General features: G+C 40.9%; 7 protein-coding genes and 1 long non-coding RNA gene across 12 annotated transcripts in view; 5 read left to right on the forward strand and 3 right to left on the reverse strand.

Moving 5' to 3' along the window:
• Positions 1–792: 792 nt before the first annotated feature.
• On the reverse strand, positions 793–8,150 carry eva1c (eva-1 homolog C (C. elegans)). 2 transcript variants are annotated; one of them, XM_037748606.1, is made up of 8 exons: positions 7,674–8,150; positions 4,965–5,164; positions 4,547–4,670; positions 4,194–4,346; positions 2,689–2,832; positions 2,009–2,086; positions 1,538–1,642; positions 793–1,454 (listed from the first exon to the last, which is right to left on the reverse strand). In XM_037748606.1, exons 1-8 carry the CDS (start codon positions 7,789–7,791, stop codon positions 1,081–1,083), a joined length of 1,296 nt encoding a protein of 431 aa, XP_037604534.1. In that variant the 5' UTR covers positions 7,792–8,150; the 3' UTR covers positions 793–1,080. The 2 variants fall into 2 exon arrangements, with proteins under 2 accessions (XP_037604534.1, XP_037604533.1); XM_037748605.1 differs by having other exon boundaries at positions 1,538–1,645; positions 2,009–2,089.
• Positions 8,151–11,250: 3,100 nt separating this feature from the next.
• Positions 11,251–15,308, reverse strand: haus1 (HAUS augmin-like complex, subunit 1). The gene is made up of 9 exons (XM_037748609.1): positions 15,154–15,308; positions 14,893–15,067; positions 13,585–13,720; positions 13,331–13,465; positions 13,016–13,139; positions 11,871–11,936; positions 11,693–11,764; positions 11,457–11,504; positions 11,251–11,367 (listed from the first exon to the last, which is right to left on the reverse strand). Exons 1-9 carry the CDS (start codon positions 15,172–15,174, stop codon positions 11,323–11,325), a joined length of 822 nt encoding a protein of 273 aa, XP_037604537.1. The 5' UTR covers positions 15,175–15,308; the 3' UTR covers positions 11,251–11,322.
• A 2,174-nt stretch (positions 15,309–17,482) lies between these two features.
• Positions 17,483–25,605, forward strand: mis18a (MIS18 kinetochore protein A). Its single transcript, XM_037748610.1, has 5 exons — positions 17,483–17,845; positions 19,634–19,700; positions 20,585–20,707; positions 21,313–21,415; positions 25,339–25,605. Exons 1-5 carry the CDS (start codon positions 17,608–17,610, stop codon positions 25,399–25,401), a joined length of 594 nt encoding a protein of 197 aa, XP_037604538.1. The 5' UTR covers positions 17,483–17,607; the 3' UTR covers positions 25,402–25,605.
• Positions 25,606–31,736: 6,131 nt separating this feature from the next.
• On the reverse strand, positions 31,737–43,744 carry hunk (hormonally up-regulated Neu-associated kinase). Its single transcript, XM_037749282.1, has 9 exons — positions 43,126–43,744; positions 40,158–40,450; positions 39,321–39,376; positions 38,771–38,906; positions 38,528–38,655; positions 35,798–35,924; positions 35,493–35,661; positions 35,161–35,323; positions 31,737–34,057 (listed from the first exon to the last, which is right to left on the reverse strand). The coding sequence occupies exons 1-9, from the start codon at positions 43,360–43,362 to the stop codon at positions 33,306–33,308; spliced, it is 2,061 nt and encodes a 686-aa protein (XP_037605210.1). The 5' UTR covers positions 43,363–43,744; the 3' UTR covers positions 31,737–33,305.
• Positions 38,836–41,438, forward strand: LOC119476089. The gene is made up of 3 exons (XR_005203939.1): positions 38,836–38,927; positions 39,268–39,311; positions 41,190–41,438. It is a non-coding gene; the product is annotated as an uncharacterized LOC119476089 (long non-coding RNA).
• A 3,623-nt stretch (positions 43,745–47,367) lies between the features above and the next one.
• scaf4a (SR-related CTD-associated factor 4a) lies at positions 47,368–59,112 on the forward strand. The gene is made up of 19 exons (XM_037748537.1): positions 47,368–47,613; positions 49,090–49,173; positions 49,299–49,343; positions 49,431–49,592; positions 49,756–49,888; positions 51,019–51,155; positions 51,273–51,449; positions 51,599–51,684; positions 51,812–51,887; positions 52,217–52,393; positions 52,644–52,717; positions 52,880–53,070; positions 53,238–53,338; positions 53,497–53,610; positions 53,713–53,869; positions 54,082–54,209; positions 55,052–55,205; positions 55,798–55,953; positions 57,332–59,112. Exons 1-19 carry the CDS (start codon positions 47,584–47,586, stop codon positions 58,480–58,482), a joined length of 3,333 nt encoding a protein of 1,110 aa, XP_037604465.1. The 5' UTR covers positions 47,368–47,583; the 3' UTR covers positions 58,483–59,112.
• A 3,738-nt stretch (positions 59,113–62,850) lies between these two features.
• Positions 62,851–67,651, forward strand: sod1 (superoxide dismutase 1, soluble). 2 transcript variants are annotated; one of them, XM_037748120.1, is made up of 5 exons: positions 62,851–63,008; positions 65,493–65,589; positions 65,746–65,815; positions 67,054–67,171; positions 67,270–67,651. In XM_037748120.1, exons 1-5 carry the CDS (start codon positions 62,937–62,939, stop codon positions 67,375–67,377), a joined length of 465 nt encoding a protein of 154 aa, XP_037604048.1. In that variant the 5' UTR covers positions 62,851–62,936; the 3' UTR covers positions 67,378–67,651. The 2 variants fall into 2 exon arrangements, with proteins under 2 accessions (XP_037604048.1, XP_037604047.1); XM_037748119.1 differs by having other exon boundaries at positions 65,746–65,811; positions 67,050–67,171.
• Positions 67,652–93,333: 25,682 nt separating this feature from the next.
• Positions 93,334–143,855, forward strand: part of tiam1a (TIAM Rac1 associated GEF 1a) — a 64,479-nt gene continuing 13,957 nt past the window's right edge. Inside the window, exons 1-17 of one of the 3 annotated variants that reach the window (XM_037748114.1) lie at positions 93,334–93,784; positions 113,390–113,495; positions 115,729–116,381; positions 117,163–117,449; positions 118,595–118,867; positions 118,966–119,197; positions 119,872–120,044; positions 120,928–121,152; positions 122,602–122,787; positions 126,924–127,070; positions 127,314–127,388; positions 130,140–130,310; positions 131,471–131,575; positions 133,181–133,262; positions 133,534–133,620; positions 136,435–136,647; positions 137,964–138,097. In XM_037748114.1, the coding sequence (XP_037604042.1) occupies positions 115,736–116,381; positions 117,163–117,449; positions 118,595–118,867; positions 118,966–119,197; positions 119,872–120,044; positions 120,928–121,152; positions 122,602–122,787; positions 126,924–127,070; positions 127,314–127,388; positions 130,140–130,310; positions 131,471–131,575; positions 133,181–133,262; positions 133,534–133,620; positions 136,435–136,647; positions 137,964–138,097 (3,036 nt within the window). In that variant the 5' untranslated portion in view covers positions 93,334–93,784; positions 113,390–113,495; positions 115,729–115,735. Of the gene's footprint in view, positions 93,785–113,389; positions 113,496–115,728; positions 116,382–117,162; positions 117,450–118,594; positions 118,868–118,965; positions 119,198–119,871; positions 120,045–120,927; positions 121,153–122,601; positions 122,788–126,923; positions 127,071–127,313; positions 127,389–130,139; positions 130,311–131,470; positions 131,576–133,180; positions 133,263–133,533; positions 133,621–135,929; positions 136,325–136,434; positions 136,648–137,963; positions 138,098–143,855 lie in introns of those variants that run through there. The other 2 variants (XM_037748115.1, XM_037748116.1) reach the window with 2 other exon arrangements.

A 143,855-nucleotide genomic window follows, 5' to 3' on the forward strand; every position in this document is an offset into this window, starting at 1 on the left:
GAAACCACATTGTGATCCAGGGTCTCAAAATGATAATTGACCAGTCTCTAACCTTCCATTCTTTGGATCTGGATCTTCATCCTCCAGAAGACTCAGCCCCTACTCTCGTGTTTCTCTCTCTCTCTCTTTGTGTGTTTGTTTCCTTTCTCCTACCTGTGTGAATGGTGTGCTTGAGTTTTTGCCTCTTTCCAGGTCTCCATGGTTGAGAGGAGGTCATGTGGCTCAGCTCTGTTTAGCAGCAGCTGGGAGATGCTCCCGGATCCATATCCTTCATATGTTTACAATCTATTTCGATCGATTTTGTCATCCTGATTGCTCATACTGTAATTTTACTATGTTTGTCTATCGCAGTGGTTGAGAGAGTTCCAGGTGGACCCCAGAAAGGTGGTCAGTGAATATTCTGATCATAGGCTTCACATGTTTTTTCTTCCTCCACCGTTATCTCCTCAACTGTAGTTTACAACTAACCAAAATCTTTTCAGATGGCGGTCACTGAGGCAAATGTGGGTCAGTGACCTTATGTGTATCATTTAGGGGTCCTTGACACGAAAAAGGCTGAGAACCACTGGTCTATTGCATGTCTGTCCGTTTTCCCATATGCTGTACGGATTGTAAAGCCCCTTGAGGAAAAAAATTGTGATTTGTGATATTGGGCTATGTAAATTAAACTGATTTGACTTGAATGAATGTGGCAACCTTTTGTGATTTTAGCGTTTTTGTAGCAGTAAACAGTATTTCAACCTGAAAATCTGAGCTTCATTTAGTAGTGGATGTGAATAAATACAACATTTAAACAATTACAGAATTTGTGTGACCACCCATTTTATAGCATTAAACCCTGTTGATCCTTCAAATATGGCTAGTTACTGCAGTTTCATCCAAACATTACATTTTTCATAAACTGAGCAAACTCCTGCAAAAAATGGAAAAACACACGACAAATTGCTTTACAGTGTAAAAAAAATAAATGAAAAAGTGTCTTGGTTTGTTAATAATCAAATGCTGGGAGCTGCTGCAGAGAATCCTGATAAAAAAAAATCCTGAAGGTGCTGAATAGCACCCACGGGGGTCACAGTTTAGTTAACATGGGCTGCCATTCAGATAGGCGTTCATCCATATCTCCTGTATGATCATCTCCCTGCGCTCAATCCTCTCCGCCCGCTCTGCTGCCTCGCTCACATAAGTCACCTCCTCCCAGCCGTGCATCGCCTTCCTTTCAGCGGTTGAGATTAAAGAGCTTTCTGTTCCCTCTTCGTCGTCGTCATCATCTTCTTCATCCTCATCGTCCTCATCGTCCTCCTCCTGGCAGTTGACAGCCTGGCTACGAGGCCTGGGTGCGAGCCTGTGATCTCTCCGCTCTCTGCAGGTCACTCGGACCGACACGGCCAGCAGTGTGAGCAGAAGTCCAATGCATACGCTGGAGGTGAACAGCAGCGCTGCCATCTCTGGATGCTCTGTGTGGGGAAATAAAGGAAAGGAGATAAGGCGTGGGTTTACATGTTGCATTCATGAATGTGTGCATGTGAGAAATGTCTACCTCTGATGTAGGCGTAGGTCAGGAGAGAGTTGCTCATCATGGCTCCTGAGTGGTCTGGCCTTCTTGACCCTTTGGGGAAGGGCTCCTCCAGATCTGCAGGAGGAGCTGCTGTAAACATTTGAATTATGATGTCAGATTAAATGGCACAGAAAACCTTACTACATACCCATACTAGCACACTATTTAGTATGCCAGAAAAACATTTAGTATGTTCCAATACATAGTATGACAAATGCAGAAAGACAAAAATACCAGGATGTAATTTGCAGTATACAAGCCAGAATGCTTTTCTGGCAACCGACAACCAAAGAGGGTCAAAGTTCAAGACGCAATGTTATGACGAAGTAGTATGTCCCAATTGTATGCTGCATGCAACAGTACATACTTTGTAAGGGCAGCTGCAGTATGTACTAAAAGTATGTGATTTGGAACGCAGCCCTGAAAGTGCAACAGATGGCGTGATGCGGTTACCTTTTTCTGTTTCCACAGTAGGAGGCGAGGTTGAGCTGAATACGGAAGGGTCTGCCTCCTTTAGTAAAGTCTGCGGTACTACTGGAAGGAAGACACAAGAGTCTTTACATGGCTGTGGACAAATTGATATCGATTTCATGACTGTGTACGAGTGAATCTAGACTTCCCACACCCAAACCTCTGCACAAACTGGGCCGACAATGGAGCTATCGACAATGAATTGTGTCGATAGCCGGTCTACAAGGTTAACACACATTGTTTCGTGCTAGATGGAGCCAACAGAGCCAGTCAGAAGAATCATGTCAACCAGGCCATAAATTCAAATCTTCAATCTTTCATACATGAACAATGTTGCTGCATGACCTCACTGGCATTTTGTGGCAATCGCAGGAAGTTTACCAGGATGCCAGCCTTTAAATCGCAAATCTGAGCTCACAAGTGTATTATTATTTCCCGCTACTGTGTTGTTGGGTGTGATATGGCTGAGAACAGCAGATAGGGAAACTACAAATGTTCACAGAGAGAACCGTCACGTGATGAATGAGGGGGAAACAAAAACAGACATGACGTGAGCTATGCATAGGATAACGTCACGGAAGCCTGTTCCTATTTTGAACTCTCTAATTCATCAACTTGGTGGTAATTGTATCTAGTGAATGAGGAAGCAGAAAGAGTCCTACCACAAGAATAGACCACACTGAGGTACTTCCTGGTTCCTGGAAAGCAGGGGTCCCTGAAGGTCTGGTTGCCGACAGGAACAGAACACTTCTGTTTGCTGTAGCAGGACTTGGACACCAAGTGTACGGCCTCGTGGTTCAGACACTCTGTTGGGAGCAGCAAAGAGAAACTCAGAGAGCTAGGCATTGAATAAGAAACACACTGACACACTCCAATAGTTTGGAGTTTGGTTGTAGTTTAACAACAATTAAATCAACTTTTTTGGCAGCCCAGTGATTTCTTTTTTCTAGCAAAGCAAATAGTTCAGTGTATCTGTGTTAGTTTAATGTCATCTCCAAATAGTTTTTGCTTATTCTAAAGCATCCGATGTCCAGATACTTTAAAGCATTGTGTCACATCATTGTAAAACTAGTATAATTTGGTAGAACTAACAAATGACAATGAAATCTAGCTTTTATCTCACACCATTTGTACACTATAGGCCTTTTTCTCATACCAGGAAACGCACAGATGTACTCAATAACATTAACGGTGTCCGAGGCACACACACACAGGAAATGAAGTCATTACTGATGTTATTAGTTACACCTGTGCTTTTTCTGTTATGGCACTTCAAAATATCTGCAGTGGAAAAAAAAGTATAGTTTTTACTTGTGTTTCTCTTCAATCCAAAGCCAAATTTCCCATCATAAATCCCCATCGCTTTAGTGAACAGATTAGAGCTGATATTTCCATAGGACTTTTACTTATGTCACCATCTGCCATAGGCCTTTATCACAGAATACAACTTGGCATGTCACAGTCAGAAAAGTACAGATGTAAATAATAAAAATCCTGAAATAGCTGCTTCGGGCCCAGGGTCCGGGTACCGGTAATGTGCATGCTGGCTCTCTGTCATGGTTTACGAGGACACTTGAACACAACAGAGCCATCGTTAATATTATTAGTAACACCTGTGATTTTCCTACAATAACAAGTACAAAATGTTTGCTGAGCCATGGCTGAGCTTAGGATACATTTTCACACTCAGTATTTGGACACAAATAAAATGTCGGACAGCAAATGGAAATGGTAAGTGCACAATATAGTTACGATTGTGATTTCAAACACCCTTATTGTTCATAACTTTCATCTTATTATTTTTTTTTGCCACAAAGCAAGTGGCATATTTCCTGCATAATCTGACTTCATGAAATATCATCGTAACTGCAAAAATAACACCAACAGATGCTGCTAATTCATATAGTGATGGCCTTGTTTGTTTACAGTAATTATTACTAAGGTTCCAAAAATGAATGTGAATAATTATTAAATGATATCAAAATGCTAAATATTGCCTGTTTAAACTGTTAGAGTAGGGGAAACCTGTTACTTACTGCTGATTACCTGTTGGGCAACACTTTCCTCTTTAAGTAGTTTCTAAACACAACCCATTCTTGGCCTTGTCAGAGAGGAATCATCTGTTAGTTACCACCACAGGAGAATACTGAATATCCCGTTGACTCACCAAACGGGGGTGGTCTTGTCAGGTTTGAGGGGCAGGTGTCAGTCTGGTCCAGACTTCTCCCGTAGACAGCTGCGTAGATGTTCAAAAGCCTGGGGGGCTTACAGCGCAGCATCATCTTCTCCCCCTCACACACCACATGTCTTTTGTGTTCAGCTGAGCGAGGGGAAAAAACAATAAGGATGAAGAGGTGAAGGGGGTGTTGGCAGTGGGGGTTAGATATTTGTGTATAGCTATTTCATGCTCATCCACCAGTAAATGTGTATGTGCTGAAACAGGGAGAATAAGTTGACTGTGAGGGGATATCACAATAAAAAAAAGGTAGGGACAAATAGGAATAGAGCTGCTGGACTCACTTGGTTTACACATGTAGTCCACATGGAGGTATTTGGTGGTGCCAGGACAGGGGTCCTTCCCAAACAGCAGGTGGTTGACGGGCAACTGGCAATCTCTGTGGCTCTGACACTCTGACAGCAGCTTCTGCACAGCAAACACCAGGGAAAGTCGGCATTTACCAACTCCCAGGATTCAATGTCCACATTGACACAAATCAGATGCAGAAAAGATGCACTAACTGGCTGACAAATGGAAGATAACCTTCATAAATCTACTATTAATCAGTCAGCAGCTTCACCAGCCAGCTCATCTAACGGTGGAGTGTGTCTATACTAAACTAAAACACATATGTGGAGAAAAGTTCTCCAATAAATCAGCTAAACACTCCCATATATACACGAGTGACCCAGTGGGAGTATCCCTACATATAAAACGCACCTGTAGAGCAGTAAAAGCTGAGCAGCTGTGGTTGTGGGCTCTGAGCCGAGAGTCTGGGTCAGCTCTGCACAGCTGGGCCTCGCCGCTCCCGTAGAAGGCGGACTGGATGGAGATGGTGGAGTGGCGTGGACAGTGGAGTCGCAGAGGGTGTCCGTCACACGCCTGAGCAGAGTGGCTGGTGATGATCCTGGACAGGTAGTCTGTAAAACAAAAAAGCACTGGTTACGCTGGAATACATTAAAGAGACACCGATTTGATGACGTTCAATTTACTTGACATGAGAAGTACTAGTCAGTCTGTGGAAACAGTGGTTTAATGTACTCTAAAGTTTGAAAGCCTGCATTATGAATTGGATGTGTGGAGTTTGAATGCTATTGAGTTAGATTATGGGAAATGTAGGATCCCAAATTTCTGGAGATTGGCCCATACAAAAGTACAAAGTCAGGCCATTAATTTATTTTTGTCTGTCTCTTGTGAGCCCCCAAACTTTATAGAAGGGCAATATAAAATCACTGGAGTACTCCTTTAAATCCCCTTAAAGGTGCAGTGTGTAGGATTTGGCGGCATCTAGCGGTGTGGTTGCAGATTGCAACCGACTGAGTACCCCTCCGCTCACTCCTCCTTACCATAATAACACTACATTAGGAGCAACGGTAGTCAGACGGCGGCTTTTGCACTCTGCGGCTCACGTTACCGCAGTTTCACAAGCTTTGTCGGAAAACTACAGTGGTCCTCAGGTAACATAAAAACACTAAAGGCTCTCCCTAGAGCCAGTGTTTGGTTTGTCCTTTCTGGGCTACTGTAGAAACATGGCGGAGCAACATGGCGGACTCCGTAAAGAGGACCTGCTCCATATGAAGGGCTCATTCTAAGCTAGTAGTTAGTTATGAATATTATATTCCATTTCTGCTAATAGATATACCCCAAATGTTACACATGGTTCCTTTAATCATAAGGCACAGACAATCACAGACAGGGTGTGCTTCAGGGGCCCCACTAAATCCACTATTACATACAGGGGTAGAAATAGACACAACAACTAAACAACTTCATTGAAAAAGATTCTAACTTTTAGGCAATTTAATAGCATTGAAAAACTAGTTAGCTTTTTTCAATCTGCTGCATCTGTGGATTTGGATCAGTTTGTTTGGCCTCTTTTGAGCTCTGTTAGTTGTCTCATGTTGCTTTGAAAACTTTCCCATCAAAGTGCTGACTGCCAGATCTCGTTCCTGGGTGGCAAACTCCGCCAACTGGCATTCACCCTAATATAACCCACCTTTGTTGCATGGTGTGTAGAAGTGATTAAGTTACTTGTGATTCACAGTCCCTCATCTTGAGATGTCAACATTATTTGTCTTATAGAAAAGGATTCTTGCATGACTCGGATTAGATTAGATGCACAGTTTAGATGAAACATGGGAAAAAACACTGTCTACGTAAAACAATGCAGAGAATGGCTGCTCTCAGGCATCGGTAGTCTCTAACACGTGTATTTTACTCGCACTGACTGTATCTTTTACATTACCCCACTGGTTCCCAACCTGGGGGACCTGATCCCCATTAGGGGTCGCCAAAGCTTCACGGGGGGTCGTGAGGCCTTCTTGATTTTAAGGAGTGTAAGACAACTTTTTTTTTTTTTAAATATACGGTTGGCTTATATCTCAGCATTTCATTGTATTTCTGTGAAGAAAACTAAATGAAATTGTTATTTTTAAAGTTTGGATTATTATTTAAGATATAAATATGATAAGGGCACGGTGAAAACCTGAACATAAGTTATATTCACAGAGCCTTCCCTTTCTGTTAAACAGCCTCATCCTGCATTAGCTGCTAATAGAATAATAGCCAAGTGTCGGGGAGAAGAAAATATTGAATTTGTCAAAAAAAAGAAGTCTATTAAGTATGTCTGATTTTACGAAAAAAAAGACAGAGAGTTGTATTAGAAGTTCCTAAAAAATTTAATTAATTATATGTGTTTTTGTATGTGTATATACTGCGTGTGCGTATATGTGTGTATATATGTATACAGTATATATATGTATATATGAATAGATTTTATTTGATTTTATTGTTTTTAATTTCATTTTTTTACTTGTGTATATTCTTTTAAACTTATTTATCTATTTTTTGTATATAATGTGTTTTTCCTGTATCTATACTGGCTTATTTTATATTAATATTAGGTTTGTTAAGTTTCTTTGTATCGAGAATGTTGTTATTGGGGACATTTGTGAATGTTTGTTCTGTTGTTTCAAAATGAACAAAAAAACAATAAATATAATATTGAAAAAAAATGAAAATCCTAAAAAATAACAGGACAACTCATCTCTGACACTATACTCACAGGAATATAGTATTGAATATCCATAAAATATGTCAGGGGTTGTCAGTTTTTAGTTTAGAATAGGGGTCCCTTAAGAAAAAAGGTTGGGAACTACAGCATACCCTATCTTAGACCCATGCCAAATCTAAAGTGAGATTTTTGGGACAAATTAATGGTATTTTAGGAACACTGGCAATGTGGGAAAAAAACTAAAAACCACCTTATTAATTACACCATGTATCATCTGTACAAATATGTTTCACTCCCCCACTATAGCTATTATAGCCCCATATGCCAAACCTAAGTAACAACACTTTCTGTGATATTTAACCAGTCTCATCCTGATTTATCCTCCTCCTCCAACTGCACCATCATCATCATCTTACTTGAGAAGTCAGCCAGTCCAGTCATGCGTCTGGTCCACAGGAGTAAAGTGAGGTAGAAGAGGCTGTGGCTCCAGTCCAGTCTGCTGTGGCAAAGACGCGTCCAGCTCATGACTCGCATCCCCTGTCTCTGAGATCATATTAAACACACTTTACGCACTAAAAAAAAGTAGTTAGAAAGTAGTTGAGAAAGCCACTGCTTCATCCTTCTGAAAATAGCACCGATGAAGCACAAACAGCGGCTGTGTGCTGGTGAATAAGAGCAGCTCCTGTCCACCCTGCAGCACCACAGAGAGAGAGAGAGAGAGAGGAGGTTAGAAATAGCAGCTGCGCAACAAGTTGGTCCAAAGTGACAGATAAGGTGAATTAATCCGACTCCTCAGTCCGACTCTGCTACTGTTCAACACCGCAGATTTGAGAGTAGATCCATGTGGAAAACTGAAACTGGACTTCCAGTAACAGCTGAGTGGGAATTATAGAGTGGGCGTGGCAGATAAAAGTATTTTAAAGGAAGAGAGGCGACGCACTGAGTGCTGTGACGCACTGGCACCGATGAGGAGGCACATGTTTGCTTTTTGGATTATGGCAAACTACTTTCATTCTGTGAGGTTTCTCCTCTGCTTTTCTTTCTCTTCCTTCAGTCCCACGACTTTAAACTAAAAGGCACAAATTTGAATGTTATGTGTGTTTTATGTCATAACATATATAGGCCTATATATACTTCTAACAGTGTGAATTTGTTTAATATTATTTAGGTAGAGGTCATCAATAAGCATTTTTTCCTCAATTCCCCATTATTTTTATGTCAGTTATTTGATTTTAACATGTGTAAATAAACAAAAATCTTACATTTTTTTTGTGTTGCTGTATTTGCCTAGATTTTTCTTCTTAGCCTCGCTATAGGTGAAAAGGGAAAATCATACATAAATAAATCAATAAATAATTGCATAAAATGCATACATAAATGCACACAATTTAATACTGAATAAACACATGTAAAAATAAATCTAAAATAAATAAAAACATACATTTAAAAGTGAATAAAAAATACATAAATGAATAAATACAATTACATAATGAATAAATACATGTAAAAAAATCTATCTAAAATAAATAAAACATAAAAGTGAAAAATAAATACATACATTTAAAAGTTAATAAAAATACATGAATAAATAATTGCATAGAATACATACATAAATGCATACAATTTAATAATGAATAAACACATGTAAAAAATCAATCTAAAATAAATAAATACATACATTTAAAAGTTAATAAAAAAAATACATAAATGAATAAATACAATTAAATAATGAATAAATACATGTAAAAAAATCAGTCTAAAATAAATAAAACCTAAATGTAAAAATAAATACATACATTTAAAAGTTAATAGAAATACATGAATAAATAAAAAAATATAAGGGGAAATTAAATAGCAGAGTAGATATATAGGGGAAGTAATACAAAGCTAAAAAAAAAAAAAAAAAGAAGCTAATTTAAACAGAAATATCAATTTATGTCACATTTTATTAATTAATTAATGCCTACATTTCTTTTAAATATTATTTTTGGTTAATTTAATGGCATATTTATTTATCAAGTCATTTATTTATTTATTTTTGATTTTTGTTGTGTCCTCCATGGCTGTATTTGGAAGATTGTGTAATATCTGCCCCCCGCAAAATGAATAATGCAGAGTCAATGTAAAAAGGAAGAGATAAACTTTAAATACACCTGGAAGAAAAATACTATAATCTTTTGTTCAAGAGAGCAGCCCTCAAATTAAAAGGCAAAGATAGCCAAAGATAGAGCCAGTGCCCAAACCATAGACAGCATAATGTAAAAGATGCTTTGTGTGGGTCTGTGAGTGTCCCAAGATGACTTCAGTGGAATGATATTTTGATTCTGTTTCTTTTCATAGACTGTCGATGCCCTAAACACGGTGCCTTTGAATGAAGCAGGGGGCCTACTGGGTAAACTGCTCCCCGGCCCACATCCATGACCCACTCCATGGTAACCGGCCAATCTACGTGTCAGACTGCAGCGCAGACCTACAACAGTCAAACTGACAGAGACGCTGGGGTCTCCATGCTCAGAAGACTGGCAGGGGGAGGAACTGAGAGGTGATATTTTGCATACAAACTGGACAACAGGCCCCCTAGTTGGTTCCATTCTCTGTACTTTAGCTTCAGGCACCCAGGGAGTCTTTCCAAAACCCCCTTTCATGTGCTGTTATCCCTCCAAAGCCTGTGGAATTTTGTTGTCAAACTCAAAGATTCAACCATGTAGGTCCAAACAAAGAAAGTCAGAAAATGTACTTGAGTTAATGTACTCATAACATTCCTATTTTCATGTCTTGAGCTATTGTGAAAAACAGTTCAGAAATATGTAGATGTGTGGTCTTATGTAAAGAAATAAGAATTAGAAAAACTAATTTTTGACCCATCGTAAGGCTGCCTTATTGTCAGCAATCTCCTATTCCACTTAAAGGTCCCATATTGTGCTCATTTTCAGGTTCATACTTGTATTTTATTTTTCTATTAGAACATGTTTACATGCTGTAATGTTAAAAAAAACTTTATTTTCCGCATACTGTCTGCCTGAATATGCCTGTATTTACCCTCTGTCTTAAATGCTCCGTTTTAGCGCATTTCGTCGGAATTGCGATGAAATTGCAACAGAATTGTGTTGCTATGCAACAGATTGGGTCCATGTGTACTTCCTATCAGCTGATGACATTCACATACGCTGCAACCAGGAATAAACTGGGACACATTTAGAATTTTACTTTTAAATCTGTGTAAAGGGTTTAAATATTGTATATTTGTGACATCACAAATGGACAGAAATCCTTACAGCTTGTTTCAAATGCAGAGTTTCTGAATACGGGCTGTGTGTATTTCCCTGTGGATTGAGCGTTTCGATACTTTCACAATATTTATATAGGACTTAAGCCAGCTTTATAATAAAGAAACATGAAAATCTCACTTTTTTATAATATGGGATCTTTAAGGATAAGGTAGAAATTACATACAGTATATAAGTACTTATTTAATTAACTAACAACTACTAGTGTTCATGTAAATGTAAAGTGTTTTCTCTGCTTTTGGCCCGACGCGAATAATTAATATGTATCTGGCAGACAAACTTTGATCAAAGAAAAATTCTCACAAGGCCTGTTGTTAAAAACTTGTTCAAATTGGGAACACAACCCCTCGATTAGATAGCAGAGACTAGAAAATAAAGACAAAACATTTGATTAGTGTTAATGATGTTTTGTTACGAACAGGAAGAGGGGGAGATAAACTGAATAGGTCCAACCAAAGGAAAGAAAGAGCACAAAAACATTTTTTTTCTCAACTGTGAATTGCTAATAAATCAAAATAGTTTTCTTTTAACGTACAATTCTTTCAAGGAAATCAGCTGTGGTGGACACACATTTCCTGTCTAGGGAGGTTGCTTTATTTACTTAGAACATTCAAAAGAAGGAGACAGTCGTGTGATTTTGCTTGAGGGCGACGCAATCGTAGAAACTGCATTAAAATGCAAAAGGACAGATTGTCAGAGGGAACCATTTATGCCTTTACAACAATGACTATTATTTTTCAAACACAGAATTTACAGTTCAAAAGAGGAAACATTATCTTCACTTGAAATCCATTTTCATCTCCAGTTGGGAATCGATTGCTGCCTGTAATCGAGGAAACACAATGTGGCATTAAAATAAAAAGTAAACAACCACATCTCATCCATCATTGAATAAACTATTAAGATACTCACCAGCTCTCTTTTTGCTTCTTCTATTTTCACTTGAGCAAGAGACGGGCTCTGTTGTGGATTAGAAGGTAAAAAAAAAAAACATTACATAAAGTCAAATACAGAAACATCTCTAAATATTCAGACGTGATTCACCCATTTCTGTCAAGTTGGTTTAATTTTTACTACGCACATAAAAACATAAACATCAAACTTTTGGTTGTTGGAACTGTAATGAGACAAACTGGAAACAAACGTACCGGGCTTAAGTCCATGTAAGTCTCTATTTTCTTTTTCAAGGGGATTATTTCTTGTTTCAGCGCGGTGGCTTCCTACAGAGAGACAAATAAGATGACGCATTTCAAAACCCTGACAGCAGAAAGTGTTTTCATTACCGTTGGTGCTCGACCGTGTTGCATGTGGAACAGCTGAAATTACCTCAGAGAGCTGCACAATAGCCTGGTGGGTGATAGACTTGTCCATGTTCCTGGACACGAGCTGAGCCTGCAGGATTGATAGAAGAGAATAAAACAGACAATGATACCACGGCGTTAATCGTTGGGCCTGTCTGCAGCATCTCTGTGCTCTAAACCAGAGTCAGTAACTTGGTGCCCACATTATACCTGCATTGTACTACAGTCTGTCTTTCTTAACAAAATAAAAGTGGTAGTGGTATTTGCTATTTTTCAGAGAGCAATTTCTGCACCTTTGGTAACATCTTTAGAAGCATTCTGGTATTTTTTTTTCAGTGGCAACTTTATTGAACTATAAATTGATTGAAGTAATATATCTGCATAGCGTATCAGCTATCATACTCTGAAGTTTGTTATTTCCCACTGCTAGATGCTGGCAGAGGGTTTTCTAGAAGACTCTCTTCATCCTCTCCATGTTTCACCCTTCTAATTGAGTATTTTTATGCCATTGGTTGTTTGATTTTTGTTTTTTTGGGCTTGTGTTGATTGGTATTTTCTCTAACTGGTGGCTGAGGACACCAATAATTAATTCCTCTTCAGGCTGCATAGCAAGTTGTCATTAGTACAATTTTGCTTCATTTTCTCACCCAGAGCAAACCTCCTGCTAAGACATGAATATTTGATATGAAACAGGGTGAAATGTAAAACTCTTAAAAGGGACCTATTTTCAGGTGCATACTTGTATTTGGGGTTTCTACCACAACATGTTTACATGCGTTAATGTTCAAAAAAAACGCTTCATTTTTCTCGTACCGGTTGTGCTGCAGCACCTCTTTTAATCATTTAGCTTTGTTTGGCTAGCCACTAGGCACAAAGTGTGTTACTGGGTGACATCACCACGTTACAGAAGAAAAAGGCGGGACTTCAAGCGAGGTGTTTCAGGCAGTTCACGAGCAGTGTTTCTGTGGGGGAGAGTAACTCCCTTTGGCGTGGACTTTGGGCTTTATAACTTTGCAGACCTTTTACATGCACAAAAAACGATATAACACACTAAAGGAAAGAGAAAAAATCACAAAAGCATAATAGGTCCTCTTTAAATATCTGGCCATTTTCCACCTTATCCTTTTCAAGAGCAGTATATTGTACAAATAGAATAACACCACAACATACCTCTGCCCTCTCCCGCCTGCTGCTGAGCTCTTTAGCCTTTGCCGTAACAAAATCCATGTGGAGCATTCTCTCCTCCGCTTTAGCGCTCTCCACCGACTGTGATTTGACAGTTTTGTTGATGTCCCTGAAGAAAATTAAGAACACTGATTACAGATGAGTGTGTAGAGGCAAATGGTTTATGACTGTTGTAAGGGGATGTGCCTAAACACTGTATGTCATAGCCCAGGACTGTGTGTTTACTATAGCAATGATACAAAGCCGTAGTAATATCAACATGCCAAAGTCATCATCCTCTGCATCCATGTTTGTCCTTACTCTTGTAAGCTGCTCCGCATCACCAGAGTAGCACCCAGTCTCTTGCTGAGCGCCCTGAGCTCCCTCTCAAGTCTCCTGTTTGACTTCTCTTCTTCCAGCAGCTCGTTGGTGAGGTTGTTCACTGCTGGCATGAAGCTAGACAAGAAATACAAATCCAACTGTGAAATCTCTCAATGGTATCTTCATCAAGGAAACTAGTAACCAAGAGAAAATAGTAAACGAAAACAGACTTCAACAGTGGAATGACGGTGTACCTGCACAGTGATGTGTCTCTGACTCCCAGCACCATGGCAGTGTCCACTAAAGCAGACAGGTAGTCAGCAGCGGGCTTTGACAAGCTTGAACAGGACAGACCTACACCTTGTAGAAGAACATCACGGAGATGAGCACCTACATGGAGGAAACACAGATGAGTTCTGTGAAAATGCTGTGAAGACTTTATGGTGGGAATTAATGGACTGTCATACACTACTGCAAACAGTAAAGTGAAGCACGTAAAGACACCGGATCAGCCCATTAAAAGGTTTGTTAAAACTTGGCAGGGCCGGCTCTAACCCTTTTGGTGCCCTAGGCCAAATTCAGATTTGGAGACCCCCCCCCCGCCGTCACCTAACCCCCCCAGAACCCTAGTCCTGTAAACCGCAACACACATCAGACATCACAATGGTTTTAAGACAACAATGAATATTTTCATAAATAACTGTATTTATTATAATATAAACAAACAATTGATCCCTGATATTGTTGGCTTAAAAGTGTTTAGTCAGTTTCACCACAATTTACACTTTTATTAACGAATAAGTGCGGCTGGGCAGAAGAAAAAGTTACAGTATTTTTCTTTCTTTATTTGTTCATTTGTTATACCTCAATGCATAAAATGAGGGATTTTTTTTAATGTATTTATTTATTTATTAATTGATTAATTAGGGGGGCGACCAGCGCTCCCAAGAAGACCGCACCCTAGGCGACCGCCTATATGGCCTATGCCTTAAGCCGGCCCTGCAACTTGGGTCTTATTATCGTAGTTTGGGCCATCATTCCTTGTAATAACAACATTGTACTCACCACAATAATTGCTGAGATCTGGGTGGCAGCATTGCTTAAAAGAAACCCACTATGACCTGTAGGTTTTCCTGTGTAATAATGAAGGAAAATATTCCTGACAGTTCAGTCCAGGCTAAACTGTGTCTTGTTTACGACCTGTGTCTTGCCCCATGATGACACTTTATTGCAGCGATGTCACTGTGTTCTCAGAACTGCAGCTATTACTTTAGTGAGTATATTGTTATCATAACTGAGAAAAATTATTATGGCTGTATGTATGGAGCTGTAATGTATGCAGAAACATACAGCCAACATACTGTACAGATTACAGTATCTATCCATCAACATTAACATTTTTTCCTCTGTCTATCTACAGTACCCATTTATTGATATATTAGACTACATTGTGTTATCTAATATGATAATATAGGCTACATTTACAAACAGATTAGACACTTCTGAAAACTGAAATGTATATTTCACTCAGTCCACCATCCAGATGTGTCAGTGTGTCTCACCCTCAGCCTGATACTCTGCTGCTTTCTGTTGGAGGTCTTCAGTGAGGAGAGCTGTGTCCCCGCACCGGGCTTCACTGGACCGGACCAGCTGGTACAGGATGTCCACCGTCCTCGTGTTGACCTCAAACTGAGGCACCGGCTGATCTCCAAACACAGAGCTGAGCCAGCTGTTCACCTGAGGAGCGACAGGAGACAGGAGGTTGTAACACTGTAAACACTGTATTAACTTATAAAGTCATGTTAGCACAACAACACTGATACCTTCTTGATCTTTTCACACATGATGAATGAAAAGGAAACCACAGCTATAGCTTATTATAACCCCCAGGTGATCCTGTAGCTATAGAAACAAATGACAACAGTTTTCGTCTTCCTGTTTCGCGCTCCCGAAAATCATACTAATAACTTCCGGGTCACAAGCCAATCACAAGATGGAGCAAATGTCGCAGCTACTGCTGGTAACAACAACGATTTTCATTTTTTTTTTGTTGTTAAATTTGTGATAGATTGAATAACTAAAAATAAAACAGGTGGTGAAGTACGTTTAAAAAAATAAAATAAATAAAGCTCTCACAATGTGTTTCCGGTTCACGTTCCGCTTGGCTCCCAAAGATAAAGATTAGATCAAGATAGTTCACGTTAGGTTCTCCTGAGATGTAACCTTTTTACCACTAAAGTGGAAAAGCTTGGAGTAAGAAGTCTCACACTTACACACACACTTAATGAGAAACTTATGTAATAATGACTAAATGAATGAATGGAATGAAAAAAATCCTCATTTTATGCATTGAGGTATAACAAATTAACAAATAAAGAAAGAAATACACTTTTCACCCCTGTAACGTTTTCATCTGCCCCGCTGCACTTATTCGTTAATAAAAGTGTAAATTGTAATGAAACTGACTAAACACTTTTAAGCCAACAATATAGAGCTGGCCCTGCCAAGTTTTAACAAACCTTTTAATGGACTGATCCGGTGTCTTTACAAGTCATCATGTTTTTTGGTGATGATTATTTTCATTTTATTTAGCATTGCAGCGAAAGAGAGGAAAACATCTGCTCATCAATGCAAGATCAGTATCCACATTCTGCACTTATTTAACATTTATCATGCATAAATATGTATATAAATTTACATTTTTGCTATATGTTAATTTGTATATCAATCGCTCAACCCATGTTAACTTGAATTCTTGAAGAAAACATTGTTTTTTTATTCACATGCCTCCATGGCGAATGAATAATCCCCAAAACCCACCTGCAAAAGTGTGAGGCTGTTTTATGCGGAAGCGTTATAAATAGTAAGGTTTCAGAGGAAATGCGTATTTGGGAGGTACTGAGTATATGACTGGATAAATGAGTCTTGGATGTGTGAGAGTTTGTAAACTGATGTTTTAATATAGTTTTTCTGTTGTTAAATGGGTTTATTATGGATACATGCAAGAAAAGTTAAATTTTCTTCAAGAATTCAAGGTAACAAGGCGTACGTAATTGATATACATATGGTCATTATGGGGGTGATGTATTCCTTTAAAACCACATTTTCAAATCTTAGCCAATAGTCACCTGGTGGAGTCTGTATCTTATTGTTGAATGCTGAATAACACTAGTGAATCTTTTTGTAACCATCTCCAATCATACGTGTCATGCATATGAAGAACCTTGTATGAACAATTACATAGACTACATTATTTTGTATTTATATATATGATGTATGTATACATACATATTGCATACTAACAAAAATGAACATAGGATATGTGATAAAAGAGCCAATATATGTCATTGGAGTTGATTGATTTTACCCAACTGCCCTGGGGAATCAGTAATTTTTATTTGTATATCTTTTTGGTATTGCTGTTTATTTTTATGATTATTTTTCTGTCCCCTACACATTTCTCCTTCTTTCTTTCTTGTTTTTTTCGTAATAGACCTGTGAGCGATGCATTCTGAGGGACATACTTTTATTTATTTTATATTTACGCATGATAAATGACTGACAGGATGAATGACCACTTTTGAAAACATATCTCTATAAAAGCCACCAGCCCACAAATAAACATATATATTAAATATTTTTTAATTAAAATATCCTAAATATAATATTATATATATATATAAAATATATATATATTTTTAGGGCTGTCAGAATTAACGCGATAATAACGTGTTAATGCAAATTCGTTTTAATGCCACTAATTTCTTTAACGCATTAACGCAACTTCGATTTTTATCTCTACAGAGCTTAAAACTTTCCTGTTTGCTGCTGCCTTTTATTAAACCAGATAATGATCTTATACTGCCCTAGAGCTTTTACTCTTGTGTTTTATATTCTATTTTAGCTTCAATCCTAGCTTTTATTTTTAGCTTGTTTTTATTTTCTAATCTTTAAGTTTTTTTTATGTTTTTATGACTGTTTTAATTATTTCTTAATGTTCTTTTGCACTTTGTCGCAATGTTCTTGAATGTTTATGTAAAGGACTTTGAATTGCCCTGTTGCTGAAATGTGCTCTACAACTATAGCTGCCTTGCCTTGCCTTACAGACGAAAGCGGAAGTACAGAACAATAGTCATCTCGCGTCGCCTGGATACTTCAGGGATCTCCACTTCAACCCATCAACGACCCGCGTCAGTTCAAACAGCTCAAACAGCTCACCAGAGAAGAAGAAGAAGTTCAAACAGCTTCTCGTCTTGTTTGGGAGAAACTAGTAAAACATGGCGTCGAGATTAAACTTGTTAAAACACCGACAGAAACTTGTAAACGCCACGTTTGAGTCCAGTATAGACTCCACTGCCATCGAAGAGAAGTTGTTTGGCCGAGAAGAAGAAGAGGAGGATGAGGAGGAGGAGGACGGACCTGTGGTCTTCATCTGCGGGAAGTGCCGGCTACCTGTCGGGGACTCTCTGTCCTGGGACGGAAGTGAAGACGGACAGAACCAGATCCGACTGAAGCGTGAGTAGCTGAGTGATTTGGCTATATGACGTTACAGTTAACCTCTAGATAAGTCAGTTGGTCGGCTTATCAAACTGCCCCCACTAACACAACGTTATATATATATCTTTCTACTAACGTTAGTTATTGTGTTTATAACTCTAAACTGCTAATGTGAAAGCTAGCTAGCTTGTTGCAGTTAAAAACGCCTGATAGAATGGTGCATCCTAGTGATGGGAATTCCGGCTCTTTTTAGTGAGCCAGATCATTTGGCTCAGCTCACCAAGAAGAGCCGGCTCTTTCGGCTCCCAAACGGCTCTTCATTTTACCACTTCTGCCTTTTACAATTCAGCCAAATTTAAGGCAGTTTTGACTTATGATTAGTATGTGTGCACATATATCACTTAAAGGGACTATTTGTAACTTTCAGAAATGCTTGTTAACAGCGACACCTGTGGCCGTTAAGTCAACGAAAGTCAGCGTCGGGCTCGCGCTTGCTCGCTCTAAATAGACAAGAACGAGCATCGCTCAAAACAGTGAGGCGATACACGTCAGCTAAAACCACAATATCACTCTATATTTCACCTGCTTGGCAGTAATGTTAGCTGACCAGACGTAGGTCTCTCCATGAATCAATGCTGATCCTAGTGTTGGCTTTTCCTGCTTCAACCTCCCTCCCTCCTGAAGCAGAAAGAGAAACGTTATCATCTCCGACCGCAGTCGGAGGGAACAGGGGAGACACCGGCACTCGGTCGGAGACGTTAACGTTTCTTGCTGCGGAGCCCCGTCACTTCACAAGACACGGGAAACCTCTGTTGGTCTGGAGGAGCTGCAGCATTTATTTCTGCACAAATGTCCACTGTACATTCACTAGTTATTATCAGAGCTAAACTAACTCTTCTGCAGTGTGTAGTGTGCGGGCATGCACGTGTAGAGGTGGAGCGAGACGGCGAGAACGTGTGCGGTGTGTGAGTGAAGGCAAGCAGGCAGCGGAGCAGAATACAGAGAAGAGACTCCGGCCACATGCGAGCGCACGCACATGCAAGCAAGCATGGGAAACTGACCCGGTAGATTTATACGTGTAAAAAGTTACAAACAGTCCCTTTTTAAATTATTCAATATAATTATACTAAACCTTATAATTTCCAGAATATCGTAATTTTACATGCTGCTTCGTTTCCGACTGTTACTCACCTTGTCTGCTATTCGCGCACCGCACTCCTCTCTCTTTCTCTCCTCTCCCTCCTGCTCTGTACCTGTAGACCGCCAGCGCGCCGCGCACCCCCGCCCCTCCCTGCTTGATGGTATGATCCTTGTCTGTCATCACCTGATTGGTCGCACGGACGTCATTAACACAACATTCAGGCACAGTCAGTGCATGGAGTGCCCGTTTCGCGGAGAAGATCGTCCAATCATTCTGCCTTGAATTAATTAAAGAAAAAAAACAAAAAAAAACGCTCTTGGACGGGAGCCGGCTCTTATCGTTCACTTCAAAGAGCGATAAGATTGGTCTGTACGACCTGATTGGTCGCACGGACGTCATTAACACAACATTCAGTCACAGTCAGTGCATGGAGTGCCCGTTTCGCAGAGAAGATCGTCCAATCATTCTGCCTTGAATTAATTAAAGAAAAAAATAAGAAAAAAAAAAACGCTCTTGGACGGGAGCCGGCTCTTATCTTTCACTTAAAAGAGCCGGCTCAATGAACCGGCTCGTTCGCGACCGACACATCACTAGTGCATTCAAATGCAGTTGTTGAGGTTGGGAATTTACTCAGCTGACAGGTCTGTGATTTGTTTTGGTCTTAGGGGTCACTGACAACGTGGTGCTTGGAGAGGACACTCGCCGGCATGAAGCGAACAAACGATCTCCCTGGTAAGAAGGTCCTTCCCAGTACTGAATGAAGCATTGAGCTTTTTACTCGTGTAAACGTACCAATACAGTACAACTATGTAAAAATAGTCCATTAGCCACATTTAAAAGCTATGTATTCAAAGTGTTACCTGAGTAAAAGTTTAGAAGTAATATCACCTCTGGAGTTACCCTGCACAATACTCGTTTTTAACAGTCTCTTCTGCACTATATTCACTTTTTTAATAGTCGTGTATCACAGCTGTTACCCTGCACTATATTCAGTTTTAACAGTTTTCTTCATCTCCTTGTATTTTTATATCTGGTATATTTTTTTGTACTTTGCACTACTAACTTATTTACTGCCTTTTTACTAACATGTTTTGCACTATGGAACTGTGATGCTGGAAACTTGAATTTCCCTCGGGATCAATAAAGTTATTATCTATCTATCTATCTCTCTATCTATCTATCTATCTATCTATCTATCAGCAAAATGTACCTAAAGTATAAAAATTAAAAGTGCATTATGCAGCAGGATTGCCCTTGTCCCTACACTTTATAATAGCCACATTTTTAAATGGTAAATTGATAACGTAGTTTATAATGCTATAATTTGTTATTTTAAAAGTTTATTGTTGCACACATTATAACTTATACACTTATTTATATACTATATATATGTATTGTATATGTAAAGTACCCATCACTGTTATCTTTCCCCAACCACAATACTCCCTAACCAAATCGTTTTTGTTGTCTGAACCTACTCATACCTTTTATTATAGGGGTAGTAGATGGATAGGAAAATTAGCATGTGTTGCTTTTGAATGCATTGACAAGCACCAGTATTTTGTAATTTACTTGTTGGATTACATCTGTCTGTCTGACTGTTTTTCCTTCCGCAGTCTGATCGTGGATCTGTTCTGTGGAGGCTGTCGCTCCGTGCTTGGTATTGTCTACGCATCCACGCCTAAGAACCTGGACCACAAGAGATTTGTATTCTGTTTGAATGTAGCAGACATCGAGAGGTATGTCTAGGGCTTGGATTATTAGTAGGAATGTTTAAAGACACATGCATCAGTTTACATCTGTTAAAGTGATTTAAAAAAAAAAAAAAAATCAATTTCTCTCTTGTGTGAAAAATCTTGTGTTGTCTTGGAAAATTATTTCAACATTCTCCTATTTTCCTTTAGCTGAGAGTGAACTATGATGCTATCTATCAGAGCTCCCCAAAACAGATAAAGTTGCCATCTGAAAGGGCAAAGTTATATTCAGGATCATATTATAGTTCAAATGGTAGTTTATGGATGAGAGTATTTCAAATAGGCTGCTCTCTGTTATGTTGTAGAAATGCTGTGAACACACCCCCAAGTCTATATAACAAGTTGGAAATAAGATAAGATATGTTGTGAATTGCATTCCAAAATTGAAAACAGTATTTTTTCAAAACAGCAGTCCAATACCACACCACAAAATATGGCTTCCACAAAAATTGAATGTGATAAACTTTACACAGGTAGTGTTTATGGTTGGGGCATTGTATGGTCTTTCATTAGTTGTGAATGTATTAATAGTCAAATCCACCCTTTACCTGCATTTAGCACCCTAATATTACACTGTGAATCCTTTTCAGCTATGTGCTTGGCTCTGCAAGCCAGATGTTGGCAGCAGAGGGCCCCAAAGAGCAGCCAGTCACACTGGAGTACAGGGGCATTGTTGAACAACAGCTGACAGAGGTAAATTATTGCTGCTGCTTTTCTTTGTCTGTTTTCTCTCATATTATATTGCTGTGAGATAAAATGTTTCATCCGCCGAGCAGAACGTCTGCTCTAAATCTTATTACAATGTGTGACCATGACTATTTCTCCCAACACAAGTTAAGTTTATTCCTTTTAAAATGATATTGTTGGGTAAAAATGATTAAAAAACTACAGATTGGTCTTGCGCATTGCCAGTTATGAGTCACTGTTGTTGCACTGTCTTGCTGACAGTGTTCTGACATTGCTTTAGAGCAGCTCTCTCTCATTGATTACCAATGCACAGGTTGTGCTAATGATGACATCAGCTTCGTTCTGGGAAGCCCTCACTCTTGTGACGGGCAGACGTTTGTATCAGACATTACCTCATCTCACCGTGTCACCCCCTGCAAAGGGATTTATGTCTCATTACCATTTTAGATTCAAATAAAGTGTATTATCAGTAAGTTTCAGAACATCCAAATCCATTTTGTGTTTATAATTTTATGTATGTTTAAATTTTTAATTTATTCATTTATTTATTTATTATTATGAAAATTTAGGGAGCACTTACATTTTTCCCTGTAATAGTGTAGTCGTTATTCAAAAAGTTATTCTGAATCATCCTTTGTTTAAAAAAAATATCCACACGACCACAGATTGGCCAGTAGGTGGTGATAGTGTGCAGGAGTACCTGCCAGCCCTCCCACACTGTTGGACTGAGGACAATAGATGTGATGGGGAGCATGTTGAGGAATCTTTCTGTTGGAGGAAAAACATGTTTTGATTATGAAGTGTCTTTGTCACTGTAGCTGGATGAATGCATGGTATTTAGTTTTAAATGTATGCATGGTATTTTGTTTTACTTGGCAGTGGAATCTGAATTTCCTGCAGGTGACAATTGATTCATTGTGTAATGACATGTTATCTATGTACTGCTTATAGACAAGAAGGAAGAAAAAAACATTGAGACATAATGCATGTGTATTAGCACACTAACTAATACCATGTCGTTATTATATCTGAAACTGATAGTTTCCATGTATAATTATCTGTTCTTTACTGTTCCACTTCAAGGAACCTCGAGAACAAGTTCATTACGAAATTAATCAACTCTTAAGTTCATCTCATGCAACGAAGCTCATGTCTCTGATGTAATAATGTTGCTACACCTTCATGTGTCACTCAGACAAAGGGGTGCACCGTATAACAAAATGAACAGGCTTAACTCATATTCTCTTTGGTTAATATGTACGTTAAAGCCACCTCGTCATGCTTGTGTGTTTAGTCGCTGTGTGAGTAGGCTTAAGATTAATCTGATGATGATTGTATTAATTTTAGGCCAGCATTCATCATTAGCCATTGGCGCTTTGTAACAAGATTATAAAGGCCTTTGACGAGGCCAAAAATAAAAACAGTGCTTTCTTTCATCACATCTGTCAACATAAATCATTATGGCTTAGGGCTGCACCTACTATTTTCATAGTCGATTAATCTGTCAATTATTTTCTTGATAAATCGATTAGTTGGTTGGTAAATAAAATGTCAGAAGATGGTGAAAAAAGTCGTTCAGTGTTTCCCAAAACCCAAGGTGACGTTCTCAAATGTCTTGTTTATTCAGTTTACTATCCTAGTGAGGAGAAGAGCCAAAAACCCTGAAAATATTCACATTTAAGAAGCTGGAATCAGAGAATTTCTACTTTTTTTTTCTTAAAAAATGACTGATTAATCAATCATCAAAATAGATGCCGATTATTTCAATAGTTGACAACTAATCGATTAATTGTTGCAGCCTTTCTATGGCTCTTTCACTGACGAAATCTACTTTAATATCTTTCCATCAGCGTTATGTTTTAGTTTGTGCCCAAAGCTGTCAATTTTCTCGACAAAATTTTAAATAGCATTTCCGCTATAAGTGGTATGTAAAGGCTTGTCCATCCACAACTCATGTAGGTATTGAGATTCAATACTTTTTGTTACCCACAATCATGTTCCCGTAGCAACAAGTATCAAAAGCTGTTGATCAGACAGCTTCTAATTCAAATCTGGCGACAACCTCCGGATCAGAAAAGTGAAGCCAATGCAGAAGTGCCTTAAACTTGCATTCTTTCTAATAGCCAGCAGGGGGCGACTCCTCTGGTTGCAAAAAGAAGTCTGGTTGTATAGAAGTCTATGAGAAAATGAGCCTACTTCTCACTTGATTTATTACCTCAGTAAACATTGTAAACATGAGTTTATGGTCTCAATTGCTAGCCAAAAAGAAGTCTTATTCAATGTCGGTTGTACTTAGCTCCACCCTCTCCTGTCACTTCTGGTTGCAAAAAAACAACATGGCGACGGACAAATCGACGAACTCGAGGTTTCAAACCGTAGTCCACAAACCAATGAGTGACGTCACGGTGAAAATGGGGTGTTAAAACCAATTTAACACTGTATTTTATTTAGTTTACACAGTTCTTGTAGTACTACTTGTGTTTAGACAATTTGACATGCATATATTCAGCATTTGTTTGGCTTCTTTTTAATGCTTATATCATTAATAGATTAATCGATTACTTGATGAACAGAAAATTAATCAACAATGATTTTGATAATTGTTCCAAGTCATTTACTAAGCAACAATGACAAATAGTCCCTGGTTCTAGCCTTTCAACTGTGAAGATTTGCAGTTTTTCCCAGTTTTGACATTATTACTTGACCTGTTTAGACAAAGATTAACGTCCAAATAATCTGTGTGTAAAGGAAAATTATTCTGATCTTTATCTCATCAGTATGGATTTCTTCCACGAATGCTTCCTGAGATTAAACATTGATAAACAAGTTGCCTCCGCAATCAGAATCCTCTAAAAGGCAGTTTAATGCTGGAATTAACTTCTTCTTATTCTTCTATTTTTTAATTTATTAATCTTTGTGTTACGTTTTCCATAACAATTTTACGGAGAGACTTTCTCAAACAGAGAAAAGCAGCAAATCCTCATATTCAAGAAATTATTGTTTTGCATTCTTGCTTGATAAATTACTTAAAGGAACAGTGTGTAACATTTCGGGGGATCTATTAGCAGAAATGGAATATAATATTCAGAACTATGTTTTCATTAGTGTATAATCACCTGAAACTATGACAAACAGTCCCTGGTTCTAGCCTTTCAACTGTGAAGATTTGCAGTTTTTCCCAATTTAAATCATTGAGAGTTGAAATACTTCTGGGGTTTTGGATTGTTGGTCAGATAAGAAAAAAACAAGCAATTTTACTTGCAAAACTGCTTGCTGTCTTTTTGTAGATTAATCAATTAATCGGAAAAACAGTTTGACAAGTTATGAAATGAGATGAAAATAATCACAGTTGCAGCCCTATTTCTTTTGTTAAATGAAAAAAGGGTTTTGTCGAAAAAAAACTTTTATTTCTTAAAGCAAGGTTTTGAGTGAAGTCGTCTTGGTATCGGTAGTTACACCTTGGGTAACGTCACTAGTATTGAAACGATACCCTACATTCTTTGTCCTCAGCGATACTGTATCTGATGAAGGTGCCGCCATAGTTAATGTATTCTGTCTGTCTGTCTGACTCGTAGACACTTGTTTGGGTGTTTCATCTTATACACCCACTGACCTGTCTCCCCCACCCCTTCCCTTCCTCTCTCCACCCCTTCATACCCATCCATTCCTGACCACTTCCCCTCTGGGTTTCGTCATTCTCCCCCGCTGCCCCCCCCTTTTCCAATTATCTGTACTCCACCCTTCTTTCTTCCTCACTGCTTCCTGCTGCTCCCATCATTTCCCACCTGTCCATTTTCTCCTTCATTTCTTCCCCGTCTTTACTCCTTCATATCCACCTATTCCATCCTCACTTTTTACTCATTTTTTTCTACCCTTGCTGTTCATCTTCTCATCCTTTAAAAAAACCTTCCCCATCTCTTCTTCCCCAGATGAAAATGCTGGTCCTGTCCATGGGACAGAGGCTGGAAGAGATCGATGCTGGCCTTCAGTAGGGATGCGATGTGGCATGACAGCGATGGACATAAACTTGTCTTGGTGGGTGCCTTATCCAGGTGTTGAACGTGACTCCTCGCCCCTACCTTTACATTAATGCTTCCTTCTCTAAGTTTTTATCTCAACCACATTCCCTCAGTAATGCATTTTGTCCTAGACTCACCTTGCACACACACACACACACACACACACACACACACACACACACACACACACACACACACACACACACACACAGCTTCCACTCCGCTTTGTCCTGATTACCGATGGTGAAACAAAGACTGCCTGCACATGTAATCAATCATGTTGTCAGCTCGGCTCCCGTGGCTCATGGCACCGTCTTCTCCGGGTGTCTCGGTGCAGAGTGAATATACGCTGTGAGCAGAATGTTTATTTGTGCAGGATTTCATCAGGCAGGCTGCAAACTCAGCACAATGTGGTATTGATCCGGCCAATTGAGGCCACACACACACACACACACACACACACACACACACACACACACACACACACACACACACACTTTTTCTTTGTTCTCCTCCTCAAGCGCGGAACCTTGAAGGATTGCTGTATTTATGCTTTTCGTCGCCTTGTTGTGGCCAGAAGTGAACGACAATTTGATGAAATTGTATTGGAAAAGACACTCGCTCTTTAATATTGGCATCTCTGTTAGGCACATTATAGGCTACTTTTTCACTTGGGAGTGATCTAAATACGTTTCTGTCTTTTTTTCAAATATTGCCAAAATGTTCTCTATAATGAGCAGCGATTTGCATCCCTGAATTTATTATGCCATTGACTCATTATTGGTTTGTTTTATATTGTTTTGTTTCTTCATAGTTGTACAATCTTGTTTTGTCTTAATTATTTTTGTGTAATAAAGTATTCAACTATTTCCAAAAATGAAGATATTATTTAAAAATGTCAGTTTTACATAAAGGATTAAGCCAAATAAGGCACTTTTAAACTTTAAACTACCAGGATAATCCTTTTAAGTGTTTCTTTTTCTTTGACTTTGTGCATTAAGACTGCAGGGGATCATCGGCTTTCTCTCTAATTGGAAGTATTCCTTTGATTTAAGAGTTAAACAGCAAGTTTAGGTAAAGGTTCTTTGGGGTGATTATATATTAAAGCCTGAGTGTTTGTTTACCGACTGACCCCTAATGTGCCTAGCAACACTTTCTACCAAGGCGGGAAAGCGTCTACATGCTGTACTGCTTGCCCTCCCTCACCCACGAGGTTTCATCAGCTTCGCAGAACAACAACAGTTAGAAACGGCCAACCAGCACGCTGTATCCAAGGGCAGGTTGCGATGGCAACTGAGAGCACGTGCTATGCTGAGTGCCTGTTGCCATCTCGTCATCGCGCTCACTGCCGGAGGAACAGCCAGCCAGCTCGCTGGCCGGCACGCCCGTCAACAGACGTTATCCCCCGCTCGTGCTCAGACACATACACGGGGGAGGAGTCCTGAGTGAAACCCCCCCACCCTCACGCCCTAATCTCTGTGTGATGTTTTTCTCCCTAGCTAACCCCACCCTTGCCCATCTTTTTCCCTCCCCCTCCCCCTTATTCTCCCCTCCCTCAACTGCTGGGAAAAAAAGTCAAAACAACAACAAACAAGCCAGCGTGGTTTTTTGTTGTTTTCTGGGTGTTGGTGATGGTGTTGTCTTTATCCAGTCCTCGCATAACAATGAGGTGCCTCCATGCATCCTGCACAGAGAGTGGATGATGCAACCCGGCCGGCGAGTTGACTGTCCAGATGTGTGCTGTTACGCCCTGTAACAGACTCATTTTGGAGCATATCTCCCTGTTTGTTTTTTTGTTGTCCCATTCAGAGCGATAAAGCTTAGAGGCTTGTGTTTGAAGTCAGCGTCAGTGAATAGCCTCTGAACTCATTTTATATATAGACATGTTGCTGGATGCATTGCACTACTGAGTGCAATCATTGCATCGCTTTCACCTCGTTCACCCCTTAAGTCTCAACCAATCATTACCAGCCAAACCAATACCAGCGTAGAAACATACACACAAACACACGCATGCATCAGTCTGTGCTCTGTGCTCCTACACACATGCACTACAAGCACTCGGGGACAAAGGATGAATAATGCAGAGGTAGCGTCTGAGTGAAAGTCGCCTCCCCTCTTTCCCTCCTTTTCACCTTCCCCAAGCAATAAGGAAGCAATGTTGCCATGGAGGCAATGAAGCCTCGGCGCACCATCAGCCAATTACAGCCTACCCTGTGTGAAAGCTGAGACCAATGGCTGCTCGATCTGATGCTGCTGTTGCCACAGACACTGAGATCCTATTGGCTGAGCTCTGCTCTTTGATTGAATTTCTGATCTTGTTTTTGAGAGGAAAAAATATCTCAAGGAGTGCCACCTGTGTGCCAACTTACAAAATATGTTTGTTATTTTTTTCCCCAAAATGAAAAGGATTGCTTTGTGAGAGGGAAAGTGTTTGTTTTACAGGTTTAAGAGACCTCAATTCAGTTCCATTTTTGGTGCTGTAATGAGGCACTCGGTGCATCCTGAGGTGTGTGTGTGTGTGTGTCTGGGGTTTTGTTAATTGCAAAGATGGAAAAACAACCATCATTTCAATAATGACTATTTTAATGAGTACTTGTTTATTTCATTTAATTGCAATTTTCTACCCTCCCGTCATATTATTTGGTTTTCCCCTGACAAAAGAACCACACCCCACCAGTTGCTCACCACTGGTTTGTGACCATTTCCTGGTTTAACTCTTGATTTCCCAAAACCCCAGGTCCATTGTGCTCCACCACAGCCTCATATAGTCATATTTTATCTGTGCTGTAAGTGTCAAATTTCAGCACCAGTTAATCCAAATAGGATTTTTTTGTTCATATAAATGTATTCACATGGTGAATACTATCCAAATATATTATATTTAATAGATTATATCAAGTAAATGTTTAATCTTCCTTATTTTTTGTTTGAAAATATGACATAAAAAAAATAGGGCTGTCAATTGATTAAAATATATATAAAAAAAACTGCATGTGATTATCATAAAGTGGGCATGTCTGTAAAGGGGAAACTCGTGAGTACCCATAAAACCCATTTTCATTGACATATCTTGAGGTCAGAGGTCAAGGGACCCCTTTGAAAATGGCCATGTCAATTTTTCCTCGCCAAAATTTAGCGTAACTTTGGAGCGTTATTTAGCCTCCTTTGTGACAAGCCAGTATGAAATGGTTGGTACCAATGAATTCCTTAGGTTTCCAGTTTCATATGATGACAGTATCTTCACTCTAGCTTTAAAAATCTAAGTTGCGTTAATGCGTTAAAGAAATTAGTGGCATTAAAACGAATTTGCGTTAACACGTTATTATCGCGTTAACTCTGACAGCCTTTAAAAATATATATATTTACATATATATATATATTATATACATATATATATTTTTATAAATATATTTGAATATAAAATATATATATATATATATATATATATATATATATTTTTTTTTAAAGAACCTTTATGTGTTTGAGAACCCAACTGAACTTCTCACTTGGTTGATCATCACTGCTTTTCCTCACATGGTTGACTGCTTGACATATGCTTCACCAAAACCTACTTTTTAATTCTAAAGTCATTAAGGCAGTCTGGTCTCATCTTTGTCTTTGTGCTGCACCGACTAGACGGCAGGTCAATTAGTAAACCTCTTCGTCTGGAAGGTTACATTTCCCAAATTAATCTCAGGAATCAGTGGGTGTAAGATGATCTTGGTGTCAAGAGCATTTGGGGAAACTTAGCCCAGTTTTGTTTAACTAGCAGCATCTCTAGGGCGAAAGCGTAAAATCTCTGATAAGCCACAGCCTTCTCGTTTCATTAATCACCTTCATCTGTGTCTGTGATCGAAACAGGATAGCCGGCCAGTCGGAGACTCGTGTGACGGAGTAAACCAAATCCCCTCTGAATGCTCAAAGCTTCCTACTTCATTAGGAACATCTGCTTGTTTATTTCCCCACACATCGTTGTGTACGCCGGCGTCTGCCAGGTAGTCTCTCACTCTCTCCTGCGTGTCCGCTGCATGTGTGAGAGCTGCTGAGGAAGGCGGTATGCTGGTCTGTGAGGTTGAACCAGGATGCTCAGGTGTGTGTGTGTGTGGTGGGGATGCAGGTCCCTGGTGTTCGTCGCTGTGTAGCAGGTTAAATCGTCTGTTTTTCTCAGACACAAAGGCTCGTCCCGTCGCCAGTGACACCCTGGTGTGAGTGTGTTTGTGTGTGTGTATGTGACGAGAACGGGGCTGAAAACAGGATTAGTGTCATCAGGATCTAAGCCTGAACAGACTGGCAGAAATAAAGTCATGTTGTACTCTAAGTGGTCAGTTTGACGTCTCATTAAAAAGGATTTGAATGTTAAAACATGATTTTTGTGTGGTCAAAGACAAATGTGTGATGGACATTTCTGAATGCCACCACTCAGGTTATTAATTCATGACTAAAACAAAGAGATTAGCTGTTTGATATTCTTTCAAAATTTGGCAGGAAAACCTATATTCCTCCAGGGTGTGGCATATGTCTGCTCTCTTGTTGTTTCAGTCTCAACCCAAAGGTTGTCAAGATGTATGGCGTGATGATAAGGACAACAGACAATCATAATAACCACAAGACCTCTAATATTGATACATCAAAATATGTTGTTTAGGCACAGATCATCATCCATCATGCATTTTCATCCGGCAACCCCAAATATTTCAGAAATTATTCCTGGAGAAATCTGACATACTTACTGCTTTCTATTGTTTTAGACAACATTACAGTATGACTCACTATATTACATACATTACCTTAATATGATTATGATGAAAATATCAACTTATTGCCCCACCCCTGCTGGGGCAGTAGAGGGGTGTGTTTGTTTACCACAGACTTGTCATCTTTACTTGACCTGTTTGCACACAGATTAACGTCAAAAATAATCTGTGCATAAAGGATCATTATTGTTTTGTCTTTATCTCATCAGTATGGATTACTTCCACGAATGCTTCCTGAGATTAAACATTGATAAACAACTTGGCTCCGCAATTAGAATCCTCCAAAAGGCAGTCTAATGCGGCAACTAACTTTTTCTTATTGTCTTTATTGTTATTATTATTATTATTTATTAATCTGTCTTTTACATTTTCCATCACAATGTTACGGAGAGACTTCTCAAGTTATTATTTTAATACATGAGATTCACATTGATTGAAAGCAGAAAATAAAATTATTGTTTTGCATTTTTGCTTGAATTACTTGTTTAAATGACTTAAACAATTGATCGGTCAATTGATCAGTTTTCTGCGTCCATGGTGGTCTCGCAAAATAGTAACCAAATCTAGTATTCTTCATCACTATGTCTCTCCCCGCACAGATATGTTTCTTAAAGCATAATCATCCATAGAGGGACTAATCACAGGAGGTGGCTTTCTGGGCGCTCCACTCTGTTGGTAGTTCATATTTTGTGTGTGTGTGTGTGTGTGTGTGCGCGCACCTACTACAGGTGTCACCAGAGCAGCACTGAACACTACAGGTATGACCTGTACATGCCCTGTGGTGTACACTATCCTTTCGCTCAGCGCTGCTGTGGTTAAGCCACGGTACTCATGGTTTGTCTCTCCGGACCGCCCGGGGATTTTGACTAACTGTCCGCCTGTTTTTGATAAACAAGAGGCTCCGGCTCTAATGCATTTTTGAGCCACTCTTGCCCCATGGCTTTTATCAGCTTAGCCACGCCGGTTTTAATCGGACAGCCCCTGTTTGTGTGGCGTCCTGTGCATGTGTGTGTTTGTCTCAGAGCTTTGATGATCCCCCGTCTTTGTCTCGTCAGGCCAGTGTCACCCAAAGAGGTTTATGATGGGGGCCACAGCTGAGTGGATTAGTGTCTGCAGTGTGTGTGTGTGTGTGTGAGTGAAGAGGGAGGGGTTGTTATATGTATCAGTCCTCTTAAGGATCCTTCAGCTGTTCCAAGGGTGTGTGTTTTTTTCTTTTTTTAACCCACCACAGGTGTGCCGTGGGAAATGTACATGGTATGTGAGACAAGTGGCACATTGAGGTTGTAAAGCAACTCAGACCCTCCCTCGCCAAGCGCTCCAGGAGCTGAGCGCTTTAGAAATAAATTATACGCCTCAGGCTCTGTGTAAATTATACATAAATTAACAAGAATGTTGGATTACTTACTTGATTATAGTAATTTAAATGTATTAATTCTATATTTTTTCAGCTAATAAAAGGTAGTTTATTGGCATGTGTGCACAGAGCGTATGAAAATGAAGCCAGACTGTAAAAGCAGGTGCATTTGAAAGACCAGACAGACACATAATGGATTTAGTATAAATATTTAAAATACTTTATACAGCATAGAAATCTCTTGACACTCGAACAAAACCATCATTACAAAATCTTACAAAAGACCCCCCCCACCCCATCCCATCTCGAGTCTGTATCAATCTCAGTATCAACCAGAAAAAAAGGTACAAAGACGTAAATTTCAAATGTTGACAGTACAGTTCGACTCGTGAAACATTGCATGCAACTTTTTCCAAGAGATTCTACAGTATCTTAACAGTGAGAAGCCTCGTGTGCCCGACGTGGAAGCCTTTTTGTCTTTATGAAGCGACTAAAGACGTGAAAATGTCAGACATTTTTACAATCCCTTCTCACGGAACGCCGTTAAGTGACAGGAACACAGGAGTCGCACTGTTATTTACAAGCACATTTTTCACATCACTCTCAGAGAGCTCTTGGCAAATACTCGTCATTGCAGTTAACACTTAAGACTATTGCACAAACTACAGCATTAAGACAAAAGGAAGTGAATTATTTTTCATGGGTGTTACGTGATCCTCCCACCTTCGTACCCTCCGCCTTCGGCGAGGTACAAAAAGTTTCATAAGGCTTTTGATGCTCTATTTTTTATCTTTTTCTTTTCTTTTTCTTCTAAAACAGACTATGAGTTGTGAAGGAAAGTCACAACTAAGACTTTGAAAGATTCCCTGTGGATCGTAGAGGTGATGTAACACTTGTATATAAAAAAGTTATAGCTGTGAATTATTATCAGTGTTGAGTGGTAGTTTATGAGAACGCTATAAAAAGTGAGAGCGTGACTCTTCTCTCGGTACCTATTTCTATTTCGATGTGTTGAACCTAATGGCACTAACGCTCAGACGCTGCAACAATGTGGCAAAAGCCACACAAGCATGTCACGATCGACTGCCGCTAATACACTAACGTATGAGTAATGCAGTGAGGTAAAGGATGGTAAACACCGTTGTTACTACTACAGGTTTTGGTTTTTAAGAATAGTGCAGTGAGCTTCTTCATCCAGTCAGCTTTGAGGATACAGTGCCAGCTGGTATGAAGTCGGTGGGTATCTTAAGAGAGTGTTTTCACAGAGACAAAACATTTAAACATGTAATCAGGGTTAGGGTAAGAGTTGGGGTCTGTTAGCTGGTGTGAATCAGTCTACGGCTCAATTAGTAACCAGTTACAGCAATATTACATAAGAGAGTACCTCTTAACTCAGTCTATAATACAGTGTTATGTGTGTATGTATGTGCGTGTGTGTCTTATACGATGTCCACTCTGTATCTAGGCCACAGCGAGGTTTAGTCATTGCTCAGTTTCAAATCTCATCTTCTCAGCGTCACCACCTCTTATTACATAATGAGAGTGGTAACGAAAGATATTTTAAACTCTTACTCAAACCTCCTTTTCTTTTTCTTTTTTTTTTTTTTTAAATGATCAAGTCTTTCTTAGAAAGTGGCTCAGTCGCGATAAACTGACAGTTCAAAAGGCCGCTCTGGAAGACCTCTCCAACTTCAACAAAATGTTGAGAAGGGCCTTGAGTTCAGTCTGTCTTTCTTTCATTTTTTTTTTTTTTTGTGGTGTATCCCTCAGCAGAGGGTCTTGAGTGCACCTGAAGCACAGAGGAGAGTCTGCATGGGGTAGGGCGGCGGAGACACCACCTCCTCGACCACTTGCTCTGGCCGGAAGGAGAACGGCTGCAGCTGGACCTTCTTCTTTAGGAGCTGTCCGATTCCCATAGAGGGGAACTTGCTGCGGTGCGTCGGGCTGTCGGGATCGCTACTGCTGCTGCTGTTGGAAGGAGGGCTGAATGCCGAGGTGGGTTTGAGGGGGCTGAAGGCGGACTTCGGTGGGCTAAAAGCTGAGCTGCCCGGGGGGCTTCCTACGGTACTAGGAGGGCTGCCGCTGGTGTCAGAAGAGCCGCCCCAATCTGACGAGATGCTCTTTTTGGGCTGCGGGTTGACGATGAGCACGGGAGGACTGGGGATTGTCGCCTTCTTCAAGTACGAGGAGTCGGGTTGGAAGGCAGAGACGTGGCGGGGCGGGGACAGTGTCCCGTTGGTCAGCTTGTACCAGGGCGAGGCCGGGGTGTCTTCGATTTGCTCGGCTTTGGAGAGGGAGCCGAAGGAATGCATGCCGATCGGTGACGGTGCCGGCGGGGCGGGGATGTTGTGTTCCGGGCTCGTGTTGACTTGTGGGAGGGTGGCCAAGCGCCTCCGCTGCTGAGGGGTGTTGTTAAAGAGAGGTTGGATCTCTAGATATTCCATGGAAGAAGAGGCGACGGTGCCGGGTGGCGCTAGAGGTGAATTACGATGGCCACCAGTTATGGCACGTAATAGACCTGAGGGAGGAGACGAGAAGCATTGTTAAATTTATGAAATACTGTCAAACTTGCTGCAGGTACCTTAGGTAACTGAGTGACAGGTTGAGAACGGCAGCTTCTATATATTTTGGCAGAATGTCCAGTGTTGGACTAGAGTCTATATATTATGTTCGAGGAGACATTCCTCTCACATATATAATCATCTCGGAGCATGTAACAAAGACGTGTAAAGGTACAAGAACATTATGTACGGATTTAAACCTTGTGAAGACCAGCCTGTCCTGACAGGCTGGATATGGAACGGCGCCATGGTCTTTCTCTATACCACTTATATGCAAAAGAGGAGTGGGAAAGGCCCCTGGGTTCCTTGTTGTCACTTGTAAGCTCTTCTCCAAGTTGTTAAAAAGCCCAGCCTAGTTGCTGGCTGCACAATTAATCAAAATTTTATCAAAATCGCAATATGGCCAAATGCATTTTTCAAATCGCAGGAGGTGCGAAATGTTGTCAAAATACCATTTTAAATTAAATATTGTGGTGCTGCAGAGATGTCCTAGCCCGCACATCATATACTACAGACTCAAGAAAACATCTTTGTTTGGTACAGATCCCGGCAAAAATCACACCGTAATCATTTTAATGTTTTTCAATGAAAATGAGAATAATGATGTAAGAATTATTCTCTAAATCCCTCAGCCCTAGCCCAGTTTGAAAGAATTTAATTTGATAATGCAGCTGAGATTAAATTCAGTTTAAGTCCAAATATACTTACTTCTGTCTGTCAACAGGTAAATACAATTCTTAAAAGTGTTTGTGTGTTCGCCCTACGATTGACTGGCAACTTATCCAGGATGTTTCCTCTCAGATGGATGGGTGGGTGGTTGGACGGATGGACAGACAAACAATGGATGGATGGATGGATGGATGGATGGATGGAAGGAGGAGGAGTGGGTAACTACGTATGTGTGAAGAACATGCATGCTCAGTCAACCTACCCTGTATGAATAAAGGTAAATGAAATACATAGAATAAATGAAGTGGCAATCTTTTAAAACAAATATCTATTTTTTTTTTCTTCACAAATCTGCCCAGGTATTTTTGCACGGCACCGTATGATCCCTCACCTGTTCGGTGTTTCTTCTCCTTGCTGGGCCCCTTGGCAACAGCAAGGTAGACGGGCGTCTGCTTCGGCGGGATCGTGAGCTTGTCGACGTGCTTTCTCCACTGGGTCTGGAAGTATTCGCTCTTCTGCTTTTCTCCTTTCTTTTTCTCTTGGAACTGCATCTCCTAAACAGACAGGGCAAATCGGCGCATTAAAAACAGCCCTTGGCATTTGACAAAGCTGTTGTGCAACCAGATTTGACAGCCAATAATTCTTGCTCTCAGGTAACCTTTTCAGGACACAGAACCTGTATTCACGTGTCCTTGAGAAAACACAGTGCGAGGATGCGCTTACCCTGTACTCTTTAGAGAGTCTCTTCATTTTCTTGTTGAGGAGGAAGTAGACGGCCAGCGTGTGGCAGGCGCGGTTGGTGAGGACGGCGCTCAGCACCTCGCTGTGCTTGTAGTTCATCTTCTCCGTCATGTGCAGCAACACCGTGTGGTTTATCTCCTCAATGTGGATCCTGGACACAGGAACGGAGGGCAGAGCGAAAAAAATGAATGCTTTGTGTTGCTTTAAATTTAAATTTAAAAACAAAACAAATATAAATGACGACATACTGCTGCGAAACACAAACTTTAAAATGTGTGTGTGTCTACCTGTTGAGGTACGGTGCCCCCGTGTTCTTGTTGGCCAGCTGCAGCCAGGAATCAGCCATCACCTGATGGATATTGGGACGCTTGTTGGGATCTGGCTCAAGAAGCTTCTTCAGGAGACAGATTGCAGCTGGGACAGAGAGAGAGAGGGAGAATAAATATTCAGAAGCTGCCACCGATGTTCAATTCACTGCATGAAGAGGAAAGTTTTCCAATATTGAAACATGTTTTTACATGACATATTTTTCCTTCAGGAATGTCACTGTGACTCCTCTGGGACTAGCTATGGGAAAGAACATTAATATTGCCACATTTCTCTGCCTCCTGGCACAACACTCAACCGTTTTTTGATTACTAGTTGGAGCAGAGGTAAAAGTGTCTCAATCCCTTTGTCCCGTCATAGGTCCACATACGCATTGACAACAAGCTTGGCCTTCATCCTCCTCATCCGCTTTCGTTCCGTTACAACATAAGACGGATGAGGTGACACATCTATGGCGTTAGCTTTGTTTAATGGTCACTTACATAACTGGGTTATGTTATGTACGTTACTGATATTAGAGAGTGACACTGTGATTAGAGATTGACACTGTTGTGATAGAACAACTGTGGTATGAGCGTCGCGAAGCGTATACACACACCTGTGTTCCAGTGAAATGTGTTTCATCTTATTTCCTCATCTCGTTTTACAGACAATTAAATCAGAACTCGATGAATGCTTGATGTGGGAAAGGTGACGCTATTGCTGCCTTAAATGTCATAGAAGAATGTTGAGTGGTAGGACACTGTTGTGATGGAAATAAACAACTGTGGTATGAGCGTCGCTACTTCCAGCGAAGCGTAGACACACCTGTTTTCCAGTGAAATGTGTTTCATCTTATTTCCTAATCTTGTTTTACAGACAATTAGTCAGAACTCGATGGATGCTGGATGCTGAAAGGGTGACGCTAATGCTGTCTTAAATGTGTAAGAAGAAGGTGAAGTAGTAGGAATAGTTGGGAAAATGGGGATTGGTTTAATTTGTATTAATGTCATTGGTAAAGCTGAATAATACCAATACTATGGTGTATAAAAGATGTGGAATATTTTAACCCATTTGTGCCCAAAGACTATATTTAGTTTGATAAGGAAAATGCCACAACACAAAAGTCTTGAAATTTGGTACGGCCACACCTTTTGCAATTCTCTCACAGCAAAACTTTTATCAATAGTCAAATCAGGATTTTTGAATAGAGACGGAAACACGTTAACATTGTGTTTATTAAATGTTTTCCATATGAGTTTTTTTTACACTGCATATGTGTGCATATCTTTGATATTGTTATAACTTGTTATGAGATCAAATAGATCCCAAATACTTGATTGTGCTCCTTGTAGTTTCTGGGATACAGTACTTTTCTTATCATACTTTATCTAGTATTTGGGTAGATGGAACTACTCTATTTTCCTCAAATATAATGGACGCTACTGCAATTGCTGACTTTAATATGACAAAGATGAAGTAGAAGGAATATTTTTTTTCTCAAGTCTAATTAAAAAGACAGTGTGCCGCTTTCTCTGGACTTCTGGCAAGTCCTCTGAGGCAATTGCCATTATTAAATAAATCTTTTTCATGCAGTGCCAGCAACTTAAGAGGAAAACCTGACGCTAATTTTGAACAAACACAATTGCGGTTTTGGTTTGTGCACTTCTTTACACGTGCGCTGCCAACACGTGTCCTTATTGCATTTGGACTTCTACCATGTTGTTGAGGATTTTCCTTCCCTTTGCTTAACCGCTAATGGTTTTTTATTTACACAATACAAAACTATTATAATATTATTTCATACACATATATATATATATGTATATATACATATACAGTGCTATATATGTGCAGACAGTAAATATGTCAAAGATATGTAGGGTGGTGACTCATGGGTGTGTATTTCTGCCAAAGCTGCCAAGTTCAGTCTTAAGAAATGCTTGTCACGATGCACATGTACACGTGCAAGAAATGTTCATCAAGATGCACATGTACACGTGCAACAAACAAAAAGCACTGATTCTGGCAGTTTCACAATGTTCCAATACAACCTTATTAGTCATCATCTTATCGCAAAATCACTGATATGTGCAAACTTTTATGTACGCACGTTCTCTGAGGATTGCGAAGTGGAGGATTGCGAATCTTCTTGAGAAGATTTAAAAGAGCACTAAAGGAGTCTTAATCAACAAGTCTAAATCACTAAGACACATCTGATTTCTTATTTGGATAGTACTTTTACCATTTTTTGCCAAGCTTTTTAGCCATTTGCTTTTCATTTAGTCTTTTTAGTTGGGTGACGGTTAAATAAAAAAGCTTCTGAAAGCACACCATCAAGGGAGCTTGTTTATTAAGGCCAGTTGGATAACCTGACAAAGAGCTAAACAAAGAAAGCAACTTCAAGCAATAAAGAGCAGCTTATTATCTATCTATATCCTTAATCAGCCTTTCTTGGCAGACACAGTGACCTCAAAATTCTTTCTCTCACGTGCAATCATAACCTGAAATTTTCCTGTTTACACACCTCATACATTTCAACTCAACGCTCATGTCAGTTTTATCCTGAGGGGTAATTAGGTTGATATGGGAGTATCTGATCTGGCGTCATAACACACATAGATACTACATCTTTTCTTCACCTGAGAGGAAGGTCTTGTCCTGATTTGATTTATCACACACGTGTCTATTTTAGTGCGTTTGGTGTTTACCTGAGGAGAGCGAGGGAGGTAGAGGGTTCATCTCCTTGTCCACCATCTTCTGGTGCAGGGCTCGGAGACTGAAGGGCTCCACGGTGAACGGCAGAGTCCCAGTCAACATGGCGTACATGTTCACACCACTGGAAGATCAAAACACACACTTCAGCTCAGGGGGGAAATAAACTAATGTATTTAAATAAGTTTATTTGGCAACAACTGATTACATTTTTTTTAAAAAAAGGAGTGTACACTCACATGGACCAGACATCCACTTTAGGCCCGTACTTCTTCCTGGAGAGCAGCTCTGGGGCGGCGTATGCCGGACTTCCACACTGGGTGCTGAACGGGTCCGAGTATCCCAAGATGCCAGCGCAGTTACTGAGGCCAAAATCTGAGGAAAGGAAGAGGCGGGGTGAGTGTTGTTTCTGGGTTTATTACCGTCTTTCCAGCTAGCTCATTAAACGAGTCGCCCCCATCACGGCGTTACACACACAAACAGAAGCAGATTAGCACTATGGTGAGAGCTTGTAAAAGCTTTAACAGGATATTTAATTGCTCTTAGCTCCTCACCACATGTGGGACGCTGTGACACTGCACTCCAACTGAGAAAATCTTTCTATTACTGTAAAATAACTGTCATCAAAGGCCTTCTTTTATTATTAATTGCTTGAATATTATTCTTGTTCTTTGCTTGTCGGAAATGTTGTATTCTATAAATTAATTTGTTGTATTTCTGCATGTTTTATTCACAGGGAAAAAGAAGCAGCAAAGCATTGAACAAGAAAAAGAAACAGAGGTGAGTTACCTATGAGCTTGATGTTGTCCTGCTCATCCAATAGGAGGTTTTCTATCTTCAGGTCCCTGTAAGACAAAGAGTTTCAGTGTTTACATTAGATTGCTTATCATCATCATCATACAATGCACAAGCAGGAGAGGTCAAAACCCCCGCAAGCTGCAACACATGCCCCTCCCAATGTGGGTCACGCTGGCTGATTTTCAGGGTCTATTGTGTCCCTCCAGATCTTGGAAATCCTGTTATACAGTTATCTACATAAGCCATCTCATCATGATAGAAATTTAGTTCCCAGGCTCTGAGCGAAAAAAGAGAATTTAATACTCCCGGGTAGAGCTTTGTGAATCTGAAATTTGATTTAGATGCAGTTTATGTTTTTTTTTATTTCTCCACTAAATCAAATCATTTTATCATAAAATGTAACAATATTTGTAGGAGAAAATGCACTGGGAATGATTCATATCTGTGCATTGTGCATGGAAATCCAGCTGTTTGGTAAATCTTTTTTTTAAAACGTGTTTATCTTTTTAAGAAATTCTTCGCTGCTCTCTTGGAAACCTCTTAACGCATGGAAAATATGGTTATTTGTGGATTAACAGTAATGTGCACAATACGGACTTAACCCACACTTTGATAAAGAGGATCATGTCTGACTCACAGATCTTAAAGTCAGCTTTGGTTTAACCCTTAAACGGCACAAAGCTCTCTTGAGCGATGGAAGGCAAACTGTCAATATTTTTTTGGAAGCATTTATACAAATTTAACATTGGAGAGCAATGTGTGTGTGTTTCTGTGTTTTTTTCTTTCTCTTTCTCTGCATTATTTTAATTTTAGTGGGGTTTTTTTTACCTGTGCACCACTCCCGCCCTGTGCAGGTGCTCAACAGCCAGCACCAACTGCCGGATGTACTTCTGAGTCTCCCGCTCATCCAGGCGTTTCTTGTCGTAAATGCGGTTCATGAGATTCCCGCCGGGACACAGCTCCATCACCAGGTAGTAGCTGTTCTCTGTCTCCAGGATGTCCAGCAGCTGCGTGATGTTGGGGTGGCGGATCATCTGCTGGATGTGGCCCTCCCTCCGCAGGTTCTTGGTCACATACGAGTCCTTCTTGGCCTTCCGCTTGTCGATCACCTTCACCGCCACCTGGAGAAAATCGAGACAGGAGAGAGAGAGAGAGAGAGAGAGAGATAAGAGATGCGGAACTAATTTAAGGCAAAGCACATGACTTGGCAGCTAAAGTTTGGCTCTTGCTCCACGTGATATTGTGAATTACACCCACGGAGTGTAGCTTGGAGAGTTTCCAGAGAGTTGTAGTGTAACAGGTGACAAGCTGCTCGGTCTACATTGCAGGGTATATAACTCGACACTGACCTCCCTGTCACAGCTGCTCCCAATGTGGGGCAACCCAGGCGCTATAGGGCCCCGAGGCTGCAGGAGGGGGAGGTATATGTGTGTGTGTGTCGGAGGGGTTACTGAACCATCATAAACTAGGGGAAAAGCAAATGTTACCCTATCTGCTGAGAAGGCGCCAAGGCCAAATGGACAGTTGATATTCCCCCATTTGCCACAGAGTTTAGTCGCAGCTGAACACACACGAGGGGCGGCGACAAATGTAGAAAGGAGACCGAGGAGAGATGCAGATTCAACAGGCAGATGTGTTCAGTTTTTTTGTCTTTAATTACTCATCCCAGCGTCTTCTTTCTATGCTTCTCCACCCTTGTTGTGTCATTGGAGAAAAAACCCCGCAGTCTCCTCATAAAAAAGCCACAGAACATGTCCTTTATGACAAACACTTCCCTCCTCTGTGGCTAATTACATTCAATAATGTACCCCCATCTACTCTATTTCATCCTTCGCCCATGTCTCCTTGTGTCCCGTCTAGACTTGAGTTCAAGAGCATGGCGACCATACACAGCAAATCATCTCAAGGAGAGCCCACCGACATGGAAAGGCATGACCGGGCGAAGCTAATCACCATATCCATTAATGAAATGGTGGAGGGCCAAAGTGGTTGTGTGTGTGTGTGCGTCTCTTTTCTTCTGTCCTTCAGCGTCGTCTTTATTTTATACTTTCGTCCTTTCATCTCTGATAATTGATTCACCTCTGAAAAAGCCTTTTTTACAGCTGCTAATTAAACCTGGCTGAATGTGTGTGTGTCACCATACAGTAATAGATGGCCCGTGTTTATGCCAGGCTGTATGGATAAGGGTGTGGGGTATGTATGGGGGGGTGGGGCACTGTATTTACAGTAGGCTAGTCTATATGTAGAGAGAGGGTGTGTGGGGGGGTTGGGGATATAGAGGGGGAGGGGTGTGCCCAGCCCACCCGGGGGGCTTCTGGGGGATTCAGTTGTTTATCAGGCGCCCCTCAGACAGAAAAGGGGGGAGGTTGGGGGGGGACTATGGAGGGGAAAGTGGGTTACAGACATCAAAAACACATGCATATGACCTCCCCAGCCGCCCTGGCCATCACAGCATCCCTCACCTCTCCTCACTTTCATAAACACACACTCTCATCCCTTGCATCCACACTGACTTTCTAGTGATGCTAAAAAAAGCATCCCGTACTGTATTTCCCTTTACCCCCGGCTACCCCTTTCTTTTACTGGAATAAACTCACTACCCTCCGCTCCCTCCCTCCCTCCCAGCGCCTGCCTGTTGGACCCTGAATGAGAGTGTGTGTAAAAGAGAGGGAGAGCATGTGCTGTGTTGTGTGATTGCCAGCGTTTGCATCATCCTCAACAAAGAGAGGAGTGAGGGGAGAAGGAAAGAGGAGAGGAGATAGAGAGGAGCGCTTTCTTTTCTCCTCACAGCAACAGAATGGGAGGAGGAGAGGGGGGGCACAGGATGAGCTAATATTTAATATGCTTTAATTATAATGTAATAAATGTGAATTTAGGGTGACCAATATATATAAACACATGGGTTTACATGTATAGGGACACATAAAGGAAAAAGGGGGGTACTTTGTTTTCTAATATGTAAATCTCACTGGATGCCCCTCAACACAGCCTGGAGAGACAAAGGCAACCAGTGGCCCAATGGTGGGCCATATAAAAAGCCCTGTGCTGGCGGAATCCTAATGAGGCTGAAGCCCATTTATCAACCACATCATTTCATATGCAAGTAGCAGCTCTGCTCTCTCATAGGCCGGACGGTTTTTCCCTCTCTGTCCCTATCACAGGCTTGGGCGCCCACAAAGGTGATATCACCACCACCACCAGCAGACAAAGAAGGAACACAGAGAGCACACAACTAGTTACCCAACACATGTTAAGACAGGCAGCTCTCTCTCACACACAATAAAAGTAAATATTGTCACTTGGTGCTTGGCTAGAAAACAAGTCCTGCTGTGCATATGGCTGAGTTCAACAGCTGGTGGAGCCTGCATGAGCTCATTAACACAGAGCCTCCCATTGCCAAACGGAGCTGAGCACTTTCTCAGAGAGCTGAGGACTGATTAGGTGGACACAAATCATACTGTATGGCTGAACTATGAGTTTTTCTTGGTTGGCATGCAGGCATGTGACAGCTGATACTGTCCACTGAAATGACATTTGAAACCCCATGCTTGCATTCCACTCTTAAAGGTTAAAAGATTAGACAGCAACAAACTCATCATTTTCAAAAAGAAAAAAAAGTTTTTTTGTCACAAAAGTTTGTTTTTTTGAAGTGCAAGAAATCACAACTTTAATTCTGATTGAATGTGATAGGATCACAAGATTGCATATAAAGCTTAAGGAATACAAAAATGTATATACACACACACACAATTTAACAAATAAAAACCCTGTTTCCATTTCCATTTTGTAATCTTACCTTTTCCCCAGTCATTGCATGGAGACCTTCTCTAACTTTGGCGAAGGATCCTTCTCCCAGCTTCCTCCCGATCAGATAGTTCCCGACCCGCTTGGTGTGGTAAAAGTTCTTGAGGATGTCCGCGGCAGGACTGCATAGAGAGGCCGGCGTTGCGCTGTCACTCCCGGCACTGTTTGTTGGGCTTTTACCCTCATATAACCCGTGGTTGTTGTCCACTACCATGTCTGCAACTGGCATCACAAGCTCCCTTGTCAAAAAGATATCCCCGTTTGAACAAGGGAGGGAAATTACTGCAGCTCTCCCACCGCAATAGGCGGGTATTAAACGCTTAACGTGCCTGCGTCTTTGCCCCTAATAACAAATTAAGGGAACCGGAGCTTTGCGCCACCTGTTCAGCCTCAAAGCATCCAGTGCGCGCACTCAGCAGATTCCGAGACACGTCTTGATATGATGAGCAGCTTAGATTGAAAACGACGCAGGCAATCATGGGAAATGTATTAACTGACGCAACCTGTCTTAATACTTGTGAGGGTTTAAAAAAAATTGTCAGAGGCAGGCTCTTTCACGCAGCGTTCCTGAACGTCTCCAGGAGAAGTCTGAGCGCAGGCAGCGTGTTGTTCAGTTTGAACTGACTTTACCGGTCATATGGGTGGGCGTTTCTTAGCGTTAGGGTGAAAAACACACACACACACACACACACACACATAGACACACAGCCCTTCACACTGTGGTGGTGGTAGCCGGGGTGATTTTCAATCCAATCAGCGCAGGCAGGGCGGAGCACATGTGAGAACAAGGAGGCATGGTGCGCTCAGATTGTCCACGGCTTTGAACAAAGAGTACATTTGTGTGTTTGTAACACTGTCAGTACAAATATTTAAATATTTTATTGTAATTCCTGCATCAACATGATATTTGGCTGTCTGCGTCAATTATATTGTCAGGTTTATTTGGGTAGAATTGTGCGTAAAAGGGATCCAAATGTTGACACCATGTGCTGTGGCACCACGCAGCCTCCTTAATTACACTGGCATAGAGGTGTAGGCTACACACATGGCAAGTGGAATAAAAATGATCATAAGTATGTCTGTGAGAAATGGTCAATTGTATTGTCAGGTTTATTTGGGTAGAATTGTGCGTAAAAGGGATCCAAATGTTGACACCCATATGCTGTGGCACCACCCAGCCTATACAATTCCTTAATTACACTGGGCATAGAGGTGCAGGCTTCACACACATGGCTAATGGAATAACATGATCATAAATATGTCTGTGAGAAATGGTCAATTTTATAGGACGGCCATCATCTATCCAGTACCATTTTTTGTGTGTGTTGTTGGTTGTTGCTGAACTTGGAGTTCTGCCAACAATTGGAAGTTGTACTCCACAGTACACCAGCAGCAGACAAAGAAGCATTTGCTTTTTTTTTTTCTCAGGCTCGCTCATTGAGGTGTTCACTGGCCTAATTAACATGGTGTTCATCATCACTCATTCAGAGGAGGACACCTGCTGGGAGGGGCAACAGTTTGAGACACATTTTTTCCCCCTGTATTTGCCTTCAGCTCAGGTTAATCTCACCCAATATGATCATATTATGTTTTTTTCCTGCAGGCGCCAGACAAAATAACAGAAACACCTGGCAATATAATGAAATCCAAAAGAATAGCCCTGCCATAACTACTGCACAATGTGAAGCATATCTTGTTTTTTTGAGTCAGAGGTGTTGATTCAAATCTGTGGTGTTACTGCATCAGATTTAATTATATAGCCTTTACAGGTGTGCTCTGTTGTGTTCATTCCTTGTGTGGATTCCTAGAAGGAGGGAGAAAAAATACATCTGCACATACAGTTTGACTTGCCTGCTGGACCATGCTTTCTAGACACTAAACCAGACACCCAGACATGGAACCAAAAGTACAAGTATACCACCATCTATTGGAGGCATTTTGTACTACAAGAACACACAGTCAGTCCTACTACTTAAGAGCTGTGTGAGCCTGCAGTCTTGCTAAACTTTCATCCTTCATTTTCAGTCATTCTTTGACTTAAAGTAAGTAGTCTGTGGATTAGTCTTGGAGTTTAACAGTATCCTGTAAAATAAAGATACTTGGAACCATCCATGAAGATTATCTGTTGTAGGGATGCACCAATCCAACTATTTCAGTCCCTATACCTACATCGATACCGAGTACCGATCTGATGCCAGTGTTTTATTAATAAGCTGTATGCCTCACTGTGTGGAAGTGACTGGGATCATAAGGCAACATCAGGCTTGACTTAAACATTGCTTTCCTAACTTTGTAAAAAAAAATGTGACCAATAAATACATAGATATACATTTATTTAATTGTTATTTATTATTAAAATAATAAATTCTGCACCAGCAACTTGGTAAAAAATCGTCAAATGTTGCACGTGTCATTTAATGGTTTAAATTTTTAAAGGCATCACACCACTATCAAAGTGATTATTTCACTAATACTCCTTAAATTTGTGACTTGGAAAACTTTAAAGGTAGATGTTGTATTTTGCTCAATCTTCATCTTAGAAACATCTGGTGATGATGACAAAACTAGGCTATTAGGAATTGCTACTTTTAATTGCGTAGCACAGTAATAAAAATAATTAGGGCTGTCAAAGTGAACGTGTTAACGCAAATTCATTTTAACGCCAATAATTTCTTTAACGCATTAACGAGACATGTGATTTTTAGGTTGTAGCGGGCTCAGTTTTAGAGATAAAGTGAAGATACTGGCATCATATGAAACTAGAAAACGTAAGGAATACTAGGTCATACTAGCTTGTCGGGAAGGAGGCTAAATAACGCTACGTACTTACGCTAAATTTTGGCGAGGAAAAACTGGCATGGCCATTTTAAAAGGGGTCCCTTGACCTCTGACCTCAAGATATGTGAATGAAAATGGGTTCTATGGGTACCCACGAGTCTCCCCTTTACAGACATGCCCAAGATTTATACTTGAATTGTAATTCCTGTTGATTTTGTTGTTGTTGGTGTAAGATTTTTTATTGTAATAATAAATCACAAATAAATAAATGTATATTCATGTATTTATTGGTCATATTTTGTTTTACAAAGTTAGGAAAGCAATGTTTAAGTCAAACCTGATGTTTCTTTACACATAAAGGAATGATTACTTCCACACAGTGAGGCATACAGCTTATTTATCAAACACTGGTAACAGATCGGTACTCTGTATCAGCCGACACCCAAAACCCAGGTATCACTATCGGTATCGGGACTGAAAATGTGGGATCAATGCATCCCTTAATCACATGCAGTCTGGGGCAAGTCATAGTCAAGTCAGAACACTGACACACTGACAGCTGTTGTTGCCTGTTGGGCTGCAGTTTGCCATGTTATGATTTGAGCATATTTTTTTTATGCTAAATAAAATTTGATTTAATGCCACTAATTTCTTTAATCGACTTGCGATTTTTAGGTTGTATCGGGCTCATGTTCGTGAAGGAGGTTAAATAACGCTCCAAACTTCCCCTAAATTTTGGTGAGGAAAAACTGTCATGTCTATTTTCAAAGGGGTCCTTTGACCTCTGACCTCAAGATATGTGAATGAAAATGGGTTCTATGGGTACCCACGAGTCTCCCCTTTACAGACATGCCCAGTTTATGATAATCACATGCAGTTTGGGGCAAGTCATAGTCAAGTCAGCACACTGACACAGCCTGTTGGGCTGCAGTTTGCCATGTTATGATTTGAGCATATTTTTTTTTATGCTAAATGCAGTACCTGTGAGGGTTTCTGGAAAATATTTGTCTTTGTTTTGTGTTGTTAATTGATTTCCAATAATAAATATATACATACATTTGCATAAAGCAAGCATATTCCCATGTTGATAAGAGTATTAAATACTTAACAAATCTCCCTTTAAGGTACATTTTTTAAGAGATTTTGTGCGATTCATTTGCGATTAATCACGATTAAATATTTTAATCGATTGACAGCCCTAAAAAAGTATAATTCCAGTCTTCAATTTGGTTTCATGATTTAATCTGGGGGTCATGTAGTACTCCAGCATAGTAGCCTAATATTGATTGGTATCTGGGAGTACTGGTATCATATAGGTTATAATAGTAGTCTATGTATATATCTATAAGGATTAGTGGGCCCAAAGCTAATTTTATCTGGGGGGACCTGATGGGTTGAATCGGCCATATCTAAACTCCTGGACAACCCTCCCTAGTCCACATGTCTTCAATCCCCACAGCACTCCGCCACCACGTGGTCAAACCCAGAACAACAACACTGACTCCCAGCATGCTTTGCCGTGCCTGCCGACCCCGACAGCTACCGATGCTAGGCTAGCTGTCGATAGCTAACCGTGGAGCGGACATGTTGTACCGAGCCTTTCCTTGAATAAACATCGCTGTTAGCGGGGAACCGGGAGTTAACGGGGACGGCTCGGAGCAGTGGGGCAATCATGGATGCCGTTAACGCCTTTAACCACGAGGTAAGCCGCCTTCAAAGGCTCCTCTGAGACCCTGAAGACACCGAGTCTGGCGGTGCTGGTTCATGGTGCTGTGTTGCTCTGGAGACAGGACTGACCAGTGGGCCTGCTAGCTGGAGCTAGCTGACTTGTCCATCGTATACCTGGCTTAGGGCTGACTGAGTTAGCGTCTGTGTTGTAGATACACCTGCAGCGCGAGTTATGGTGTTGAAACACACCATTCTCTGCTAGCTAGCTAGCATGCTAACGCTTCAACAGTCAGTACACGTTGGCTCCAGTAACCTTGCACTAAGTTCACAAGACCAACGTCTATGGTTGCATGGTTACTAACAGTGGTGTTGGTATCAAACACACTATCCTGTTGTTATTGTCACACTGCAAGCTCACACACGAGATGTCCACAATAGCTTCAGTGATGTGCAGAGTCTGTGTTTGTTTAGAAGATGTCAGGCTAAGTTGCTGTAAGGCCCTGAGGACTGATGGTTGATGCTAGCCCAGTCTGAGGACTGATGCTTGATGCTGGCCCAGTCTGAGGACTGATGGTTGATGGTTGATGCTGGCCCAGTCTGAGGACTGATGGTTGATGCTGGCGTAGTCTGAGGACTGATGAGTTGATGCTGGCCTAGTCTAAAGACAGGTTCAAGTCATCTCTTGGTGTTTCTGCTGATGGTATTTTTTTAACCCTTGCATATAAAGTAGCTGTGGTAAACAGAAACCCTGTAATAGTATCATAACTAGCTGGTCCTGATATTTTAGTTTGTTGCACCAGATCATTGTAAGCCCCAATGAGCTGGTTCTTGAAAAATGTCTTCCAACATCAGTTTCTGTCTGACACAAACAGAGAATGTAGTTGTTGTGTATAGATGTAACTCATTGTTAGATATACAGTACATATGATACAGAATTCACACACCTATGGAAAGAGCAAACATGTACTTCAGTGATGTATAAATGAGTTTCTCTCAGATACTGGACCATTTAGTTTAGCTCAGAATAGTCGAAAAGCAAAAGCCTATTGCACCACACAGCTATGAAGATGCTTTAGCATCCTCAAAAGCAGACGCCCGTCAACTGTGTGCACTTTATTTCTAATTTCTTTCGCACCGTACTGTAACAAAAGGGTGTCTTGTCATTCTGATTATTTATTTGTCATTTAGTTATGCTGCTGTGTGTGGACCTTCTTGGTTCGTCACTTCAAAACAGTCAAAATGTGTCATTAACCAATCACATCGCCAACCAATAAAAGATCAGTAATCCAATTAACAAATCACATTGTCTATTATTAATCGGCGATAAGTCCAATTAGATTGGATAGGCATTGCTTAAAGCTAACAGTATAATATCAGGTTTAATTACACAACTTGTTTCCAACTTGGAGCAATGAAGTATTAATGATACTGAAACTCCTCAAGCACTGTCCTCCCTGTGCTGCTGTTGTTTTTTTTTTTCTCACTCAACTATCATCTACTCTGTCTGTAGTTATTCTCATTGATGGACTCCAAGCCCCCGATCTCTCGGGCAAAGATGATCTCCATCACCAAATCAGCCATCAAAGCTATGAAAGTAAGAATAAATTTGGCATTCCTCTGTTTTGAGAGTTACTTCTATATTTATTTGTACGGTATTCTCTGTATTATATGAGCCTATATCTAGAACATAACATGCTCACTTGCTTCTCTCTTTCTCAGCTCTACAAACATGTGGTCCAGATTGTGGAAAAGTTTATCAAAAAGGTAAGACCAGCCTGTCAAAACTCAGTTTATCACCCATTTTCATGATTAATAAACCCAAATGTGTTTTTTTCCTTCTACCCTCTCCAGTGTAAGCCTGAGTACAAGATAGCGGGCCTGTATGTGGTGGATTCCATTGTGAGGCAGTCCAGACACCAGTTTGGATCAGACAAGGACGTGTTTGGCCCAAGGTTCACCAAAAACATTACAGGAACCTTTGAGAACCTCTGCCTTTGCCCGGTAGAGGACAGGGTAAGACAAGAAAGCGTTGGGGAAAGATTCACTGTGGATTGTAGTCTTGTCACAAATGGAACCAATTTGGGGTTGAATGTTTTTGCCCCCTCTAATGACAAATCCTGTTATTGTTATTGCTTCTCCTTCACCGGTTTCTTTGCTTTCTTATTTTCCTTTGTAGAGTAAGATCGTGCGTGTGTTGAACCTGTGGCAGAAGAATGGGGTGTTCAAAATTGAGGTTATTCAGCCACTCCTGGACATGGCGGCTGGCTCTAGCAGTGCTGCTGCATTCTACACAGGCTCAGATGACCCAGGTAATCTGTGTGTTTGTACACATGAGGCCGTAATGATTACTGTAAGTCCATGATATTGTTTTAAAAATTTGTTCAGTTTTTTTTCCAGAATGACAATAAGTCACCCGTTAATTTCGTTAACGAAAACTATGACAAAATATGTTCGTCAACGACCTTTTTTTCCATGACTTAGACAAGATGAGACGGCACCGACGTCATTAAACACTTAACAGTGACGATATCAAACATGCAGTATCGTTGACGAAAAAAGACAAGACTAAAATGTAGTTTAAAAATATAATAACTTTACCAAAATCTCTCTTTATTTTTGTCACTCTTCCCCTCTCTCTGTCACTCTCTCTCTTTCTCAAACACACACACACACACACACACACACACACACACTCAATGCGCTCAGTTCGTCTCTGTTCCTCATTTTTCACACCTTAATCCGGGCAATTTTGCATAATAATGCATAAAGTTGGCGGCCGGGTTCGGGTGGTTGAGTGACTCATATTTTTACATGTTGGGTGAATTGTCTCTCATAACGGACCGGTGTGTGCGACTGAACCGCGCATCGTCAATGAGTGCAGTCAGGAGGACTCAAACTAAATAATTCACTAGCTGCATTTTTAATCACATAACCTGTGTTTAAAAATATATATATTTTTTTATCTTAGTTACGTATGACTGAAATGTTCAATATAATCTGATGACTAACCAGGACTAAGACTGAATGAAAAAAAAAACAGCTTGACAACATTTTGACTGAAATCGAATGACTTTTCAGTGACTAAAACTGGACTTAAACATTTTGAGTTTTCGTCAGCTAAAACTAAACAAGCTATGAAGGATAAAAATGACTAAAATGTGACTAAAAATAATAAGTGCTCGCTCACATTCAGGTAGCGAGTGCACATGGGCGAGCTGGAGCAACAGGACGCTGACTTTCGTTGACTTAACGGCCACAGGTGTCGCTGTTACAACCAATTTCTGATTCGTACAAACATACCCTTTAAGACTGAGACTAAATCTAAAACAGCTGCCAAAATTAACACTGAATGTTGATATGCTGAAGTATCAGTATGCTGGCGTTTGAAGGCATCTGTGAGCTGCTCACACACATGTTCATGCTGCGTCTCTTCCCTCAGGTTCTTCCCCACCTCCAGCCAAAGAGCCAGTTACTGCGGTAACGGCAAACTCCACCACGACATCTAGTGCTCCGCTGCAAAACTCTGATGCCTTTGCTGCTGTGGCACAGCTCTTCCAGTCCACACAGGGTCAGCAGGTATGTGTGTGTACCAGTGCAGACTGGTATTCGCTTTGACTACAGTCATTTTGCTCGTATTATCTTTGCTTGCACATCACTAATAATTCTTTTTACACTTGTTGTTGGCATCTTTAGCTTCAACAGATGCTCCAGACCTTTCAGCAGCAGCCAGCAAAGCCTGAGAGCAACATTCAGCCTCCTGTCCATACCAGTCAAACACAGGCCCAAAATGTCACCTCTGGCCTGGGCATGGTCGCCCCGCAACCGCCACTGCCCACCCAAGACTCCCAGCAGAAGACAGCCTTTGACAAGGTAGCTGTGTGTTTTTGTATTTGTATATGCTATCGACAGCTAACATCGAACTAACTAATATAAGTATAAGTAATTTATGTTTATACAAACTCCAATGTTAAAACATCATCATTTGCGCAGTTTTTACATTCATTCCCTCTCCCATTTAGAAATTGCTGGACCGTTTCGACTATGATGACGAACCAGAAGTTGGAGAAGAAACAAAAAAGGATGAAATGTCGTCACATGCCTCCTTGTAAGCCCTTGATTTATTACGTTTTAATACAGCAACTCTGCAATGCCAAGAAGCGGGGAGCTCTGATGTATTCTTTAAAAATGAACTAAAAGCTTTGAAGCTAATTGGGGATTTTTTATCATCGCAGTATGCAGCAGCCTCCAGTCTTCCCACAGCACTTTAAACCGCCGATGATGAACATGTTGCAAGACCTCTCACAACAGGTAATAAGGACAAACATTTCTAATTGTGAAACGACTCATCTTTCCTGACAAGTCCAACCATCTAACAATTTGTTTTAATTTTATTTTTGTCATTTTTACTTTAAATATTAAACTGTTATCAAATTTAAGTTTCCTATCACTGCAACTATTTTAACTCGTGTTACATAATACATTTACTATATACAGTATATGCTCTTAATTTATGGAAGGCAACTGTTTTATAAAAATAAGTGATGAAAATAAAATGCATTTTTTTCCTTCCAAATTTGTCTTAGATTTGGAAAACCCTGTTTTACCTGCACAATATTTATTACAGTTTTCTTTCTCAGGTTCCTCTCCCTCCTAATGGCCAGCTCCAGGCCTACGGTTTACCGCCAGGACAAAGCTTCCCAGTTATGATGCCTCCTATGGGGCATGCTTTGCCAGGGCAACCCCCCCCTGGTTCTACCGGGCCTCCAGGCTTCCCAGGGCTATTCCCTCCCCACAATGCTGCCCAGCAACAACAGGTAGACTTAGAAGTAGTACGTAAAATCTAACAAGCCATTTTTAGGGTAAATTAAGTTGGTCAACTTCCAGCACATTTTTATATATGCAGTCAAATTTAAATTGGATGCCTGAAATTTGGAGAAGAGCTGAATATGGCTAAAAGTTGTATGAATAACTGAGGTGGAAGATTAAGAAGTATATTTTATTGTACGACACTTAAAATGCAGTCAATCACTAATTCACAATCATGTCTTCTTCATACCATATCAGGATTTGTTAATGGATATGGACCGTTCATCTATGAGGGATGGCAGACTTGGTCAACGGTCAAACTCAGGCTCCAGGTAAGCATCTGAAATGGGATCTGATTTGTCAAACTGAGATTCTGTCTCAGGACGGTAAATTGTTCTTCTCCGTTTATTTTGTTTTATGCAGAGAAGTAGCTCTGTGCTTATTTATCGTGAACATATCCTGAGTTGCAATGTATTTTATATTTTTTTCTCCAGGTCTCCAAAGCGTAAGAGGTCGCGGTCTAATTCCCGTTCACGACGTTCTAGGCACAGACGCTCGCGCTCGCGCTCCAGAGAGCGGCGTCACCATTCCCCACGCCCTCGCTCTCTGGAGCGCAAGGAGAGGGAGAAGGAGAGAGAGCGACGGCAGAAAGGCCTCCCGCCACCCAAGAACGAGACACTAAGCAGTGAGCTATAATCTATTTATGGTCATATATTATTCAAGTAGATGCACATGGACCTGAAATGACCTGTTAGGTGTGCGTTTTTTTCAAATATTTTTCTTCCCTTTCATTCCAAATGTTTTTGTTTTTCTAATTTCTTGTTCACTTTACCTTTTCTGTCCACTTCTCAGTTTGCAGTACAACTCTGTGGGTGGGCCAGTTGGACAAGCGAACACAACAGCAAGATGTTGCCTGTTTACTGGAGGAGTTCGGGGAGATAGACTCCATCAATGTAAGTGGACTCATAGAAATAAGTTACATTGATCAAACTGTGACCACATCCTGTGTTTGCAACAAAGACATAAACATTTTCTCATGCAAAGATAACAAAATACTGTTTTTTTTCCCCTCGCCTGCCTCCTTGTCCTATCCTTATCCTCCCTTGTTTAGATGATCCCTCCCCGTGGCTGTGCCTATATTGTCATGATACATCGGCAAGATGCCTTCAAGGCTCTGCAGAAGCTCAGTAGAGGATCTCACAAAGTGAACCAGAAAGCCATCAAGGTCAGTGAGCACCACAGACTGCTGCTTAGTAAAGCAAAATCAAAGGGAAAACTGGGAATTTTCTTATTGAATAAGGAGTTGTTATTGTTTATTTCTCACCAGATTGCTTGGGCTTTGAACAAGGGCATAAAGCCTGACTTTAAACAGTACTGGGACGTGGAGCTGGGTGTCACGTACATACCTTGGTCTAAAATCAGAGAGGCTCAGGTGGAGGAGCTGAAAGAAGGAGGAGTACTGGATGTAGACACCTTATCACCAGGTAAAAAACTCTGACAGGCACAAACACATTAGGATATCATACGAACAAATTAAGACATATAATGCAACCTCACATTGTTCATGTGGAAACTAGATACGGTATTGTGCAGAAATATGCATCAGAAACAACTAGTGTTAATGATGTTATTGTGTATCATAGTGTATTGCCAGTGTGCTTTTTTAACATGTCTGAATTGTGTCCGTCTATTCCAGAGTGGAGTGGAGTGAGGAAGACTCTTGGCATCCTGGAGGAACTCACCCACAACGGCCGTTCGGAGCCACAGCAGCCTGAGGAAACACAAGGGTTACCTGTGGCTGGCGGAGCTGCTCTTCCTGCACAGGTAAACAACTACTGCAAGATGTTACCAATTAGGACGTCACGAGAACCAATACCTTGGTACCAAGTCAATGTACCCAGGGGACGCACCCTATTTTTCCCCTGATAATGCTACATTGCGAACAACAAATCTGTGTTGAAATCGGCAGGACGGGAACTAGTTAGCAGGAAATGCCATTGATTTACATTACGATGATACATTCGGGCTCTATTCAGTAAAAATGAGTACTGGGCGAAGGGTAAATTCTAACGTTATCATGATGTGTTCAAACGCAATCCTGTTAAATGTAGTTTTTGGTGAGAAACTTGAATAAATCTAGTTGTTTGAAGGAGACTTTTTCACAGTAATATAAAATACATAATAGAAAAAAAACCCCAATGTGTATGTTGAAGTACATGGGATTTATTGTTTTACTTTTGTTTTTTTACCGTGGTATCGAATTGGGTTTCAAGAATTGTGGAATATCACTGGTATTGGTATCGACTGCTAAATTTCTGGTATTGTGATATCCCTAGTTACCAGTAGAAACTCTTTGGATTAGAGATATGATGATTTAGTACTGTTATAAAAGAAAATGTTAGTAAAATATCATTCTGAAACTGTGTGTGCCTGCTGTTCTTTCGGGGATCTGTGCAAATGTATGTATGGTACTGAATCTGAAGGATGAGTATGGAGGCAGCATTTGAAATAGTATGACCATACCTACATTAAAATAGACGAGTTAGCTTAGACAAGATGATTTTTATTGTAGTTGTTTGAAGTTACTTATCCCCTGTGTCACTGGGAAGTATAAGAAATACTCTCTCATTTGACATCTATAGTTAAATCCTTGTAAATGTTCTCAGGTTCCTCCAATGCAGCAGCCAATGGTTGGCGTGGGTTCTCTCCAGCCTCCTGTTTTTCCTGGTCCCATAGGCATGCCTCCGCCTTCCTTCCCCCCAGGCGTCCCCCCTCCTCCTTTCATCAGACCTGGCTTCAACCCCATGCAGATGCCTCCAGGTAGCACCTCCATCAGCTTCCATCAAAGAAATTTCTCACTGGCTTTCATTCAGTTTCTCTCTCTTACTCACAAAGTGCTATTCCCGATTGATGTTTATCAGTGCTGAAGGAAAGACGTGTGGTGTTTTACTGCTCCTCATGTGTTTACTTTTGTTCTCTAGTGTCACAAAGAGCTCATGATGAAATAATCGTCAAGAGTAATGATGAAAAGATTGAAACAGGAAAAAAATGAGTTGTTTTGTACCGTAACATTAAAGGGATAGTTCGGGTGTTTTGAAGTGGGGTTGTATGAGGTACTTATCTAGTCAGTGTATTACTGACGGTCGGCATACCCCAGTGTGCAAAGCCATGTACTGCTGTGGACGGGGCCGGCAACAAAATGTATATTAGCCACCTAGAAGAAAGGTCCACCCAAAAAAAATCAATATCCATTTAAGTGTACGCTATATTTAGAATAATTTCACCGCTTTATCTTGCCGTCAAACAGCCCTTTTCCGACAAGAAACTGAACTGAAAGTGAAACTTATTTCCACACCAGCCTGAACAAACCTAACAAACTGAACCCTAACTCCTTTCATCCCTCATCTCCCAGGTTTTCCTCCCCCGGGTGCCATGCCTCTTGGTCCCCCACATCCCTCCAAAGGTGGAGTTGAAGACCCGCCTCTGGACCCAGCGGGTCTGGGCAACAGGAATAATGACGAGGTTCCAGAGGGTCCCAACATCTTCAACAACCAGATGGGACCTATGGGTCAGTCTGTCTCTCTCTCAAAACTTCTCACCAAAGTGATTTTGTCTCTCTCATTCTGCCCTGCCCATTTTAAAATGAGGGTTACTTGAGTTTGGCCATTACAACTGAAGGGAATCTCATCTCTTTAAAAAATTACCATTGGATCAATTGTTAGAGGTTCTAAAGGAGAGAGCGAGTGAGAGAGACAGTCACTGTGTTGTGCTGATTCTGCCGGTGGGATTTCGTGTAATCCACTGCATTGATTGCACCCGTTCTCGGCACACACAAATGCCATTGTGAAAATAAACACACTAAACTAAGGTGGAAGAAGCTAAGAAATAAAATGAAACCCATCAGTTAGCCAATGCAACAAGTTAAGCTAGCTAACTACACCTAACTAGCTAACAAACTAGAAAGACAAACTGATGGACAGAAACAGATTTATCTGTTTGCCGCTGCTCAAACACAAACGAGCATGAGTGTGCCTGCACAAGCTTGACGTATGACTTGCAGCTTCTACTATAGTCATACACTCATTAGCCACTTTATTAGGTACACCTTGCTGGTACCGGTTGGTCTTCTGCTGCTGTAGCCCATCTGCTTCAAGGTTGGACGTGTTGTGCGTTCAGAGATGGTATTCTGCATACCTTGGTTGTAACGAGTGGTTATTTGAGTTACTGTTGCCTTTCTATCATCTCGAACCACTCTGCCCATTCTCCTCTGACCTCTGACATCAAGAAGGCATTTCCGTCCACACCATTTCCGCTCACTGGATATTTTCTCTTTTTTGGACCATTCTCTGTAAACCCTAGAGATGGTTGTGTGTGAAAATCCCAGTAGATCAGCAGTTTTTTAAATACTCAGACCAGCCCGTCTGGCACCAACAACCATGCCACGTTCAAAGTCACTTAAATCCCCTTTCTTCCCCATTCTAATGCTCGGTTTGAACTTCAGCAAGTCGTCTTCACCACGTCTAGATGCTTAAATGCATTGAGTTGCTGCCATGTGATTGGCTGATTAGCTATTTGTGTTAACAAGCAATTGAACAGGTGTGCCTAATAAGGTGGCCGGTGAGTGTACGTCATAGTCTTGTTTTTAGCAACAGCCTTCTTTTTTTAACTTTGAGCACAAAATTTGGGCAAACAGTGTGGCTAATCAACTTGGTCAGGAAATGACTCAAATAAATAAGAAATATCATAGAAATGCCAAAATGCTGACTAGAAAATGTAATAATTTGTATTTATCAAGTGAAATTACAGCACAAGGCATTTGGTATTTAGTGCTCCTCAACTGGTAGGATTTGTTGTTTGTATTGTAAATTGAATATTTTGGTGCTTTTGGACAGTTATGAAAGTAGAGTTTAAATTAAAGCTCTGTTTTATATTTGTTTCCCTATCAGGTAACCAGTTAGGTGGACCTCCAGGTGCTCCTTCTGGTCTGCTTGGTGCACGGCCCGGTATAATCCCACTCCAGCGTCCTCCGGTTCCCCCGCCTCCACACATGCAGCGTTTCCCTCCACCCCACGGGCCACGACCTCCTCACCCCAGCATGCCACCTATTCTGCCACAGATGATGCCCAGGGGGCCACACCCTCAAATGATGCACCATGACCCCCCTGCACCTAAAGGCGGCTTCGGGATGCTCCCTCCCCACAATATAAGGGCTCCTTTCCCTCCACATGGGCATGGCCCTCCTCCTCAAGGTCCTCCTCCTCCTTTTATCAGACCTGGGGGACCTCGAGGCTTGGAGGGGCCGGAAGAAATGGAGGGCAGACCATTCAGGGGAGACCGGCCTGGATTCAGGGACAGAGAGCCAGAGAGGGACAGGGACTGGGATCGAGACAGGGATAGAGAGAGGGACAGAGGTTTTGGAGGTGGAAGGCGTCCATTTGGTGATGGAGGGAGGGGAGGAGGAGGTGGTGGTGGTGGTGGTGGTGATAGAATGGATGGGAGGGATCGACTCGGAGGCTGGCAGGAAGACGGAGGAGATCGCCGGGGAGGAGGATGGGAGAGAGACAGAGATCGGGATAGAGACCGCGATCGAGACAGAGAAAGAGACAGACGGGACTGGAGGGAGAGGCGAAACAGCCTGGACAGGGAGCGAGGGAGGGGTGATGATGGGGAGAGGGAGCGAGGGAGAGGAGAGGGAGGAGAAAGAGGAAAGGTAGAAGAAAGAGGAAAGGTAGAAGGTGGGAGTCGAGGAAAAGGGAGAGAAGCTGAAGGAAAAGAAGGCGATAGGCCAAGGCGGTCGGAACGGCGAGAGAGGGCCACGCGGTGGGACAAGGACGACCGATTGGCCGAACTGGAAAGCATGGACAGATTTCGGACCTCTAACAGTACAGAGAAACCTCCTGTGACTCCCGTGGATACCATGGAAACCAGTAAAGAACCAAGCGTGGAAGCTTCTGAAAAGAAGGCCGAATCTAAAGAATCTAAACTTTTAGCTCCGTCCCCAGAGGTACCTACTGCTGCAGGAGAGCCGACGCCCTCTGTGCCCTCAACTTCAGCTCAAAGTGAGCCCACAGAAACAAAACAGGAAGCAGAATCATAGACTGGCCCACTGACCTTCAGCCAGAGACTGCTGTGAACCACTGAAAGATAAAAAAAAAAAAATGTTTTTCAATAAGATAGTCAGCCTCAACTCCTGGCATAGGATTTCAAGCTCGTCACAGTTTGTCAGTTGGTAATTGACAGTTTCTGGGCAGTAACACACGTCTTGAAAACAAACATCTCCCACACGTGTTGTCAAACGTATGTAAAATGGTTGTTTTCAGACTTCACGGCAAATTTGGCTTTGCATCTGTTTCTCGCAAACACATGACCACATGAAAATCCGTTTGGTAAAATTGCTGTAGTGAAATATTGGCTGTCAACTGTTTTTTCCTGTAAGTTGTAAGAATGAACAGAGTGCTTGCATGTTAACACGGCTCTGTCTTTTAGATTAATTTGAGCTCAGCTTTTATGTTTTTACTCAAGTTGGTTTGCAGACGGAGGAAACAAATTACTTCTACGACACAAATTTATTTGAACTTCATTGCCTTATCTGTGTGATAGCAGGCACTCCTCAACAAGGTGAATATGTTCATTTTTAAACTTTTTTTTTTCTGCCAAAATGTCATGTCAAACACTGAATATCTTCTCAAACGACTATTTTTTTAATACAGGCACCATTTATTTTTCATTGTTTTCATCTCATGTTTCATGTCATTGCAAGATCACAGCCAGTAGAGCAGGGGACACACCAACCCAACATCAGAGAACTAGCGGCGACGAAGGCCGCCTGTTGCGTTGCCTCACGGCGCCTTTGTTTTGGCCGACAAGTTGCGCCCGAACACACCGCAAAGACTACAGCCGATGGCCGGTTAGCACGTACGCTCTGCACCTGCGTGAGGTGAAATAACTCTCTACACCAGCAGGTTGCGGTAGTCTGTATTCGTCATTCAAAAAGGGAAACCGGAAGACCGATGACGGCGGATATAGAAGCCATCGTTATGATACGTACATGAAACAAAGCGGCGTTTGCCGACCATTTTCACAACACTCTCACACCCACTTAGCTTCATTCCAGACGGCCATGTTGCTGTGAAAATATCCGTGTGTTAGAATGATCAGATAGGATGAAGATGAAAAATGAGAAGAGCCTTCTGTGTGTCCTCTTGACTTTATTCGTTGGCTTGCTTTTCTCACTTCCGTTTCTCTTCTCATGCACCGATTTATTTAAGCTGAACCGCCAATCGGAGCGATTTCTCTCACTGTCAGGCGCCGCCGCCGATTAAACATGCTGAATTGGCCAGAAAAACAGGGGTAGACTAGAGCCGATGGTATGGGACACACCGAAAAAACTAGGCCAGCGGAAGCTCACCGATGGCCCCAAACTGTCCGACGGCCGACTGTCGGCTTGGTGTGTCAGGGCCTTAAGGCACAACTTTGAAAGGACTATGGTGGCCTTAAAATCCAATTAAGTTACGTGTAGTTGTCTGAATGGAGAAGAAAAAGTACAAATTGGGGACGACATATAGGGTAAATTACACTGAAAATTCGGCTTGGTGCTTTGCTCAGACAAATTCTTGAGCTCTCCTTTTGATTATGTCCTCACTTTTAATCCTTTGAACCACACATTATTTCAGGCAGAATAAACTATCGTTTTCATTCTACCATCCACTAGGTGCACATTTACTGGCAAATACCCAATGTCCTTAAAAAACAAACTCCACTCTCAATACATGGTTTTATATAAGTTTTTATGTATTCCACTAGTATTGGGACTCTTAAATCAAACTTGGTAGTCTTGGTATATTTTACTGATAACAGGAATTGCACCCAAACACTTTCAAACTATTATTTAGGGAATCAAGAATGCTTCACTCTGATCATACTGTACTTATCTAGATGCCACTTTAAGTCTTTCAATTCTTTGTGTGTGCTTATACTAATTTTGTTTTAAGGAACTAAGGACTTAAACAGTGGCATAATCAAATTTCTTTTGCGTAACAGACATTATGACTGATGGGCCAAGAGGCATTTCAGATAAGACATTTCAACATAACACGCACAAAAAATGGTAAACAACAGAAAAGGTATGTCTAGGCGTATCGCGGTATATCTCCCCTGGAATATTTAGGAAGTAAAGAAATTCGATGATGTGTGATAAGTGGGCTTTGTTTCAGAAGTTTGAGTGATCTAGACATAGTGATATTGGGATGCAAAAATAAGTACATCCGTTGGCAAAGAAATTGACTTTCACCCAGATGAGCTGTTCAAACCTGCTGAAGACAAAAAACAAAAAAAACTGGTCAAGTAGATTTACTTCCTGTTTTCTGTTAAATGTTTTCAGTCTAACATCTACAAAGTGGAAGTAATTTTCCATTGCAAAGTCTAGGATGTGTGTATTTAGTAATTTTTTTTCTGCGGTTAAAATTTCACACTCTTGCCTCAATGTGTATATTTTTATTTTTCAGTTAAAGAAGAAAGTAGAACATTTTGTAGATCCAACACAAGTTTATGTTAAAAGCATTACACTTCACCACATCAGGTGCCAGCTTGGATTTTTGATCATTGTGTTTAGCAGGCAGACTCAATAAGCTTTATGTTTATGGTGGTCTTTTCTTTTTCCCATGTGTATGGAAGGAAGGGGTCAAACTCCTGGAACATTTGTCTCATGTACGTCAGTCAAACTCAGATATAAATTAGTTTGGGCCACATGAAAATACAAAATTGAACCTTTGTTTTGTCTTTAATGAACACAGCTTTCAAACTAAGTGTGTTTCACTGCAGAAATACTGTATCTGATATTAAGTTAACATTTTGAAGCCCAGATTCTGCAAGCCCAGCCTTGTTCTTGAATACTTTTAACACAGGCACCGAGTGCAAAATGAAAGTGATGAAATGAAGAGTGTTGCTTGGGACACACTGCTGTAAATATGCTTGTATCACTGACGATTCAAAGGTGTAATGGTATTTGTTGTTTATGATCTGTGATTCGTTTATCCGACAGAAGCAAATTGACTTGGAAGGAACAACAGAGGCCTCTTGCTTTAACGTTTTTTTTTTTTAAACTCCTAATGGTTTGGAAGTTGACAGATGTTTCTATGATTTATTAAAAACACAAACGACATGGACATAAAATCTTCAATATTTCAGCCAGAGGAAATTGTTTTTAATAAACTATTTTTTTACCAAATAATTTTGCTTATTCCGTGCTTAACCCATGCTCAACTGTTGGTGCACATAATGGTCTGTTTAAATGCTACAGGCCTGATATTTATTTGTGATTTTGGAGTAATTAAGGCTTGCACATTGACCTCCATGATGAAGAGTAAAACAGGTAAGATTGATCATTTTTGAAGTCTAGGTCTCAACAACAAAAAGCTAATGTGACAGCAGAATTTGCAGCCCACACAATTCTTTCTGTCAAATTGTTCATCTTCATATGAAAGATCCATCATTTGGGCTTCAAATTAATTAACTTTGTACTAGTATATAGTTTAGTCCTGCTTTTTCTCACGTTATTCTCACTTTAATAGGCCTAATTACAGCCTTGCCCTGCATCTTAGTTACTTTATATGCAACATGGATGACTATTGAATAAATCAAGGGGTTGTGCAGGAACATCTAACATTATGATTTTTTGTTTATTTAGCTACCAGCAGTGTAGCCCAACAATATTAGGAATTATTATGCAAATATTAGGCCATTGATTGGTAGTTCTGATAAATTAAAATGACAGCAATACAGTTTGTAATATTTTTTAACTTCAGGTGTTATGCGTGTCTAATTGCTAGAAATATTCTAACATTGCTGGATAGAGAGTATGTCATGGGGCCTGATGACTGTCATAATATTCAATTTGGGCAAAGTTTGTTTGTTGAGGATTTGTCCATCAGCTTATATATATATATATATATTTTTTTTTTTCTTTCTTTTCCTCATAACACAATAAAATTAAATATGGATAAAACAAAATGGAGAGAAAAATAAATTAAAGAAATAAAAAAATAATGAAAAATGAATAAATAAACAAACAAACAAATAAATAAAACTTTTAAAAAGCCAACATAACTGGGCAAGATCAATATCATGTAACTGTGTGTGTGCTACTTGAGAGGGGTGGTGGGGGTGGCTGGCTGTCAGTCAGTCAGGGTGCAAATCAAATTAAGGCAAGATTAAAAAGAATAAGATAAAATAAAGTAAAATAAATATAAATAGTGTCGATAGATAGAAGTAAAAGAATGATGGATAAAAGGATGGTGTGGTTGTATGTGGTGTGTGGACTGTAACTGGAGTTAAATGTAATCATGGGTTGATATTGTTGAGGATTTGTCTATCATCTTAATGTGTTATAGTCAGTGGCCAATCAAAAGGTGTTTTCTTGATTATACTTGACTCTGATTGGCTGTCTATATTATAGGCCCGCCCACCAAGCACTACATAGGTAGGCTGGTTGTGTCTTGTTGGTTGTCTCTATCGAGCAAGAGCGACACAAACTTGAACGTCCTGACTGCAAAGATGGTGCTGAAAGCTGTCTGTGTGTTGAAAGGAGCCGGAGACACCACCGGGACCGTGTTTTTTGAGCAGGAGGTGAGGCGTGCTACGTTATTTTCAGTGGATAAAAATATCTAGTTAGTCTTTATCATGTAAAGTACCCGGATTTGACATGCACACTCCTGGGAGCGTTAGCTTTAGCTCGCTAATGCTAAACTAGCTAAACTCTCCATTCAGAAGCCGGCTAGATCAGCTAGCAGCTAGCAGCTAGCTTCTGATAGTTACATATGCATGACAACGCGTCGAAGCTCAGGTCAGATTTAACAAACCTCCGCTGGTTTTGCATAGATAACCTAACTATGCACGCTTATTCAATGCAACATAACGTCAGCCTGCCAATATAATGGCATATATATATTATTACTAATATATATTAGTACCAATATAACCTCCCAAAACAAACAATGGCTTCCCATTAAAGTAATAACCTTTGATCGATATAAGGCCTGTGTTTAGTTAATGATCAACAGCGTGTGTTTTGAAAACGCCTGTTGCATAAGAGCAGCGTTTACAATGTCTAACAATCTAACATCACCAGTCAGTCTGGTCACGTGTGGTTAGTTAGCTGAACAACACAGGGTCCGTTTGCAGCTGAAAACGAAGTTGCAGTCAAAAGCTGCACTAATCATTGGTAGCATTTAAAACAAGAGCAAACCCGTAGCCCACTTACTTTAGTGACATTTTTGCTGAGTCACTGCCTGCCCTAGTTCTTGTTGGCTCTGCCTTGACTATCTGGCCTTGTTGATAAGGGTAAACAGTGGGGCTGGGCAGCCATGTGCTGAGAGTGAGTGTAGATTTTGACTAGATAGAAAGTAACTTTATTGATCCCGAGGGAAATTCAAGTTTCCAGCATCACGGTGGTTCCATAGTGCAAAACATGTTAGTAAAAAGGCAGTAAAAAAGTTAGCAGTGCAAAGTACAAAAAAATATACCAGATATAAAAATACAAGGAGATGAAGAAAACTGTTAAAACCTGAATATAGTGCAGGGTAACAGCTGTGATACAGGACTATTAAAAAAGTGAATATAGTGCAGAAGAGACTGTTAAAAATGAGTATAGTGCAGGGTAACTCCAGTAGCTTAGTCTATGAAAGTGCACTCTATGTATTACCCAGACAATGATTGCACTGACTATTGAAGGTCCCATGCCATCCCATGGTGATTTCACCACTTGACTAAATATTGTCCAAATTGGGTTATGGAGTTTAGTTGGCTATCCTATTTTGATGGAAATGCATGTGCATACAAACAGTGATACCAGGTGACTGCAGTTTTGGATAGCTGTCAACTCAAAGTCTTAGCATTTCATTTGAGTTTAAGTCCAACTGACATTAAATTGCAGTTTTGTCTCTTTGAGGGGAAAAAAATCACAGACCAAAAGGGAAAAATGTGTTAAATTTTTTGGTGTCATGATAGTGGCCCCTAGTCCCCTAGTTTTTATTTCAAAGTGTCAGTATACACAGTAACAGCAGGAAGCACTAGAATCACATACATACAGATTAAGCATAGCAAAAACATTAACAAAAAGCAGTGCCAACGTGAGTATGACAATAAGTTCACTTAAAAACTTGGGAAATATTGCATACTTTCATTGTTTTCATATTTTTTTTTGTTTTGTGAGGAAGAAATCGTTGATGCATATTGTTACATTTCCATCATAACTACAAAGAAATTAGGCTTTTTTGGGGTAAATTTACACTTGTGAATATGGAATATTTGCGAAAAATAAAATTAGATTAATAAGGAAAAATGCATTACTGTCTTTGTCACTGTAATCATAGCAACCAGATATAATATTTCTATATTAAAGTGCAAAATCTGAGAAAATCTTTCCACAGCTCATATGTAAAGGTGGCCCCTAGTTTTGCATTCCTTCAACAGACTTCGCCTACGTAGATGGAGACTTTATGTCATAGGCAGCCAATCAAATCTTGTGCAAAGCAGTAATGTCAGGGTGCTTTCATAAGCAGAGGACTGTCACATTGAGTCAGACAGCAGCCTGCTGCATAACACAAGAGCCTCAGATTCTTAACAAAAACACCATTATTTTTTTCTGTCTCCTTATCTAACTTACAAACATGAACACGCCTCTTGTCCTGCACCATCGCTTTTTGAAAGAGCATAGACAGTTTAAGCAGGGTGGGTGTTGCTGATAAAATAATTTTAATCCATCCTCAACGATTTTTCTCTACTTGCTGAACCAGCTTACTGCTAACAGGAGCCTTTTAATGTTTTAGATTTGTTAAATCATCGGATGATTGAGTGAAATTGAAAGGAGATTAAGTCAAAATATTAAGAGCCAAATATCTAATTGAAATGGGAAATACTTTAGACTTTTCTCATTGAACTTTCCTTTTTATATTTTATGTTGTGTTACTAAATGACTGCCTGGGGGATGCAAATGTCATGGAGATAATCCTTGTTTTGTTTTCTTTAGCTTCAAGTCCTTCTAGCCACCTGGCTTTGACAGCTCTTGTGTCTTTTGTATTCTGATATATCTTGTTATCCTGATCTGTTAAGAATGATTCAGACCCGGTGAAGCTGACAGGAGAAATCTTTGGCCTTACTCCCGGTGAGCATGGTTTCCATGTCCATGCTTTTGGAGACAATACGAACGGTGAGTATCTGACAATAGTTTTGTTAATTTATTAGGTTTCTAAAATTGCGGGGCTTGCAAATTAATATTATTGCATTGTCTGGTTTTAGCTTACCTACACTCAGACTGAATCTGACTGTTTCATGAAGATGTTTTTTTTTTCTGTGTTTTTCCCAGGGTGCATCAGTGCAGGCCCTCACTTCAATCCCCACGGCAAGGATCATGCCGGTCCTACTGATGAACTGAGGTGAGTCCAATCTGAGGGAACAGTAATGAGCCATTACAATGTTCAGCAAATCATGATGCCTCGTAATGCCCATTATAAACAGCTGATGCAAATAGTTTATGTTGATCAGAATCCATAAACTCATGGATTCAGCACTAGACTTAAAGCTCCTTCACGTAAGGAATTAGTGAATAAATTATGACTTTGTAAAATGTTCTACTGGAAGTTGCAATGGTTTGTTTGATTGAATAGTAAAGTCGTACTCAATCTGGTTTAGCAACAACTCAGCAAAGTTTGCATACAGTCTGTGTGCAGGCTGATGTGTCTGATAACAAATGATGGCAAGTCACAGATAATTTTATTTAGGCGGAACTAGCATGCATTTGATTGCGGTTAGTGCTCATGTGGTTTTTACTCTGTGAAGGGGAAGAAGATTAGCTTTATATATCACACCTTTTTTTTTGCCTTTTATTAGATGGCAACTGTTGAGGGACAGGCAGGAATCATGGGTAGAGAGAAAGGGGTACAACATGCAGCATAGGTCCCTGCTGGAAATACTAAAAATTGAAATGAAATTGTATGTTCATAATAAAACATGGACAAATAAATAACTTACATTTTCTCCAAAACCGCACCAAGTTACAGGACCTTCTCTCAATCCCCTAAATCTCAAAATAAAAGTTCTTCAGGTTACTGGACAAATAAAATCCAACTGAAAATTAATTGGTGTACAAAACTATTGTTGAGTGTTTCAGCCTTTCACCTTCCTGCCTGGTACGGTCACCTAAACTGTAGATATAAGAATAAACTCTCTAGGATTATGTCAATGGCAAGCAAAATAGTTGGTAAACCCCAAAAGCCCTTGACTGAACTTTTTACAGAAAGGACGAGGGAGAAAGCGAAGAGTATCCTGGTAGATGGCTCCCATCCTCTCTTTAGGCAGTTTGAGCTCTTGAGCTCTGGGAGGCGCTATAGAGTGATGCACAGGTCAGGGTTTTTTAAATATCCGCACCCACCTGACCCATTATTAGAAACAATCCGCACCGCGTTACCTGCAAAAATATGCGTTAATCAACCAGCCGAACCCAACCCGCAAAACTGCCAACTTTATGCATTCTAGTGGCAGAGACATATGAGATTAATTGGCTGGTCACAGTCATGGCCGATCAGCTAACAACCGGCCGGTTTCAACGAAAGCAGTTGTACAAAAACTTTGGTGATGGTTTTGATGCAACTACTTTTTTTTTTTATATAAATAGGCATGTTGGAGACCTGGGGAATGTGACTGCAAATGCAGAAAATGTTGCCAAGCTAGACTTCACGGACAAAGTAATCACCCTTGCTGGCCCTCACTCCATCATTGGCAGAACCATGGTGGTAAGGAAAAGTCTTTATTGCACCTGGAATTGAGCATCTAGGCTATAAACTGTTGATGATGACGACATTTCCAACTGTGCTTTCTGTCCTGTGTTTAGATCCACGAGAAGAAAGACGACCTGGGAAAAGGAGGCAATGACGAGAGTCTAAAGACGGGCAATGCTGGTGCACGTCTGGCCTGCGGTGTCATCGGCATCGCCCAGTAAACACTCTGTTAGAACTTGCAGCACTGGAAACAACTTTTTCCCCACAGCACTTAATAAGACCAACATAGCTACTTAATGTGACGTTTGTCCTTTTCAATACTCTGTGGCATTTTATTGACTAGTCTAGAGAGTAGTTGAGCCATGCTTTACCTGGTCTGTTCCTCATAACAATTGTATGTATGGATTTATATGTCTGCTGATTTCGTTTTGGTCCCAAAGAATTTGTAACGCACAAGTAATAAACAGATGTACACAAGTTCTCAGTTAATCTGAATCATGTGTGATGATTCTGTCAGTTTGTGTTGTGTGTCTGTGTAGATGGATAGTATTTGAGCTTAAATATTAGACCTTTCTCACAGTGGATATTTTTTTGATTCGTTAAACACAGGTGTCACATTAATAGTTGCATACCATTGTAGGTGTGCTAGTTCCCCCTGCTATGCTTCCTCAATGGTATGGCATACTGGCCCTCCTAAATAGGTGGAGCAATTGTTAGTGTTGCTAGTTATACTTGTTTGCTTTTGTAAGTTTGGTCTGCGCCTTCAGTGGAGACGCATATATTCTTGGTCAGATTCTGCGATCTGATCAGGCGTTTTATTTTAACTGCCACTGCATACGTTCTTGGTATGGCCGCATACTGTATGTTGACCATTGTTTAAAAAAAAGTGACATTATAGTATTAACATAGGTACAATTTTAATAAGTATTAGACCCAAATAAACCTCACATTCTCACAGTGGCTCCAAAAGGCCCATATTTACTGTTATTTTATGTAATTTTGCTTTTGGTAGTTTGATTACTTGCATATATTTGGGAATTTGCTCCACTAAAGTACAATATCAAATAGGTCCTGCATTATAACTTGATCTTGTGAAGGGCTATTGAGTCAAAACCTAGTCTAACACCATATAATTTAATCTTATAATTTTATAAAGTTTATAGGCTACTGTATATCACATGGTGCATTTTCATAAAGCTATATATATTACCATAAACTAGCTGACACATTAATCATATCACCAGGTGGCCTAGTAGGCTATATTATGAATACTGGTTTCTGATTGTTTTGCCACATAGACATGTATATATGTCTATGGTTTTGGCATAGCGGCCATATTTGGTGGGCCGTGTGCACCTGCAGCTGATGGGACAGAATCGGACGGGTCACAGATTTCACCATAACACCTAACACATGTTAGCCAGAGGCGGCTAGCGGCTAGCATCCACCAAAACAGGAGGAATACCTTTCAGGTAAGTCCTGAACTGGTTTATTTACATGTTATAGCTTTTTAGCTGCTAGCTCGTCACTCTTCTATCCTGATATCACCCAAAGAAACTATAACATAGTTTATATATCTATAGTTTCCTTAATTGACACTTGATATATGGTTTCTAAGTTACTTCTTCAAAGATAAAGTTAGTGCGTCGCACTTTTTGAGTAACAGAAAACAATGTAACTACATGTAATAACCTATAATGTCGAGTATTTGGATTACTTTTCTAGTGAGTAGTAAGTTATGTGAGTCATAATAACAATACTTTGCTAACGTTAAAGGAGATGTAGAATGTAAAATACAAAGTTTGTCTAAAAAAAGGGAGCAAAACATTTGAATTTCCAGATAAATTAATAGAATAAAAGACAGTTGGTAAATACACAATTTAAGACTTGTGTGCTAAACAATGTAATTGTTAATTAGACTTCAGTTTATATTGTGTCTGTTGCACTTGTCTAATGTACCATTTTACTGACACACCCCTGACATTGTTAATAAATATGGCAGATATCCGGTTCATGAGTGGTCACCACCGGAAGTCTCTGTCATCATGCTGCGCAGTCCACCTGACAGACATGCCAGGCTACAGGTAAGAAAAATGAATGTTTAAAGGGGCTATATGTAAGAATCGGCAATTGCTTGTTAACCGTGAAGTCAATGAAAGTCAGTGTCGGTTCGCGCTGGCTCTAAATAGACATGAACGAGCATCGCTCAAAATAGTGAGGCGACACATGACAGCTAAAACCACAATATCACTCTATAATTCACCTGCTTGGCGGTAATGTTAGCCGACCAGACGAAGGTCTCTCCATGAATCAATGCTGATCCTAGTCGTGGCTTTTCCTGCTTCAGCCGATCCCGACCGCGGTCGGAGGGAGACACCGGCACCCGGTCAGAGACAATATCGTTTCTCGCTGCGGAGCCCCGTCACTTCACAAGACATGGGAAACCTCTGTTGATCTGGAGGAGCTGCAGCAGTTATTTCTGCACAAACGGCCACTAAATTCAATAGATATTCTCAGAGCTACAAAGTCTACTGCAGTGTGTAGTGTGCGCGCATGCACGTGAGTTGGAGCTGAGTGAAGGCAAGCAGGCAGAGGAGCAGAATACAGCAGAGACTCCGGCCCTGGAGACCAAAGCTACGGTCTCCTCCGCGTCCTCCGACCGCGGCCAACACTGTTTTGCAAGACGGGCTTCACTAGATACAACTTTGCGGTTTTAGTGTTTCTCTGTAGTTTGTGTTGGAGTCTTGTCTGAACATCGTAGCCACATGCGAGCGTGCATATGAGAGTGCGCATATGCGAGCGTGCATGGGACATCGACCCGGGTGATTTATACGTGTAAGAAGTTACAAACAGTCCCTTTTAAAGGGGCTATATGAAAGAATCAGCAATTTCTTGTTACACCGTTGTTGTACACCGTTAACCCTGAAGCGGAGGTGAAAGTAGGGAAAGGCACTCACGAGCGCGCATGACGTCACATTCGTTGGATTTTCCTGGAAAAAACGGCCTGCATTCTTCACATTAAAAGCAGTCTACAGGCTGATAGAGGAAATACAGAAAAGTCACGGAGGTCTTCATTTTTTTAGATTAGTTTACAACCTGTTCACACATTGGCAATAAAAAACAATTAGAAAAACGTTTACATGTGTAAAAACGTACATACATCCCTTTAAGATATGTTGAAAGAGACATGTTTTCTGTTAAGCTCTCAAAGATCATCGGGCCTGGTTTTGACATTACAAAAAACAATACAATATCGACTAACATCAAGCATTTTAAACAAGTAAATTTAAGAAGTAAGATGAAATTGAATATGTAAGCCCTAGTTTCTCAGGCAGGGAATGTCTAGGATGTCTTGACAGACAGCAAAACAAAATTTCAGCTTTTACCTGAACAGTGTATTAAGATGCATCATCCTCTAGAGGGCATTGCTACTCTTCATAACTCAAATTGTAACAAGTACAAGTCTGATACTCCATCACAGATGGATCAGATCACATTTTGTCCTCCTCATCACGATTATAAAATGTTCTCTCGGGGATTTGCATATTTTACTTTGTAGGGGTGTAGCCATGCAGTTCAGTATCACAGGACACACAAGCCTTATTATTCTGCACTGGAAACAATTATTTCTTTTAAATTATTAATTACTGTTGCACATGCATAAAAACATAAAATTTCATAAACATATCAGACAGGCCATGGGGGCCACCCTACTAAAATATAAATAACAGGTTGTGATCAGACATTTTGGGTTGAAATTGGAATCTTGGACTTCATCCATGATATTAAATTGAACAGCTGGGTCCTGCACTGGCCAACACACACACACAGTAACACACATGGACACCCTCTCATACAGTATACACATCCCTTCCTACATGTAGCCGGCACATGGCGTGCAGAAATTGCATGCTCTTAAAGCCTTTTCCTTTTCATGAGAATGGCGAACGCTCCCATGTGAAGTGACTTGGCGCTCTCTGCTCTTCTCTCCGGGGAAATGAGATATTGGACGGCCTTCAATGGAGTTAATACCTCGGGGAGCAATCCAGAGGCAAGCTGCAGAGTGTGTGTGTAGTTTAAATTCATTCATGAAATGTTTAGCGCCGAAAATGTGCAGTGGAATAATCACATATATGTAGCAAGACGTGTGGAAATCTAACGACATATGGGATGTATCTCTTCCTCTGCTTTCTGCTCAGTAGTAGATAATCTACTCCTCTTAAATTTCAGCTTTGGAGACAGTCAGGCAGCAGAATTGGCGGCATAGCTAAATAAGAATTAAGGAGCCTTAAACCTGCAGTAGGCACAATAGTTTTGGCATCATTGGGGAAAAATTCCATAATAACCTTTCAGCATATTATAATTCAAGTGCGCTGAGAGAAAACTAGACTTCTGCATCTCCTCATGGCTCTGTTTTCAGGCTTTATAAAATCTAGCATGTGACGGGAGACTTTGGCCAATCACAGGTCATTTCGGAGAGAGAAAATGTCCCTATCGGCTGTTCATTCAACAGAAGCAGCTCTCAATCACTCACAAACTCCGATCAAACGGTCAAACTAGGCAGCGCTGAATATGAATTAATATTCTGTTATTGTAATGCCTATTTCAAATGTTTTCAGAAACATCTTGTAGTGTACTGTTTAGCTGTAAAATGAGAAAGTTTGTTCCGGCTGGTGGGCGGTGCTTGGTATTTCCTCAACTGATCTCAACGTGGCTGACGGGTCACAAACTTTCCCATTTTACAGCTAAACAGTACACTACAAGATGATTCTGAAAACATTTGAGGCGAGAAATAGGCATTACAGTAACAGAATATTGATTCATATTTGATCAGCGCTGCCTAGTTTGACCGTTTGATCGGAGATTGCGAGTGATTGACAGCTGCTCAGAGATGGCAGGCTCCAGCTCGGCTCTGATTGGTTGTTTTCCTCCAGTCTCTTCATTATCTGTAACCGTTTATCCTATTCAGGGTCACGGGCGGGGGCTGGAGCCGATCCCAGCTGACATTGGGCAAAGACGGTGTACACCCCTGGACAGGTCAGTGTACGCATATGTCTTTCAAATGTGCTTGAATACTTGTAGTGCTGCTGTTTCAGACCAAGAACTCTTAGGCAGCCCAAAAACTGCATGTACAAGGTGAAATAGCTGTATTAGTGTAGACAGATGCAGCCAGCAGAGCGGAAAGACAGACTGACTGTAAAAGCTGGTATAAATAGCCTGGGAGTGGAGGTGATGAATAATAGAGACTTACCAATGCTGCTGACAGTGAGGGAGAGAGGCCGTGACAGCCGGAGAGTCCAACAAAGCTTAGTATAAAAGCATAGAAAAAAATTAGAATAGAATGAGAAAGACAATGAGTATTATGTAGCCAGCTGTTGACAGAAGATCATGTGACTGTCAATATAATATTTGACTTTTATGAGTAATCAGCATATGCCTATTTTCTGTCTCAGATATGACGTATATGGTGTACTTTATACTTGGTCACATATAAAACTATACAGCTGTGATGCCACACAGGGTGTAAGTATTAATTCTGGTATTAGTGCCTTGTACAAAAAGAAGCATACCAACAAAAAACGTCAGCGCCAGCCTTCACCTTTCACAGCGTGCCAAATTCAGTTAAACCCTCGAATGAGCCAACACAAAACAGACATACTTATGTAAGGCTCGAAGCCTAACTGTCACCGCATCTCAACAACAAGTTTTCAGGTGAAAGATAATGCTTAAGGTGTATTCTTCCTTTTAATAGCCATCGCTTCAGGGTTTTTCACACGGCACAGTAGCTGTGTGTGTTCCTCACAAAAGCAGCGGTGAACCAGTCTTACAGGGTCCGGTCCTTTTGTTGTTTACTGAGTCACAGAGAGTGTATGTGTATGCATCATATTAAAAAAAGAAGGGGAATATGTCCTGCTATTAACTGATATCTGACACCCACATGTACACAATCACACTTGGTAGGTGGTAAGGCTGTCCTTCTGGTATTCACTGAAAGATGACTCAGAGGTGACGGTTCTTCATTTCAACCAAGTTACATAAGTGGAAAGAAGTGCACTTCACTGGCGTGTGTGTGTGTGTGTGTGTGTGTGTGTGTGTTTTTCTGTGTCTATTTGCCTCTGTTTGGTATAGCTGTACATTGTCTATGAGCATTTACAGGGTTGTGCTCTTTTTCTTTCCCATACGCATCCAGCTTTGCGCTCCGAAGCACTGCTGACAAGAACGAGTGTGGTCACATTTGTGGAGGTGGCTAGTTCCTATTGTTTCCCCCCCAGGGCTGCAACAGTAGATGTATGGCCAGGCACTCCAGATGAACACTCGACAGGCTTTTACTTGTTTAACAGCTGCATGCTATACTTATACGTTCACGCTTGTAATGTTGATTTATCTGAGGTGGAATATTCTTCCACCTTTCTGGGTATCAATCAAATGGAAAATGAAAGGCTCATTTAGGTGTGTGGCTTCCTAACAGATGTCATTGAGGCAAAATGGTAATCAGTTCAGGTATGGAATTAAATTGCACCCATTGAGCAGTTGGTGTCTGCCAGGAGGATTGTCGTTAGAGCTGCTAACTATTGAATATTTTTATTATTGATTAATCTGCAAATTATTTTTTCAATTAATCAGTTAATCATTTGGACTATAACGTGTCAAAAAATAGTGGAAAATGACCCTTGTAATTCCCAAAGCCCAAAATGGCTTTTTCAAATCATTTTTTTTGTGACCAACAGTCCAAAAGCAAAACTCTTCAATTTACTTTCATCGAGGATTTTAAAATAGCTTAAAGGAGCACTGCACCAGTTTTACACATCTCATTTCCTCATCATGAGGAATACTTCTCGGCCTGTCGAAGGATGTCTTCTGTGGCTCTGGAGGGAGCACCCCAAAGTTTGAGAAAAATAATTGATGATGTCATTGGTGCATTACTGGAAATTTAGGATCCAGTGTTTCGGGAGATTGACTCATACTAGGAGCTAAAGCCGAAGTTATACTTTCTGCGTAAGCGAGGGTCCGCGTGACGTAAATTTGACGTAATGCGTGTACACCAAGTGGTGTACCTTGCACGGCAGCTGGATTCTCACGATGTCACAAGATCCCACGAAAATCCATCTTGTCAGGCTTGAAGTATTTAGTTTGTGTCCGGCAAGCCAGAGCACGAGCCAATCAGCATCCCGTGAGGAGCTACTGGCAGCTATGGGCGTGGCTTAGGTGACGCAGAGAGGCGGCTGTAAGTTATAAACAACAATGGCGGCTCCTAAATAATTTATGTCAGTGTAGTTGCTGCAATAGCATCAGTTATATCAGAACTGGAGAGAATTTCTTAATTGAATGAAGAGCAAAGAACGACGCTGAAGGCTTTTTTCGATGGAAAAATATGTTTTTCGCTCTTCTCCCGGCTGGCTTCGTCAAGAGTTTGATTGACAGTTCATGCAATCACACGCCAAGTATTTTTTGAAAGTGCCAGCCCTTTTTCCAGATAGTGTCCAATGACGGCTTCTCGGAGTATTCTGTGTAATAAACCATCTGGTGGGTCAGGCTAGCGATCTACTGCACATGTGTGGAACGCGTCCTCCAAGCGGACAGTATAAACAGAACTACTAATCCCCAAATTCATAAGAGTACAATACTAAAATGCTGGAATATCCCTTAATCATTTTTTTTAAATAGTTACTGGTTAAATTTCTGCTGAATGACTAATCAATTAATGGACCAATCGTTTCAGCTGTAATTGTATTAGCGCAAGTTTGTGTGGTTTGGGTTCAATTGTTACCCTCTTGGGAGATAGTTTACAGTCTGGTATCTGCATGCTTACAGATCCATGTTTTGAAACAAACACTGGAACCTATTCTGACCTCTAGCTTGAATGATCCTATTGAGGTATTGGTGCTCACTCCCCTGTGACCCTCTTCTATTCTCTGGGGTGAGAGTTCACCTTCCGGTACACCTTCTACTTCAGACATTGTGGGGATATTTTAGAGTCTAGGAGTCATAGGTCAGGGGTGAGATGCCATAAATGGTGCTTGTGCTAGGAGACATGGTTGGTTGGTAGACAGACTAATTACAAGGCCCCCGTGACCTAACCTCTGACCCCTGAGCTCTGTGTCATGTGATCGTGAGAGTGGACCCCATGAACACCTTGTGTTGCTCCTAAATTTAATACCTAATTTCTCTTTTACGTCGTTCATTTTATCCTCTGTTTATACGGCTAACATAATTTCACACCCTTTATCTCTAGAAGGACAAATGTTCAAATGTGTGGATTCTGTATGTACTAGAAACAGGTCCAGCAGTGTCAGCATGCTGCAGGAGGCTGTGTAGAGATGACTCCAGAGGCCTATTTAACACATTACAACCCCCCTCTCATCCATGGTCAAACAGCAGCCTAGGGGTCTGACCTCTGAACTCAGTGACCTGCTAACCATGCACGACCATAACTCTCACTTTTACTCCAAGAAGGTGCTTATTATTCTTTCTAGGACGAATGGCCGTAGCTTTTTTAACACTGTTTAGTAGATTTCTGCTTGAAGGAGAGTAGAGCGACAAACGTGACTGGATATTTGGCAAATAAGTAGCTTTTTCAGGCGCTGACCTTGTGTGACATTCCAGAGATGCCTCTGTGTCTATTTCCTGGATGGTCAATAGCAGGAATATCACATATGTTGATCACAAACAGCATAGTATCCTATGTGAAGAAAAAAGTACTCTGCATATGTATCTGTATTTGTGTATTTTTTGTTTATTTATGGCCATTTTCATACAGATTTTATGCTAAACATTTATAAAACATTTAAATTCACAATATTCAAAACTGTTGCAGTGAATGAATTTCCCTATGGTGATAATGATTGGCTAAACAGTGCAATATGTGGTATTATTGCCTTTTTTTATCTTGCAAATTAAAAATAATTCATCCTGATTTTAGTGCTATAAATAAGCTAACACAAAACATGCAGCACTCAGCGCAGAATCGCCTCGTCACGCTGCTGGCGTTTGTAGCATGATGTAAATACGTGACTCTCACATTGCAAAGAATTCAAAAAAGAAAAACATGAACATAGTGGTTGCGGCGGTTGTTTGCCAACCCTTGGCTTGTCAATAGTGCGGTATTGCAATATTGCGGTTATTGTGACAGCCCTACATATAGATATACAGTAGTGTTTAAGACATTTTGTACGAAATTGTCCATAATTATGTGAGAAATAGGGCTGCAAATAACGATTTTTTTCAATGTTGATTAATCTGTCGATTATTTTCTCAATTAATCGATTAGTTGTTTGGTCTATAAATGTCAATCAGTGTTTCCAAGATGATGTCCACAGTGTTTTGTCCATAACTCTGATATATATTCAGTTTACTGTCATAGAGGAGTAAAGAAACCAGAAAATATTCACATTTAAGAAGCTTGAATCAGAGAATTTTTACTTTTTTTTTCTTCAAAAATGACTCAAACTGATTAATAGATGATCACCATAGTTGGAAATGAATTTAATAGTTTACATCTAATTGATTAATCGCTGCAGCTCTAATGAGAACTAATATATTGGTGTTCATCTAAATATTTTTTCATATATAAATTTCACATTTTACAGCATGTATGATTGTTAGATTGTTCACAGAAATGATCAGATCAGAAATGATCTGTGTCTTGAATCTCCCCCCTCTCTAATCTGCTCCACCTCTTCACTCCCCAGAGTCTGTTCATGCACATTTCCCAGACTCTGGATCCTGTTATGTAAATTCATTCCCCATTCAAATGTTATCAAAGCAAATATTTAGGGAGTTACAGGAAGAGGAAGTAGTGAACAAGATAAAAGGAAGCAACCAGTTTGGCAAAACGTTGTCGGCTTAAATCGTAGAGAGGATCGCGAGTAGGACAGGGTGTGTCCCGGTCTATTGATACTGTACATTGTGTTCAGGTGTCTGATCATTGAACCAGGAGGATAGATCCGTCTTTACTCACACTAACCTACAGCAAGTTATGTTTGCACATATTTGTGTCTCCAAGGTAACCTGTGTATATGCGGTGTTCATGCTTTTGTGATTACTCTTTCTAATGTCCATGTGTTTGTGAGTTTTCAATTTAAGGCTCTCATATGTATGTGTGAGATGTGTTGCTCAGGTGTGAAGTGTTCTGCGGTTCCCAACAGAATGAAGACCACTACACACACCCTCTCTTGTCAAGGGAGGAAGACTTGGGGGGGAAGGGAGAAAAACAGTAGAACAGGGAGAAGGAGGGAATGAAAGAATGAGAGAGGGTCACTGGCGCTCTTATTCATCTCACAGAGAATAGAAATTCGACATTGTCCATGGCCACACCAGCAGAAACCTTTACAGACTGTCCTCTCTGGCACTCTTTAGTCCACTTTTCTGATTTTTTTCCTTTTTCTCCGTCCCCTTCTTTCGTTCTCCTTTCTGTCCATTACAGATAATGGAGAGAGTCTGGGTTCTGACCCCCACGCTGTCTGAGATGAAGGGGGAAATTACTGTGCTAATATGCGCATATTTTGCATTCTTTTGAATTACCCAGCCCAAAATTATACACTTCACCCCACACTTTGCTTAATTATTCATCTTGGGAAAGTCATCTGACCTGTAGGAAGAAGACGAGGGCTGCATCTGCCGACTATTTTGACAATCATTTGGTATATGAAATTGCAGGAAAAAAACAGTTAAAAAAATGGTTATCACAATGTCCCAGAACAAAAGATGACGTAGTCAAATTTTGATTTACAATCATGGAAAACAAAAACAATCAGCAAGTCTTCACTGACTTAAACAATTCCTTTTTCTACTTATTTATTAATAGGCCAGTCGCTGGATTGAGATTTCCTCCCCTTTTCCATTTATGAACCAGAAAGGTAACCTGATCATCTATGTACTGATGGTGGCCAATACTGCCTTAGTGCTCCTGAGCAAGGACGCTTGACCTCTACTGTGTACCAAGCTTTATCCAAGGACAACTAATGTTAACCTGATTGCATTAACCAAAGGTTAATGCATTAAGGTTAACCCCAGTTTGGGTACACAGCAAGCACTTGCATACATATATGTTGTTCTTACATCAACTTGCAAAGTGTTAACCATTATACTGTAATCATATAATTATCTTTTAATATGTAAGCTGACTCAACACATTACAGATACCTCCTCTGTAGTCAGCTCTTTGTTGGTGGCCATTATTAGAGATGTTCCGATACCATTTTTTCCTTCCCGATACTGATTCCGATACTTATCGGCCAATACCGAGTACCGATCAGATACCAGAGTGATAAAAAAATAATTAAGTTGTTGTTGTTGTTGTTGTTGTTGTTGTTATTATTAATAATATTAATAATAAATAGCTGTGACAAACTACCTACAATCAGTTCTTCTTCACTGCTCTAGAACAGTAGTTGCCAGTGGCAGCCATGATACATCCAGGGCGACAGCACCGGGAAGGCTACAGTCTTGGAGCGACGAAGAAGAATTGATTTCTGGTTAAACAAGCTGATTTTTTTCTGCGTTAATTAATTTGGACCTGATCCCAAATTTTGGGCAGTATCAGACGTAAACTCTAGCCATTATTCACAGTTGCTCATACATGTATGTGTGTGTGTGTGTGTGTGTGGGTGTGTGTGTGTGGGTGGGTGGGTGTGTGTGTGTGGGTGAAGATGTGCTCTTACTGGTGTTTAAAGTTATCATATTAATTACTCGTGGTGCCCTCAGTCTCGTTAGTCCCGGACAGCAATTAACCTGTTTTAATTAGAGCGGTGTTGCCGGAGGATCTGAGACACCAACACCTGCAATTACAGACAGTAGGTTAAAGTGAGCGTGATTAGTCTGCCACCAGCAGTTAGTTTCAGTTTGTTGCTAGTATCTAGTTACTCCTACTGGCACAGTTCTTTAGCAGTTACAGTTTACTGACTACTTTACATTGAGCCTTTTGTCAGATCGTGACGAAGCAAATATTGACAAACATCTTTAATCTACTCCCTAAAAAAATGCCTTTGTTGGAGCAGCTTATCTGTAGTCGGTTGTCTTTTTTATTACAGCTGTTTGGTGACTGTTAATATCTGATTTAGTTTCTTAGTTTAGTATCTTGGTACCCATCGGCTATCTGTCTGATGACAGATAAGCCTCTGGGGGCAAGGGGCTATATATCTGGGGTTCTGGTGTAACAGCGGATAGCCGGGACAAGACTTCCTTTTCCATGAGCTGCTCATTATTTACAGTCCGATTAGCAACTTGAGATGCGAGACTGGCGTTTGAGTTCAGAGACAATGACCGGATTGTTTCACAAGTTTACCTGCATTCAACGAATATCTATACTGTTGTGTGGATCCAGTTTCCGTGTTACTGTTGTAAATCCTAACATTTACACCTTTAACTCTTGTTTGTGGGAACCTCAGCTGATTTGTTATCACTATCATTGAATTAGTTGTCATCCTGCTTGCTTCAACCTTCATTGGAGGTGTGTTTAACTTGCACAGTGGGAGCAGAAGGGGGATGATAAAATGAAAGTGACAAATTGAGCGTGTGTGTGTGGAAAACCCTCCAAAGTGAGGATATTTTTCCAGTCCTTACTTAAAAGAACTATTTTATTGGCAGATCTTTGAAGTATTGGATTAGGATTAGGGCAACATTAGGGTAAACCTGTGGATAGAAAGGTCACCGGTGCTTGCTTGTATTTTTTTTTTTTTTTTTTTAAGCCTTCTATCACATATTGATGCCTTTTTCCAGGATCATTAGCTGCTCATTAACTGTGACCACAAAGCCAGTGTCGTGCTTCAGTTGTGGTTCAAATCTCAATTAATCAGTCGACAACCAGTCTAAGGGAAGAGTTCATCAGGAGGACAGTTTGACACTCATTCAGGAAACCAGTACCGTTGCCCGAAGAGGAACAAACAGTTTGTGTTTAATGAGATGGGAAATCTTCTGTTTCATCTAACACCCCTAAAGGTCACGTCTATTCTTCTCATACGACCCAGTGCTACGGATACCTGTGTGTGTGGAGATCCTCTCTATCTATGATGGTGTATAATTGAGACATATGACCAGTGTTCTCCCTTTAATTCCACTAACTGAAAATCAATTCACTAATCCACTAATTCAATACCGGAAAGACTGTTCAAACACCACAGTAATTAACTAAGTAACTAATTTAACAAATGCAAACAATACTGATCATTTATCTCACTAAAACCTACAGTGTAGGTCAATAATAATTATTGCAGCACATAATAAAACAATACATTACTACTTTAAACATGTCATCAACAAATTAATTAATCTAAGAGAGTACTAGTAAACCAATATACTGTTTTTGTTTGAAGATTTACACAATGATTGGACAGTATAACATGTATTTTATTTCAATATGAGTTATCCTACACGAAAATGTTTTAACATATTTGGGGTCGGGGTAATTTTCAGTAATTAGGTAAATAGTGTAAGACATGTATTTGATGACATTATGATGTCTTCAGGAGGAAATAGGGCGATGATTTCTTGTGTGTTTATGTGAAATGGCCAGATGAAGTGTGTGTTGTCCTGAGGCTTTGTGGGGTTCACTGAACTAAAACCCTTCACTAGCTTGGCAGCATCTAATCCCGTCCTTTCTCTGCCTCCTGTTGTCTGCCTCTTTCTGGCTGTTTGTGCTTCTAATTATTGGAGCTTGCCAGCTAAGGCAGCATAAACCCATCAAAGCACTGATGTGTTAGCAGCGTCACACCAGTCCAAGTCTGCCACAGACATGGAAGAACAGAAAAACACTCTGTCCTGGTTTTTTATAGCAGGGCACTATGGTGCTTGGTTTTGCTGATGTTCACAGAAAGCTTCAGAGATGGAGAGTGCAGTGGGGTGTCAGGTGTCCTCACCTGATACACAATATCTCCCACTTCTGCAGTCTGAAGGATGTGTGTGTGTGTTTATGTACATTTTTTGTATTTCAGTGTAGTCAACAGACATGTTCTTTTATGTTCAAGGGCGATTAATAGCATGATTGTCCATAGTTAATCACGATTAATCGCAATTTAATCACATGATTTTCTGTCATCTGTTCAAAATGTACCCTTAAAGGGAGATTTGTCAAGTATTTAATACTCAGATCAACAGTGGAGTTGGCAAATATGCTTGCTTTCTGCAAATGTATGTATATATTTATTATTGGAGATCAATTAACAACACAAAACAATGACAAATATTGTACAGAAACCCACACAGGTACAGCATTTAGCATAAAAAAGATGCTAAAATCATAACATGGCAAACTCAAGCCCAACAGGCAACGACAGCTGTCAGTGTGCTGACTTGACTATGATTTGACCCAAACTGCATGTGATTATCATAAAGTGGGCATGTCTGTAAAGGGGAGATTAGTGGGTACCCATAGAACCCATTTTCATTCACATATCTTGAGGTCAGAGGTCAAGGGTCCCAAGGGAAAATGGCCATGCCAGTTTTTCCTCGCCCAAAATTTAGCTTAAGTTTGGAGCGTTATGTAGCCTTCCTTGCGACAAGTTAGTATGACATGGTTGGTACCAATGGATTCCTTAGTTTCTACTTTCGTATGATACCAGTATCTTCACTCTAGCTTTAAAACTGAGCCTGCTACAACCTAAAATAATTATCGCGTTAACTTTGACAGCCCTAATTCAAGTCCTTCACTGAAATGAAATATTTAACTGTACAAAATGATTAGGCCTAGCTCATGCATTTTCTGTTTGGTATTTTCAACTGTAGTAATATTTTTGCATAGTTTACTAACAAAATATTTGTACAATATGTGACGTGCATGCATGCACATGTGTCTTTTGTAATTAATAATATTCTAATATTTAATGTTTTATGTGTACTTGTGTGTGTGTGTGTTTCTTCTCTGTCTCAGTGCGTCTCTCTCAGTGGGTGGTAACTGTTAAACTCTTCCATTTGGTGGGATTACTCCTCCACTCAGTCCTGTGGGAGCAGCCATCAGCCCGTCATCTTTCAGAGGAACACTATACCTTCTGATGCTTTAATCCTTTTTTTCCCTCTCCTCCCCTCCTTTTCCCACACTCAACCTCTTAACCTCATCTCCCGTTTTCTCCTCCCTCCCTTTTTTTTTTTGCTGGCGCTGTCAACTTTTAGCTGAAGTGGCTGAAACTCAATAGAATCAGCAAGGCGGTTGTGTTAAAAGCTGTGATGGTAGTACAGCTCCGTCTGACGAGTTCAATAACAAAATGCTGCTGTTACATATTGGTATGGGAAGAATTTTTTTTTTGCTTTGTGTTACGTGGGTGACAAAAAGTTCAAGAAAGAAAATAAATGATTTCATTAGTATTAATTTTTTTCATCAAATCCATTGTTTATCACAGTAGATTTCACACAGTGTGAAATAAAATTCATATTATTGCAACATTATCCAACGTTTGGAAATATAAAAAAAAAGTGAGATAGTTTTTAAATTAGCTGAGCTTCATTATAACATGAATCAATATCAGTTATATACTTTTTTTTAGTAATTCTAATCATTTATGCCTTAAATACAATCTTTTATTGTGCATAATTCTGTATAAACCGAGAGCTACTAAAAGGGGTTAGATGATGTAAATTTGAGATGGCTGTGTGTTACAGACAGTGAATGATGTAATGAGACAAGCACAACTGGCAGACAAGAAAAGGTCTAATTCTGTCTCTGCTGCTTGACCTGGAAACAGCCCATATAGATAAAGATTTCTTAAATGAGCAGAGTGTGCATGAGAAGACGTGTGAAGTGGAGGAAGTAAAAGAACATTTTGAATCCATAGAAGAGCCTACAGCCATGCTGCTAGGGGCTTGATTGACTTTGGTGACACCCTGACTCTTCCTCTAGCACCAGCATGATGTTCACATTTGGGATTTTAAAGTCAAATGTCTCAACAACTTAAGTTTAAACTTTGTTGCCGGGAGTTAAATCCCTGTTAAGTCAGTCCAAATCATCACTTAAATAGAACAAATTGAATTTACTTCTAATCATGTTAGTGTTAACTGCATAATTCACTTCTCCAAACAGACGTTTATTGAGCTGAAATGTGGGAAATCCGTATCTACTGTATGTAGTAGGGTTGTAAATCACAAGTTTCATCACGATACGATAATATGGATTCTTTGGTATACAATATTTGCTGATATCACAAAGTCTGCCGCAATATGATTTCGATTAAATTTAGGGGCCTGTGATCGATATGAGACGATATCATATGCCCATTTAACACAATCAGTTACATGTATAGCAACTATATATATTTACTGGGCTCTGTAGGAAGGATGTGTGCTTGGATGGAAATGGTGACACAGACGTGGTATGGGAATTTCAAAATAAAGGTGTCTCTTAAAGATGATGATATGCATTGATGTTTTCTCTTTGTATCCATGATATTGGATCATTGATCATTAAATTGGTATATTGATCGATGTATCGTTACACCCCTACTATTTAGGTAACAAAATCAAAGAATCTGCAAAAGTGTGTTCCAGATCTGGTAGTATGATAGTGGAATTGCCACAGTGTACGGAGCTAGTATATCCCAGAATACCAAATTCCCGTTATTGCCGCAGAGCCAAGACTTGGTCTCTTTGTGTCCGACTTCTTACACATGATATCAGAGCTCAAGGCCAGCGGTTTTTCCAGGATGCCATGTCAGAATCCGTTTTCATCCTTGTCCAAGAGTCTCCGATGAGCAGTGAAATCTTTTGATGTGTGTGGCTGCAGCCTTGTAAGGGTTCGAGCGTGCTTTAATAACGAAAGAGGAGAATGGTGTGTGTGTGTGTGTCTCCAGAGAGACCTGGGTTACTGGGCTGTGTGAGTAATGAAATGGGCTGTGCAGTTTGCGCTCATAAGTTTGCGACAAGGTCAGGATGTTGTTTGGTGCGGTGTGCAGCCGTCTGAGCTACATCCTTATCTATTTCTCAGACGACTCCCTCACATCCTACTCGCACAAACATTTATTCCTTCGCTGCCATTCCTTGTTAATTTCTTTACACATACCATTCAGAGAGTAAAGGAGATGAGGTAAGCCAGCATGAAAACAAAAGAGACATATACGCTGTTCCCACCCCTCCCATGTGCTTGTATCCCGGATAATCATCTTTGAGTGCAGCACCCAAATTAATGCTACTCCCTTTTTAAATTGATGGGGATTATGATTATTGGTATGATACAGTACTTTTACTCCACTGATCTGGAGGTTGCGACATGTATAGAGGACAGATACGTTTTTATATCTGATTTTTTTTTATTTGATTTTGTTATTTTTGTGTCATGCATAAATAATATGCCCAGCGCAAACAGGCTTAAAAGACACCATTATTTAGAGAATAAAGAAAAGACAAGGAGGAAAGAAGAGTAGAAATGTATAAATTACAAATAATACTACACAAATGAACTATCCTGATGTATTTTCCAAGCTTGAGAAACAAAAGTAGCCAATTTATAAGCATTACAATTAAATAGCCATTCCATTTTGACATCATCCGAGCACCAAAACATTTCTGGATTTTGAACAGATGTTTCATTTAAGATAGAAGTTCTTAACTCATCATGGACAATACAAAAGAAAATGTGAATCATTCGCAACTTCTCCCAACTCGCATACTTAGCACAACCTGTGTTCCTCCTGGATGTTTTTAAATCCACCGGCTTCAAGGGCCAGAGGAAGGATTCCTGCTCTTACCTGTGCAACTAAAGATCTTTGACTCCTTGGTAAGTTTACCAGAACATAAGATTCAGTGCCATAATTGTGCTTGATTTGAATATATGTTTGTAATTTTGTATTTTAACAATATATCTTTCAACAATTTTTCTTTAAATCTAGCAAGTAACCTCCTTTTAATTGTGTTCATGCTGCATGATAAATTATTACTATACATATATTGCAATTCAGATTCCTCAAAAATAGCATGAAGTTTCTTAAGCCCATGGACAATTCTGTGATTTACTCCAAAGAAAAACCTTCTTATTGATCCTGAATTGTGATATATTAAGCAAACGATTCCACAGTCTTATCATTTCACATTTTTGCCTTATTGGTCCAGGAATCCAACCCATATCACCCTGAACAGCCAAAGTAGGAGCAAACATATTAACACCTAAAAAACAGCATGCAACTCTGTTCTGTATATAGTCTATTTTACAATCTTTGAAGCCCCAAATCCCTGAAGCATAATTTAATATGGGGGAGACACATTTATACTTTGTCTTGCTGATTATATCAGATTTTCTTTGATGCTTGTTATGCTTGCCGATCGTGCCGAGTGCCAATTGACGAATCTTCGTCAGCACACATCCTCCATTCTCTTGGCAAATTATATGTATCTGACATGTCTGACTTGGTCTTTGTCATTATTGGGTGTTGACTAAAGTTTATCCAGCCTTAACAATTCTAAAGACATATTTTGACTTCACCTTTGCTACATATCTTCTTCCCAGAGCTACAGACATTTTAAGAGATTACTATGTGGATACCACTGACTTCTCTGCAGTAATTAGTCCAAACCCTAGTAGCTAGTTGGTTGTTAAAGGGTTTAGCACAAAGCCCCTACAGATAGATCTACATCTCCGCTGACTCTCGCACGATGCTTTAAGTGGTATTTTCTGCCTTTGGAAATACATTTGCATTGTTTTTTTTTTTTTTATACCTATTTTGGTCTTAATCTCAACCCACACATTGGACTCTATCTTAAGCCCAGCTGATCCTGAAATAAAGTAGCGCTGACTGCGGCGCTGCTTCTTGGCTTATTCATCTTTCTGTTTATCTCAGCATAAGCTTGAAAAAGATATATACCGTGTGTGTGCATGAGTTCGGTGTAGTGTCTCCAGGGGAATCATTTCTTGTGTATGTGTTGTGTGTGTGTGAGGGACCAACTGCAGCTTCAGTGTGTTTTCTGATTATTAGCTGAACACTGTTGCTACTGTGTTTGCCTACCTTGCGTGTTTCAGCGAGTGCCTTATTAGTATGAACTGAAGTAGCTGTGTGAGCATCAGTCCATCAAGTGAAGCCGACTGTAATACAGCTCATTAATTTACTGAGGGAAAGGGGGATTTACATACTAATACTAACATTCACACCGAGATAGGATTGACAGCGTGTGTTTGTGTATGTTTGTCTTGAATTGATTATGAAACTGTTTCCAGAATGTAAAATTGTAAATGCTTAGAGGCAAGAAATCTGGTACAAAAACAGCGATTTGTTCTCTTTACGGTTCTTTTTTTGTAATGATAAAACAAACGACATACATTGTGTTAATTCGTGAGCTTTAGAGGTGCTTATAGGTGGATCTTTTAACAATTGGACAGAGCCAGGCTAGCTGTTTCCCTCTATTTTTGAGTCCTCGTGCTAAGCTGAGGTAGCTGGCTGCTGGCTGTAGCTTCATATTTAGCATGCAGACATTATCAGTCTTCTCATCTAACTCTTGGCAAGAAAGTGAATAAGAGTATTCCCCAAAATGTTTAACTTTTTCTTCAACTTGTTTGTGTGTAGAAATGACATTTTCATGCGGTTAGTGGTCTGTGCACGTTTCTCAAAGGTAGGGTTTTCTTATTCTCATACTTATTATTCTTTTTTTTTTCAAATTTAAAGTTCCCTGCACACCCATGTTAAACCCATGCAGGTGATTTTAATTATGGTGTCTCTCCTCTTAGCTTTATTGTTAGGGCAGGGCAAATTACCTTTATCATTCTTATCAGTACATAGAGTTAAGAGACCTCTTGTCATTCACAGCACAGCCCTGCTCACGTTCAACCTGTGCAGAGGTCAAATCAGCCAGAATAACTGAACACACCTGTGTAGTTGTGCACGGCCTGTAACAGAGAAAAAATATAATATTTGTCAGTCAGGCCCATTGTCTTGTGTCCAAACAACCACTGGCCTGATGTTCAACATGTTCAAACCATAGAAATAGAACAAGAGTAGAGCGGATATTGAACTTGTTTGCTGTGGTCATTTGACTATAAGAAAATGGGGACTGATGTTAGTTGTTATGGTGACAACTCGAGTCACCGGGGCCGTAAAGTGTGTCACACATTGTCGCAACGCCGCTAAGCTGGCAGCGGAGATAGTCACAGAGCCGAATCGTCGTCTGTTTAAAAGTTGTTTCACTGGTGATGCTAATAAAAAAATCATCAACGTGTTTCACATGGTTTTCTGGAGAAAACTGACAAACACTGAGTGTGTAGCACAACAAATGTAAAAGCATTCATTCATTAACTGATTATAGGTTGAATCATCGACGATTTCCATCTATTGGCAAAACTCATTCATTTAAATGTAAACGTCACAGACTTTTTAAACTAAAAGTTTTGCAAGACTGCCTGTTAAAATGACATGTGCATTGTCTGTACCTTGTCAATACTAGATCTGTCACTTCCTCTCTAATAGCAAGACTCAGACACTCTCAGATCTCTCCGCTGTCTGCACCCGTCTGATTTCACTTCTCTGTGACAATGCATAATCTGTGGTGATCAGACAGCGGTGCTCCGAATCAGACACATTTATGATGTAAATTGTGTTTTTCTTCTTAGACAACATGCGAGGGGCTGAAGGCCATGTTTTTCTCAGTACTGCAAGAGCATATTAAACCACATCAATGTAGCAGCGGTTTATAGGAGCAAAGTTAACAATATACAATATTCCTGTTTGATAACCGCAGGTAATGAGCTAACCTCCCCACATGAATAATAATTAGACTCATAGCTTTGGGTTGATGTTTCACAGTTGTGTGCTGTATGACCTTGCTGTCGAAGGACAATAATATACTGGCTCATTAGCAAATGATAACATTAACTGTTGACTGTTGACTGGCTCATTTTCTGTCCACCTTCTCCTAGGAGGCATTTCACTGTCAGCAGATAACAGTGAACCAGAATAAATCACTGGCCTCCTCTGAAATACAACTGCAATTTTATTTGCAGCACGCCCAACAAAGTATATTCCTTCTAACTAAACCTTTTACTATATACCTCTATCTAATATTGGCTTAAGCCGGACTTACACTGTACGATTTTAGTCCGTTTCTGGCCCGAATTTTGAGCCACATGACTGATTTTAGAGTCGGACCGAATTTCAACTTCGTCGGACGTTGTTTGCCGTGCAGTGCACAGGGAGGACTGTGGACCGATTAACTTCTCCGATCGGCCGTCGGACAGTCGGATGAATTTCTGACATGTCGGAAACTTTGGTTGGCTGTCCGCAGGCTCTTGCACCAGAGCCACAAGCCCATTTCCCAATGTCAGTGCCTTATTTCTACTTTTCTTACAGTAATCAGAGCGTAGCTATCAAGAACAATCAATCAATCAATCAATCAACATTTATTTGTATAGCCCTTTACAATAACTAAAAGGTACCCAAAGTGCTTTACATTAACATCAAGAAATAACAGGAATAAAAACATAACATATCATAAAATCATAAAAAGGTACATAAGAAGCACAGGAAAAATGTCACAGTGCTACTAGGTATTAAAAGCTCATTTAAATAAAAAAGTCTTGAGCTTAGATCTAAAAAGTACTGGGTCAGTAACAGTGCGTATATCACTGTGTACAATAGATTTAGTTAAACGTAGCTGGCTTACCTTCAATTCTCTACTGTCCACGTCTTCTTAGCCACCTGCGAATCCATATACGCCTGCGCCTCTTTGGATGGCATAGATGATCAAGGCAGCACATTTCTGCCTTGTTAGCACTGTGACCCGTAGAGACCTCTGCTAGCCGACAAATTTGACTTGCCTCTGAGCTTTCATACCAATTTTTATTGTCAACTGTCAACAACCAGAACGATCCGCAGGAGGAAGATGATCTATTTTACCCATACAGTGTGAGCACTCAGGTCATGGCTGACGATTGGACTGTACAGTGTGAGCACATAAATCGTGAGCTTTGACTTTACATCGCAAAAGATCTACTCGTACAGTAGGAGTAGGAATTACACAATAACATTTCTAAAATCGTACAGTGTATGCCCAGCTTTAGACAAAGCTGTTTGTCAAGAAACTGAGACAAAGTGAAGAGCATGCATGGGGCTCGAGGGGCCACAGAGAGGGTCGGGTCCATGTATGATCTGTTGACACTCGAGGATTGAAATAATTGACGTCTCACCTATTGCGTCAAACCCAAGCTGTCCATCACAGCGTTCCATCTGATGCGTGTCATCGTTTTCTTTGTGTCGATCATGAAGGAATCCAGTCCAACACCTGATGCCAGCTCATTCTCCAGTTTGAGGTTCTGTCAGTCACATCTGTCATCACTATTAATGAGCACAGTTGTGTCTTCCTATATACCTGTCCAATTTATTTTTCTTGTCTGGAGTGAGCCTGTGTGTGCGCACATGATTTTGTGTGTTTACCACTGTGCATGTGTATATATAGTTTTGTTCCATGCTAATGTGAAATGCAATAGCGCTAGACAGGGATTAGCTTATGACCCTATAAGCAACCGGTTGCTACCGTGACTCTAAAGAGAAAGGTATAGCAGGCCAGAAGGGATGTACTATTGTGGCCCAGCATTACATACATTATTCATCAGCTCTACTCGCATGGCTGGTGATAATGATTTTATCAAATCTGGCAAGATGGGTGGTTGTGTTGGGGGGGGGGGGGGGGGGGGGGGGGGGGGGGGAACGGGCATCCTAACCGTGTATATGTGCATATCTTTTTTTGTCCCGTTTCCAATACAGTATGTTCATGAATTTCAATATGATATGTTTAGCAACAGATATGGCACGAGGCATGAAACGGGAAACCAATCTGTGTCTCATCCCTTCAGCCCTTCACTGTTATTGCCACCCCCCACCCACACCCACACATACGCACGCACGCGATAACGTCTGATAAGGATTGAAAGGTGGAGTCTATTGTGCTGAAAAGGCCAGCTCAGGTGTGCAGGAAGACAAGGAGAACAAAACCGGCTACTCTTACAGCGCCGCTACCGAATAGTCTGTTTATTCAACAGAAAACGCGACTGGTGAATGGGCTTTGATATTCATTTACTCGCCGCTGTCCTAACTGCACAAAACAATCAGCTTGTTCACATTACAAAAGCAGCATGCCAAATGACGAGCGCAGACAGAAGCAAAACAAGCAAACAAAAAGAAACCCCCCCGCCATCCTGATGTCTCTCCCCCTCGTCTCTGCTTACATAACATCCTCCACCTGCTGTTGTTACTGTTACCTCCTCTGTGCTCTGCTTGTACCAACATGCCATCACAGCCATTGCTCTGTGTTATCCTTAAACCACTAACCAATTCCCCCCCCGCTCCTTGGTTAATTGCATTACAGCCCAATAACATTATGTTTGGGTAGGAGTGTGGGAACTGGTTGTCCAAGTCCTGTATTGGTTATTTCCTGTTTCAGCCGGCTCCTAACAGGACACGACCTTCTCCGGCTAATTTGTTAGATAACAGAAAGAAACAGAAAGGAAGGGGACAGACGGGGAACAGAATGAGGTCTGATGAGAAGACAGGTGCTCGGAGACAGTCAGACAGACGTGCGCGTGCATACACACACGCTGTACCACAAAGGAATTGTAATGCAGCAGCATTGTCTGAGTTAGGTGCTGAAATGTCATCATGTGCCTGAGGGGTACAGAGCTGTGAATGTGTGTTGTCCGTGTACCCAGTGTGCACTTATGTTAGCGACTGTGCGACTGTCTCCCCTCTCTCCCCTGTGGAGGGTTATGTCAGGTCCCTTTGTTGGGTAGATCTGTTACCTTTCCTGCCCTTTGTCCCGACATGTTTGCCTCTATAAATGTTAAATACTCCCAAACAGCAGTTATTTTAAGAGCCGCACAGTGCAGCAGACAGAGACAATGGGGATCATCATCAGCACATTATGTAATCGGCCCTGTTTCCCCTCATAAAATCCTCTGTCCTCCAAGCCAAACATTTTGGTAAATGATTTGATGATTTTGAGAATTGTTTTGTCAGAAGATACAGAGTTATCTCCAGGGAGAAAGAAAGTCATTTATTAAAGTGTATTTCACCCAATTATTAGCTCATATTTGTAGATTTACAGATATACACTATTGCAGCATTTTCAGTGGTAAAACTCACCACTGAATTACAGCTGCAACGATTAGTCGACTAATTGATTATTCCATTGACGATTATTATAATCAATTAATTGTTAAAGTAATTTGTCATGTAAAAATGGCAGAAAATGCTGTTTTCAGCCTTTTCAGTTTTCTTGTTTTTCTCTGTTTTATATCATATTAAACTGAATATCTAGGTTTTGGACTGACAAAGTAAAACACTTAAAGACATCACCTCGGACTTTTTTGATGGACATTTTTCACTTTTCTGACATTTTATAGACTAAACGATGAATCAGTTAATCTAGAGAATAACTGGGTGATTAATCGATAATGAAAATAATCGTTACTGGCTGCCATACACTGAATCATGTTATGGGACATTTTCTTAAAAAAATGCCTTCATTTCTCAGATCCTAAAGTTTTCTGGAGTGCTGAGGCCATTTCTCTTCATTTCCTGTCTTTTGATCAAGACATTAAGTTATACAGAGCTGTTTCAAAGGCCCACACGCTCTTTTATGAACTTATTAAATTAAATTACATATATTAAATTTTACTCTACAGTGTGTGTGTGTGTGTGTGTTATAACAATAACTGAGTTTCCACCAATAACAAAAAAGAAAATACTTGGAGGTTTCATTTATTCAACATGGTGAGAAAAGTCTCAAAATTGAAATCCTGGGTAGCCAAATGGATTATACTCATGACTGCAACCATTTCCTTTCTACCAAACAAATAAAGTGCTGAAGGGATGACGTATTTTTGTTGGCCAACCCGGAAGTTAGCATCACGCTGGTTTCCTCAACAAAAAGCCAATGAGAGTTTTCCATTGGATTATTGCAGAAAATAAGCACTGTGGCAAACAAAAGTTGATGATACATTCAGCAAGATAATCTTCACAAATGAACACCACTTTAATGATTTGTGAAGCTAACATTAGGCTATAAACATACTATACCGCGGTCGCATGAGTGCGAGTATAAACACAACAAGACTGTAAAGGCGGACAAGTCGGCATGATGAAGTTGAATGTCCCCGACAACCTCTGTTGTCTTTTAGCCACTTGTTAGCAACCGCCTTTTTTTAGGACATGTAAAAGCTTCAAAATTCACAAGTGGGATATTTACTGACGTATTTTATATCGTAGAACAAAACGTTAAAATCTCTTAAGCTTGTGTTAACCACAGACCTTCTTTCAGGCATCTAACTAAAACCCATTGAATTCCAGATGCTACAATCTTAATTCATTTCCAGGTTTTTAGGACACATTCCTGCACCACTCTATTGTTAAACACATTTCACTGTAACATGAGTAAGTCATTGTGTCAACCTTTAAACTGTTTGTATTGACCTTTGTCACATACACCTATGTTGGCTTGTATTGATGACAAAGGCAAATAGCTAACCAAACGCACAAGCGACAATATGAAGCCTTAAATTGACCCTTGTTTTGTCCTATGGGAATAGCATGGGAATGGACAGTGGAGTAGTGGATTGTGCTGCAGGAATAGTTTGAGTAGCTTTTATGGACGTCTTGATACTTTTTTTTGCCATAAAACTGGGTCACTCTTGGAATCCTCTTGTAATTGTTGTGAGTCCAAGCTGACCACAAGCAGGCTACACACTTCTCAGAGCCGTGCTTCAACGCTACAGGTGGTGATTTCTTGATACACAAAACATGGAAGAAAATAGTAAAAAATAGCAAAACTACTCAAGGTTTCATTTTTTTTATTTGAAGCCTCTGTTACAAAAAAGCCCGGCGGGGTTATAAGATAGTAAAGAAAAGATGGATGGAAAAAAAATACAAGCGTGAAGCAGCAGCATAATATGAGTTATGGCTGCTCTTGTGGAAGGTTTCCAAGAAATGAGATGGATTCTTCTTGTACACCTCACTGTGCACCTTTCTCACCTTTCTACTCAAACCACATCTCTGTTCTGGAGTATATTGAATTTTACAAGTTACTCATTTTAAGATTTCCTACCCACTTCTCAGAGTGTAGGGTTATATCTTTTTCAAAAATGTTTACTGTATCAGTCCATATATTTCACTTGAATCCTTATTTGTTTATGCATGCCTGTGCGTGTCCACTTTATCTGTGTGTCTTTTGTTTTTTTTTGTGTAGAACTTGAGGCCAGAGAGCCAGCAATTAAAAAGAGGACTGGGACATCTAAAGGCTTAGAGGCACAGACCCAGCTCACACGCTGGCAGTCAATTGGCAAGCCGGGGGAGGTGAAATTGGAGAGAGAGAGAGAGAGAGAGAGAGGGAGAGAAAGAGAGAGGGGAGAAAGAGGAGGGCAGGGTGAGTGCATGTGGGAGAGAAGGGGAGAACCAGAGAGAAGAGGGCGGGCTCAGACTCAGCCAGCGCACACACACCCTCTCTCCTCAGCCTTCAGTCTAGTCTAGGCGTGCAAGAGGCAGCATGTGTGAGTATGTCCTCTAATGTGTGTGTTTAGAGTCGAAAACGCTGCGCTGGAGTCCGGGAGACGTCTCACCAATGCAAGGATTCCCCCCGTTTGCTCTGGGAGAGAGGACACGTGCTGACTGGGTTTTAATCACCACCACCACAGGGAATTAACTGTTACTCACACAGGAAACACTGGGAGCTTAAGTAAAGGTAAAGAGATGCATTTCATTCATGTTTTTTTAAGGATGTTTTGGGAGCTTTGTGAGTGACAGAGATAGAGTTGCTTGGGGGGGGTTTAAAGATAACTGGCTTCAGGATGTGTGTTTGGATGACTGTTTGTGTGAGAAACAAACAAAAGTAGGGGAAGTTCTAGTAAAGGAGTCCAAATTTGTGCATCTGACTTCTTCTAAGAGTACAAGCTTGTGTGTCAATGTGTCTGTGTGTGTGTGACTTAACACTATACTACTGTTTGGTGGTGGCTCTTTTTTCTTGATGGGGCTCTCCCGCTCTCTCTCTCACTCTCACACACAGACACTCATACTGTATATAGTAATAGAAATATAAGAGAACTGCAAGAAAAAAGCCTTTTATACATGTTTAAATAGACATCCTGCATGGGCCAGTGTGTGTGTGTGTTCTGATGAAAGGGACTTTATCAATCATTAATGTTCTCACTGCTGGGACATTGCATGGTTTCCTACCCGAGGTAAATTAGTGATAACAAAATACCTCAGCAGCCCTCTGGACTGGCACCACCTGACATTTTCCCCGCCATTAAACAAACTGCATAGCTCAAAGTGCAAACAAAGTAATGCATGTTCATGTTTGACCTTTACGTAAGAAGTACAGGAGAATTTACTTGAGATAAAAGTGAGATATTAAACACTCAAGCGGCACTTACAGTGATTATGACTTATCAGAAGCTTGTTAGAGAGACGCATCACCCTGAAGAAATGAAAAAAGAAGCGCAGGTCAAATCCTCACAATTTCTGGTTATGCCATCAAAGGTTCACAAATGCAAAATGACGAGAGAGGGAGATCATACACTAACGGATTTGGATCTGATAAAGACATTAGCCTACTTTGTGTGCGTGTGTGCTGTGTGTGTGCTGTGTGGAAATATTAATAGAGGATAGGAGAGGAGAAGCAGCTAAAGAGCAGGATAGAGAAGGACTAGACAGACAAAGAGGGAGACCCAAGAGCTACTGAAAGTCTTTGGAACAGCAGTGAAGACGGCAGAGAGCGACAGTAGCCGACAAGACAGAATAAGAAAGAGAGAGAGAGCATAAGAGAGATAAGGGACTAGTTGCAAGTGAAACAAAAACAAAGAAGGAGAGTCTACAAATGTGCACTTTTACCTCTTAATGAATACTTTAGATGTGTTTAACATCTGTCACTCAAATGTCCGTGGGTTGGTGGACGTGTTAAGTCTCAGCTGTGCAGAGGGTCATCTTTAGGCATCCAGACACCCAAAGCATTATGAGGGGTCAAAGGGCAAAGAGTCTCGGCTGTCCTTTCTCCGCCCACACGTTCATGCTTCTTGGCTGGAGAAGAAAAATAAATCCACTTCTTTGGTGTTTTTGTTTGGTTCATTAAAAGAATTCAGTACAGATCAAATGGAATATAGTAAGAATAAAATAATGTGAGACGTTTTTAACGTGTGAAATTAAGTTATTTAGTCCTGGATTTGATATCAGGACCTTTTGATCAACAAGACAAGACAAGATATTTTACCACTCATCATAGTGATTACAGTTTATAGCTGTGGCAAGCTTAATCCAGGTTTTTGACAAGCTGATAAAACATTACAAGAAGCCAAAATACCTGTAATTTGGTAAACGTTTGGCTTTAATCCAAAGGGCCTCTCAATTTTCTTCTCATTCACCCTGCAGGGACTGGCCTAACCACTGGGAGCAATTTAGGGTTCAGTGTCTTATTAAAGCGATAATTCTTGTGATTTGAAGTGGGGTTGTATGAGGTACTTAGACATAGTCAGTGTATTACCTACAGTAGATGAAGGTAGATACAGTAGCTATATTTAAAATATTTTCACCGGTTTACCTTGCCGGGAGACAGCTATACAGTCTATGTTTCTGATGGAGAACTGAAGCGGTTATCTATGCTCTTGCCGAAGCAACCAGACTCCATTGGAAAAAAAACTGTCTTTTTTTCAATGGAGTCTGGTGGCTTTGGTGAGAGTATAGATGGATGCAACAGCTTTAGTTCCCTGTTGGAGAGGGCTGTTGGACGGCAAGGTAAAGCGGTGAAAATATTCTAAATATAGCGTACACCTAAACAGATTTTTTTTAGGTGAGCCTTTCTTTTAGGTGGCTAAAATGTGTTTTGCTGCTGCCCCTGTCCGCAGCAGTACATTGCTTTGGTTCTGTGCACTAATTCCTGTCTGTTCGTCCAAACTGGGGGTGTGCCGACCATCATCTACTGTAGGTAATACACTGACTATGGATAAGTACCTCATACAACCCCACTTCAAAACACCCGTAGTATCCCTTTAAGTAAGTAGTAGTAACTTAGTAATTCAGTAACCTATTTCAACTTCAACTGAATCCTAAATAATAGATTTCTTTAAGACTATTTGCACTCACAGACTTTGCTATTAGTGTTTGTTTTGACTTTGAGAGGAATAAGAATTCTAAACTAGTCTCTCTCTCTCTCTCTCTCTCTCTTTCTCTCTCTCTCTCTCTCTCTTTCTTTCTCTTTCTCTCTCTCTCTCCCTCTCCCTCTCTCTCTCTCTTTTTGTATCTTTTCTTCATGTTATCTTTCTTGCTACAATTCTCTGCTTCAGTTGCCGCCATGAGGGAAGTTGAATATTGGCAGGGTGTTTTGAGGAAGTGATCCGTGAAGGATTTATAGTGACAGATAAAAACTGGTGTGTGTGTGTGTGTGTGTGTACACACTTTTTTTTTTCTTTTTTCAAAATTGACACAGACCTTGCGAAAGCCTGGGGATGTGAAAAAGGAGGGAAGCCATTATCTCATACACTGTTACACACCGCTCAGCCAGGTTTATGTGTATGTGTGTGTGTGTGTGTGTGTGTGTGTTCATTTACTACGTGTGCAAGTGTGTGTTCGGGACAAATATGTGTGCATCCACACAACCATGTGCTCTGGCTGTGTACAGTAAGCTAATATAGTGTGTGAGCGTGAAAGGGGGGGATGGGGCTCTGCTAAGTGAGCCCTATGGGTGTACGGGTGTGTTTGTATTGTGTGTGTGTGTGTGGGTGTGTGTGTTCGTATGTGTATGTGTGTACATACTGACCCAGATTGATACACTGCTTTCAGGCTAAGTCAGCTCACCTATAGGGCACATATACTGTAGGTATCCTCTTTTTCACATAAACAGCCTAACTGAGACCATAACTACATGAGTACTGTAACTCCAACCCTTACCTTAAAGGGTGGGTCCATTATATTTGTTTTTTTTTGAGGTTATTACATAATTCTGTGGCTTCCTACTGGTTTTACCTATGAAATTCAAATTTTGGTCAGAGTATGTATGTTTTCGCGTCAAAATGCTATTTTTAAAACTCTTTCCCACGGGACCTGGCGTAGGTGTCTGCGTGATGACGCTCCTACATGTACAGTATGCATCCTTATAGTCAGTGTATTAACGTTACATACAGTAACTTAGATGGCGGTCGGCACGCGCCCAGTTTGGAGAAGCAGGCAGGAGTATCAGCACGGAAGCTAAGCAATGTATAGCTGTGTGGACGCAACGTTAGTTTGGATTCGAAAGTTACACAATAACACAAACAAACTAACCGATCGATGCAGCGGTAGACCAGCAACTCCTGGGTTCTGCAGGATAAAATTACAGTTTTTTTTTTTTTTAATGGAGTCTGGTCTGGTGGTTTTGAAGACCATGATAATGGCTTCAGTTCCCCGCCGGATAAGAGCTGTCTAAGTAAAGGTAAGGTAAAGCTTCGATTAGCTTACTTTGGTAACCTACGTCACTGGTTTTTGCAACGACTGAGTTTCCATTTGAAAAAATCATTTGATATGATTTAACCTCAATCAAATACCAGGTCTTAACCCTAAAGTTTGATGATTTACCTCGAGGGGAGGAGTGAACACACTCGTAGATATTCTATTCGCCTTGCTATAATCTATACTATAAATACAAATATTAAAGTCATACTCATCCTTTGATCTGCTCATGCAAAGCTCATAAAGCGCTTCATGCATCAAATAATACATTATATAAATGGAAATAATACGAATAATCATCGTCACCATCAACGACATACTCAAGCCTGTTGCAAATACTCTCACATCTTTATCCTCCACAGTGAATATGACTCTTCTGACCTTGTGGCAGAGCGGACGGACGCCCTCTCTTTATGATTACAGAGACAGTACATAAGATGCAGTTTGATGAGCATGTGGCAAGCATGATAAAGGGATGATGCAATTAACATGAAAGGGATGATCTCTCTCTCTCTCTCTCTCTCTCTCTCTCATCTTTGTCCGTCTTCATCTCTCTCCTTCTAACCGTTGTTAGAAAATGCTTCTCTTCCTCACTGGCCCTCTTATTTCTGTCGTTAAGCAAATACGGGGCTTATGCAGCCCCCAGTGCCCATCTCCCCACATGCAATCAAGCTGTTTAAATGTTTGTGTTCGACTGTATGCCTGTGGGTTCTCCGTGTGCGTCTCTCACTCTCCCAATTCCCTGCTGCCGTCACTTGCAGCCCAGTCCCAGACAGATATTGTTTATAAGTGTGTTTTGGGAAAAGCAAGACAAAACTGACAGCTGAGGGTGGAGATACACTGAAATGTTTTTTTTTCCTCTTCTCTGGTTACACTGAGTGCGCCTAATTAAGGTGCCGGTTCTGTCACGGTTGCGTTCAATAGTAGGGGGAATCCCTTTGCAGTGTGGCTGATAAATCTTGAGGGGTTGTGAGATGATTTACAGAACAGGAAAGCAGGAAACAGTCTTTGGTCGACCTGGTCATAAACCATGCTATTGGTGATGATGGGTCACATTGTTTCATTCAAGGGCACACATGTCAGATAGGTTGGAAACCACTGGGATTTGACTTATATATGCACGCATGTGTTTATGTGTCTCTATTCCCTGGTTTTTGACTTTTTTTCCATGACCTTTTGAAAATATGAGAAACAAGAGAGGCTGAAGAATGAGTCATCGTGAACATTATGTCGCGCTGACGTGTTTGCGTATGTGTGTCCGTTAGTAATGTCACTCGTCTGGTTGAGCAGGACTATAAGAGTTCTTGGCGGGGGAGTGCGAAACATCAGGTATCAAGAGCTTTTTTTTTTTAGCCAGACTCCTCAACATCAATACCCTGATGATGAGAAGAAGAAGAAGATGCAAAAGGAGTGGGAGAAGCAGAAGGGGATGCCTCTAATTTATGAAGGGGGTCCAGACGGGGGAGGGGTGTCTCGGGAACTGACATGAGCTGGCATGTTCACTCATTTCCTATCTTTTGTCTGTTCTGTGTCTGCTGATGAATTGGGAGTTTCCTTCCTTTCTTCGCTCCCTCCCTTTCTCTCTCTCTTATCTCTCTCTTTCCATCTTTTGCTCCATCATCCCTCCTTCCTTCCTCTCTCGGTGTGACAGCATCGCCGTCCCTGTCATGTCTGCCCATTATCTCTGATCAGTGTTGCGTTCCAGCCCACACATCGGCATGGCTGCCAACTGATGACTTGGAAATGCGCATGTCTGTGTCTATCCATGTGTATGTGCATGCATCTACATCTTATTTGATATACAGAAGGTTAGATCTCCATATTTTTCTAGGATACCCTCAATTTAGAAGCATAGCATAGCATAGCATAGAAAGGTGGATATGTAAAATTTTGTTTACTGAGTGATGAGCAAACAAAGGATGTGTGCAGTGCACACATGCAATGTCGTGGAAAAAAAGAAGTACAATTTGAAGTACACGCAATGAGACGATGTTACCTGAACAGGAATCGGGTGTAAAAGACTTCAGAGTGAGAAATACATTTGCGTGTGAAGTGCTGAGTTGGGATTTAAGGTGGGAATGCGAAGAGTGTCTTCAAAGATTGTCTTTTGCTTTGTTTGCACTTGGGAGATTTGGCCTTCCTGGGGTTTCCTTTTTTTTTATATATCTGCCTGGAAATCTTTACACACTCTAATTTGTGTGAGTGTTTGTGTGTGTTTTTCCGTCGAAGTTTACATTCACGTGACTGGGTAATTAAAGCAGAGCAAACAGTCCTCTTGGCCATTGTCTCTCCTCTTCTCTCCTCTCCTCTCCTCTCCTCTCCTCTCCTCTCCTCCTGCTTTCCTTCAACCCCCCACATTACATTAGTTACATAAAGAGAGTACTGACCAGCGACTCGGTGCTCATCACATAGTCACACTTCACATCCCTGCCTGTTGACCTGGAAGTGATGCAGTGGGATCGTACAAGGCGGTCTCAAAAGCCTGTATGTGCATTTGTAAGTGTGTGCATGTGCAAATATGTCTGTGTGTGTGAGGTGGGGTTGACAAAAGCAAAGATGAAGGCTTACAGGCAGAGCTGGTTGGATTTTTTTTGTTCTTTGTATCGAGTTTCTTTGGGGATAAAAACCCTGTGGTGAGTGCCGTATAAGGTTTCTATTAGACTGTGTTTTTTGTTATTGTCCTTTGGTGCGTTGGCTTTTAGACACGTGAATGTGTGTGCATGTGTGGTCAGATTGCCTTTGTCCTCTCCCCTCAGGCCTGCACTCAGATGTCAGTGAGTCGTGTGGAGCTTATGCAGGTCACTAATGCACTGAGAGGGGAGGCTCTATTCACCGTAGCCACTCAGAGCCCAAACAATAACCCCCAGCTCGAGTCCGCACAAGAGCTCAACTCCCGAGGAAATGGACCCATTGACCTAGATCCAACCCCATCCACTGAGGAGACGCCACATTTCTGATATGTTGTTGACATCCTTGTCTCAGTGATAGTTTTGTGTTTGCCTCAAGACATCGTTTAAACAATCTGAGGGGACTTTAATTTAGTAGCCAGGGATTTCATTATGGTTTACCAACCTTTATAGTGACTAGAGTTTACCCAAATTGGCTTACATTGCAGAAAAAAAAGTTTTAGGAAAAACCTGCTTTGAAAACTGCTTTTCTTTCTGGAAATGACCTTATGTTGATCACCACCTGGAGGTCATATGTTAATTTGACACTACATCACAGGATGTGATTTGTTTCCATAACTTGCTTCGACTTTTGCTTCACAACATTAGTTTGTGTCACTATGATGGTGCTCAACATCAGAACACTTTAGCATTGCTATACACTACGCTGTGTGTCTATTGATACATACAGTATATACACAGGGGCTTGCTATCCTGAAAAGGCTTAAACCTAAAACCTAAAGGATGTATGTGGATACCCCTACTAGGGAAGAAGTAGATGTAGTCACCCTGACGTCACCCATTGGTTTGTGGACTACGGTTTTGAAGCCTAGATTTCAGTATTTTGTCCATTGCCATCTTGGTTTTTTGCAACCAGAAGTGACACAAGGGGGTGGAGCTAAGTACAACCGCATGCTGAATAACGCATTTTTAGGCAACCAAAATGTTACAATTAACTTTCATGTGCTGGAAAACACACTGTGAAAGGGTTAAAGTTCTGAGACGACAACACAAGCAACTCCCAGACCGGACAACGCCGTGGTAGCGACCTATCAATCACGAGGTAGCCACGCCCTGAAGCATATCCTGCTTTATGTTTTATTTGACTCTAAATGGGACCATAATTTACTAAATGAACATCATGCTGTATTGAAGAAGACTTGAAAATGAGAAAGCTCATTTTCTCATAGACTTCTATACAATCAGACTTCTTTTTGCAACCAGAGGAGTCGCCCCCTGCTGGCTATTAGAAAGAATGCAAGTTTAAGGCACTTTGGCATTGGCTTCACTTCTCAGACCTGGCGGTTGCCCACTGGCTGAAACAAGCTATTTGAATATATAACGTTGGGCTCCTGGAAATTGTGATTTTTCACTATTTTCTGACATTTTGTTGACTAAATGATTGACCAATTATGATAAATTGTGAATAATGAAAGTAGTAATTTCAGCCGTAAATCCTCACCGAGTTTTGTTTTAGTCTAGATGTAAACTTAATCTCTGTGTGGGGAAACTTGACCTATTGTGTGCTAAGGTTACTGAAGCAGTTTGTGGTCGTTGAAATTTGCAGAACCTTGATGCAACTGTCTGGGCGTAGGTCCACTCTTATTCTCTGAATTTGCCACACCTTACTGTGTGCAAAGATGTTTTTGTGTGTGTGTGTGTGTGATGCACAGATGAAGAAGTAGATAGTAAGAGGGAGGTATGTTTTTCTTGGCAAAGTATGGTACAGTATGCAAATTAGTACATTCTGCATGCATGCCATTTGACATGCAGTGTAAGTTTACTGTAAATGTTTACATGTTTAAAGTGAAGGCATTTGCTACGTCTATCAATAGCAGTCTTCTTTTTGGCCTGTAGAAATATTTTAGGATTCTTCATAAAGTTTGAAATGAATTTACCTTATCTCAACCCCCCCAGCAGTGTAAGCATACTGTATTGTTTTGGTGGTCTGTGTCCTCTGTTAGCCTGAGAGGCAGAGACACAACACTGTGAGCTGCTGTTTGTCTGTCACATTCTTGCGGAACATTTCTTAACCCCATCCCTCACTGCAGCGCATTGTCTCCCGTCTCTCCTTCAAGGAGGTGCTTTGTTTGCTGTTGACTCAGGTGCAGGGATGTACTAAGATAACTTCCCCTTCCGCTGTCCCCCATCCCCCCTCTCTCTCTGAAGTCTGTGTTGTTGCCCATTCCTCTGCCACTAACTTCTTTCTTTACACTACCTGCTCACTCACCTCCGTCAGGTTTATACTCTGATGGCGTCTCCTCTACTCTTTCTCCACCCGTAATCTTTCATTTCCTTTCTCTTCTTTCTTCCCCCACTTGTACCCTCTCTCCACTTTTTCTTCCCTCCCTACCTGTCCTTGTGCGGTCATGCCGAAGCCTCTCTCTCTCGCTCCCTGGTAATGATTAGGGCAGTACTACAAAGGATTTGCAGAGCCTCAGCAGAAATCTTAATTAATAAAGTGATAACACTGTCTTTGCATCACTCTAACAATTTGATTAAAACCAGAGTAAGCCAATACCTGCATATTGCATTGTTGCAGTATTTAAACCTCAATCACGCTATAAACACACATAAACACACACTAACGCGGACAATAACCTCTGCAGTAACCCTCTCTAGATAGTCTTACCCCAGCCATATCGTTACTGACAACAAATCTTTCCTGTTCACGTCTGCCCTACTTTGAACTGACACAACATCTATCTCTATCAGCCCCTCAGGACCTATCAGCACCACTCCACCTCTTTACCTCTCATGTCTCCTTCCACCTCAGCACACATCATTCATCTCTCTACCTGTGGCCCAACACTCGATTCCAGCAGCTCTAACAGCCTCTCATCCCGCTTTCAACACCATAATTTTTTTTTTTTTCAGACCCTCTTGCCTCTTCCATCCCATCCCCCTGTCTCAACCTCCCACTGCAATCATTCTACCTTTGCCTAAAACCCTCTTATCCCTCTCTCTCTCTCTCTCACTCACTCTCTCACCCTGTTATTTCGCTGTCTGTTCAGCCTGCACAGAGCGGAATAGGAAGTATTACCCGCCAATTTGGCTCCATTCACACCTGTCTGTGTTCGCCTGCGGGTGTGTAAATGTCAGTGTCTGACAATATTTGTTGTCAAAATTAAGTAGGTCTAAATTTAAACTTGGCCATTTTTTGACCCAAATATATCTGGGGTACTTGTTCACAGGATGGAATGGAAACACTGAGACAATACATTCAACAATACACTTTAAAGCAGGGGTGTCAATTTGATTTTAAGTGGGCCGAATCAGTAAAACCATTGCTTAATAAACCTATAAATAACAACACCTCCATTTTCCCTTTTAGTGTAAAGAATTACATTCTGAAAATGTTTACAATTAATGAACAATCCTTTTACAAAACAGATGATGAACAGCTTGATGTCTCGCTGACGACTAAAAACAGACTGCAATTTCCTCAAATCTGCCAACAATTCGTTTATCTTCTCTGTTCTCTGTTGTACTCTCCTGTACGAGTCTGATAGTGGCGTCAAATATTATTCCTTAAGCACTCTAAGGCACTTTGAACGCTCCAAGCACACTGGCTTCCCATTTAACTCTGTGAAGAAATAGTGTCGGGTTTTCCAAGAAATTTGGACCAGTTCCTGTGTCCACTTTTCTCTTTAATTTTGACAAAGACATTTCCCACTGGTGGCTCCTGCATGAACAGTAGCCTACGCTTGACAGTGTCACGTATAGCCTGTACGTAAGCTCGTGGAATCTATAGTAACGTATCCAGCATAGGGTCTGCTACTCTTATTAGGACAACGCTGCCCCCAGTGGATAAATAGGAATAGCAGTGCATTTTATTGAAAAATTGGAATTAATGACCTCTCTGCAATTTTCACACTTTGCAAAGTCATACAGTGGGCCGGATTGGACCTTTTTGCAGGCCCTCGGGCCATATGTTTGACACCCCTGCTTTAAAGATTAAAACCAATTCCCCAATTAGGGCAATATATCAATATTGTGATATGAGACTAGACATCATAATATCATAATATGGTGTAAGTATTGACTTTTGCTGGTTTTAAAGGCTGCATTACAGTAAAGTGATGTAATTTTTTGAACTCGCCAGACTGTTCTAGCTCTTCTATTATTTGCCTTTAACTACTTAGCAATTATGTCCACATTACTGATGATTATTTGTCAAAACTCTATTTTGTAAAAGCACCAATGGTCAACCTTACAACATTGTCATTATTCGTCAAACATATCTTGATATTTGATTTTCTCCATATCGCCAAGCCCTACCCCCAATAGCTCAGTTAAAGCTGAAGTAGGCGAGATTGGAGCAAATATGATTTAAAAAAAGTTATTTTTATAAAACGGTTGCTATATCGTGACAGTAGTACATGAAACAGGTAACCTGAAAAAAAATCACGTGTCTCTGTGTCCTCCGGTGCTCCTAACAGCATCTGCAAGATTTCACAGACCGGAGGAAAACAAGCAGTCAGAGCTGATCTGGGATCTGCTGTCCATCTGCTGTCTATGAGCGCCGGCTGTCAATCACTCGCAAACTCCGACCAAATGGTCAAATTAGGCCGCGCTGATCAAATATGAATCAATATTATGTTACGTTAGTATCTATTTCTCGCCTTAAATGTTTCCAGAATCATCTTGTAGTGCACGGTTTAGCTGTAAAATGAGAAAGTTGATGACGCCGCATTGTGAAATCTGTTGAGGGAACGCCGAGTTCCGATCACATGAACGAAGCACAGCCAATAGGAACGCTCTCTCAATGAAATTACCTGTGATTGGTCAAAGTCTCCCGTTGCGGGCTAGATTTTTTAAAGCCTGAAAACAGAGCCATGAAAAGGTGCAGAAGTCTAGTTTTCTCTCAGAACACTTGAATTACAATATGCTGAAAGGTTATTATGGAATTTTTGCCCAATGATGCCAAAAATATACTGCCCACTGACACTTTAAAGAAAAAAGAGGGAAAATAATGGGAAGGAATCCCCTTTTTAAGATACAACAAGCCATAGCACTACTCAATTATTTCAGGCTTAACAGCTCTTCACAGAAGTGTGTTTTATCCCACTTCATTACTTCATTGCCATGTCAACCAAGTTGAGAGGAATTTGTCTCAGTGTGACTCAGATAAGACAGAAAAACAAGATAACTTGCATGCATCACAATGCAATCACAGCAGAAAATCCAGTAACACAAACAAGACACGATTCCAGGGTGTGCTAAAGTGCAAGAGTGATAAAACGGACTATTGAAGAAACATAACAGATTGGTAAAGAGTCAGAAAAGTGTTGAATTGATTAAAAAGTTAGTGATGAGTTAGCTGGGATTTTTGCTTTCCTCATTGTACAGTTTGTAGTTTTGCGCTGTTAAAATATAAAGGGACGATATTGATGCTGATTAAATAAAGAATTGATTGACATGGACAGGGGGAAACCACACTAATGTTGGCTACGGATGACACTGACTGGCTGCTATCTGCTGTTTTTAGAAACCCCAGTTAAGTCTCACAAATATAAGGGTCTAAAAATGTGCTTGTGTCCTGTAGTTTCTTTTTCCATCATGCCTGTAATAGCATGTCATAGCGTGTCAACTCAAGAAATTCAAATACGCTGCCACGTCCGCACAGCACTCTTCTTTTGTAACGTCTTTCTCTATCTTATTTCCACACTCCCAGCCGCTCCTCCCCCCAGGCTGCGTCTTGCCCCGCAGGGTTTCTACGGTTACCAGCTGAATCTGGAGCACAGTCAATGTCTCGTCCCACTCCTCCTGGATAATTAAACAACACTTCTTGTACTGCCTCTCACATATTTGGAGCAGCAAATCACCACATGAATATTCAGTTGATTGGTTTTGATGACTTGGTGGCGATTGTCTGCGCAATCACTATTTCATCAGGAACAACGCGTGAGCGTTGATTAAGGAATGGTAAAAAAGAGGCAGATGATTTATTAACATTGAACAAAAAGAAAATGATAGTTCGCCATTTGTCACGCAACCTGCTGATTGCTGATGAATGCACTCTATAAACAAGAGGATTTCAAGTGGCAGGGTAACCTACAACAGAAGTCCAGGATGGATTTAATATAGGCTTACACGCCTTGATCTTCTCCTTCATCTCAGAACAAGCGGGAGAATAGAGTGCTCTGATTATCCAGTGTAAAAGGCCTCACATTAAAATATACAACTTGAAAGATCATAATGGGAGGTTTAAAATCTATGGGGTTTCCTGTCTTTGAATTCATACAGGGACTCACTGATCGCTGAGTTTGCATTCAGCAGCAGCAGCTACAGAGTGGAGCGTCAAAAGCTACACACACTCAGTGACTCTCTCGGGATCTCTCACTCAATGCAGGACTTGTGGTAGAAGGATTTTCTTTAAAATATGGTAATCCCTGACTGCACGGTGCTGCAGAGACAGTCGGCTGAAATCTGAGTTAAGGAGCGTACAGTGTAAGCTCCTAGAAAGACGGAGGAGCATATTTAATGAAGTTAGTGACACTTGAGGAGTAAAGTGGAGCGAATTGGCCGACACTGAATTCCACTGCCCTTTATCTTTTACACTTGATCCTCAGATGCCACACAGACACTGACCCAAAATCTGTTATATGTGTGTCATTTTGCAGACGATATGCTGTGCTACATAAGTATCTGTTTCCCCTGTTTTTTTATTTAGTTTAGCTTTGTTTCTTCACACTCTGGCACATGTTTTTAAACATGAATTGGCAGTGAGTTTGCTTTGCTACCACTATCATGACAATCCTAAATATCATCTCTTTTTTTTTTTCTCTGTTAGGAGATGACAAATAAAAGGGACCATAGTCAATGAATAGTAATCGTCTAATTTCCTCCCACTCGACTTTGTTCTGTCATTTATTTTATGCTTTGCCCTCCTCTGGGCCTCAAAATGAAAGCGCTCTTCAGGAAGGAATTATAATTCGTCTCTCACCAGTTAAAAGAAATTAATGTTTGATTTAAGCAGCAGCCGAGACTCAATGCTTGCAGGCACGCTGTTTGTGTATGTGCGTGTGTGTGTTTAAGCTGAGAGGAAGGGGGATGTGGCGCGTGTCTTGTCAGATCCCGAAAGGATGAATAAGAAGCTAATCTCCCTCTTCCAGGGAATTCTACCAGTGATGTCTGAGACAGTCTCGTCTCAGAGGGACTGTGGGAGTGCAGTGGAGTGTGCGCTCCCATCTCAACAATGGGACGTTTTCAGAGCATATCTGACTGCTATCTCGACGTCGGATAGATATAGTTCCTCTTCAAATGTGAACAATGCACACACGGCTAGGTGTGCGCGTACAGACAGGCACTCGCGAATAAGTCCCCGATCCTTATTTGTTTGGACCACTGAACCTGCACCTATAGTCACATGTTATTCACGGTGTGTTTGTTATCTTTCAAAGCAGGTTGGCTCAGCGTAAACCACAACAACACGGAAGCCCCGGTGTACATGCACGCATGTTTGCAGGTGTGTTTGTGTATATTTCTGTAGGGGTGTGCAAGTTTGTATGCAAAATCGGGGAGCATGGAGGCGCTCTGATAAAACCGACTCCCACATTCCCATGGTATTTCTAGTTTGCCCCATCGGGGAAATCCCTTTGTTTACCCCCCAGAGAGAGTGTTAGCCTCAGCGACTTCATTCCCTGCCCTGAGGTAGGGGGTACGGTAACCATTTGAGGAATGTGAAAGGTGCGGGAAAAGGCCTAAGGGCAGGGTGAGTCCAGCGACTGCGTCATGTGTTTTAATGTTTGATTGGGGGGTGGTCGTGGTTCGAGGGTGCAGAGAAAGGTCAGGGAGATCAGTCAAGCTGAGAGCGTCTCTGATTACAGCAGTGTCTAGATCTAGATCGCTCACTACTGTTACAACCTTTAATGTCTCATTTAGGGCTGGACTATTGTCTTTGGATCATCTACTGGGTTCGCTATATTAGTGTTTCCCAAACTTTTTTTTCTGGGGACCCATCCATCCATCATCTGTAACCGCTTACCTTATTCAGGGTTGTGGGGGGGCTAGAGCCGAGCCCAGCTGATATTGGGCGAAGGCAGGGTTTTCTGGGGACCCACTTTTTAAAAATGACAAACCATCATGACCCAATTCACAACAGGCCTTATCTGTAAATCTTGAGAAGAGCAAGTTTGTGTGTAAATGAACATTCCCAACCATTTTTCCTGCCAATTCCGCATCACCACATATTAACTTGAATAGGTAAACCAGTCATTTCAAAGAGATATACATTTGATAAATCACAACTTTTTTTTATGCACGTGTTATTGAAAACATTTACATATTAAATACTTAAATAAATGCATTTAGACTCATTTAACAGGCTATCATTCTTTTCATTTCCTCTCATCAGTTAAACAATACACATTTAGACCTTCCTTCTACTTCCTATGGAAGAAATTCTGCAAATTTGGCGACCCTCATAAAATCTCCCACGACCCACCAGTGGGTCTCGACCCAGTCTTTGGGAATGACTGTTCTATATCACTAAAAGGTTTTATTATCAGGAGGAATTCCCCAAAAATGTTGAGGTCACAAGAGACCGTCTAGTGTCATCAACAGTTGTTCATTTAAAATCAGAAACGATATTCATCCAGTCTTAAACTAGTGTGGGACTCTCAAGAGGTTATTTGATTTTATCACTAATGATCAGTCTTTTCTCCTGTTGTGTAATACGCTGTGACTAACAGGTAATAGCCAAGAATTAAAGCCGCAACAATTAATCGATTACTTGTCAACTATTAAATTAATCGCCAACTATTTTGATAATCGGTTAATTGAGAAAAATGTTCTGATTCCAGCTTCTTAAATGTGAATATTTTCTGGTTTCTTTACTCCTGTACGACAGTAAATTGAACATCTTTGAGTTGTGGACAAAACAAGACATTTGAGAATGTTTGCAAAAAACTGACTGACATTTTTCACCATTTTCTGACATTTTATAGACCAAACAACTAATCGCTTAATCGATAAAATAATCGAAAATGACAATAATCGTTAGTTGTAGCCCTACTAAGAATAACTACAAATTAATAGCATTTAATAGCATAACTTTAAGACTAAAAGAACAGTTCATGGCACTATAAAACATACTGTACACCAAATGAAATAAGTGTCATGCCTACCTATTGAAGCATTTTTTCAAAGTGGGATCCTGTTCACATATATTAGAGAAACACCTGTGCAACAGGTATTTATTGTTGTTAAAGACAACCGTTTTAAAATAAAGTTACACATATTGCAGCAGCCATCTTCATTACCATGCCACGGTGCAAGATTCAAGACTTTTACATGTGTAGTATATTGAAAATGATGGGTTGATGTCTTTTGGAGATGTCATACAGGTGCTTTTTGATTTCATCATTTGAAGTCTGATTTCAACAGCCACTCCAGCATGCGGTCTAGACTATGACAGGCTTGTAAAAGCAATGAGACAGGTTTTGTTTGGCTTCAGTTCCCGTACAGTGCCGTACAGTAGCGCACATTCACGTCATGTGTGGTTTGAATCTGGAGAGCTGAGCTGTGTGTCACGCAGGGTGGAGCTGTGAGACAGGTGCAGAGATGAAAAGATTGGCGGGGGGAAGTAGGGTGTGCCTGCTCCGTGGCTGTTCTGACAGGCCTTTGGTATTTTTCCAAAGAGTGTGTGAGTGTGTGTGTGTGTGTGTGTGTGAGCCGGAAAACCTGCTCACATTTCTCTTGGGATTTTGCAGGTGTGTGTGACTGGAAGCATGTCTGCCTTTGTACTATTGTATGCTGCAGAAATTTACCTGTTTGTGTGTGTGTGTATGTGTCATGTGATGGACATGAGAGTCTATAGGTGTTGAGCATCAACTGTGGCAATGTGGCAATATGAGTTTTTTGACAGCTCCAGTACAGAGTCATATCTAAATGGCACATTCAGTCCCTGTACGATGTTCAGCTCCGTCACTCTCTGATTTTGTGTCCATTATACTCAGCCAGAAGAGCTTTCCACTGTGCTCGGAAAACTGCTATTTAAACATGTTGTGATAACTAACAGTAAATAAATCAAATATAGAGTTTAAAATGAAGCGAAGGGATTTTACTTTTTTTATTTTATTTTTTTGTTGTTGTGTTATTAGTAAGACATTTAACATTTAAAATATGGCATTTTGTTTTCATCAACATTGTTCTTTGTCCCATCTCTCTGTGTGTATATGTGCTCATCTGTGAGTGGGCAGGTCTGCATGGTAATGATGCTGATGCGCAGGCCATTGTATAAATACACTCTCTCGATGTGTTAATATACGGCAAGAACGAGAGCGAGAACGAGGGACTGAGAGAAAGAGAGCGAATAATTATCTTTCCCCTTTTGTCTCGGCTCCCTCAATTAAGCCCGAAGAGAGGCAGCCAGAGCACATGTCTACTTATCCACTTAAAGCTCGGCAACAATAGGACCCCCCCAATTTGTCTCTATCTATCTCTCCCTCTCTCTCTCGTTCTCCTCCTCCTCCTGTTTTCACACTTTTCCATATCAAACTTCTATTCATAGCACAGGACCCCCAATATGTATTTTTTTCTCCTTTCCCTTCTGTGTTTGCACCAACCTCAGCGCCCTCCCTCCTTATGTTTTTCGCCTCCAGCCTCGCCTCACCTCTCGGCTCTACGTGGGTTTAACACAGAGCCACCCCCCCCCCCCCTCTCTCTCTCTCCCTGTTACCCCTCTCCCTCTTCCGTGCTTTGCTGCAGGGCACGGTGGAGAGGAAAAAACGAAAGGCAGCGGTTTGATTTCCCCTGCGTTGTGTTAGACAGGATTGTTTTGTTTGTTTGGCCTGTGCATGTGTGTGTTTTTCACACTGAACTCAGGCTCAGACAGATAGATGTATAGATGAACTGTATGGCTTGGCAACGGCAATGTCTCAGTAGTAAATTATCATATTTGTTTTAAAGTTTTTACAAATCAAATGCTGTTTTTTTTGTTTGTGAGTGTGTATGTTGACAGCAATTTTTTATGCGTGCACACATAGTAAAATGCACACACAATTAGGGTTGAGAAAAAAAAATTTGATTCACCTATGTATTGCGATTTTTTTTTTTTACGATTTTGAAATAGATTTTTTAATGCCAGAATCGTTATATTAGCTTTATGTGAGTTTATGCAGAGGTAGAAGGAAGTTACAGCTTTTATTGTTGTAGTCTGAGTAAGTGAACGTCATATCCGTTCCGTGTCTGTCAACCAAAACAAACTACAGCCGGCTGCAGTGAGCCGAAACGACAAAGCAGAAAACGGCGGAGGGTCTTACGTGGATATGACCTGAACTCTCACATGTTAAATCAGTCATGGACAGGAAACGTTATCGTATTGCGGTAACGTGCGGTCAAGCCAGCAGTCACTTATCTCTGTGGTCAAATCAGCTGACGCTACAACTGTAGAGCACCCATATGCTGACATTTATGTTAAATGCATTCAAATGGCCCCGATGGAGCGGACCATGGATGGATAAAGAGAACAAAGCTGACTACAGGTGCTGGATATTTATTTTGGAACTGGTCCTGCTTTCCTTTTAAATCTGGCATCAGTGCAAACACAGGACCGAAAATGTTTTATAGATAGATAGCGCATTCATAGTGGGTGAATGGAAAGCAATATTCTGTTTGTTTTTGTGGGGGGGGGTAGGTGTCCAGTATGTGGGTTGGGATGAGTCTCATCAGGCCGGATGGGATGGAGGAGGGATGGAGAAATAAAAGGGTGGAGGGAGAGAAAGAGGAGGAGAAGTATCCGGTCCAAGTTTAGCTTATGCAACCACTTCCCACAGCTGGGGCAGAAATGTGCTGCAGCGGCAAAGTTTAAATACATGAACACGCACAGTGGCATGGTTCAAGTTGACCAGTGGTACAAAACACTGTGTATGGTTGCTCAGCCTTTACTTCCCTTATTGTTCTTTCTACTTCTCCTTTTTCTGAACTCTCATTTCTGTCTTTTCTCAGAACTCTAACACGGTTGATGCATTGTATTTCTGCCCCCGGAGATTAAACAAATTGACAGTTTATTATCTGATTATCATCAATAATAAAAACAGCAGCTGGCGGCAAAATTTGGTGAAAGTAACAACAAGTATGCTCAGGCCAGCACTGTAGACCTGAGGGAACAAAATTTGCATTTGGAAATTACTCACCAGATGTGAAGGATCTAAACAGACTTTGTGCTGATTGACATCTGTTTCGCAATTGATAAGGGCTGTATGTCTCTCTCTTTCTTTGTGTTATTTTTTACACGACAGTGAAATGATTTCTCTTCCATTATTTTCCTGCTTATAGGCTTATCTAAACACAAACAAATCTGACAATAGTGTTTGCAGCATTGAGGGCAGCAGTCAGTCTCCCGGCTACGCTGCTAGGGGGCCTCATACCAGCTGTTATATCTGCCTCGTTCAAAAACTACATTTTTTTTAATCTTTTTGCGAACTGATAATATGTGCAAAACTACACACAATTCGTGCCCTTGCATACCTTCACACTATACATAGCACCTTATGGAAATCATGGTCTACTCTGAGCAGCTCAAGGCTGGTATTAGGGAAAATTAGGTCGTGTTGGCAAGGATCATTTAATTGAGTCTTAAGCAGAAAATCATTCTCCATAGCTGCTTTCATGTTCTGTCATTTTACCAACCGTGTGCGTGCGTTAGTGTGTGCGTGCGTGCACATCTCTTTGTCTGCAGGGAAACAAGGGGTGTTATCCCAAAATGATTTTGTGCACATGCCTGTACACGCCTGCATGGTTTCGGGTTGCCAATGAGTTTCAGGGTATAGTTCAAAGAAATCGCGGTTGTTTGTGAGTTTTTTTTCTCCCCCCTCAGGCTCAGACAATACCTCTGTGCTTTATTTATGATTATCTGTGAATTTGTGTGCATTTAAATCTCTGTTTTTACTTGCCTCGCTGCATTACCTTAACTCCAGGATTTACTGACCACCGCGTCCTTTATTCTCTTTCATCCTGCACGCTGTCTCTTATCCTATAGACTTCCTCTCCAGTGTGCTTCACAGCTTTCCTTTCAACTTTACTTCACCCGCTTTATGTGACGTACCTGGCAGATCCTCCGCAGTAGTTTTAGAACTACCTTCCCCTCTTCTTCGTCTTCCCTCCTCCTCCTCCTCCTCTGTGTGCGTTTGACACACCGGGTCACTTTGAAGTTGTGAGAGCTCCACTGAAACACTTCTCTCTCTTCTTGTTCCTCTCAGGGCAACCTGACACCGCCGTTTGAGGATGTGTGGAGGATCATGCGGTCGGCGAGAGATGACACCGCACTGATGTGGAGAAGCTGGTGATGCGGCTGCTTAACCACAGGTAACCACAGTTTGTACACCTTGGTCTCTCATTACAGCAAATTGCTTTTGCATTGAATTGTTAAATCCCACCAGTTTATTTGAATACTTGTACTTTATTATTTACTAACTTAACAGTGAAGAATGACTCCTAAAGGTTTTGATTTTCAATACAAGGTAAAATGATTTGTTAAAAACAGATTTTCAACTTGTTAGAAGAGATTTCTCTCTGCAGTTTGAGCCCACACTGAGAACCTGATGGTGTGGGTTTGATGATGTGTGACTCACAGAGGACCAACTGATCTGACAGCAGTTGACTCAGCAGCTCCATGTGCTTATATAACACAGAGCATGAGGCGATGCAGAATGCAGCTCGGATAACTTTATGATCAGCAGTTAAAAACGGATATCTTTGATCGTTTTTAACTGTTTTGGGAATATGGCTAATGAATAATTTTAACACCACTGAGGGAGAGATGTAGCTGCGGCAAGGATTAATGTAGGCGATCCATACTCGTATCAACCAAGCCTATAGACACTCATGCTGCTGCAGTGCAATGTGCAGTTTCGAGGACTCAAATTTACATGACTTAAAATGAAATATAACTTTTAAAAGTATGAGTAAAGGAGTTTTGGCATTTAAAATGTTAGATGTCTTTGTAGTTGCTGAAAAAAATGAATGAAATTTGGATGCATTCTGAATACTTCAATGGGACAACACCAGAAAAACCCTGAGGAAGCCTCTGTGAAATGTTAGCTGTGTTTATGCTCCAAATCAATTTTTAATTAACTCCGTTGTCCCTGTGCTACCTCGTTTGACTGTGTTGTTCTAAACACATCACCAAACATTAAGGTCAGTTAACATAGCCCAACACTGGCAAGGAAGGGGCCACCTGAATTGTGGATACCTGATCCATGATCTCATTTGCCTGGCAGCTCAACTCAATAAGGCATTCACAGAGATCCTGGATACCTCTGACGTATTACCGTTAGTTAATGGGTCATTAAATGTTACTCACTCATCCACCGCAGACATTGACCTGGTTTTCAGCAATAATTGTGAGAGAGTAAACGCGCCAATGCCATTAGATGACAAGGCCTACAATATGGTTATATGTTAAAAGCAGAGTGTACCTCTCAATAATTACAAAAAAATCCATATCTATACACAAACTTAAAAAAAAAACAAGTTAATCACAGGCGTAACAGCAAACTAAATGTTGCTGTAAATTAGATCATCACAAACAGCTGTTGCTAGTAAATTCAATACGCTTATCTCCGTTTTAAACACAAGAGGGATCTTTTACACCAGGTTCTGGTGGTACTGTGCCCAAGTACAATTGTACAATTGGTTCTAGTGGCAGAGCATTGTAAATCACTTCATTCAAACTTGACAGAAACAAAGTAAAACTCACCAAAACCGTCGTCGTTTGTCTTTCCAACAATCAAAATCTAAATAAACCCTTATTTTACAGAGTTAGATGTGAAAATATGCCGACTCTACACGTTGTTTCCCCCCGCTGTCTCTCTCTCTCTCTGCCTGCTGAGCAGCTGAGCGGCTCTCGTTCTTCGGAGGCAGACCATTAAACTAGCTAAATAAAACAACAAACATCGCCCAACCCCATCGCCTACTATTGTTTATATTTTAAGGAACCTCTCGCCTGCCTTTCTGCTTTATCACCCATGGCCCTGCAGTTCAGAGGATGATATTGGCGCATGCTGCGCACACATATAGATTTCGGAGGAGACCGGTGGCGTTGAAAAAAGCCTGCCTTTTCAAAACTACTCGCTGACTGCTAACGTTACTTGCGTTAAATAGTTGTCCACTTCCGTTGGCTTTCATGCCTGATGCGAACCCTACCCGAGTACACATGAACCGTACTCCAGACCACCTTTTCAAGTGGACTCGAGTACGGATCGATGAACCGCGCCAGAGTACGGTACGGAGCGTTCACACTAATCGAACAATTTGGACTTTGGGATCAAGTGTACTCGGATCCGGTCACGGGTCCATGATGTGAAAGCACCCTAACATAAATATAGATAGCATTCTCTTTCAGTTTGTTATGAGCTCAGGTAATCAGTGTGCCAGTTAATGAATACAGATGTTAGATATAAATCACAGATGTGGCACAAAGTAGTTATAAAACACTAACATCACTACTTTCTAAACTTGCATGAATTAGTCAAAGCCTAAATGAAAGGATAATGGGAACTTTTCTGAGATATATATATGTGTCATCCTTATTCTACAGTTGAATCATGGGAAACGTGGAAAGTCAGAATGGGGACAGCGGTTTCCACGGCGATGCGACGGGACATCTCTCCCGCAAGCACGCGTCCCGGTCGCTCCGTCTCTCCAGCAAGCAGCCAATCACCCGGCGTTCGCGGCACTCTTCTTCAGTGAAACAGGAGCACAGGAACTCTGACGCCTCGACTCGCTCCTCCAGCACCCCCAGCATCCCACAATCCTTAGCAGAGAACGGGCTGGAACCTTTCAATGCGACAGATGCGTTCGAAGAGTTCGGCATCAACCCTCACTGGACACAGCGCGTCGCTATGACAATGAGGCCGGAGTCCTATCAACACGATGATGACCCCTTGGCCACGCCGACTCCTGAGACCTCGGAGGCGGACACTGTCGCTCAGGACGGAGGAGAGGACTCCACGGGGGAGGGGGAGGGAGACGTTGGGGAGGAAAGGTACATGCAGCGAATGACTGAGGGTCCGCGGGAGGAAGGGAGTTTTAAAAAGAAGAGGTCCAAGTCAGCGGACATGTGGAGAGAAGACAGCCTGGAGTTCTCTCTGTCTGACCTGAGCCAGGAGCATCTGACCAGCACTGAGGAGATGATAGACGGAGGAGAAGAGGAGGAGGAGGAGCAGTTCACACGGCCCAGAGGCAACGCAGGTGAGGATGGTAAACACACACGATACGCAGTCTTATTATCCTACTGAATACGTAGACGGTGCTCTCATGGAGTCATTCAGAGACATCTATCATACCGTTGTCATTGTCAACAGAAGTGCCTTCATTTGCATACACATTAAGTTACTTTTTTTGATTCGATACAGTAGATATTGAAGTTTATGGAATTTTTTTCTCAGCATATACATTGTATCATCAAGAATGGTGACTGATAGTTGAGAAAAATGTTCATATATATGTATATCTGCGTGTGTGTGCAGGGTTGTTAGCTTGATTTGATCCGCTTTACAGGTACTGAGGGGGAGGAAGGTGGGATAAAAATTGCACCGAGACACTCGCAGAGTAGGGGAAAAATGATTTGAGGAAAATCTACTGATTGAGGGTTAGCTGCCATCCATCAGTTGCAGTAGTTCAGTTGATCACGGGGTTGTTAGCTTAACTGGCGCTGGGAAGGAGCCGCTGGAGATCGGCACGACGGCAGGCGGTAGCTGGTAACTCCACTGCTGACGGTCTAAGCGCTGCCCCAGGTGGTCGGCTAGCCCAGAGTAATGGATGGGCTCGCTACACACACACAAACAGGCTCATGCTCACTCACAAAAATCATACAGACTCACAGAAGGACACACATGGAAAAGGTTAATTTACACGTCAAATGTGAAAAAATAATATGACAGTAACTGACAGTAATCAGAATACCTCACCTTGCTCACACACACACAAATTCCCCCACTGCCTTGCAATAACCACCTGTGTTTTTTTCCAGGCTCGGCTGAAAGGGCATCGTCTCTGGACCATCTGTGCAGCCAGCAGAGTCCAGGCCTCAGGGGGCAGAGGAACCGCTACGCTAAGAACCGGAGAGAAGCCCAGTGCGGTGGCGATGGAGAAGGGGAGGAGGGGTTGATGTCTCCAACCGAGGAGGACGGCGGCGGGTATGGAGCATTCACGCTCCCCTGCCGACGCTCCCACTGCCTGTCAGAGGGCTTGGCGGGGCTCGGCATCCCCGCTGCACCGTGCCCTGCTTTCCAGGGACGCCGCGCGCAAACTACTCAGGTTAGATCACATTTTATGAATAAATATACAAAGCAGATGAAACATAAATCAGGTTAAGTGTTCTTTCTGTACTGGTATTCTGTCTCTCCTTAATGAAATACAGACCCCCTAAATGTAGAATGATAGAGGACTTTGTTTACCAGTAGTATCCAGGAAGTTCAGGGGGTTCACAGACATGACAGAGGACAGCAATTAACATTTTGTTGACAACCAGAGACGTTTCCTGTGTGTGCTCATGCTGTGCAGTTGTGTGTGTGTGCACGTTTCATGCATGTTCGCACATCCAAGTATGTGTGTATATTTGTGAAAGGACAAGGAGTGAGATAGAAAGTCCCTTCGGGGCTATTTGTCCAACGCTGGCCTGGTTTCTTCATTCCCCCCTCCAGAAATTAAAGCATTAAAGCATAATATCTTTCATGCCCCATTCACTAACCACACACACACACACACACTGTCCTAACACGCATTCATTTGCACACTAAGTCATGATTTAGAAGCTTATAATGTTACAAAAGCAGATTCACCCAGAGGATAAAAGAGGAAGCAAAGTCACTGTAATTTATCAACACGATTAATAAGAGATTCACTGGACAAAACAAAACTACATCTGTAGAATAAATAATGTCCATATGCTTTATGTAATTTTCATGTGTCATTGATAAGAAAAGAAATTGCCAAATAAGAAGGAAGTACTAAAATAGCAAACCAGGCTTTTCTTTCAAATCATTCCCAGAACCCCCAAGCACCCTTGGATAGCAGAGCACCCTAAGTGCTTATTATAAATTCATCTAGCCAGGCTTAGGGGGTTGTTAGACCGGATATAAATAGACCGACAACACAGCAAAAACAAAGAGAGAAAGAACAGAGGGAGACTCAGTTTGGTGAAAGAAAACGTGTGAAAGCAGAGAGCCTCTCGCTCAAAGTGAAAAGCTTTCTTTTAGCAGAAATGCATGCGAAATACAGTATGTGCACAAACACATTCTGATGAGCTAAGGCACCCACCCACATACATATACACAAATATAAACCCAGAAACCCCTTGTGTAGCCTAAGCTGTGTGCATAATTTGGCTATGAAATGTATTACTGTATATACATTAATAAATAAATAAACAAAAGTAAATCTGTTATTTTTCTGTCTGGTAGGACATCTCCGGTGTTTTGGGCGAAGGAAGTGAGTATGGCGACAGCGGCATCGACGGCGTCACCACAGAGATAGACGGGGACGGAGAGTTGGTGTCACGGCGCTGCAAGGCCATGTCGGCCTCTTTCTCAGTGTACTCGGCAACTGAGAGCAGCGTTTTCAACGGGAGCGACAGCGGGAGCAGCAGTGCGGGAGGAGGAGAGGGACGAGGCGGCGAGGGAGGCAGAGGAGGAGTGTATGAAAATTTCCGTAAGGAGCTGGACAATCAAGCCTGGGTTAGTTACTTTGTGTGTGTTATTCTTCTTTAATTGCGGGTATTAATTATAGATACAACGTGTTTGTTACTCAATTCTTTCCATCGTTCTCTCGTCAGACACATCAGGGTAGGGACTGCACGGAGGAGGCCTGCTCCGCTGTGAGTGACGAGCAGAGCAGTGGTACACTCAGTAGTGCGTATCCATCGGACGCTCTGATTGGCTGTGCGCAGGGCATAGTCAGGAAAGCAGGGGCTCTGGCTGTGAAGAACTTCTTGGTTCATAAGAAAAGCAAGAAGGTGGAACCTGCAACAAGGCGCAAGTGGAAACACTACTGGGTCTCTTTGAAAGGTGAGCACAGATTCATACTTTTATGTTTAAGATTTCTTTGGATTTTCTTTGTATGTTTGGGTCTAACCGAAATCGTGCAGCCATAATTCAGATTAACATCTTAACCTGACCCCAACCCGTTTAATCTCCCACTCTCTCTCTCCTGTTAGACTGTAATCACATCAGTCTTAACCTAGTCCGTGCCCTTGGCTGCCACCTCTACTGTCCTCTCTCTCCCTCTTCTGTGTGGCCTTACATTTCCTCCCCTCGGCCTCATCACAATTTAATTTTACGGCGGCGTCCGTGTCGAATCCAATCTCGTCCGTGTGAAATGCACAAGATACAGCAGCTGCATTCCTGCCTGTCTCCTGTTCTCAGATCCACCCCCTTAAAGATAAATAAATCAGACTGTTTCATAGTATTCCTCCTGACCTCATGTTATACAAGCATTCATGATTATTTTTATATTTTGCTTAAATACCAATGAGAGATTAAATACAATATTAGTATAAAAGGGACACTTTTTTGTTGCAGTTTTTAATTGTATTTTTCACACACTTTAGGTTTGTATATTATTGTAATGTAGTAGTTAAAAGCCTTGTTTTCCTAATTGGGTTCAATGAAATGATAAATACAGTACTTAATGGGACATCAGTTAGATCATGTCTTGTCTTTCTTTTTCTTTTTTCTTCAAGGCTGCACTCTTTTCCTGTACGAGACAGACGGTCGTTCTGCGATCGACCATAACAGCGTTCCCAAACATGCACTGTGGGCGGAGAACAGCATCGTCCAGGCCGTCCCCGAACACCCCAAGAAAGACTTTGTCTTCTGCCTCAGCAACTCAGCGGGAGACGCTTTCCTCTTCCAGGTGAGAGAGACAGTGGTATTTAAATCATCTATGTGACGTAACAGTGAACCTTCTTACAAAAACAAAGGGGGAAGGGAAGTATTTTTACTTAAACATACAGATTCAAATTCATTCTTTATGGTCCTCTATATAGGAATTTTGCTTCCACAGTCTGTACACGATCAAACACAGTAATACTCAGAAATAGGGTATAAACAAACAACACTAGTCTGTTACAGTGTGCCCAGGCTGTTTAAGGCAGGAATGGCTGAGGGCACAAAACTCCTCCCAAAGTGAGTTTTTTTTGCAGAGTAGTTATTCTGTATCTGTGGTCAACTACTCTGCAAAAAAACAAACAGTTAAGGCTGAAACAACAGTTGTATTTCAAAGTCGAAAACCAAAATGTGGGTCCACAGTTTTTCAGCTATTTCATTGTTTTTTGGGACAACATGAAGTCAGCAGATCACCAAGGGAGACAGAGATGGATGGGAATAAGAAGAGACCTAATTTCCCCAAGGGTGTTTGTGTGCGGGTTTGTGTGTGTGTGGCACACAAGTACATGACATTTAGCCATGTGTGGGAGATAAGCCAGTCCAGTATCCATGTGTTTGTTTTATGTCTGACATGTTTAAAGGCCACACTGTCATATGGAGACAGTGATCCACCACAGTGACCATTGTGTAATATTAAAATGTGTCTATTTATATGCATGGCAGCTGTCAACAGTGACATTCAATCAATGAATGGGAAGATAAGTAATAAGATGATGATGAGATTATAGTGACCACCAATTCCCAGAGGCTAATAATGGGACTCCTACTTCAATTATTTTAGCTGTCAATTTCTTGTCCCTTCGACTCATTCTTTAGAGATGTCACCAATTATTTTCCCCCTCTCCTGTCAGACGTCGGGTCAGACGGAACTGGAGAACTGGATCACGGCGATCCACTCTGCGTGCGCCGCCGCTCTGGCTCGGCAGCACCACAGGGAGGACACAGTGCGACTGCTGCGAACTGAGATCCGCAAGCTGGAGCAGAAGATCGACATGGACGAGAAGATGAAGAAGATGGGAGACATGCAGCTGTCGACCGTCACGGACGCCAAGAAGAGGAAGACCATACTGGAGCAGGTATGGAGCAGGGAGTAAGGAACTCTGAAAGTACCTCAAATAGATTAAAGCCGCTGTTCATACAGTAATAACAGGCAAGGTCAAAAACAGAGGAATTGATCTCAGTGTGAAAACGCCTTTTCATATTATCATACTGCAAATTAGTCATATTTTTTATGCTGATATGAACCATGTTTGTGATCTCATGTGTCGAGCACCCAACTGAGTGCCTTTAACCTCCAGTTGAGTTGAGTGAAAACACCTAAGGGGGCTTTACAGATGCACATCTTTGTACCTTCAAACTGCACCGATGCTCTCACACACTGACACCTCGGCACTAAATCATCTTTACTGCATGGCGTCATCCAGACAAAATGTTCTTAAGGAGTACAACGACAGATGTGTTCAAATATTCTTACCGGTGCTCATTTATAAACACATTTATGTGCGGCAGGATGCAGAATATTCATAACACATGTTGAAACACATGCAGCGCATGCTATTAGCCGGCAGGTGAGCCTGAAACCTCCTGCTAATTCTTCCATATTTAATAGTTGTTTTGAAACGAGTCGCAGCTGGAATTTCAAAGCTCTTTTTGGATCCGATGTTTCATCGCGTGTAGCTTTGTTTTCTTACTCCATGCGTGTCTGGAGTTGCTGCTGAATGCTAAAGCAGCGTTGCATGTAAACAGAGCAAGATAGCTTAAGAATGTGCCCTTAAACAATAGGGCTCCTTGTGGGAGCACGCCTCTGTGTCTTTGTATGTGTGTGGCATTTGGTTGATAGTCAATAAAAGAAAACAATATTACATAAAAAAGCAGCAGGAAGTGATTAATCTCAACCATGCAGAACGCGTCCCATTTCTGAGAAAACACTGGGATTTGATTGCCTACTATAAAGGCACATTAACTAAAATAGTGGAATTAAAGGAGTGAAAAAAGCCCTTAACCTGAGTGGTTGATTATATCATTTTCAAGATCTAGAAGCACATTAATCCACAAAATGGGTTTACATAAATAAACAGGCCTGGGATCTACGTTGAACTCAAAGAAAGCAGTTGTATTAAGTCCTGGAACAAATAGGTGAAGGCAGGAACCAGTGCAAATTAAGTCTAGATTGTGTTTCATTGCGAGTGTGTGTGTCTGTGTTCCACCTCCCACGGCCCACCCTGTGATACATTGCACATAGCACAGCAGGTCGGCGACTGGTGGGGGTTGTGTTGGTGAGTAATACCTCTCTACAGGGGCTTCAGCACTCCCACATCTCACTCCTCCTGCAATGACCAAATGACCACATAACAAAGGATGATACTTTATGCATATTTTCTTATTTCATGTATCACTGTTGTGGTTTTCATCAGTGGCCAAATCTGGATCAATTCCATGGATAAATTTGGATCTAATCAGCAAAGTTTGCTTATCTTGCATAATCACAATCCCTTTCACTTTTTACTCATCTTTCCATCTGTTAGATCTTCTTGTGGGAGCAGAACTTGGAGCGGTTTCACATGGATCTGTTCCGCTGTCGGTGCTACCTGGCCAGTCTGCAGGGCGGCGAGCCCCCCAACCCCAAACGCCTGCTGGGCTTCGCTTCGCGTCCCACCAAGCTGGCCATGGGACGACTGGGCATCTTCTCTGTCTCTTCCTTCCATGCACTGGTATGAAAAAGACTCAAGCACACATGTTTTTTTTAGTACTCATGTGTGCCTATTCAGTCTAACTGTCTCTCTCACGCGCTGTAATTTGACTCTTTAAGCCTAATCAGAGCTCCATAATCAAAAACTTAAATTCTGTCCCACATGTCTCTACATGTTCCAGTGAGCATTGCGTGCGAGGTTCCCAACTGATGACCCTCAATACCGGCCCAGCTTGTAGAGTGGGTGTGTTTATCTGGCTGTTAGAGTGAGCATCTTGTCACATACGCCCACTGGAAGAATTTCTGCTTGAAATATGCAAACTAATAGACAGCCAGCGTAGCCTGAGGTTAAAACACACTACAACTTAACCGTGGATAATTAGGAGCGAGCAGGGAGGAGAAGTCTAAATAATGAACATCCCTATATTGGCTTTGCACACTAGCTGCTATGTTAAGACTCTTTTAGAAAGTCAGTCTTGTGGAGCTGATTCTCAGGCTAAATCAACCCAGGTTCACCTCTAAAAAAAACTATACAAATGTGCAGCTCAAAATGGGCAAAAGTACCGTTATGGGCTACTGGAATATTTCGAAGTTAAACCTGCAGTAGGTAGAATATTTTTGGCACCATTGGGCAAAAATGTCATAATAAACTTTCAGCATATTGTAATTTAGGTGTTGTGAGAGATAACTAGACTTCTGCATCTCCTAATGGCTCTGTTTTCAGGCTTTAAAAAATCGGATTTTGGCCAATCACAGGTCATTTCAGAGAGAGAGAGAGCGTTCCTATTGGCTGTTCATTCAACGGAGGCAGCTGTCAATCACTCGCAAACTCCGATCAAACAGTCAAAGTAGGGAGCGTTGATAAAATATGAATCAATATTCTGTTACTCTAATGCCTATTTCTTGCCTCAAGTGTTTTCAGAAACATCTTGTAGTGTACTGTTTAACTGTAAATTGAGAAAGTTTGCTCCGGCTGGTGGGCGGTGCTCGGTTTTTCCTCAACTGATCACAACATGGCTGCCGGGCCACAAACTTTCTCATTTTACAGCTAAACAGTACACTACAAGAGGTTTCTGAAAACATTTGAGGCGAGAAATAGGCATTACAGTAACAGAATATTGATTCATATTTGATCAGCGCTGCCTAGTTTGACCGTTTGATCGGAGTTTGTGAGTGATTGACAACTGCTCAGAGACGGCAGGGCTCCAGCTCGGCTCTGATTGGTTGTTTTCCTCCGGTCTGTGAAATCTTGCAGATGCCATTAGGAGTAGGATTTTAATCATATTTGCTCCAATTCTACCCACTGCAGCTTTAAGATACTTTATTGTTAACAACATTTTAAGTAATTAATTGCCCTTTTGTTCATATTGGTATTGGTTGTTTCTTTGGGGTAAAGAGTTTTCATTAGAAACAATCCACAGTAAAGCGCACAGCAACTGTGACATCCAGTAATTGGTCTCTATTGAGCCTCTGCTTCACTGCTGCATTCCTTCAAATGTAGATTTGACCCTGACAGTGTGCTGTAAAATTATTATTCATTTTAATTTGCTCTGTGGGACATCAATTTGACTCACAAAAAATGCTGTTCTCAACTGTGACTCCCGACAGAGGAAATAAAGTTGAAAATCAATGATATGGCCATTTTTATGTAATTCTTATTTCAACCCAAAACTCAAGTGTAACCCAAATATAACCTAGCCTTTTGAGAAAATGACACCCACACAAAACTGTCCGAACTTTAGATGATTGCACTCTTTATTATTATTCCTTTACTCTTTCCCTGTAAGGAGACAGGAAACTAGATGCATGCTTGCATTTACGTACCTGCACACAATATCTTCACTTCACACATTCAGATCATTGTCTTCACAAACTTGGCTCAAGATTTTTTACTGCTTTATGAACCATGTTCTCATTGTCACCTTCGAGCACTCAATGTACAGAATGAAATGCCACAACAGATGGAATGATCTATATTCTGCTGTGTATCATACGGCTGCGTGCTCTGCCAAATATCATCCAGGAAATAAAGAGCAGAGTGTAGAGAAAGAGGTGCGAAAACGATATCTCTATAGGCCAGTTTCATACAAACAGGCCATCGGATACACCAAACATACACACACGCACAAACACACTTACAACATCAGAGGTTGATAGTGTTTTTTCGTGACTGGTGGATCAATACGAACTCTGTTAGTAAGCTGCCATCCCTGAGGCACTTTCCCACAAACAGGCTTAACACTCTCTGCTCTGTTGACCCCCCCCCCCCCCCCTTCCTTTTACTGCCTACACCCTCACTCCCTTTGTCTCTCTCTGTCTATCCTTCTTCTTATCTGCCTTATTTTATTCACTCTTTCCTCCTCTCTGTCTCGCACCATCTCTGCTTTTTCTCCATCTTCTTTCCCTCTAAGTTCTTTAGAGAATCCCCTTTTCTCCCACATTTCAAATTATTGCATCAGTCAAATACTGCTGTAAATGGGCACTATAAACTTTACTATACAAATGAAAATGAAATACATTAACACAATAAAGAATAAAACTAATTAATGAAACATTTAAATGAACCAATTCATATTGCCTTTAGCAAAATATAACCGTCCTCTCTCTCAGCGCTTGGCTGTTTTTCCTCAGTCACAAAAGGAACATCTCGATTTTTTTTCCCTTACATTCTTCAGTAATTTCTTTTACTCATCAGGGTTGTTATTATCCATAGCCAGGAGGGACATTGTGATAAATAGGCAGTAAAAAGACATCTTGCACGCAGCTTACATAAGAAGAGTCTTGAAGACAGCTTGACCTATTATGTTTGAAGTGTGTATGTCTCATGAGCGGTGAACTGGTGAGGAGACCAATAAGCACACGCCCACACAAGTACGGTATGTGCTTGTATGGACATACAGTTACATACATGTGCATCAAAGTATGCACTCGTGTACCGCCATAGAGAGTCAGAGCTGCGCAGTAGTTCAATGTGAATTAACCCAGAAACGCCAAGAGTGGTTTCTCTTTGAATGTGTAGTGGGGGTCACTGCAGGAGATGAGAGGTTGAGTGTGTTCAGTATGGGCCATTAGTATATACTGTGCAGCTGAAAATGTGTTTTTATGTTTTCATGCCTGCGTGTGCATTTATATGTATGAATGCAAGAAGTGACTCACACAACAAACACAGTCAGCCACTGCTGTCAGTGTACGTTATAGTCTCCCAGTCCCATGAATGTATTTCAGAAATTACACTACTATACATATACATATATACATAATATACTGTATATACTCCACACCAAACTTGTATTGCATTCATGTCTCTCAAATGCTTAAAGGGATAGCTTGGAATTTTTGAAGTGTTGTTGTATTCGGTACTTATCCACAGTCAATATATTATAGTAGATAGAGCCACCAGACTCCTTTGAGAAAAATAGTAATTTTACCTCACAGTTTGTGTCTTTGGTGTTTCAGAGTGTTAGTTCGGATTCACCAAAGTCACACAATAACACAAACAAACTAACCGATCGAGGCAGCGGTAGACCAGCGACTCCCGTGTTCTGTGAGGTAAAATTACTGTTTTTGTCTAAGGAGTCTGGTGGCTTTGAAGAGAGCATAGATAATGGCTTCAGTTCCCCGTCGGAAAGGGCTGTCTGACAGAAAGGTAAAATGATGAAAATATTCTAAATATAGCGTACACTTAAACTGATTGAAACCGATTTTTTTTAGATGAGCCTTTCTTTTAGGTGGCTAAAATACATTTTACTGCTGCCCCCGTCCACAGCACTGCCAACCGTCATTTACTGTAGGTAATACACTGACTATGGATAAGCACCTCACTATAAAACACCTGAACAATCCCTTTGATAGATACCGAATTTGACAAGCTGTGTAGGCAATGTCGTGCTGGACTCTGAACCCTTTTGTAGATAGCAGGTCATTTAGATGTAAGTTAAGTGAAGCTTAGTAGCAGGTATGGATATGTATATTGTCAGTGCATTAGTTTAATTGAATCATTATCTATAAGGGAAATACATAAAAGTCCAAGTAAAATCTTTATGTCTTTTAATGTAAAATAACAATGTTAAAATAACAATTTGGTCAGACTGTCATACAACTCAGGTTCAAACACGCTTTCCATTGGATTCATGTTTTCTGTAATTATCGCTGTCACAGGTGGCAGCTCGTACAGAAAGCAGCATCAGGAGGCGGAACCAGGCCATGCCTCGTACCTTCAGTAAACGCCGTAGCCGTTTCTCCTCCCTCTGGGGGCTGGACACCACCTCAAAGAGGAAGGCCAAGGGACATCCTTCAATCAACCAGGTTACCATAGTGACACATCTATACTACACGCTTTTGATTGACTTCACAGTTTTTGGTATTTAAAAATGGTAAAACTGTAAGATCAGTTTGGCTACATAGCCAGAAAGAAGTTATGTATTGAACTTTGACTAAAGAATTAAATGTTCAGTGTTGAGATTGTCTTCTAGTTGTAGGTGTAATAACTGCTGTGTATGTGTTATATTTGGACGCAGTTGCAATATCCTGTTCTCTGTGTGCTCGCAGGTCTTTGTTGATGGGATGGAGCCGGTGAGAAAGCCATTGGAGCGCATGTTTGAAGACTCTGCCAGTGAGAAATCTGTAAGAGCTCAACCATCTTTACTAGATAATAGTGCCAATACAACACAAACATCCATTTATATTAAGGACCATAATAGAATTGCGTTCTCCTTGACATTTTTAGATGTGTGTTATTTTATATTCGCCCTGTTTTATTGCTGAACAAGATGTTTGCTGTTGAAAGTTAGAGGTAAGATATACAAGTAGGCCTGAACTTGTCACCATTTCCATTGTGGTGACTGTTATTTATGCCTTTATACTACAGTAATAACCCTCCTAAGGCTAAACACTAAGTTCCTCCTCCCTTTCCTAGTCTGGCATTCACTACAGAGAACCAGGTCTTATGTAGCTGAAGGCTAATTCCTTGTCATTGTTTGCCTCTCGCATAAGCCAACATAAAAAATCACTGGGGCATCTGATGAACCTTTGCACTTGTATAATGGGTTACGGGCTTCTCAAGACCCCGAGGCCATCAACATCGCTGGATTTTTCCACCTACGTTCACTTAACTGAGATCCTTTTGGTGCTCTGGCTCTACATTTGGTGGGTTATCTTACGGGAAGCACAAAATCCCTGCACCCTTCTGCATCAATGAGCATTTCATTTCCAAGCTCCTGCTTTAATGTTTTCAGACATCCACTTCCATCCTAGCTGAAGAGTGAAAGGAGAAATTTGCAGACTATAACATTTTAAAATCTGCAGAACCTTTTCCTCAATGTTATCTGGTGATTCTTGAGTTTATTTGTGGTAGAGAAACAACCCATTTAATCTTCTGCAGCTGTTTCCCCCATCCTGCACCTCTAAACTAACCTGGTTTATTGCTGCTTTCTCCTTTTCCTCACTACGGACCACTCTGCGTCATAGCCAGAAATAATGCTATTACTCTTCTCCTCTACCATCTTCTCAGATCAGTGTTGACAGATTCCTATTTCTTTCTTTTCATTTGCTCCAGGCAATTCCTATTCTATCAGCATCACTGGCTATCGACGGGAGGGATATCTCTGTCTGCTAATCCCTCTGAGACAAATTTGATCCGATATGTTCAGATCATTAGCTTTCTGATGTTTCAACAAATTATGCAGACATTTGCTACCAAAGGACCTGGCAGTTTCCCACCATCTGTGCTCTTGTGTCATATTGACCACAATTTACAGACTATTGCAAATAATGAATAATATCTTCAGAGAGAAAAATAGATTATCCAAGGCTATACTCTAGGATTGCAGGTTGCCAGTAATACCTTATCACAAGGTGGTGAATTTAGATGAACCGTAAGGGAAAATGTCCAATTACCCATGGGTTGTGCAAGGACAAGCAATGCCAGCTTCATATTTTATGAGAACTGGTAGAAGGCAGCGGAGATGAAGGGGGGGGAGGGAAGACGGGCCTCTGTCTGAACTCAGTAGATGGAAGAAAAAACTCTGCAGCACTCACCCACTCTGACCGTGGAGGCCCCCAGTGGCACCATGGGAGATTGATTTCCTTCCACCCACGCCCAGCTTCAGCTGGCAGGGTATGGGATGACAGTGAAGAAATGCACAGGAAAAATAACATGCTTCAGTTGGTTGTAAGATAGTGCTGTATCAGTAGAAATGAGCATCTCCAGTAACATTACTGTAGTTCCAAGTGTTCACATCTGATGGGCTTTAATTCTCTGTTTGTTTTGGGGAATCCCACTGATGGCAAAAAAAAAAAAGGGAGTGAGAGAGAAAGAGAGTTTAGTGTGGACCCCCACCCCCAGCAGTGGCATCCTACGTGGACCAGGAGGGGAGCCAGATGGTGCCGAGCAGGGCTGGGGAGTTCAGGGAGTTGGGGGGAGGTACTAGTTATTGGCCCCCGGTCTGTTGTCTGTCTGAGGAAATGTGTGTTTTTCTTTATAACTGCGTGTGTCTGTATTGTGTTCATGCATGCGAACGGGAGCATGTGCAAAAAAAATGTGCTTTTGCATATAGTATGCTCCTTCTGTTTCTTTCTCTGTCTCGCTTTCACTCTAACACATACAAACACACACACAGAGATAGTTCATTTAAACAGGGACCACCGGGCCGGATTGTTAACAGTCAGCAGATTGTGCAGCGTGAATGAGAGATGGGTAGGGAGGGAGATGATGGAGTGATGAGCAGATAGAGGGGAAGGGGGCACCAGAAGGAGAGGCAGTGATTAGTGCGAGAGGGGTGGGGGGGGTTGCAAAAGAGGAATGAAAGAATAAACGAGTTTGTGGATGCTGCTACTTGATAGGAGCAGATAAGGTATCAGTGACAGACAGTGTGAGGTCGAAAAAGATGAGACGGGCAGGGGAGAGAGAGGCTGACATGGCTGCCAGATTGTCAGAGGTCAGACTGATGGGCTTAAAGGTTACGGACCAGGCTTTGAACTGAATGCACACACATATGTAACACACACCCACGCAGGGAGACAATCATATCAAGGGGCTTTCATCAACAGAAAATGAATTAGATTTTGTAATCAGATCTGCTGCTTTCAGGCCACTGCCACTATCTATCATATTAGTCTAATCAATCTAAGCAAATCTGGGTTTTTTTTGTGAATAATAATGATAAATTATGAGGATTACTACATGATTTTACCTATTTGTACTGTGGATAATAGAATATGTGTTTCTCATTCTTATTCTAGCAGAACTAGAACTGAAAGGTTTTCATGATAGCATTGAATTTATTATGGGGTGCCTTCTGTTTTTACTGAGCACAAAAAGCTCCTCAAAAATGCATAAACCCTGTGTGAGTGTATTTGTGTGTGTTGCATTTTCAGAAAGAGAGAGAGGGCTCGGTGAAAAGTCTCCCCCAGCAAAACGTAGACAGCGACATTTGGGTTCCTGATTACCTGACTCCCTCCTGGGTGTGTCTGCCGAACAATCAGCCCGTCCTCGCCATCATACAGCCCGGTGAGACGGCGCTGGAAGTCCTGAGCACCGTCTGCAAGGTGGGCCATTACTGATAGCAGTGCACGCTGGAGAACACATTGCATATAAGGGTGATAATTACAGACCAAACATTATGCACTTGTTGAACAATTTAAGGTGACCTTTACGCTTTGGTAGCTCGTTGCTTTGTTACACGTCAGTCTGCACACACACTCATAAATGCTCCAGCAAAACTGGTAACAGTCGACAGCTGTTAAACATGCAAATAATTCATTTGAACAGGTTTGTCAAACACATGCAATCTTTAGGAATGAGTCTCATAAAATTGCACGCAGCTCTGTTGATAATCGGGAGTTTAGAATACCATAAGTGGTTACATGTGGATAATATATTTTTTACCATTTAACAGTGTGTTGACAACTAAAGACAAGGCAAACATGTAAAAGTCAACTTTTTAAAAATTCTTCTTGTCTTCTCAAATTAAAATCTGAATCTGAGAATAGCTGAGATGTGAGACTGTCTCTGGTAGTTTGGAAGGCAGAAGAGTGAACACTGTCGCCTGTGCACTTAGACTGACAGTGTCACAGATCTTTTCTTAGTCATTTTCTTGCCTTACTATATACACTGCATATTACCGTCTCACACAGTCTTGTCAATTTTCCTTGCACTCCATCTCCACTTCTTCCTAATTGGTCTCAGCCAGAGACACACTACTACTGTAGAATAATGATGCCTAATGATACGGATGCGTTCCACTTATGGGTCTGTTGAAAACACATGCGTTAAAGCTGATTGACGCGTATGCGTGGGCTTTTTATGTGCATGCATGCTATAAACATGTCACAAGGAACTGGAGCGTCTAATTCATGACCCCTGTGTGTTACATGCATGTAGCTATACGTGGATTTATATACATGATTGGATACATGTATGTCTGTGTCCTTTTGTCAGGGGATGTCATCATGAGCTATAGAGTGTGGTAATGGTAGAGGGAATGATGTTTTGATAGGTGAGTTTAAAATATTATTCATGTGAAGTCAAGATTGGCTTGGCTTCAAAATCGCAGGGAGAATAAACCACATGTAATTAGAGTGATTATGTCTATCATGTCTTATTTTTGGAAAGATGAATGACTACGTTATATAATTGCCTGTTTTAGGAGCTTCCTCCACTTAAATGTGTCTTTTTCTTCATTGCCTTCCTGTCTTGTTGCCTCCAGACCCATAAATTAGACCCCTCTGGCCACTACCTGCGTTTGAAGATGTGGATCGAGAACGAAATGCTCTTTTATGTTCCCAAACTTGAAGAGGACATCTCTGATCTGGTGAGGAAACACACACTGACATGATGTTTAAATGCACACTAATATTCCACTATTATTCAGAATACAACGATATTCTTAATTTGGTAAGGGTCATGTAAACAGCATATTCGGTTTGGTTATTCCAAATTAGGCCTTATTCCGAATGGAGCATGGGATATGTATACAGCGCATTCAGATTATATGTATCAATTGGGGTTTTTACCGCAGCTTGTGACTCACGGCCTCTTGCCTGTTCACGGCCAGCTCTGTGCGTTGTACACAAACAAAAACTAGCTATCCAACAGTTTGTAAAGCTGGGGTAGAGATGCATGCCCAAAAGAAAAGCCCACATTTCTGGATGAAAGGAGAAACCCACCTAAACATTATGAAAGACTTTGATATCAACAGGTTTACGCCGACCTTTTAACGAAGGTGGTTAAAGAAGTGAGAGAGGGAGTGTGTGTGTGTTTGCATGGTCGAACAAGTCCGCAACCAATGTAAAACTTTGAAAGAATCCTATTTTGACGGCTGCATGTAAACAGGAATATTAGTGGTGTATTCATTTTCATTAGCCATGTAAACAGCTTAGTAGGAATATTGTATTTTTTCTGAATAAGGGCAAAAACTGTAATATTTTGTGCATGTAAAGGTAGCCATTGAAGCACTGTGGTAAACTTGTGATGTCAATAAGTGAATATCCCGATTTCGGAGTCTGGAGAGTCACATAATGAACTATGAAACTGCAATATTTCAAGACAACACCCATATCAAGTCTGAAAGATACAGTATGAAGTAGAGTCATTTCACTATGTTAGTTTAAAGTTTTCATTTTTTTTGTATTACAGTATCCTCTGAGACACAATGTCCTATGTGGATTTTGGGGTCTTCACCTTATTACTAATTAATTTTCGTTTCATTCCACGCGGATGCAAGCTTGTGCATGTTTTATGACTTGGTTGACAGATTTGATTTGCACTGCATACAAAATTCCCAGGATGCAAAAGAAGCACCATCGCATATAATATAAATTATGCAAAATAGTATTCCGAGTGCATTATGTGCACTATTATGCATATAAACAATCAGTCTCATTGTAAAAAACCTCACCTCTACATTATTCACCCGCTGCAAAACCCCAAAATGAATTCTCTTTGCGACGGTGCTTTGTAGGTGATACACTGAACTCTGTCTCAAAGCAAAGTCATTGTATAACTCGCTCTTTTTCCTCAAGAGGTCTTTTATCTCCCTGCTTTGATCAGTGACTCATTTCACCCTCTTTCATCCTTAGTCTATGATATTACATTATTATTTCTCCGCAGCGGAGTGCATTACACACTGCAGACTTCTGTCCCCGTCTGTTGCTTCATACACACAGCTGTGTCTATGCTCTTCGCCCGCTCTGAGGTCGAGCCCTTGTCTGAGCACCCACTCACTTCTCAGACCTGACCTGAATTTTTGACCCCACAACCTTCACATGCGATTGCTCCGTTAAGGAGCCTGAATAATACATGAATCTATCCTTTCGTTATTAAGAGTGATAACATGACCTTGACCTTCTCTGTCCAACAACACCGCTATCCTTCCATTTTTTTTTGCCAATTAAATATAATTTTCTTGTGTTTGCAGCTCTACAAAGAGATTGAGGTTTGCCCCAAAGCCACCAAGGTGATCCGGTTTGACAAAGCCGAGTCCTGCACCATCGGATTTGGTATGCTTGTCTCTGACAATACCCCCTTTTTGAACCCTTTCTGGTCATACTTAAATTCTGTATCAAATTGATTTCATAATAGACTTCATTGAGTCATGCTCTGTTAGTGACTAAAGGGGGATGACCCAGTGTGAGCGCATTTGGTATTAAGTGGATGTAATCGCTCGGTAGTTATGAGGCAGCAGTGCACACTGTCAAATTGGGATTTTTCAAAGAGAACTAAAAGAATTAATGCCTGAATCTCTCTGTGTCTTATTATCTGTGTCTATAGGTTTTTCTGTGGCAGTTATAGATGAGGATGGTACGCAGCAGCTCCATATTACTGATGTGAAAGCAGAGGGACTGGCCTCAGCTAAAGGTACATATTTCTAAATTTGAAGTGTGTATTGTACTGTACATTCAGTGTCCTGAGAGTTGATATTTAGACAAACAAAACAAAAATTCCAGGACAAATACCGTAGTTGAATCTGAGCGCAGTAACAACACTTGTTATGTAAACGGTTGTGAATGCTGGCTACATATTTTCTCTCTTGAGTTGACATTACACATTCAAACACCTGACCTGAGAAACACCTGATCCCACACGACGTCTTATCAGTGCAGCTGTGTGTGACTGCATCGCAGCAGCTACTGAGCCAGCGTAGCTAAATTGCTTTTGTTTGAGAGGTGGCTTAAAGGACAGAGTAGAGAGGGGAAGTAAAAGAAAACCTTGTCTAGAAAGGTGTTGGCTCGCAGGTAGACATAAGATTTTAGATTATATAGATCACCATTTTGGCACAGCTTGCCCTTTTCAGGATTAACAAGGTGATAAACATCAACTTAAGAATGGAGTCTATAGAGAGGTTATTCACTATGGAGCAGGGAACCTGCCAAAATAAAATACAAAAAAGTAAATGACTCTATAAATACATAAATTTGCCATTAAATTAACCAAAAATAATATTACAAATATATTTAGGCATTAATTAATTGATTAAAATGTGACATAAATTGATATTTCTGTTATAATTGGCTTCTTTATTTATTTATCTTTGTATTACTCCCCCTATCTATCTAATTTTCCATTTTATTTAATTATTTATTTAGCTATTTTGTATTAACTTTTAGATTTTTTTTTATTTCTGAATTTATTTTTTATTTATTTTAAATTTATTTTTTGATGGAGAGAAGGGACTCGGCGGTGTGGTCAAATTTAAAACAGAAATATCAATTTATATCACATTTCATCAATTAATTAATGCCTACATTTATTTTTAATATCATTTTTGGTTCATTTGATGGCATATTTATTTATTTATTTATTGAATCATTCATTTATTTTTGATTTTGGCAGGTTCCGTCCTACATTATTCACAGCTAAGACTCAGTATGTCCACATGATGTGAACCAGCAACTACACAATAGAAAAACATCTGGTTGCTTGCACCAATACGTCTAAAAAGACTTGAATCACCTGCCATTATACGCTATATTTGTCAGTCTGACGATTGCTGGCTTTCATCCTGAAAAAGGCATGATGTGCCAAAACCTTGATCCATGAAATAATAAAAAAAAAAAAAAGATTGCATATGAGCTATGAATATGTGGCTTTCTTCTCCTTCCTGAGAGCAAAGAAGAAAAACAGTATTCCTTTGTCTGCATCTGACTGCTGTTTGAGCAGCCGGGTCCCTATCTTTTAACGAAGCCAGAGAGACCTAATGGGTTTGAGAAACACACGGCCGCTCAGTAGATACACCGCTAATGTATAGAAAATAACATGCCCCACTGTTGTGCCCCGGGGTCAGACCAAGGTTACTCAAGTGTGAGATTGTGTCCTCCAGTGTATTAGCAATCTAAAAAGCTGCTAGCTTAGCAGGCTGCCAGCAGCCAGATGATACAGCTAGAGTAGAGATAGTAAAAAGCTTGTGGCATCCAGACAACACAACACAACGCATCTTTTGTAAGATTACACTATATTTTGCTGATTCACAGAATAAAGTATGTCAGGCACAACATCAGTAGGTCCATTTGTACGCTGGGATGAGCCTGTGTGTGTGTGTTTTTTTACTAAGAGTGAGGAGGATGAATGGGGAGTGAAAGAAATCACGCTTCAATTTCTGCAGGGTAAACGCAGAAACCAGGCCATCACTGGACAAGGAGCCCCAAAGGGTCTTTTCTCTCTGTCTCTCCCTGTAATTCCTGCTCCCCCTCCCCCTACAGAACCACACATACACAGCCAAGCACACATACAGTACACACTCAGCAGTATATGGCTAGAGGGGTTATCTCTCTCTGTCCAATAAAGACTCTGCTACAGCTGACATTTCACATCCCAGACAACTAGGTCATAACTAAGGGCTAAATGTGTGCCTGCCTTGTGTGTCTATATATGTAACTGTGTGTGTGTGTGTGTGTGCGCCTGCATGTGTTTGTAGCATTCAGTGCATATATAACAGAACGCCTGCTGTTTCCATTATAGTAGACAATATAAAATGAAACTGAAGAAAGACTAGACTGTGTAAACAGGACCAAAAAACCCTTTTGTCTTAAGTTAATTCTGCAGCGAGGGCAGGTGAGATCGCTGTCAGATCTCCTAAACAGCTGTCACAACCAATCAGGTTTATTGGGGGAGGTTGTCTGCTAATTGGTCTACTGATTGAGAGCTAATTCTCAATTAGGGGAGCCGGGCACAGGTGGTCGACGGGAGGGGCAAGAGAGAAAGCCTCACACTGAAGCTGTGCTCCAGTTGAAGGCCATGGATTCATTTTTCATATATAGTACCTTATAGATGATATACATGATGACAGGACAGGAATAGACAGGCATTGCACCCTCCTTCTTAAAGCCATCCAGTCTTGTTAGATCAGCCTCGAGCGACTATGCATAGAGGGATGCATTTTTCATGCATTGCAAGACATTAGGGTCTCAACATGTCTGATTTGCCACAGAGCGGCTGTTGAGGAGTATGGCTCTAAAGTCTTGTTTGTGTAGTTCATTTGTACGCATTAGCACTGTTGAGTTGATGGAAAGCTACTGTGTTTGGATGGCGCTTTGTTGTTGACAGACAAATCCTCTCACTTACTGTGCGTTGCTTTTATCGCTGTCAGCCTTTTCTGTTGCAATCTATTTCTCGCCACTTTAAAGGTTTCCACCTGTATTTCTTTATTTGTTGTGTCCTCTCATTCTCCTCCAGGTTTGAAAGCAGAGGATGAGATTCTGCTGCTGAATGGTAAACCGGCATCTGCCCTCCAAATGGACGACATGAGGGCCGCGTTTGTAAACCAAGCGTTGACCTTGAGCATCAGCACCCTGCCCCAGCTTGACCCTCGGCTGCTGTGCTCCCTTCCGCCGCGGCGCTCCGACGGGGAGCTGGGTCAAGCCACGGACATCTTCTCCCAGAGCCAAGGTAAAGCTTCCTGTTGTTGTGGATGCATGGAATACGTTACGTTGTTGTTATTATTTGGGTTTTGAACAAAGTTTCATTAGATGATGTATACAAACAGTGTCCTCTAGTGACAAATATAGTGAGCTTCTTTTTTCAGTTTCAAATTATAACTTCAGTTTGTTGAGGGCCATCAAATCAGGTCAAAGTGAGAAGGTCATGTGTGGAAACTTGAAGTCAGACAGCATCTGTCCAGTCTGAATAAGCTAGATGCCGAAACACCACCGGCGGTAATCAATTAAATGTTCATGAGATTATTATCTAGTGTGCGGAATCTTATTTTTTCCATCTTTTACATGCTTTTCTGTCCAGCATTTAGTATTTATTGCTGGATGCACATGCTTTTTAAATACTTTTTTCATGAAAACTTGACCTGAAGCTTTGACCTTTTGGTGTCACAGGAATCAGTCCAATCAGACTCTTAAGGTGTTTCATGCTGCTGTGTAACAGATGTTTCTGAGAAAAAGGAAACAAAAGCCTGTCCTTTTAGTTTTTATTCACATCTTGTCATACATCCTCTAAACCCCCAACTTAGTGTGGTGAAAAAAAGGGAAAATGCAGATGGTGATATTTTTTTATTAAGCAGAGGGTGAATAGGGCGATCTGCTAATTATGCATGGATGCTGTCTGATAACCAACCTGCAGGCAGCCGCCAGCTTTCCTCTGACCTGCTCTTTTTATCCGTGCAAGGGCACCATTTGTATTCCTTTTATAAATTGGGGCTCGCAGTGCACAGGCTGACAAGCTGGCGTTGTTTATACAGGGACTCGGAACACCATGAATATTAATATGAATCCTTCAGCAGTGTGGAGCTGTCATTGTGTAAGTTATGCCATACGCGAAGGGTCAGACGGAGAGTAAAAATACTTCAGCAGCCAGATGGAGGTTATCGGTGATATCATGCTTAAGAGGAGACGGGTGTACACTAGAGGCCTTCAACGCAGGGAATAAATGAGATTTTTTTTCTCAGATATGGATGGAATAATAGCGACGATACAGTCATATCATAATAAGAAACACTAAGGGTTATAGGGATGTTTTTATTAGCATTATTTTCACCATAACATAGGGATGTCTACCTACAGATTTTCATAACACAAGTGTACCATGCATGAATCCAGAAGGATACCCGGACACTTGGATTTATCTTTAACACCATTAAAGGAAGTGTAGAGAATTAAATGCATAAGAACAGGTTGATATGTGAATTTTACAAAAACTGAGCATTAGGGAGAAGTTCCTGATACACAGTGTATATGACACTTTGTCTCCGTCTGTAGAGGACATCCTGGACGAGGTGTCGGGGTTGACGGCGGAGAGCCCAGATGAGACTTTGGTGGAAGGATCTCGGCTGACCCCGCAGAGTCCCGGAGATCATCAGGAAGACAAAACCTGCAAGGGGACTGGACAGAAGGTAGAATATGGCATGCAAAGACACAACTTCTATATGTAAGACAAACATACACAACACACATACATGAAACAGAGCAGAGGATTAACAGTGTAGTTTGACAAAGGATGGAGTAAGACACACACCCAGATGTGTCGTTGCAGACAAAGAACAGCAGTTTTGGTATCAGTGTGTTTGTGTGTGTGTGACCTGTGGAGCAATGCTGTTGTTTGAAGTGGCTGATTAGCTGTCATCTTTCAGCTTGCTCACTTGTTGTTTTGCTTCAGCATCAGTGTGGTTAATTTCTCCCTGTTTCTGATCTCTGATCTGTTAAGCAGAAAAAGAAAAACACTGATATCACTGACCAACAATCCAATGCATTCTAGATGTATGTTTTGAGGGCCCATGTGTTTATGATTATACAAAAAAACATCTGGCAGGTCTTATCCTAAATATTTCTTCACCCGTGTCAGATTTTTTTTTGTGTGTAGCATGTAGCCAGAAAGCTGGAAGACATTCAGAGGCTTTTTTCACACGTGATACTTGTGACCTTTTACACAAAAGGACTGAAAGATCTGAGACAAGAAACACAAGTGTGTCAAGACACGCACACACAGCCATTACACCATATTTCACACACTCATGACTGCTTTGAAGTTGCTTTTTAGTAAATTCAAGTCCAACTTGATGTTTAAGTCATGCAGTAAATCTGTTGACACCTATAACACACTGTATTCATATTCTTACATAAATAGCAGATTAGTTTTTATACAGTGCTGACAACATATTGCATGACTACTTTGTGGTGTGTTGAATAGACCTAGCACATGAACAGATGTGTGCACTACTGGATGTGTGTGTGTTCTGGAGCACAGAGATGGAGACCGACAGGTGAGTGAAAGAGCATCACTGTCTAATTAAGATCATGTCTGGTCTGATCAGGGTCGGCGCAGTGATTGCTGGGACACGCCGTGCGCCAGCCGGTCTCCCTTGGATACGGTTGTCACTCCCATTACCATGGCAATGTCTGATAACCAGTAGCCACCGGAAACATTTTAATTTTTTTTGTAGCTCTCTGTCGATAGCCCAGACATGAACAAAAGATGAGGAAAGGGAAGGGACAGCGCTGTGTTCTCTCTTGGATTTGTGTCAGTGAGCTTCAGTCTCGAGGGCTAACTAATGGGGGAGGTCAGACCCGTTGGACAGTGGTGGTTCTGTGACTCCAATGTGCCATTATTCATCGGAAGCAAAGTAGGCGAAGATGAGAGAAATACCGACAGATAGGGTTGCCAGGATGGCTGGATAGAGATGAGTGGGGGGGAAACATTCAGCGATAACTTGTTAAACTTTACAATAGTTTGAACCTCTGCACAGCTCCTAATTTAACATTTAAAAGATTTTGCTATTCTAAGCTCATAGTGTTTGTACATGCAAGAAGAAATCCATTCAAATCTATTCTAACAAGGGAAACGGTAGAAAATGCAACATGCAATCTTAGTGTGCAGTTTAATCATTTTAATGTTGAAAAGATTATGCAATGTCGCAAGTGTCAGAGTAGCTGTATGTTGTTTTATGCAGTGAAGGAAACTCATTGTAGCATCTCATTACCATTAAAGGAGGTTGAATTTGTATATGAATATACAAGTTCACCCTCATTTAATAAAATTAATAAGAAATTAAAATAAAATAATACATTTAAAAAAAAAATTATAATATAAAATAAATAAACAAACATTTTAATTTAAATAAAATAAAAATTTAAAATAAGATTAAAAGAAATAAAATTCCCTTAATAATACAAATTAAAAAAAAATCATATATATGAAGTTAAATACAGGCTTCAAGGCACAAAATGATACGAACAAACAATGATGTGTTATACCACTACAGTAGATCCCTCATGTGAAACAATGCAATCTCCTTTGAGACACAATAATGAAGGTTCGGGACTAGAATATTGCTCCCCCTTGTCTGTAATGTTGTCCCTTGGTGTTTAATGCTTAGTCATGTGCTTTTGGTTTATTATTAGATGCTGTTCCACAGAAATATAGAAAGAAAAACAACGCCCTACAAACAAGGAAATACAGGGCAAACCAGTACATCAAACAAAGCAGCAGCAAAGCAGCAGTATCAACAGCGCTCTGGAAATCTATGATCTTTATCTCACCTCTCAGTCTCTCACCTCCTGCTCCAGTCTAATGTGTGCTGTCTTGTTTCTCTCCTAATTTCCATCTGCTGTCTGTTTTGGCCTCATTTTTTCATCCTCCCTTTTTCTTCACCTTTCTTGATCCTTGGCTACTTGATTTATTATTGTCGTATATTTTGTCCCCATTATTGAGAGCAACAATGTGACCGTGTCCTGCGTCAGACATGACAGCCCAGAGTTTGTCCTTTCTGATCATGCTGCTGTCTCATTATCTTTGTTTTGAACGCTCTTTCTTTTATCCTGTCCTTCCAGTTTCCTTGTGACTTCCTGTCCTTGTTTTCCCTCCTCCTCCTCCTCACTAACCCCCTGCTGCTCCTTACCATAAACAGCATGAGGCTCTCAAACAGCACGGCTCCCTTGTGGGCCCTGACCTGAGCCTGAAGCACTTGGACGCTTCCTCCTCCCAATACAAACTTACCACAGAATCCCTGGGAACTTCCAAAAAAATTTTTATTTATGTTCTTAAATTTGGGTTGCCCTTTTTTTTTTTTTTTGCTCATGTTGAACATGGTTTTGTTTCCCCCACTCTCCTCTTTGGAAAGCCTCCAAAGTGCTGAAGATTGCGTCTTACCTCATTTCACCCACCGCCTGCGGTCACATGGTGGCAAGACGGAGGAAAAAGAGGCAAAGTGGGACAATTTTAATTATCCCCACATTCTAATTACTTCATTCTCCACAGTGTTTCACATCATTTAGTGGAGATAAATGAGTGTCTGGCTAGCCGGAGGAAACGGGGAGGTTCATTATTTTAGACAAAGCACAGAGCCACCTCCACAATATGATAAACCAACTGGAGTATAAAAACGGTGATTGCTGGCGATAATAGAGATGACGGTGATTGCTAGTGTTCTCCAAGGTGTAGTCAGCCTCACTGACAAGTGCTGCTTATAATTTACAAACCTCTATCAGTTTGGCTTAGGGGTATTTGAAATGGGAAATGCATTATTCAGTGTGTGAAGGGTAGGGGGGGTGAGTTTTCATCAAGATTTGTTTTGATTGACTCCTGATGGTATAATTCAGGTTAAATAGCTCCTTGTATGCAATGCATTTGTTTAATGTAGTTACTGACTACTCCATCCATCCATAAATAGAGTGTATATTGAATTATATTTTCGGACTTAACTTCAGTATTTTTAGCCTTTAAGTCATCTTTTATAATGGTTCTTTCACTTTCCTCTTCTCATTGCCCTCTAATCAGGCCTCACAGCTTTTGTCCCAGTTGTTGCTGTCATCTCACAGTCGCCCACTAGAGGGAGCACTGGGCTGGTTCATGAAGCCTGCAAGACAACAATAATGTTTTTCTAGAAGTAGAAAATGTACGACAATATGGCAAGTAATACATTATCAGTAGTTGGCTCTTAAGAAAACAGAGCACACAATATAAACAGAATTATAACCTAAAAAAAAATTAAATAACTAAAGGGACTCTTCTAATAACTCTAAGGCATTAGTAATGTTCAGAAATTTTTTTTGCTGCTTTCTTTTTCATACACTTCAGCGGTTTGCAGTACAGTGCTAGTTCTCTCATGAAATAAGGGTTGTGTCTTAATATATTTACATTTATGGAAAAAAGATTACCTAAAATAAATAAAGTATTCAACAGAAACTCAGTTTCCTTCTCTGCTATGATCCCAAATGTAATATCATCTCTGGTAAAAAACAAATGGGAGAGAGAAAAGATTTTGGATTCCAGCCAATCATAACACAACAGTAATGTTTCTAACACTGAGCATGCAACCAAGAACAGATCTGGCTCAAAAGTAGTCAAGTATGATCACCAGTATTGAGTGGAATATTTCAGCATTCAACCATTTATAGATTGTATTCATTGTGTGTGTAATATATGATAATATAGCTACCATTTAGATCAATTTAAATGTGAAAAACTGAATTTTCTTATGTTCTGTTATTAATGCCGAGTACTCACTACTGATTTTAAGGAAAGAACAAAAATTCCCTCGCTCTCACGTCACGCTCATAACTTCCCTGAGTTGTAGGAGGAAGCTTTCAGCCTTAAAAGTCTAGATGTTCATGCATAGATTTGTGAAGACTCGTGTCATAACATAACCATCCTTTCACTTCAGATTAAATGATTAAAATCTCTCTCTCTTTCTCTCTCTCTCTCTCTGTCATGGCGTATATCCCATCATTCCTCGTGGGGATTTATGGATTTTCAGATCAAAACTGTACTTCAAGACTCTCCCCTCCCCCCCCCCTCTCTGTGCTCACTGACATTGACAAGTACATGCCTGCTCTTGAGTGCATGCCATCAAAATGTATATTTACTCATACATGTGTTGTAATACTACATGTCAAGATACAGTACACCCAAGTGTGTGTTTCTGTTATGCCAGGTTATGTGGAACTGTGTAATCTCTGTTTATCCTGGCTCTCTCTCTGTACATGGTTTCAGCTGACGGGTGTGAGAGCAGGTTTGTGCTTGCCTCCACGCTCCTCCCTCATGCTGTCTCTGTTCTGAAGGGGCGAGTCTGTGATGTAGTACATTTTTGTAAAAGGGTAAAAAAGATTCTTCTCTGTTGGAAATGGTTAGGAAATGCATGTGTTGGACTGACTAAAGAAAAGGTATTACACGTCGGGGGTCTCTCTTTATTTACTTGCTGCCTGCCTCTTAACTGTTTTGTTTATATCTGCTAAGCTTTTTGTCTGTGTGTGTGCACATATGCTCATTTGCTGATCCTTTTTTTATCAGAGGATCAGCAATTTTATCACAATCTCTCTATTTCAACTAAAGATTGTGATCCCAAACTTGTGGAAATATCAACTCTTTGGGGAAGAAAATCATTGACCCTTCCTCTCATATTCAACATTCTTTTCTTACCTCCGCTCTCAGGACGGTAAAGAGCAGTCTTATTTCTACAAGTGTTATGCAACTCTTGTTTCTCAGGAAAGACAAGTGTGCAGCAGGTGTGGTATAGTGCGGTGAGCCATCCTTGGATTGACTAGGGTGGTGCTGGAAAGTGAATTTCGGGCTCTAGATGGAAACAATTACGGTACGAGAACGTGAATTTCCAGTCAGACCTGGAGCAAATATCATTCGTTGAATATACTTCAAGCTGCTTTGACTACCAGGAGGAGATGTTATGTGCATCAGGGATTTCCTTATTGTGCTGGGTATGTTTTTATTTCAAATTGGTGTCCAGATTTGTTCCTTTCGATGGTGTAATCTTGCTTGCTTGAGTTGATGCTTGGGGGAAATTTCAGAGACTGGTTTTGAAACACGAGAGGAATGTCGTACATAATTTTTACCTGCTGTCCTTCTTCAAGCGTGGTGATATAAGTCTCTCTGATTTTCTATGAAAGGGAGAGAGAGAGAGATGCCTGTTGTCATTTCGTGCTGTTCCTGTATTCCTGTGTTTGGCTCTCACCACCCACTGCTTCCTCACCTCCCCTTCTCTCCTCCCTCTTTTCTCCTCCCCTCTTTTCTTCCATATCTCGTGAGGATGTGATGTTTGATCTTGTTATTTAATGTTGTATTCCCCGTTGCTGCTGCTGCTGCTGCTCTGAAATACCTGGACAGAAGTGAGATAGTCAACAAGGACAGACGGAGAAAGAGTG

Source organism: Sebastes umbrosus, chromosome 17 (genome assembly GCF_015220745.1).
Source record: "Sebastes umbrosus isolate fSebUmb1 chromosome 17, fSebUmb1.pri, whole genome shotgun sequence".
In the NCBI taxonomy this organism is placed as follows: Eukaryota; Metazoa; Chordata; class Actinopteri; order Perciformes; family Sebastidae; genus Sebastes; species Sebastes umbrosus.

Bases quoted from the DNA above. Each gene is read 5' to 3' on its own strand.
- haus1 (XM_037748609.1), bottom strand. From the start codon at position 15,174: ATGTGTGAAAAGATCAAGAAG. The intron at 13,721-14,892 runs GTGAGACACACT...TCCTCCATGTAG, and splicing joins AGCAGAGTATCAGGCTGAGG to GTGCTCATCTCCGTGATGTT. The intron at 11,505-11,692 runs GTACGTTTGTTT...AATCCACAACAG, and splicing joins CTTACATGGACTTAAGCCCG to AGCCCGTCTCTTGCTCAAGT.
- hunk (XM_037749282.1), bottom strand. From the start codon at position 43,362: ATGCCAGTTGCAGACATGGTAGTGGACAACAACCACGGGTTATATGAG. The intron at 35,324-35,492 runs GTAAGCGCATCC...CTGTCTGTTTAG, and splicing joins GACTCTCTAAAGAGTACAGG to GAGATGCAGTTCCAAGAGAA. The intron at 34,058-35,160 runs GTGAGGGATCAT...CTCCTCCCTCAG, and splicing joins GGAGAAGAAACACCGAACAG to GTCTATTACGTGCCATAACT.
- scaf4a (XM_037748537.1), top strand. From the start codon at position 47,584: ATGGATGCCGTTAACGCCTTTAACCACGAG. The intron at 49,344-49,430 runs GTAAGACCAGCC...TACCCTCTCCAG, and splicing joins TGGAAAAGTTTATCAAAAAG to TGTAAGCCTGAGTACAAGAT. The intron at 53,071-53,237 runs GTGAGCTATAAT...TCCACTTCTCAG, and splicing joins CAAGAACGAGACACTAAGCA to TTTGCAGTACAACTCTGTGG.
- mis18a (XM_037748610.1), top strand. From the start codon at position 17,608: ATGGCGTCGAGATTAAACTTGTTAAAACACCGACAGAAACTTGTAAAC. The intron at 17,846-19,633 runs GTGAGTAGCTGA...TTTTGGTCTTAG, and splicing joins GAACCAGATCCGACTGAAGC to GGGTCACTGACAACGTGGTG. The intron at 20,708-21,312 runs GTATGTCTAGGG...AATCCTTTTCAG, and splicing joins AATGTAGCAGACATCGAGAG to CTATGTGCTTGGCTCTGCAA.
- eva1c (XM_037748605.1), bottom strand. From the start codon at position 7,791: ATGCGAGTCATGAGCTGGACGCGTCTTTGCCACAGCAGACTGGACTGG. The intron at 2,833-4,193 runs GTGAGTCAACGG...TGCTCCCAACAG, and splicing joins GACAAGACCACCCCCGTTTG to AGTGTCTGAACCACGAGGCC. The intron at 2,090-2,688 runs GTAGGACTCTTT...TCTTCCTTCCAG, and splicing joins CAGTGTGGTCTATTCTTGTG to TAGTACCGCAGACTTTACTA.
- sod1 (XM_037748120.1), top strand. From the start codon at position 62,937: ATGGTGCTGAAAGCTGTCTGTGTGTTGAAAGGAGCCGGAGACACCACC. The intron at 63,009-65,492 runs GTGAGGCGTGCT...TGATCTGTTAAG, and splicing joins CCGTGTTTTTTGAGCAGGAG to AATGATTCAGACCCGGTGAA. The intron at 65,590-65,745 runs GTGAGTATCTGA...TGTTTTTCCCAG, and splicing joins TTTTGGAGACAATACGAACG to GGTGCATCAGTGCAGGCCCT.